General features: G+C 38.1%; 2 protein-coding genes across 4 annotated transcripts; both read left to right on the top strand.

Annotated features, from left to right (window-relative positions):
- Positions 1 to 18,666: 18,666 nt before the first annotated feature.
- LOC138616588 (A-type voltage-gated potassium channel KCND3-like) lies at positions 18,667 to 93,472 on the top strand. Of its 3 annotated transcripts, none has more exons than XM_069691009.1 (7): positions 18,668 to 19,089; positions 20,039 to 21,210; positions 75,017 to 75,179; positions 82,690 to 82,791; positions 86,603 to 86,695; positions 88,689 to 88,948; positions 90,097 to 93,472. In XM_069691009.1, exons 2-7 carry the CDS (start codon positions 20,108 to 20,110, stop codon positions 90,335 to 90,337), a joined length of 1,962 nt encoding a protein of 653 aa, XP_069547110.1. In that variant the 5' UTR covers positions 18,668 to 19,089; positions 20,039 to 20,107; the 3' UTR covers positions 90,338 to 93,472. The 3 variants fall into 3 exon arrangements, with proteins under 3 accessions (XP_069547112.1, XP_069547110.1, XP_069547111.1); XM_069691010.1 differs by having other exon boundaries at positions 18,668 to 19,093; XM_069691011.1 differs by lacking the exon at positions 86,603 to 86,695 and having other exon boundaries at positions 18,667 to 19,089.
- Positions 93,473 to 98,604: 5,132 nt separating this feature from the next.
- On the top strand, positions 98,605 to 114,021 carry inka2 (inka box actin regulator 2). Its single transcript, XM_069691027.1, has 2 exons — positions 98,605 to 99,055; positions 110,722 to 114,021. The coding sequence occupies exons 1-2, from the start codon at positions 98,984 to 98,986 to the stop codon at positions 112,000 to 112,002; spliced, it is 1,353 nt and encodes a 450-aa protein (XP_069547128.1). The 5' UTR covers positions 98,605 to 98,983; the 3' UTR covers positions 112,003 to 114,021.
- The last annotated feature ends 7,893 nt before the right edge of the window (positions 114,022 to 121,914 follow it).

The raw sequence follows: 121,914 nt of genomic DNA, 5'->3' as shown, positions 1-121,914 counted from the left end.
TCCCAGTTGGGATATTTATAATGACATTAAAAATCCATGGATTGCCACTAGTCAGTCTATCTCACAGTGGCAATAAAGAATGTAATACGTTTTATGAATGTCATGGTATAAACCATCTGTTGAGCATTTATATGAATTATACCAGCAAAAGCATTTCATGCAGTGGTTCCTGGATTTGTGGGATTATAGTATTATTGTCTGCCATCTGGTGGCACAATCACTCTTCGAATCTGCAGAGCTGCAGTAATTCTGGGTGCTTTCTGGAGAAAGTGGTAGAAATGTCACTGGGCCACTGAGGTCACCTGGGAAATCAGTGTGGGTTTTCAGACAGTTGATGATGAACTAAAATAACAGCTAGCTTCAAACTAAAAGAACTGAAAGCTCCCTGAGCAGAAGTAGTTGGAGGTATTGCACAAACGTACCCTGTGTTTTTCTGTGATTTCAGAGATAGGCTTCCTACCTCCTGTGTCTTATTTGTAGCTATCAGGAACAAGACAAAATTGTGGAGGTTTAACTCCATGGGGAAGCTATAGCCGTGTTGTTGTTTTTGTTATCAGCTATGAGTCACAGAGCTCCAGATGACATGTGAGGAATTCATTGTGCTTCAGACCTGAACAGTCAAGGTTGTCTCAGCTACTAACTGGAGCCCTTTCTGCAATGTGTAACAACTGCCAGTAGAGTGCAATGCTTACACAACACAAGTCAATGTTATAATGACCACTAGTGGTTTTATCACCCAAACCACATCCAGGGAAATAGTACAGAAAATATGGGCTTTTCACATGAACTGTGAATAAGCATAATGGACAGTCAAGCCCTTTTACTATTACTGGATTCATAGTGTCAGATGGCCATTCAGCTGATGCAGTCATGGACATGATCATCAGCCAAAAATAATTACATTGTGATTTAAGACATAAAAACAAGTGCAGCTCAGCATTGCGATTTGGCTTAAAGTTTTGGCACATACACCTTGCATCAGCGCTGAACTGGCAAAACATGCAGAAATAAGCCTCCTTCGCAGCATATTTGTGCTATTTGATAATTGTCCCTTTTTTCTCACTCTGCTGTCTTGAGGGTATACAGAGAGCAAAGTCAGAGAATTGTCACTCCTGATAGGCTGCTGGTGCAGGGAGTCTCTCCAGCACTAATAGAGAGTCTCTATTTCAGGCTCTTCAATTAAGCTGCTCTACTCAGCCTGCTGACTGGCTGCTGTGGAGAATCTGTGTCCTCAGATTCGTTATGCCTTGTCCTTGTCTCCCTTCTTAAAAACAATCAACAGTGCAAAGTTGTCCCTATAGTTTGGTTTATCTCTGAGAAAAGTGGGTAAACGGTTTAGTGGCTTAAAATTGTGCCATCAAGAAGGATTTTCTCAGTGTTGGTCTGTTTGTAGAGGTTCAATGAGTATGAAGTTAGCAAAAAACATCTGTTCTCCTGGACTCATCAAGAATATCGAAACTTGGTTTTGTTGGATTCAGTGGTGGTATGTGACATTTACTCAAATACTACAAACTTGCAGTACTTGCACTTTTCTTGAGTACCTCCAATTTGTGCTACATTATATTTCTCCAGCTCAGAGGGAAATGTGCTTTTCACTCTTTTACATGCTCTGTTACAACTTGCTAGTAATTTTGCCGACTAAGAAAACATAAGAACAGTTTATAAAACCTGACACACTAAGTTCTGCTCAACAGTATATACAAATATTTAAACCAACCAACAGGAGCATGATACTTACACATTAATACATCAGTGACATAATATGGGATTGTATGACACTGAAAAGTGTTTCTTATCATCATGAATACATTTTCTTTTTTTTTTTTTTTTTTTTAATAATCACAGATTTTTACTTGTGATATTTCCAGTTCTGCACCTTTACTTGTGGTATTCTTATATTGCAATATTTTTCTTTTAGCTCAGCTAAAGGATCTGGACACTCTCCATTTCCACTTTATAAACATTACTGCATTCCTCTGGATTTCCTTTCTCTGTTTTGTATATTTTTCACAAACCATTTCAATGGTTAACAAAGTTTTTAACAAATTAAATGCTTAAACCCTTCAACCCTAAATCCTTTTCAAAAGTAAGACCTAGAAGTCAAAATTTTGTTGAGTCAGCAAAGTTCTTTTTGCTCTTTTGTACTTCTTCCACACCAATCTTCCCCCAAACTCTCTTCCTTATCTCTTCTGACATAATCGCTGACTGAAGTGTTTTTGTCAAATCCACGGCTACGTTTTTTCAAAGGTGTCCTGGATCTCAGTGAGTTTCTGAAACCAAGTCTAAACAGAACATTGACATTTGGCTCAGTACTGAAGGAACATCATGAAAAAAGTACAGCTTAACTTTCAAAGTAGCTGCTTGAATTATAAAGAATATTTTTGGTTAGTTCTTCCTCAGCCGTGATAATTTCACATTCCCAGATTATGTTTCAAAAGTTCCCTTGAAACCGCGAATGCCATTATTTAACCCCTCACATCTGGGGCTCCAATTTAAATCTCAAATACTACAAAACTTCAATCTCTTACTTCTGCGGTATTCCCTGCTTAAGTGGAACTGTTCTGGTATTCAAAATTAATATCTCATCTCCATTTCACACCTGGCACTCCATCGTAGATTTCAGACATAATGTGGGGATGACACACCATGGTGGCAAAAGGCATGATCAGAAGAGGGCTGGAAATAGGGAGCCGTAAATACAGCATCAGACTCTTGGCGGGAGCCAGCGACAATCTAGGACCTAATCTGAGGCAGTTATCAGCATCTGTTGCCTGGCACCCAGTACTGTGGGGGTTTTTGTTATTCATCTATTGCTCCATATCTGTCACTTTTTCTTTTTTTTGTGCATCTGATTCCCTGCACAGAGGATGTATTCAAGAGTGTAGGAGGATGTAGCCCCTCAATGGCCCCCAGTGAGTGAATCTGTCAGTAATACACACGTGTTGTTTGTTCAGCACACTGAAGAGGTTAAGGTTTGGAAATTGATTTGTTTTGCTATGGGCCATGGTAAATGTAAATTGCCCGAGCGCCTGACCTTGAAGCAGTCCTGATTAATCATTTTCATATCTCAAGAGGGGTTATGTGTCTTGAAGCATCAGACTCCTGTCACTGTTACCAATATATTTATATTCTAATCATGTGGTACCATCTGGATGTGAAATTCAATATTCAACAGCTGCATTGTTATTAGTATTCACAGTATACTGTATATGGGCAAGTTGCTTACTTTCTTGATGTAAAGCGCTGATTAGACGCTACAAAGTCTGCAAATCTAATGAAGTGTCCCCTGTTAGCTCAGTTATTCAAGTCTAATTTGACTTCAATCACTAAAAGATAAACATGTTCTCTGGAAGGATTAAATGAAAAAGACATAACCAAATAAATTTATGGTTGAGATGTCAAGAAGTCTCTGAGCTTAGACAAACTATTACCTGCTTGAGTATGAGCTGACAAAAATGGAGCCCACCACAAATCACAGGCTTACAAGAAAAGAAAGACAAGTGGAGGCTTGGCATCTGGGTTGTGCAAGTTCACCCTTCACAAGAGTTAGCTCAAAGTGCAGTTCACACAAAATGAATGAATGTAAACAATTTTTTAATTTGAACAAAATTTACAGTCCTGTCTCATATTTTACAAGTGAAAGTGCAAAAAGAACTGAAGTAAAAAGTTCAACACATAAAATAAATTCCTTCTTTTCATTTGCATGCAAGTGTACACCAATGTACACGTAAACTCGAAGCAGGAATATTTCATATCTTCTTTTTGTTGGCACCACAAATGTTTTTCTCATGTATTTTCGCATACATACATGCATGCACATACTCACTTACTAATGCATAATATCTTTTGAATAAAAGCAACAACTGATCTACCAATATTTGCCACTAAAAGTATCAGTAACAAGTCATTTGCTGTTCTCATGCAGCTACACCTACGTCGATGCACTCCTCTCCAATATTTTGTACCACAGCTGCCAATCAAGGTCTTCTGTCATCCAACCTCAAATTTTGTTTTCATTGCCTGCATTATGTTCTCTATTAGGGGACAGCATACAAAGAGCTTGTGTATCAGTGGACTTTTTGTACTCATCCAAGGGTTGTAGGCTACTACCCAAAGAAGTAGTTATTCTGCCCCTCTAGGACAGTCAGTGTAAATGCTGAGGGGCTCACCATCACATCCACAATGTGAATGAGGTAAATTTTCTCTGAAGAAAATCGCTGAAGGACAAACTCGTCACAGACAGTTTACAGCAAAGTTTGTGCAGGAGTTGCAGTGTTATCAGGCTCATTGTTATCTGCTTTGGGAGTTAAGGTTGCTTTTGGAGACAGTTACGCCATAGCAAGAAACATTGTGTTGCATTGCCTGTGTCCATTTGTTGTTACAAAGCCGATCCCAAGCTTTTCCTCTACAAAATCAGAGGCTTTTTATTTTCTTTTTAACTGGTTGAGCAGAGCAGATGCCTTTGCAAAAACAGCCCCAGACAGGGTTTTGTGTTGTCTGAGTTATCCGTTTTGTGTCTTTGGCAATTACATTTAAGGTGGGAGCCATGTAACTTCTGTGAGGGGGAGGACGGGGATCTTTCAAAGCTGAGAGAGGCTCAGGTACCATTTCATCATCTTTAGCTGAGCTCTCATTAGCAGTTGGCGAGGTAGCTCCGGATTCATCATTGTCAACCACTTGTTCAGGATCGTCTCCAGCAACTTCTTCACCAAAACTTTTACAAAAAGTTACAATGTTGTGTATCTGTCACTGTAAACACAATCTATATTTGGATTTTGACTTCTTAACACATATCTGACAATGCTTTTGCCAACAATGCTTTTGAGTGCTTCTTTGACACACTGGCATGCAAGCACTGCACAGCCTCTCTGAGATTCAACCGTTTGTTCAGCCAGTAAACAGCGATGCCCATAAAGGCCCTGTTCAGAGCAGAACAGATATCTGTTGTGCATACAGCATCCATTTCAGAAAGTTCAGCCTTTAGGTCACAAATCATTTCCTTGAATGGCGTGTTCAACAGGGCCTAAACCTACCTTTTTGAAGGCACATGCCCGAATGGCTGCAAATCAGTAACTAATTGGATCAACGATAGCTTCTTCAACCTTGCTCGAAGGCAGCAGATCTCCAAAAATGTAGTCTAGTACAAGTCTGTCTACATGTTGGTATAGGAAAAAAAGGTAACCTTCGCTAAATGCTTTAAGTTTAACTTAGATGGAGGAACTTGGCTGTTGGCTGGTCTAACCACTGTAAAGTATTTTTTGTGATGATCAATCACTCTCAAATATTTTCCAAGACTGGTTGGATGCTTCAACCATTCATAGTGTGATGTGATTTAAGACATGTTGGGCACAATTCGTATAAAAATGTGAATTTTTTTTTTTTTTTGTCTGAATCTGATTGAACTAAACTGATTTGTTCATAAAGCTCTTTAAAATGTTTATATGAACTGGTTTCAGCAGTACTGGTAGCTGCGTTTTCTAATTCACCACCTGCACTGGTCATAACTGCAAATAACAGGTTGCTGAAAGTCAGTATCGTTTACAGTACACCACATGTGCACACTTTTCGTTTGGGCAAGATTCTCATTTTCACATTTGCTGAGGCAGTGTATTGTTGAGGTGCGTCATGACCACAAATGTGCGAAAATTCGCATGATTACAGTAATTAAAATAAATGCAGCCTTTTTTTTTGCTCGCGTTACCGTGCGTGCTGATGCTCGTGGCATGTTCTTTAGTTGCAAATAGATGCATTCACTTTTCACTGTTCACCAAAATGACTTTTCTCCCCAAATTGGGAAACCAACCTCATACATTTGGATGCCTGCTGCAGTCTTTGTTATCAAACCTTGTGAGTTATTAACCAATATGTTGAACAGCACGGGGTTTGCGCTGTGACTCTATATTGAATTCACCTCACCTTATTTTCTTGAATGTTGAGCTGTTTTTGTAAACTATGCAGGGAGAAATATGTAAATTGAGTTTGACAACTGTGAGGCAGTGTAGGGCCGAAAAAGTTTGGTTGAAAGTCTCACTGTAATGAGAAATGATTGCTCTCTTGACCTCAAATACTCCTAGAGTAGATTTGAAACATTGATCTGTGTCTTATTATGTCCTTTACAATGTATAATAATCAATTCAAAAGAGCTTTTCTTTCTCTCATAAACAAGCTGCACTAAACAGACTTGTGGACTTAATACTTCACTTCAATACTTGACCCAGTCTCTCACTCAAAAAAGGGTCTAAACTTGTCGTTCAAAGAAGAATAGTTTATTCTCTGCAGCTGACAATATAACAAGAGCAATACCACATGTGCCGACAACTGCTAAAATCATCAAAGGCACAAATATAAAAAGGCATTGTGGGAGTCTGTAGATATCATGTCTCTTTCCTGCTCCCAAATCATACTCCAAGTTCTGTCTAAAATGTAATTTCAATAAATAATGGAATAATTTAGAACTCGCATACAGTATCTCTGTTGAAAGAATCGGTCTGTTTATCCAGGCAACCATCCAGGCTAAAAGCACCAGATAGCAAAATTATGAATGGTAATTTAATCACATAATGGCTCCTACACCCTCCAAAACTCAAATTCCTTCTGTCTGCTCCTCTGAAACAAGTATGCAGTGTGAATTTTAATGACAGGGTATTAGGGACAATTGTTTTATTCCATTTTAGACGACTCTGTTCTTGACTGATGGAAAATGATCTTTGACAGATTCAATATAATAACTCAAAGGAGAGCGTGTGGATATGCACATCTAACATGACCACTGTTATAACAGTGAATTAGATGATCTACTTCATAAGAAATATCACAGCTATAATAAGTCAAGAATGGCTCTTTATTCCTGCTTCTCCTGCTTAACAATGCTCATTTAAATATGTATCTGCAAAGCCAGAGAGTAATCGAGGTGACAGTTCATACAATTTGGATATACTTTGATATATATATATATTAAGTGTCATAAAGTATTTTAAAATACATGGAGAGCTCCCCCAGAAGTGAGTTTTTATCAGTGGTGAAAGTATTTAGATCTATTGCTTGCGTAAAAGTATCAATACATCAATATAAAAATACTATATTACACGTCGGGAATAAACAATTCTACATGGGTAAAATATGTCATGCAAATGAAGTTAAAGTATTAAAGTGAAACTACTGGTTTGGTTCATCTGACTAAATCTCTTCAAAAACATATTAATACTTAAGCAGCAATGTGTAAGCAGCAAGCTGCTGATGTAGCTTTTATGCAGGAATTTTTAGGGGTTGTAGAGGAAAGAGAAACAAAACAAAGTTCTGATACACAAATCTGTTTTCAGTTTTTGGACTCCGTCTTCCAATTTCTGATTTTTATGAGATATTTGACCAAAAACATTTATTGAAATAAGGTCATGTGACATTTAGAAAGAACAATAATTATTGCCATCTTGGTTGTACACCTCCGCCAACCAGTGTCATTGCAGTTTACATCTATATCCTTCCAGATTCATATAATGTTGTAGTAACTTTAAAGGAATCCTTTAATGTGTTCAAATGGGTAGCCAAAATAGCTGATTGACTGTAGATAATGCTTACAAGATGGATGTTGCTTCAAAGACTTATGGTGTTGAATAATGTCCCTAAAAGAGTTTTTGTAGAACACTGTGATGTCACAAAGAAGTTGATCTTTGACCTTTTAGATATACAATGTCATCACTTCCTTATTTTATTCTATTTGAGACTGTTTGATAATTTGTCAAAATCAGCATATGGATTCTTGAGTTATAGACACAGATTTTCTGTTTATTTGTGCGTTCAAGTGAATATTTGTGACAAATTTGAACAAGTTTCCTCAATAGCTGAGTTATTGCATTCACGAGATTAGGACAAACAGACAAATGGACAACCTGAGAGCATGCCTCCTGTTGTCAGTATGGAGGCATACAAATCACTAGTTGGCAGAGCAGTAAAGACCTCAGACAACTGAACTGTGAGACCACCCACACACTGCTTCATGCAAGATATCAGAAGTCAAATAAGGTTGAATACCACTGGTTTCATTTTTAACTATGTGTTGTATTTTAAAAGCTTGTTATATTTTTCATTGTGTCCAATTTTTAGCAGAAGAGTAGTAAATTAAGCAGTTAAGTAAATGTCGTGGAGAAAAAAAGTATGAATAGTCCCTCAGAAATCTAATGGAGTAAAGGTATAAAATGGAAATCCCTAAGTTCAAGTACCTCAAAATTATACAGTACTTGAGTTTTCACCTCTGGTTTTTAAAAGCACCGCTGTGAGCGTTTTCATGGAGTATTTGTTGTTGATTTAATGATAAATAAGCCTGTAGCCCATCTGTGATGCTCATAACTCACCAGCTGTCTGCACAGATACATAAAATGAGCTTTCATAAACCTGCATGGCGTTCCTTTACAATGGTTCAAATGTACAATGACAACATTTGAAATGATCTACATAAGGAGTTACTACAGTATGGTTAAGTTTATGGAAAGGTTGTGCTTGTGACAGAAGGAAAGCTGGTCTCCTGTACGACAGTTAAACACATTACATGCTGATCTACTAGTCTGACCTTCACTTCCGTCTTTCAGATTCTTTACACATTGCGCACAGTACCTGACAGTTTGCTTTTTTTAGCCAGAAATTCCACGTTTGCAGCTTGCAATAGAGAAGACAAACACACTATTTAATCCAGACATCCAGGCACTTTTACTGCTCGCATTTTATTTTTGGAGTTCTGAATAAAAGACACGACTAAAATCTATACAGTATTGTGCACTGCTTCAACATGTGGAGAAATTCCAAGCTTGACTGGCTGTTCTACTTATCATTTCCAAACCCTGACTGGGCAACAGCTGTTCAGTGCAGGTATTCCCTAAATTGTCAATTCCTACAAAATTGTCCAATTTGGACAAAATTCCTGGGCTATTCATATTATAGCACTATATGGTGAGCAATGTCATATAATATAATATTACATCGGCAGTATTAATGTTATCTATTTTTACAAGACATCTAGTTAACGAGACAAAATCTGACTTTAAAAATAAACTGCTCATTTTAGTCAATCAGTCACTCTATGAATCAGATGTTCTTTTTAACGTCTGTATTTATCACTCAGGTGAACAGAAAATACCTACAGTAGTCCTTTCTGGTTTCTCTTTCACAGATTTTGGCTGTAACCAATCAATAGTCAAAGGACAGATTGCTTTTTGAGCAGGTGGAAGTATCCCACAGGACAGCATAGCAGGGTGTTATTCAGGTGATATGGCTCTGAAAGCCAGGTGCTTTTTTTTTCTTTTATGTTGAAATGGTGGCATGATTGATTCAGAGACAAAAAAAAACTGTGAGTGCTTTTAAAGCATCTCTACTTCCCTCTGCATCAAAGATCTGTTTGAGCGGATCTTCAGGTGTATTCCTATAACAAAACCAATGTCTGAGCGACTACTGCAAGAAACAATTTTAAGTCCGGTAAGTGTTTAAAAGATGAGCAAAAGGTAGCAAACACCGTCTGAATAAAGCTGAGATTTCACAAGACAGATCGATGTCGGCATGTCCCAATGAAATATGTTTGTTACTTCTGCATCAATTTCATGATGGAATATTCTGAAGTGGTCAGTCTTGTGTGCTAAACACGATCCGCGGCTGGACTTGAGTAAACACCATTTGACTTTTGAATAAAGTAATTCTCTCTCTGATGTGAAATGGTTGGCTGTGACTGGTCATATAGTGCAGTGTTTACCTTTAGCTTTGTCATTATTACTCACCAGACAGATTGGCTCAAAGGCTCAATCAGACCTGTTGAAGTAGATTGTTTGTTTATGTCTCTCCAGGCTTTGGGCATTTTTGTGCAGTGCTCTCTTTCAGTCTTTGCCACTATTTCACTATTTAGTATGGCAAATATCCTTAGAATAACTACCCTATTCATTTTCATCAGGAAAAAAAAAACAAAAAAAAACATTTAAAACTTTGAGATGACAGACAAACTGTGGAGTGTAACATTTGGAGCAGCTAAAGTTAAAGAAGGAAAAGAAAAAGGTTTATCAAATTGTTGAAGAAGTCCATTTTAAACAGAAATGCCATATGGATGTAGGTATTTAGATAAGGTATTTCCACCATATCACACACTTACCAGGCCAGGGGGAAATTGGACACAGTCAAAATGAATCCTGCTGCCAAAATCTTTAAGTACTCAGTCATACTTCACTCTAATCTAGTAGAGTTGGAAATTAAAGCTCCAGAATATAGTGACAGAGCTTTTATAAATGGGGTATAATAATAGCCAAGGAAAATTGGATGTAATGATATCATCAAGTCAGTTTTAGGAATACCAAGTATATGGATGTTAGAATACCCCTGGACAAAGTAATGTAAAGTGGAAGTATTTTTTGTGTGTGGATGCCAGTTGCACAATATAATGATACTGCAGTGTGTTGGAACTATATGTGCATTTGTAGTCATACTTCATTGTGACAGAACTTACAGCCTTTAAATTATCCTTTCACTTAATCGCCAGAACAGCAATGTGCCATTAAAGCTGAGATTTTGACAGTGTAGTGTTTTGAATAAATTACTCCATAATGACAGGAAAGTAACTACTCACACTGTTGCTGAATAGAAGATATGATCTGAAACCGGCACTGTCCTCATCAAAGTAACAGATTTCAGTTGTTTCTCGGTTTGACTTTTTATCCCATCAGGTTCAGAGCATGCATGTAGCTTTGTAGCTAAAATTAACTTTGTCCGTGAAAATATCATCTAAATGTCATCACAACATCATACCTTACATCTCTTTGTGAGTGTGCAGCCGCTGACCCGTGGCTGATTGGCCACCATCTTCACACACTGCGACTGGTGTATCCAGTTTCTTTGATTTCTACTTTCTTTCATTTTAGTGCCTCTCTCTCTCTCTCTCTCTCTCTCTCTCTCTCCTCTCGCTCTCTCTCGCACACACTATTTATTTACAGTATTTTGTTTATTCAGAAAAGTCCAATGCTTAAAAAAGTCAGTGTTCTTGAACTTTTTCTGCCTAATATTCCATTTATTAATTCTAAAATAAATTTTTGCTCACCACTGTAAAACAGATTTGAATATCTCAACAACTATTTGATGGATTAATATCAAATATTGTACTGATGTCCACGGTGAATTTTTTTTATTATTATTTTGGTGATCGCCCAGACTTAACACCTGGTTAAATTAGTCACTAATCTAGAAAAAATATCTGAGCATATATTTCACACCAAATTTTGATCATGATTCCCAGAGGGTGGGTGCAAACAACTTTGGTATTGTTCTGAGTTTTCTTGTAGGGTCACCATGAGGTTCTCCTCTGTCAGTCTGACTGAAGTGTCTTAAACAATCGGGTAGCTATAAAATCTTTTCCACATATCCATGTTTCTCACAAGACCAATCGTCATGCATTTGGTGATCCCCAGACTTTTCATCTAGCCCCATTATGTCATAATTTTGCAGTATTTTGGTTTACTATCTAATAAAATCTGACAGCAGTCAGTTAATCAACTCATCAGTTCAACACTTGGTGCTCAGCTTGCCTTCCTCTCAGGACAGTCTCGTGGCTGTCTTGCATCTGCTTAATGCTTTGATGTCTCTGAATAACCATTGCGCATAATGACACAAACAATTACATAGCAACTAGGTCAAGACAGGAGAGAGCCAGTTGGGCTTTTACATCGTTCTGCTGTCACATTTAGATCTATCAGCACAGCTTTATGAGCATGTGTGGTGCTGTCATTTATTTTCGAGGGCATACATGCAACTGTAAATAATGTGAAATAAATACAAAAAAGTAAAAAAAAATCACTACTGACTCCCACATGAAATCCAGTCTAAGCTGTTACAGGATGAAGTTTTTTCTCATTTGAACCTACTGAAGCTGATGGTTTTGTCAGCCAGGACTTCTATAATTTAAAATATCCATTACTCTATATAAATTATTACTTTGTCATAAATCAGCCTAGAAGTCCTTGGACCATTCACTGTGCTCGTTAGAGTTTTAATTAAAACACATAACTACGATAATATTGCAATCTTCTGATGGGAAATTTAAATATAATGGAGGGGAAAATGCTCCATCTCTCATTCATTCTTGGTATTGTACTACAAAGGTATTACCACATTTGATAATACAGTACAAACGACTCTTTCACCATGCAGACTATCTTTAACATCTTCACACATTTACTTCTCCATTTAGAATTGCAAATTAAGACTTTGCCCTCTAACTGATGAAATCAAGACATGATGTAATTGACATGACAGCTCAATTAAATATATTTATATTCTGTAAAGGACACTGTTAAAAAATATATTATAAATATATTCTGTAATATGTTCTTTAAAAGTATTAATCTAAATTCAACATGCACCTCGGAACTGGATGCAATAAACAAACAACTTTTAGAAAGAATCATTTACATCAACATTAGAGTGCAGCAACATCACCGTTCTAATGTATACCTAAATTCCCTGTAGATTTATCACACCTGTGTTTCTGGATCCATTTGCAATTGAATAATGAGTTTAAAACTCTGCCATAAAGCTTTTTGTTCATCATTTTAGTGAGAGATATGGCAGTGTGTAGTGTATATATGATAATTCTTCGTTCTCCCCTAATTTGAATGGGTTTTTTGCGTGTGTTGGCTGTAGGCTGTTATGAATTTCACATATGATTTTGTGTGGTGTTTATTTGCTCTCCTGCTCAAAGCTTAAGAGGTTCCCAGAGTCAAAATAATTCCTCTCTAAGTGGTAGGCTTCAAGAGCAGCTGCTAAAAAAACAGCCAACCTGGTAATGTTGGTTAACACTGCAGTGAGTCCATCTTTTGCCTCAGATTTTATGCGTTTTTCTCTGCATCTCCACAAAAGGTCGGACGAACGAGATTCACAAACACGTTTCTCTGTCGTGGGGTTTGCCTTTTGGATAATGAACGCTGGGCTTGGATCTTTTCATGAGTGACTCATAAGATGATTACTCAAACACAATCAATGCTACTAGTTTTTCATGTGAACTCATTTATCCACACCCACACGGTCTCTTTGGCTCTATAGCCTGCCAGCCTAATGGTTTGACTTGCGTTCTCTCTTTAAGATGTACACTTGGGATTTTTTAACTCACGATTCAGACTCCCATGTCTTTCTATGATCTCTTCACTGTTTAGTTCGCCTTCCTCTTGGGCTTACTGCCTCTCGGGCTATTCATGCTTTGTAATTGTTCAGAGGTAACCAGTGGTCATGTGCACCTCAATTACCTTTACTTTGTTTTCTTGACCAACACCTCCTTTTCTTCTTTTCCTCTATTAAGTTATTATTTATCTATCCCAACATCTATGTATATGACTGTTAAAAATAGATTTATTATATTGTACAGTTCAACAAAGAAGTGACTTCTACTTTGAATCCCCATTGAATCTCCAATGTATATATCTCGAATTAAAGTAATATGGCTGTTTTAGTGATGGAAGTGTGAAGTATAATAGCTGTAGACAGAATCTTACCAAATGAAGAAGGACATCAAACCCTCTATATTTACAACATCCCTACTAAGAATGAATATTCAATAGACTGGGGCTTGGCATAAAGATTGCATCAAATCATTTGCAATCATCATGGGTCCTATAGTGAGGGGTGTTTTTTGTGGACAAGTTCCGCAGTGTGAGATGTTGCAGAGTAAATTCTGAAAAGATAAGATGTTTTTGGTTTTCATCTTGGCATGATAAAAAAAAGATTTAAGAATGTATGAAGGGGTTAGTTTAGTGCAGAAAAATAGTGATTTTCTCATGTTAAAAGCATCTTCACTACTGCAGTGAAGGTCCAAAAACATCAGTCAGTGAGACATTACCCACTTCAGAGGCTAGGATTTTGTCATTATTACATTGAGTATGAATAAGTGACACAATTTCAGAAAGAGATGTTTGAACTGTTGCAACTACAGTGGCCTCGATGGATACAGATCATCTTTTTGAAAAATCAAGAGACATTTATTACAAGAATAATATATCTTGTAATTCATGATGAAACCAAGTCCCATTTTCTTTGAAACTTTAAACATGCATTAACATTTTTTTTCTCACGAGGCCAGTGCAACATACTCTAAAGACAACAATGATACATCTTCACCTTATGAAGTTGATATGAACAGCACATCAGCAACATGGAATTCATTTGAAGTTGTGTTTGTGACCATGGTAAATGTACGTAAGTTGCGTGTTTATTCTCCTTTTAGCTCTGTTTTGGTCTCTTCCAATACCCGAAGGAAATATTTGGCCTTTTAGCTGCTAAATGCTTCTCTAGCCACATTTTTTGTCTGTCTGCTGTTTTCTGCTGCATTAACTTCACAGTTTTTTTGTAGGCCTTTTCACGGCTTGAAATGGCGGTGATGAGAAGGATCGGAAAGAAATATTTGTGAAAGTCAACCAAAAGAGTAAAATGTTTACTTGTACAGTAGAAAGATGCTTAAATGGTCCATTGAGCTGAGGGCACCAGCACAATGTCATTTTTTTGTAGCTTTAAAATGTTTGGTTTCTTTTGATTCAAACACAATATTAATACAATCTCTTTATCTTTCTGAAAATTATGAAGCACTCCGTGTGCAAACTTGCGTTATTTAGCTAAAGAATAAACGTTGAATGTGAGTGTCAGCCACTCATTAAAGAAGACGTTCATTTGAAAGTTAATTTTGAATCTGTAGAGTTTGTGAGTTAAGTGACTGTAAATGTTGGGATCTCAAAGTACATTCTCATTTATTACTACTTTTGCAAATAAATAGTGTGCTTTTGAGACTTTGCAGATATTTTATTTTCCCAGTGGACTTAATGCTGCAACAAAAGTGGAGAGAAAAATATTTCTTCATGTGGCCATGAAAAACATGTTTGATAGCTACAGAGGAAAAAAAAAAACTTGAACAGAATTTTCTGACACCATAATGATCACATGTCTCTTTTTTTTGTCTTTCAAACGCCTCAATCAAAATGAAAAGAGTACCGAAAAATGGCAGCAAATGAAGGCTGTATCGGGTTCGGCAGAGTTTGTTTCTGTGAACGGGGCTATAATTGAAAAAAATATGGCTGTCATTCAATCAGCAAGCATTGGCCCTTGGTGCAGGACAGCCAGATGGAAAACAGCTTAAAATCTCAGCTGTTTTTTGCTCTGATCAACGTAAATTGGATGATGAGCTGTTACAGTAATGTTACCAATCACTGTGTAAGATTTCAATACATGACTTGATACAATTTTTATGTCTAAATGTGAAAGTGAATTTAGCCTCATCAATATATTTACATGATATATGCTATTGCCTTATTATCTGTGGAAATTTTAGCACAATAAGTCTCAACAAAACATTTTTCTTTGTGTGATATTCACACAATCATTTATTTTAAATAAGCACCAATAAACAAACGTACAGTGAAAACCCCAGATGGATTAGCAGGGATTTAAGTAAATACGCTGCAATAAACACAACTCCATTATCTCAGAAACACTGCCTTTGAATAATGGTTCACATAATTAATCGGTTTAAGTCATTTGCCCATCAGTTTCTCTTTACTTTTTTTTTTTCATTCTCTTAAGCCTCTACTGTCACCATCTTGTGCAAAATACTGTAAAAATTGTAAGTAAATGGTCCTTTTAAGTTCAACTGCCACTGTAGAGGTTTGAACATGTCACATGAAGAAGTCGGAGTGAGGAAAATGATCCGCAAACCAGAAAGAAGTGTATTCGCATTTGGCAGATTGAGGTGATATGTTAAAAAAAAAAAAAAAAAAAATTAAATCTAAAAATTATAGATGAATTCTGCTGCAGACAATGATGGCAATGTCAGAAAATGACAACTTTATTGTTTCATCCTGGGTTTCTTTTGGCTGTAGCATTAATATTTGTTTCAAATGCGTGCAAAGCAGGGAAGGCAATGATGCAACAATGGATGTTAGTGTGAATTTGTGCATCCAGACTCGTGCTTCAATGATATAGTGTTAGAACGGGTCTATGCATCAACTGTATTCAGTGCTCACTGAGACAAGTAGTTACACTACGAAGAAAACACACTAGAAAAACAAATCTTGAAAAATATTTTCATTCTTCAGCTCCACGGTGGAATAAGACCACAGATAAAACAAAAGCAAGCCTCTTTGCGTGAGAATCCACGCAACTTTAAAAATGTTCAGAGAGTCAATTCATGAATATTTTACACTATATCTGCCAGAACTTCATCTGAACATCTGAATGTACTGGAGTCCATCAATAGCCTATCTGTCTTAACACCACAGGCTCCCTCTCCCTCCGCCTCTACCCTCTAACGGCCACACACAAGGCCATCCATTCAAAAGCTTTCCTCATCCAGCCACGTAGTCCCATGAGGTGCCTATGAACAGACCATGCTGCCTGGGATTAAAGTGGGTGATAGAAGGAGCCAGTGGGGCTTGTTGCTTCTTCCTAGCTGATGATGAGGCTCTATAGGGGTTCGTTTGACACCCACTCTCTGTTTCCACAGAGTTTGATGATGATGAAGGCTTGTTTGAGTAAAATGATGGTGGATGGTGTTTTTAGTTCTGCTTAACAATTATCTCTTGTTTAAGAGAAGGAGGTTAAAAGCAATTGGCAATTGCACTGCTGCACTATGGCTCAAACCTTGAAACTGACTGTCGAGGATTTGTTTTTGTTGTAACATCAGCTCTGCTCAATAATCCATAATGAGAGATGTCATGCAGTTCAAGCTACTACTCAATATACATAGTGTACACTGCTAATTCAGTACAGTCAACGGTTAAACCCTAGGGATAGATTATCAACCAGGCAAAGCAGGTAACTGCCCCATTGCACCACAATTCTAATACCTGAAAGCTCCACTGCAGGTCAGCTGGTATTTGTCTATTTAACTCAAAGTTTGCTTTGTAATAGGCATAATAAATCATATAAACTGCATCTGGTGGGTCTGTGTTATTCTAAAGATTGAAAAGAAAAATATACTTTTGGTAATATGTCTAAATTGATGTGTTTTAAAATTACCAGTCACCAAATGTTGCGACACTGGAACAAATATTGTTCTTCATGTTACATTTGCAAAATATTTGGGTGTTCGTTTAATTACATTTTTGTTTTCACGACAGCAGATATTATTAGTTAATGAATTCGGAGTGAGGCTGTAAAAGAGCGTTGCATTATTGATGTCTGTATCCTCAATCTTTCTACAATTTTGCACCTCATATTTTACCTGCAATACCCACTTTCAATAAATTTGGTAATGAATACCAATGCCATTGAAATTCTAAAATTTTGGTTCCAGTTTAGACAACAAAAAACAATAAATCAATCAATTCTATGTATTTCTTCACACACTTTTGAAAAAAACAAAAACAAATTTAAAGGATAAACACACATACAGTGCTGTATTTGACAGTCTTTTGAGGGTAGAGTTTGACATTATTATTATTATTATTATTATTATTAGCTATGCCAGTCTAAACAGCATAAGAATAGCCTTGTGGACATTGTGGGTGGAACATTCCCATGATATATTGTTATCATAAAGTCAACAACTAAAACCAACTCACCTTGAATTTTGTGTACAGATCTATAAGCCAGTCAATGTTTGCTAATGGACTAAAGGATCGCTAATGTGGAAGAGTGAGGAAGTAAGGGTGCAAAGGTCAGGTGTGGCGAGACCAAGGTTTAAGGTGTATAGCAGACTGCACAAACCTGCACATCACGATCTCCAACAACCTTAAACATGATGCCATGCACAGAATACCGTACAAAGCGAGATATTTAACAATGTGTAAAGGTTATTCTACAACTGCGTCCAAACCTTTTTGGAAACGGGGTTGTAAAACCTGCATTGGACATATTGTAGGGTTTTGCAGACTTAACCCGTATTCACATTATTGTCAGCCAATAGGACTGTTTTTTAAAGTCCCAGGGTTAGTCAGCCTTAAAAGTGTTAAGGAAGGGTTGCTGATGGCTTGTGTAACAAGCTTAGCATCCATTGATTAACAGATAAGTTTATCTGTTCCATGTCTCACTCTCAAGGGAAAAGGCTTTAAGTATAAGGAAGACTATCAAATCCTTTCAAAGAACCTGATGGAAAGTTTCCAATAGGACTACAAAAAAAGTGTTTTTAATCCTGAAGTCCTTTTTTTATTTTAAACAGGTGCAGAAAAAAGGAAGGTGGAAGTACTATAATCATGGTGGCCTTATTATCTGACCAATATCATTCAATCCTAGCATAGAAAAAACGGTACACATTGCACATAGTGAGGGGAAGGGGGGTTAACAGAGATTTAGCAGCCCTGGAACCCCCTAGAAGTTCAATCCGGCCATGTTAAAACAGATCATCTATTAGTATTATCCATCAGAGTATTAGTTTACAAGGAGCATTTAGTAAAGTTAAGACAGTAATTCTGCTGCATGCCTATTGGTACTAACTCAATAATATCCCAATATAATAGTTGAGTTTATTAGATTACAGTAAATCCGGTTTAGCTGTAGTATCCCCATCATTTACAAATAAACTGTCACAATGTGACATCTGCCGCTTTACTAAACAGCAGCGCAATATTGGATTCAGTAGAAGTGACAGGTGAGTTTGTCACGAATGATGGTAAAGTGAGGCAGAGGGGAGGAGGGCTGGTGACACGGAGCTGGCATAGTGAGCGAGACGCACATTGTACTTTGTGCTGGAGGAAAGGAAGCGCGCTGCTCCTCTCCATCTCATTTCACTTTCCAAACACTGATGGAGAAACAAAGAAAACAGGATATAGAATGCGTCAGACGACGTGCTCAATCCTAAAATTGAAGACCGTTTCTTCTGCGTCCCGTGGTTCGACAGGGTGGTTTATTCTGCTGCTTAACGCGTAGTTTAAAAAAAAAAAAAAAAGAAAAAAAAAAAAAAAAGAATTGCGGTCTGCTCGGTGCGGGAGTCTGTCGACCGACCAAGGAGGAGAGGTGCTCGCTGCCTCATCACCGGATGGATCGGTGCTCTTCTTCCTCTCACTCGTAACTGAGCACTCGGTCTTCATAGAAACTCTTCTGTTTCTGTTTGGAAGAGTTGGGATTTTGTTCCCTCCTCCACTCGATCTCCTTTTCGTGAGTATGTCTGTGGGTTCGCCGTTCCCTTTTCACTTAACTGCCGTCTTTGAAAATGTTGAGATGTGTTTGGAAATAAGCACATCTCAGGCGGACACATGCATCTCTTGCAGAAGTTCGCTACGTGCATGGAAAAAGTGTTTTGAGGATGTTACATCTTTTGCCATTTTGTCACTGCGTGCACGGACATAGGCTGTTTACTTCTAATGACAAATTGAGGTGATCCAGTTTATTTAACAACATGCACATCTCATTAATGTAATCAATGTAATTTAAGATTAAGGAAAGGGATAGTGGGCGTAATATTATCACGTAGATAAATCTGGAGCAGGTTCCCTCTTTCGATTCAACAGGTTTGTTTCAGTCCTTGACAGTCAGTGTTTCTCACTGTTGCTTGTTCATGATGCAGCTCTTTGCAGAAAGGTTGTAGTTGTTTATTCATTGAAGCTGCTGGTGTAGTTAATTGAACTGAATTACTGAACCGTATTCACTGTACATGTCTCTGTATATTTAAAGGAAATGTGGGCTTGAACACAAAACAAAAAACATTTAGTTCTGAAAAAATTGGTACCTGTCATCCAAACTGTGAGAGTCTTCAGATTTCAGCAGCAGTTCATTTGAAATTCTAAATTACACAGAAACTCTCTCCACTTTCCCTGTGTGCTGCCTACCTGTCATGGTTGGTTGGCACTTGTCGTTTAGTTGTTGCCTTTTATCAGCTTTTCCTCGAAATTGGATGACATTTTAATCTGTTGGATTTGGACAGAAGCTGAAGACAGTGACTGGAAATTGAAAAGAGTGAAAAAATGATTTGGAACTCAAAATATAACAAGCTTCACACTGCTTTGTGTGCAACACCATGATGGCAAACATTGATAGTTTAGTTGATCATCTAATGTGCTGCTGTTAGTTTTCACCTTTCCTCTTTTTATTGCAATATTTCCTTCAGATGCCAGTTCATTTTGAGGACAGTTGAGTCTGAAGGCGAGGAAGACTTCTTCCAAAGCTCTGCTTGACAATGGCAACAGGAGTAGCAGCGTGGCTCCCTTTTGCCAGGGCTGCAGCCATTGGCTGGATGCCTGTGGCCAACTGCCCCATGCCTCTGGCACCAAGAGATAATAGTAAGAGACAAGATGAACTTATCATCCTCAATGTCAGCGGCCGTCATTTTCAAACCTGGAGAACCACTCTGGATCGTTACCCAGACACCCTGCTTGGCAGCTCTGAGAAAGATTTCTTTTACAATGAGGAGACAAAGGAGTACTTCTTTGATCGGGACCCTGATGCCTTCAGAAGCATCCTCAACTTCTACCGAACAGGGAAGCTCCACTACCCCCGTCAGGAGTGCATCTCCGCCTACGATGAGGAGCTGACTTTCTTCGGCATCATCCCTGAGATCATTGGTGACTGCTGCTATGAAGAGTACAAGGATAGAAAGAGGGAAAACTTGGAGCGGCTGCAGGATGATCAGGAGGAGAACAAGGACATGAAACTGCCCAACTTGAACTGCAGAGAGACAATGTGGCGAGCCTTTGAGAACCCCCACACCTCCACCATGGCTCTGGTCTTCTACTACGTCACTGGTTTCTTCATTGCTATCTCAGTCATCACTAATGTGGTGGAGACGGTGCCCTGTGGTTCTACCACCAACCAGAAAGACATGCCATGTGGCGAACGCTACACGGTGGCGTTCTTCTGCATGGATACTGCCTGCGTCATGATATTCACGGTAGAGTATCTGATGCGCTTGTTTGCAGCGCCTAGTCGTTACCGTTTCATGCGCTCTGTGATGAGCATCATCGATGTGGTGGCCATCTTGCCATACTACATCGGCCTAGTGATGACCGACAACGAGGACGTGAGCGGCGCCTTTGTAACGCTGCGCGTGTTTCGAGTGTTTCGTATCTTCAAGTTCTCCCGCCACTCGCAGGGCCTGCGGATCCTGGGTTATACACTCAAGAGTTGTGCTTCAGAGCTGGGTTTCCTCCTCTTCTCGCTCACCATGGCCATCATCATCTTCGCCACAGTCATGTTCTACGCAGAGAAGGGCTCCAGCTCCACCAAGTTCACCAGCATCCCAGCTTCCTTCTGGTATACTATAGTCACCATGACGACACTGGGGTGAGTAGTAGACATATGCAAACACCCACCGCACACACACTCACTCGTGCACACATGGACACATTCAAATGTACCGATTGTAAGCATGTCTGTGCCATATCTGTATTTGTATTTGACATTTATGATTTTAATAAATGCACAAGATGCATTTGTGTGGGTTTTTTGATAAATGTATTAATTTATGAGAAGCACTTTGAATTTCAAATAAGCATTAAGACAGCCTTTTCTCATACTTCAGTAGGCTGCAGCTTATTTGAGTCTGCCAATGTGAGTAACAGTGGGTAGTGTAGCGTTTATCTATATAGTTTACCTATATCGTTTATCGTTTATCTGTATATTATCTTTATAGCTCACCAGTTGAGGAGATAGTAGATGAATCCATCCAAAACCTCTAGTTACTGAATAGATGTCCAGATGCTGCACAGGTTTGTGCGTGTGTCAATGGTTCGACTGATGTGCAGATATAGCCAGTGTTTTCCCTTTTTATCTGTAATTTCTTCTTGGGTTTAGAAATAAATGTTGACGTTTCATTTTCCATTTAATGTGACCTGGACCCCAAACATATGCCAGGTCTCAATAATTATAAAAATTATTATGACTGTTATTTAACCGTTATGATTGGCTATCCAATTAGGAAACAAACATTTTAACATTTTCCACGTCTGCGCCATTGTGATCTTACGACATGACTTCTTGTTATCTTTAAATGAACATTGATTCAGTTTGATTGTTTTACAGAAAAAAATTATATATTTATTTTACTATCTGACAAGATTTTCCTTCTACTAATTGGGGCCACACTAGGAGCACCAAATTTATGGCTTAGATATTTAGTTTAGAAATGCTTTCTGAGGAAATAATTGAACTGCATTATAATGTGAGATCTCTTCTCTGAATGCCTGGAGGCGAGATGTCCCATGAGACATATTCTGTCACCTTTATTATGATTCCACTCTGCTCTTAATCTTTCCTTCAAGCTCGCTGAGATTTGGTGCCATGAATGGCAAGGTGAACTTGAAAGTGTTCTCAAAGTTGGGCTGAGTGGAGTTCTCTGTCATGAAGTTGAAGAATAATTGTGTGCCTAAAAATCTGTTCTTCACTCAGACTCTCTTGGTAAATAATTCTGTTCGTAAATTGAAAAACTGCCTTTAGGAAAGAATGACATGCACAAAAATAATTTTGGTGGTTTCAGTGATTTCGATGAGTAATAGAAATGTGCTTTGGAAATAAATTACTATCAACATGAGCTGGCAGGAAAAGCATTTATAGAATAGCTTTAATTTTTTTCAAGTCTTTTTTGAGACAATACTTTTTCACAATAGTCTCTCCAAAAATATGAAATGCATACGTTTGAAATGGGGTTGTAGAAAAAAGAAGTTGGAAGAAGACTTTGTATATAGAGTGACAAAATCTGCATAATGAGGAGGTTGAGGCTGGATGGATCGATCAAACACAGGACTTCCACTTAGGAGACTGCTGTTCAAGTCCATGAGAAACCAAAAATCATTGTGCACTTGTTTTAAGTTACACAAGTAAACTCACTTAACATAATGTTAATTGTGTAACATACTTATTTTAAGCCAAACTATGATCTTTTACCAGACATAACCAAGTTGTTTTGCTACCTTAACCAAAACAAACATCTCGTGTGTGACATCTAACTCAAAAATGATCTTTTCCTCACCACATTGTTTTGGCGCTTAAACTCTGGGCAACTTGTTTGAATGTCTGAGAGGCTTTGAGGAAACAGCAGCATTTGGCTTTGTGGCATGAGACAAGTTGGACAGTAACATGGCCAATACAAAAAGAATGATCCAAGAAAAATGTTGACGTCTCACAATTTTAGAGTTATTAATGTGATGAATGAAAATAATGTTTTGCACTCGGGACCAATTTAGCTTGAGACTTTGTTTTACATTCTTTAGTTCAGCTGATATGATGCTTAAGCAGTGAGACGAATAAAAATGATATTTTCCAAAACTTCAGTTTCGAGCTGTAACCAACAGTTATTTACATTATCAAACAATCTGCCACCTGGTTTCAAGGTTAATTGAGCTTTTGCTCGGTGTACAAAATGATCGAAAATTGTGAGAAATACTATGATTACTATCAGTATTTTCCTGAACTGAAGGTGTTGTCTTCACATTGCTTGGTTTGTTTGTCAAAGAGTCAAAAACACAGAGATGGAGTTTATAGTTTAATAAAATGAAGAAAAACATCAGCTGAGTATCTGGAAACAGCAAATACTGGAAAAATAAACCTTAAGGATTAAGCAATTATCAATTAATGTTATTCACACTACATTATGTCTGTCTGTTCTTCTGTATTACAGCATTTTTAGTGTACAAAAGAATCCTCTTTGTGTTACCATTCCACCTATAAATCTCCACGCAGGAAAATGTCTGAAAACTCAAAAAATTCAAACTGAAGTAGCTAACTTTGGAATATATCCATTTAATTTGTCTTTCTCAGACTGCTAAAAACTCATGTTATCTTTAGTTTAACTTTAAAAAACTTTAAAAGGACTGGGGATTTCCCTTTTTCCTCACCTTTGCTGGTCAGTTTCAGCAGAAGGAACAAATAAAGAGACCAATAAGGTTTGAAATTTATGTATGTAAGTATTGTTTTAAATTTGAACTAAAATAATATAAAACTCTCATTTTACTATTAATAAGCATTTATATAGCCCAAAAAGTCTTTATTTTATAGAATTATTTCTGTAAATGAAATATAATTTAAGACACTTCTTTGCACATATACCTCCTCAAACACGACCACTCTCAATAAAGTGTTCTTCATTGAGAGTGATGTGTTCAGGGACTATGAATACTTGACCAGACAATGTGTGTGCTGTCAGGCTGCACCTCATTTGACTTTAAACAAGATACCTAAGGATGTGGCCTTGTGGATTTTTTTTTATTTTTAATGTTTTTTTAAAAAAAAAAAAAAGATAAAAAGTGACATGTTTTGCTGGCAGACCTGGAACGTTCTGTCTTTGAAGCTGATATTACTGCAGTTATTTCAGAATCATTATTTTGGTGAAAACTTGTTTTTATTATTTAGGTTGTGGTCAGTATGTCAGAGTTTTTTTCTCTGCACAAATACAAAAAATGAAAATCCAATGAAAACCTAAGCATGGATCTCCAGACCAGAAAAGCTCTGTTAGTCTTTGTGTAAGGGCTAAACGGGTTGCAGCATGACCTTACCTTACAGTATTTGTGTATGTGTGTGGCTTTGTGCGTGTATTATAAGTGTTATCTTTTGTACTGCACCTACAAAAGGATATACTGTAAATGCCAAGGGGAATGCATTGTGTAAATTGTAAACCTGAACAATGTGTTTGAGTGTTGAGCCTTTATGTCTGACACACAATAGCACCGGAACACGTAGTCCATCCACAGCTCTGATGATAGATCCTCATCAAGTACCAAGGACACTTATCTGCAGTCAGGTAACTGTCAATTGGTGCATGGTTAGAGCTCATGCAGTCATTTAGTGAATGTTGAAATTCAATTGGTGTCTCTACAGAAACCAATACCAGATATTGTATACAAAATTGTTTGAAATACTTCTGCAAAAGATCAAATATCTAAAGTCCAAAACCAACTTTAAAGGATACACAGTGTATGTTCAGACTTCCTGTGGTCTTCTGGGATAAAATACTGCTCAATTTTCTTTAACTGACTAAAAATGAAGTTTACTTCTGAAGGAAAACCATGGGGGAAGACCAAGAGGGAAGCTAAAAAAGAATAAGAAAAAGCAATACTTTAATTTGACACTATTTAAAATAAGAATATTATTTCATGTTTGGCAGTGCTTCAGTACTGCACATAAATCTGAATATCATGTACATGGTATTTTGCTTTTTGCAGCACTGTGCATTGACCTTCTGTGATCACAACCCCCCAAAAAATGTTTTTCCCCACAAACCTATAATATACATGTCAACAAACAAACGCAGAAGTGCAAATGTAGTCTTTGTTTTAGAACCCACGCTAAAGAAACAAAGCAAATGGATGAAAATATGTCGGTACAGTATGTGCCCTCTGATCTCCTTCAGCTTCTTTCATGTGCCGTAAGAGAGGCTATTGTGTGTAATTACAACTACAAATGAACAACCAGCAGCCTTTCATGAGGCTCCGTATTCTCTCCTGCCTGTTGCCTGTCGTTCTGTTTGCCTGCTGAAGGACATATGCTCAGGAGATGAGTTCATCAATAACCCATCTGTCAATGCACATAAAAAGTCACAGAGGAACATCTTTAATCTAACATAGTGATGGTATGGGTTTTTTTGTTTTTTGTTGGTTTTTTCTTTTCATTTTTTTTTTTCTCAGTCTCTAATTCAGCGCTTCTGGTTATCTTAAAGCAATCTCTCTTCTATGTCTATCTCTCTCTCTTTTTCAAATCTATCTGCTTTTTTTGTGTGTCTGTTTGTACAGTATATCTGTCATGAGATATAAGTTTAAATGACATACAAAAAACTCATCACAGTGTTTATTATTTATCAGCTTTAGTTTTTATTTCCACACCAAAAGCCTTCATTAGATATATATATATATATATATATATATATTGATATAAAAATTGACCATAATGAGTCTTTGACCCAACATACTCTGTACTTTAAGTGTTTATATTAATTTTCCGGTGATCCAAAACCTACTGAAAACATTCGCTCTCATTCCATTTGCAGCTGATACAAACCATAACCTATCCCTGAAGTTGTACTCTTTAAAGTTTTAGAAAGACACATTTAGAAAAGAATGGAAAACATTTGATGTCCCACACTGAATTAGCTTTAAAACCACTGAATCCCAAATTTCTCCTTTGTTAGACCCTCATTGCCTACTAAATTCCCACATCTTTTAAACTCCGTATTCCCAGTTTGCTATACAGCCTTTTAACATCACATCCTGGGTCCATATTAACTGTTAGATGGATTCCCATGATGAGTAAACTTCTTCATGTGTAAAATCAGTAAAGCACCCATTTTATTTTGAGTAAGAAAAAAACTGCTTTAAAGTTCAGTAAAGTCAAATTATAGACATCATGGCCCCATTAAAGTGCTGTGAAGTACTGAAACAACCACCACACACAAACAAGCCAGCAAACATCGAGGCATATAAATCAGGCATAAATCATAGCTAATAAGTTATAGGCCTGAATTCTAATGACAAATTCTTCGTTGAAAAGTTCTAAACCTTTGATGTTGACAGTTGACAATAAAGTCTGTCAACTGTTTATCAGATGAGTTTGAGATATAACCCCAAAGAGCACATATACACATTCAGATGCTGATTCATTCGCACACATGCATAGTTATTGCCTTTGATCTTGTCTTGGCTTTATGACCTGCCTCCTCGCGCCCTCTCCGTGTCTGCGTGAGCCCAGACAGCACAGCGCAGCAGTTCTGGGTAATGGGCTGGAGCTGTGGGAGATGAGGGGGGAAGGAGACTGACTGGCTGTATAATCAGCCGCTTTCACTGTCCAGGAACAGGGGTGTTAAATCAACCTCAGGTGGCTGATAAAAGGATCTGGATTGAATCTCTGTAAGGTCTGCTCCCCGCGGCTGCCTGCCGATGCTGGCACTGTCGGAGCTGGCTGGATACACCGCCACTGGCATCAGTGGGATAGCGTCCAAAAGATTGATGAGGGAGGAGAAAACCCTCTCCCCCACTCTCTTTCTCTCCATGACTGTCTTGTTCTTCCAGTCCCCCCCCCCCCCTCCACCCCCCTCACTCCTCATGAGTCTCCCAGTGGAATAGCTATTTTGAGAACACGCGCACTATGTGTGAAAGGGAGTTAGCAGTTTCAACTATAATCTGATACACGATCCAGACACGATGGATGAGAGCAGTTGTTTTTACCTGCATGACAGGTGCACTGAAAGCAAAGGTTCACTGGCATGCCACTGGCTCTCCCAGGTCTCCCACGCCTCTAAAAACATTATTAACTCAATAATGAGAGAAATATTAATGAGGTGTGCATTGAAATCTGACTCTGGTGTTATAATTAGAGTGATTCTCCCAGTTGTGGAGTCCTGGTCCTGGACGAAGGCTTGTTCTGTAGCAGAAAGTGAGAGAAATGTTGTTATGCATGTAGGTCATGTTCCCATCTCTGCCTTAATCAGTGGCTATATATAATCTGCTTCTTTCTTCAGAGAGACTTTTAGCTCGCTCCCCTCTGTGTTCTCTGCTCAACATCTCTATTAGACAAAGTGGACTGGGCCCAGGGGCCACAGGCAGGAAGAGTGAGGTCAGACGAGTGGTGTTTGGGTTCACAAGAGCTTGGTGGTGCAGGGTTGATTGAAATTAAGAGGAAATTAGCTGAGAAAGAAGAACAAGGGGGTGTGTGTCAGTTTTGTTCATGAACCAAACTGTCTTACTCATGCAAATACACATTGAGTAATTAACGATCAATGAATATCGATTAAGCAAATTTTTCAGTGAATTTCTTAAACTCAAATTATGCTGAGAAAGTCTGTGGAGTATTATGTATATTTTCTCAATTGCCCATGTGTACAAAGATTAATCTAGACTATATGATTGATTAATTTGTGTGGGGACACCCAATGCAGTACGAGGTGCATCGAGAGTTCAGTGACTGCGCCTATAACAAACAAAAAATGTACCCAATTTATATGCAACCTCCATCATTCAAGGTAGTCCCTTATCCAGTGATGCATGGTTCCCCGGACTCCGGTTAGGCTTCAAACAGTCTCTGAAAGTCCCATTTTGTGAGCGCACCAACTACCATCTGCGATTCACACTGGATCTCCACCACAGTGTTAAAACTGTGACCCTTCAGCTTGAACTTAAATTTGGAGAACAAAAAAAAGTCCAGGACTTAAATGCACCAAGTTGGGGGATGAGGAGAGACAATTGGGTTGTTGTGGGTGAAAAACTAGCACGTTGTCATGTTAGAGAAAACAAGTGCCATCGTTTGCGCCGAATGTTTTCCCTCAAACGACTGAGCCAATCACAGTTGAACTCGGTGTTGACAGTCTGACCCTGGCGGACGAATTCATGGGGCTCAACACCGCAATTAATTCTGACTCGATAACCACCTTGGGTCTTGGACAGTCCTTCTTGAAACATAAGTCTTAGTCAAAACACCTCGCCTGGCTCATTGCTTCATTCCCGCAGGTTTTCTGAAGCATTTAAAGGGTCTCCATTGCCAATTTCTAAAGTGGAACACAAAATGTAATACGCACTCTCTATAAAGTCCAGATCGAAAATAAAATCACAAATGTGCACATACCAGTGGTCACAAATTACGTGTAACACAGGTGCTGATGTTGATTAAACATTACAGATGGTGGAGTCAGATCAGATTTGCTCAATAGTACTTGTAATATGTTTAGAAAGCACTCACCAATGGTTTGGTTCTGCCAAAAAAGGGGTCAGATCAGAAAATGTTGTTTTTTTCTCTCTGGAAGATATTAGTACCCCCTTTTTAAAACAATTTTTTTTAATTTTTTTATTTAGGCCTAATTGCAGGGGTTTATTAAACTGATATGCCAGCAAAGGGTCTAGACTATATCATAGTGGAAAGGGCCATTACAAATTTCCAAAGTGCCTTTCTCAAATAGCTGGTTTTATCCCAACAATAGTTTAGAACCCAAAGCTAATCAGTTTACAGCAATATCAAATGATGGGACCGGCAAGTGTTTCGCATTTGGCTTCATCAATTAACAAAAGCATCCTACTAACTACTAGAGCCCAACACGTGTACTTTTCAGGCTTTCTGATGTATCCCCACATAGAGACTATAGATGAATCGACAAAATTTCGGACTTTTTTTGTATTACCCATCAACATTGCTGTTTTTTAGTTTGGATCTTTTGGCAACTGGCATTTTTCAGCAACTGATAAGCTTCATCCATAAATTCTTTGCCTCAAAGTCTGTGTTCCTCATGAATATTTTAAAACATGTAAATGGAGTCAATTGTCTGACTTGGCCACTGATCCCCCACGATGCTTTAAGACCACAAAAACAAGTCTGGAGCAGTGAGTTTGGTGACAATAAAGGGAACCATAATCTCGGGCCTGGGTTTGATGAAAGGTATTCTTAACTTCGCTCTTAGCTCAACACCTGCTTATGTGTAAAGGGATTAATTAGCACTGAGTAGAACAAAGCGTCTCACATTGGAACTGAATTAAGTGTCTAACTTTTTTTTTTTTTTTAAAGCATACATATAATATTGAAACAACTGTTGCTTTTTCTTCATTTTTGATCAAAACATGGAATCTCACCGTTTAGGAAAATGGAATTGCTGTGTTGTTTCTAGCCTTTTGATGTTATCGTTATGTAAATGCTATATTTTGTATGTTGGGTGTTTTGTGTTTACTGTTAATACTGGATAATTGGTAACAGAAGTAAGGAGTTGGATAGCATTTGGGGAAGTAATGAATGCCAATTAATTCTGAAATGACATACATTGTTTAGTTAATAATTCAGGAACTCTGCTTCAAGCTCAAACAGAACTGGGATGTAGAGCTGCATCGTTTGTAAGAGGGAATGTTCTTTCACACAAATCATTAGAGGTTACAGACTATAGTAGTTTTCTGTGGCAGCCTGCTTTCAAATAGAATTAATGGGCTATTTTGCTGCCTTGCTGGACCCCTGGGGTCAAAACGAGTGGAGCTTGTAGGAAATTAGAAATATTCCTTCCTTTATCGGGGCAAGATGCTCTTGGAGCCAATCTCCCAACACAAGACTCTTTAATAGAAGCTTTTCTAATGATAGCTGTGGAATTTAATTTAGTTCCAACACGGGTTCATTTAACACCTAAACTAATTTAAAAGGAATTAAACTTGCAAAGGATAGTGGTTCCTGCCATTTGTAATAACCTCTGCTCTCTCTCACAATTTCTCTTTCTCCGACTGCTGGTAAAGTGACCAAAGCCTTATCCCGGTGTACCATGTGCTCAACACACACACACACACACACACACTACCCTCAATGTACACACAAGCACTTCCATGTGCTGACCTCTAGTTTGACAGCAGTAAACAAGAGAAATTGGCTGATAACACTGCGGTGCCGAGTTTTTATTCACACTGCATAAAAACTGTATTAGTAGTTCCATCAGTTATCTTTCAGGGCGCAGCAGCAGCAGCACAGCATGTGTACACAAAAATCACCTGTCAGATCATCAGATCGTGTTACTTCTGCATGAACCAGGTTCAGGAACAGGAGCGGCAGTCATTTTTTGGGCTGACGCATCACCGCAAAAATGATTTCTTAGTGCATCACAAGAGTTGCATCGTTTTCTTTTTTATAATGATCAAGCAATTATCCTTGGGTGTATAGGAGGAGGTTTGACTTAAAAATGACCAATTTAATACCACACATTAAATAAATACAAAGGTACATTCTAACATAAAGAAGTTTCCACACAACCTTTTCTATATATAAAGTTTAAATATAGACATCCAGTATAACCAAGTGACAGCTTCAAGGGCTCAAAGATGAAGCCAACACTTAGTGCTAAAACCAGTTCCTCGAATGGCCATTTGAGACTGTCTGTTTAAAGCATGTTTAAAGCCTAATGCTACAAAAAATGTTTTAGTATGTATAGCTAATTTCCCTATTCATGACAACAATGTGGGAACTGAATTTTTATTTTACTCACCCGTTTAAATTGTACTAAGGCTTTAAGTTGCATAATCACATGCATAATTAAGGATGGGGCTGCTTTGAGTGACAGGTTGGTGCTGTGACAGAGTTGTAGTAGTAGTCATTTTTATTTGTATACCACAATTCATACAAGTTCAACTCAAAGTGCTTTACATGAGTAAAATTACAAAGGATAAACACGAGACAAAACCAAACACATAAAGATAATTACATCAAATTAAATAAACTGAAAACAAACTCCCAATAAAAAAATAAAAAACACAAAGTCCATAAATAGTTAATAATTGTGATACCACTAAACCAACATAAAGGCAAGACTAAAATAATAAGTTTAATGTTCAGTTTAAAGCTGTGAACTGGGTTTGAAGTCTTGATCTCCTTTAGGAGGACACTCCAGAGGTGAAGGCATGACACAAAATGTAGCATTTCTAAAGGTCTCAGGTCTGGAAGTAAACAGGGTCTGAGGATTTCAGTCGTCTAGGAGACGCATTAACAATTTAATGTTAGTATAAATATGTTTAATAATGCAGCTTTAAAACGGCTGCTAATGGTTTCACAGCTGCAGCATATATTTGACTCCATCAGTGCAAAATTTTTCAGTTTTAAAATTAATTTAGTTACTTCTTTTATTAAACCCTTCATCTGAAAACCCTTTATCTATCTTCAGAGCAATCCAGCTTGAATAGGCCAAACTGTTCACTGTCATTTTCTGCTGTCACTGGACTCCAAGTTTTTTGTTCCTTTTTTTCCCTTTCATCTCTTTTTCTACCCCCAATTTTTTTAGGACTATACTGTTGCCACTAAAGTATAATGATTGTTTTTCATATTTGACTTGCAATAACAAAGCACTGAAGTGACTACAGACTATAAAGTAAACACCAGCAGCTTTTTAACCATTATAGTATGCACATATGTTCTCCTCACAGTCTGAATGAAGCAGTAAACATGTCAGCAGTGAGACAAAGGGACCTGTGGTTTTTGTATATCAAAGGTTACTAAGATATTTCTTCCCTTTCATTGTCATTATGTCATAAAGAAAACCACTAGTGCTGGGGAAAATAGGGCTGAGGCATTTACATTTTTTTATATGCTGGATTTTGTTTTGTCAGCTTCCTTGAAGAAAGTCTCTCCGCTGTAATCAAGAGCTGTCAGCGTCTCTGATTTTCCTTCCCACCTTCCACATCAAACACGGAGACAGCCTCTGCTGCGTGTATGTTTAGCAAGGAATGACAACATTTTTTGCCAGCAAGCGCAAGAAGAAATTTTGTTTGGCCCCTTCAAACATGTTTGAGTTTTCTTCTTTTGTAATGTAAATTAATACATGTTTGGCTGTCTGCTTTACAAATTTGTAATATTGTCCATGACATGTTTCCTAAGCCTTTGAGGGAGTAGTAGTGGCCTGTTGCGCTCGGTTAGCTGATTGGCCTTGGAGTGGTGGCACGCACTCAGATGAGTGAGTGTGTGTGTGTGTGTGTGTGTGTGTGTGTGTGTGTGTGTGTGTGTGTGTGTGTGTGTGTGTGTGTGTGTGTGTGTGTGTGTGTGTGTGTGTGTGTGTGTGTGTGTGTGTGTGTGTGTGTGTGTGTGATTGAATTTGGCACGCTATGGTCAACAAACTGAGCGGAAGTTTAGGAAGATGATGTGAAATTAGGTTAAGGAAAAGGCAAGAAGTGCAAAAGCATGGAAGAGGAGAGATGGACAAATTTTAATTTTATGAAATAAAAACATCTAATCAATATGAAGGAAACAATAGACGAGAAGGTATGAACAAAGAAAGGCAATCGCGTTATAATGGGAGGGCAAAAAGGAAAAGGAAGGTAGTAAACGTCAAATTAAAAAGAAAAGGAAGCAAGGAGGAGAGATGTGATGCTATCTAGTTTTCAACATGTTATCTCAAGATGTTGGTATAAGGGCACAAAGAAGAACCTTGAATGACATGGCATGCTCTGTACTTGAATGAGTTATTTTTAGATGCTTGGCCCTTATCTCACTACACAGCTGGCACGTTTTTTAGCACAGAGAAAAGGTAAAGAAAATGTATTACTAACCTTCAATGTGCTGTGAAGGATGACACAGGCAAGGAAACAAGTGGTATGGTTACAGTGTCTGAGAGGACAGTGAAGGTTAATTGAACATATCGTAAAAATTGAAATGCAGTGCGTGACACGGAGAGAAACAAAGACATTTTTTATCGTGCCTTTCATTTTAAACAAATTCAAATTGCATATAGGTGAATGTCTCACGAACTGTGTGAGCGTGTCATCTGGGGTGCATATGTCTACCTGACATTATAAATACTGCATGTTTATTTGTTTTCCATTACAGTCTGAAATGCAGCTTGAGGATACAGTGTCGTGCCTCCCTTTTTTACCTCCCTTTTAAATATCAATTTATATGCAGCCAGACTTCAGTAGATGTTAAAAAAAAAAAAGTGTGATCTGGCATTTGTCTAAATCAAATCTTTTTTTTTCTTCAATATCAAAATTGAAAGTGATGAGGTGGTTTTGTGTCATTCATGAAGCAAGATAGCGATCCTTTAACTAGAACGAGTTTTTTTTAGTTGTACAGCAAAAGTAATCAACATTATGTCAACATGTTATTTTGTTATAATGAAGTCACACAATACATTCTATTGAAGGGTAGTGTTGCAATATTGTGTCATCGTCAGGGAATGGCAATGCACAGGTTCTTTATTTAACTTAATCAACAATTAGTATTGACAATAATGGTTATTTATATTATTATGCATTAGAAATGGCGACATTAACACAACAATGTTTTGAAGTTTTCTGTGATTTCTGTGATCGTTTTTAACTGTATACTTGTTTTTTGTTGTTTGAATAATGGGGAAAATTGTTTTTGTGAAATCCAGCCGGAAACCAAAGAGTGGTCTGTTTACCTGTTTGTCTTCATACTTTCCAGATTTCTTTTTGAAGCACTTATTGGGGAAAAAAAACAAAAAACCTCACAAACAGGGTAAATCAAATGCAATATGTAATTACCTGCAGAGAGCATTATCTCTCTCTTCCTCAGGTTTGCAAAGAGACTCATTTAAATATAAAAAAAGACCTTTCAAACAAAAATGGCTGCATTTAAACATTTGAAACATTTGTAGACTAGAACATGTTATGTTTGCAAAAGAAGCACTGGATTTTGATTTTACAACTGTTGCAAAAGGGTGAACAAGTCCAGCAACAATTCAAGAAAGCTCAAGATTCAACAGTGTTCCTTGATTTTTAAACCTTTTTGTCTTCAGGATGTTTGACCCATTTGAAGGTCTCATGTTTTACACTATTCTAGTGTTTTATTTGCTGTCTTGATATCCATAAGAAGATCTCTAAATAGTTTTACATTCTCTCTCGACCTATATTGAACACGCTGTTTTGTTTCTGTGTGTTTAGGGGCGTATTAATATCAGTGACCCTCTCTCCTGATTAGATGATTCTTTTCTGAGTAACGCATGCCCAGGCCAACCATGGATCTTTTTCTGATTGTAGCTTGTTAGCGCCACAATAGATTGACCACTAGGTGTTCTCTAAAACATAAAAGTCTGGACAGTCGCCTGTGCTGAAGGTGGACAAGTCTGTGACATCACAACTTTATGAGGGAACAAACTCTCCGTGGACATTTTTAGAGTATTTATGTAGCACATAGACTTGCTTTGTAATCAAGAAGAAATATGCAATATGCATCAATATGTAACCACATAAATCCTAAAGTCCAATAACATAATTACAGACAGGCACTTACCAAATCCTATAAATCAACTTGGTGAATCCCAGTTTAGTTAAATTTGAAACTATCCAAAGATCAGGGATCATCTCTCTGCTGTTTGCAGACGATGTGGTCCTGTTGGCCTCTTTACACTGTGACTTCCAGCATTCACTGGGGGGGTTTGCAGTCGAGTGTCAAGTGGCGGGGATGAGAGTTAACACCCCCAAATCTGATGTAATAATTAACGTCATGAACACAAGCTGCAGACCTTAACAGTTGCCATAAAAGATATGCAAGATGACAGTTGGACTGGTTGATCTGAATTCACTGTTTAGTTTCTCCAGATGTGCTGTTTAAAGAATGTAAGAAAAAGCGACTGTGAACCAAAAGTGGAGCGAACTGTGATGCTGGTTTATAACATGAAACGCACTAAAAAACTGGAGGGATACTAAAGAATAAATGTAATCACAACTTGTTTGATGAAATTCAAAAAGCAAAGAGTTATTAATGTTGTATAGGAAGCAGTTGCTGTGTAATTTGTTTGGTTTAGTTGAGTATTTGGTCGTGGTTGTGGCCTATAATAGATGTGTAGCAGTAATTTAGCTAAACAGGCTTTTAAGACAGTATTTTATTTACTCCCATGCAGCTTTCAGACTTATTAATGTGTGATAGCAGTCATGTAAGTGAAGTTTATTAAGCCTATACTTCAATTTTAGGGGCAGTGAACCTTTGTGCATCAGACTGGATTGCAATTAAGCATTTGAAACCAAGGACATATTCTTATTTTTTTTTAGTCGTTTCTGTTATGATTAAATTGGTGAAGTAAAACTACAAAAAGCAATCATGATCAGTGGCTCATTTGCAATTTCTCTGCCCTTGTTTTAGCTTGAGCTTTTCATATTGTTGGCCTTGTATTCTCCATCACCATCATTTTAAATACATTTTGAAAAAAAGAATGAGCCACAGAAATTAAGACAACATTTTCAAAGCTACTATAATGTAATTGAGGTGTCAACAGAACACAACAATTACTAACTGCGACCAATTGGAGAAATAAATTGACCAAGTGAATTGTATGTCATTTTTGAATGTCAAAGAGCTGCTTCCATTTCTGAACACTCCATAATGAATAGCGTCTTGGATGGGCAGATTGGTTCTCATTTGAGCAACGGAGTAATCATGTGCCATGACTGTCCAGTATATTAATATAAATATCAGAAGCCAACCATAAAATACAACAGGTTGTTGAACTTTTGTTTGGATCATGATGGATATGTAACAGAAAGTCTTACACATTATTTATTATTATTAAATGTTGCATGATATTAATACATTATTGCACACAAAAAAAAATCATCCAATGTAGGTGTTTGATATACTTTATATTGTAATGCACATGTGAAATTGATTTAACAGTGTTTACAAAGTGCTTCACAATGAATATTAAAAATGCATAAATTCAACAATAACACAAAATGGTCAACAAAAAAATATAGAAAAACCAATAGGGATGATCAACAATTTTGTAACAATGACAGCCCATATATATGGTTGATTTTTTTTTGTTTAAAAAAAAAAAAGCTTTTTAAAGAGTGGTACAGACTCAGCTGACCTGACAGTAAGAAGGAGGCTATAATGTTTAGGCAAAAGCCCAGTTGCCCTTTCTTTCGAGCCTGTACTGTGGGACATTTAGAAGCAATTGTTCAGATGATTTGAGTTATCTACGGCAATAGTAAAAGGGTGCAATGCTATAAGCTTTTAATGTGAACAGGACAATCTTCAACTGATTTCTTAAATATACAGGAAACCAATGTCATTGGGCCAGAATTGGCGTAATATGTTCCCTTTGTTTAGTGTTTGTCCAAAGCCTGACTGCTGCATTTGTAACCAATTGGAAGTCGTGAAATTGCAGACTGTCTTCAACAAGAAGTCACAGTAATCCAGGCAGGAAGAGATAAAGGCTCTGACAATTTGCTCGATGATGTTCTTAGGCAATGCTGGAGTAACTTTAGCAATATTTATGAGTTGCAAAAAACAGGTCTAGACCTATTTCTAAACGTGATCGTCAAAAGTTTGACTTTAATCAGATGCAACAAAAAGATTTACTGCAAATGGTTTTATTGTCCCTGTTAATACTGCAATTACTGGGATAAAAAAACAAAACACCACAGTAAACATCATTATCACAACAATCATTCTTTAAAAACTACTGTCACAAAAAACAGATTTTGTTTTTTTGTTTTTGTTTAAGGCATGTCTGTGAGATTCTGTACTCATGCACACTTTGTTTCCTTTTATGTGCAGATAGTTGTGAAAGAACCTGAAAAATCCTGCACATTTTTAATCATTTATACTTTTCCCAGAGTGGGTTTAAGCCTTCATCCTATCTATAAAACTTTATGTAGTCCAAGAACTGAAGGAAGTTTCTCCTGCTGGGTATCAATAGTTACAAGGCAAAATGTTAAAATCTAATAACTACACAGTTATAATGAGCTCTTACAAGCTAGCCAGCATCTCTACGTTACTACCAACAAATACCACGGCTAAAGTTTCAGCATACCCATGAAAAGAAAACTTTTTTTTGACGCAGGGAGTTTTCCTCTATTCAGTCGTGTAAGTCTTTCTTCTCACTAAACATAGGGCCCTGTTTTCATACCTGTGTCGGTAAAGAGGTGCCAGCGCAGTGCAATTTTGGTGTCAATTAAGAGGTGAATCTGCGCCACAAAAATAGTAAATCGGCACAAGCGCAAAAAGAAGCCACTTGTACTGCATCAAAATGCCAATGCACCTGGATCTGTGCTGTTCCTGCATTGCTCTATGTATGAAAATAACGTCTGAGATGGCAAGAACCAAAATGCCAGACTTGAGCCTTAAAAACAGCTATTCAAAAATCTTGTGACATTAATGTGCCGCTCGTGATGTCATTGCTCGTCATAGAGTATGACAGCGGTTTTGTTACTGTCAAAAAGTTTTGCCATATATTTAATGCAATCTTTTTGAAGCTGAATTAGGCTGAAAATATGGCACATTAAATTATATCTTTTCATTCTTATTTTACTTTTAAAGAAAAACAAAGAGAAACATTTTTACCAGATGGTTTAACCCACAGATTAAATATCACAACTTGTTTGATTCTTCATTATTTACTAACTTTATTTTATTAATCTTTATTTCACAATTGTCATCAGATTACACCACATCACTTGTATTTTTTTCATCATAATTTACATTTAGGGTTAATTTCTGTTAAGTAATAACGTGAACAAGCATCTGTACAGAAACCTATTTGGATTTGATTGTGTGGTGATATTTCTTTTATCAGTGTGTGCTACTCTGTACAGTTTGTTCTGCTGTTCTACTTCTGCTTGACTGAGCTGTACGTGAAGCTGATACCCAGTCAGTTGTTCCTTTTCAGAGGGTGAAATTACAAAATACTCTTTTGCTGTTTTCACATCCCTCAAATAGCTTGTCTTTGCAGTAGATCGGTGTTATGTCACATTTTGACTGTGGAGTAACTTCAGGTTGACCTGATTTTTATCTTATCATTTATTGAACCCAATGAAGTCACACTTCAAACGTGGATTTATTTTGTGCAGCGTCAGTGATTTTACCTCTAAATCCAGGAATAAAATTGCCTTGAGGCTAATGAGGTCACAACAGAGGAAAAATGGCTTCCTGCTAATGTCCTGTCACATACACATTTAACTATATAAACTCCAGTTTTTTCTTGCTCAGTATTTTTAGATCATTGTCCCCTTACAATGGCTCATGTGCTCATATGATGTAGACATGTATAGCAGTATGCAGCAGTAAAACCATTACAGATGGTTAAATAAACCCACATATCAGTCTCATGCAGAAATTCAACACTGAACTGGAATTTAGTGTAGAGACTATGTGACTCCCATATTAGGCTGGGGCTTTCGCTTTCAGGGCCATTAAACGTATTATAAGTCTCATTATATTATGCTGTACTCTTGAATTGCTTGTTTGGACACCGCTGCGGTTGCTGAAATTTTCGAGATGGCCCATAACGAGGCACCAATGTCAGTTGGCTTAATTTAGTGGCACTTCTTTGTGGCAAAGGGTCAAATATAAAGAGTGCACTCAGTGCCCCGCTGCTGCTCATGGCCTTGTGTGCGTGCCAAATAACCCATTTGTTTCTATTTAGTCTGCACTTCTGACTTTTTGTGTTGCACCTGTGTTTCTCAATTCTTTATAAAACTCTTCAGGAGATTGCATAGATTTGTTTTCCACATAGCTGTCACCTCACATCTAACAGTGATTGCTAGTATTGATTTTTTTTTCTGTATCCAGCCTCAAGAGCTTGTTGTATCTGAACCTCTGTTTGTTTTAATAATTTAAGAAAGGATTTTGAGAATGGAGGCTTGAAGTGGAGTAATAATCTATGCCTTTGGCAGATGTCACAAAGGCATACATAAGGATATCAAACTATGTTTTGATATTAAAAAGTTTCTAAAGTTATACACTTTATGTTTTCAAACTTGTCATTCAGTATTCTCCTGTTTCCTCCTCACAATATAAGCCATCACGTGGTGTGTGGTTTTATAAAGAAGCATCACGAGCTAGAAATGTTTGGTTTGTTTCACCAGAAAGTTAATACATCTTTGATTCAGCTAATAGCAGAGCAGTCAAAAACAACAGGGAGCCTTCTATGGGCAGAAATATGTGTGAGTAGAAACGGAATCTGAATCATTTATATTTGAATTTGAATTGCAAATCTTGCTTCAAAAATTTTCATTTTAATTGCTCAACTCAAATTCAAACTTGAAACTGAATGTTTAACTTTGAATTTTAATTAATTTGCTTTGAAACCGCATTTTAATGTCACTGAAAATTCCAACTCTCTAAATTGAGTTCTCACATTTCAAATTCAGTTCATGAAATTCAGATTCAGTTTGTGTCTCGCACATCTGGGTCTTTGAGGAAGAACAAACGAGTGCCGATTGACAGAGATTCCTTTCAAGGCTACAGTTAATCACTAGCTAGCTAATGCTGTATGTCGGGTGCTCCTCTGTCAGTGCAGGTGAACAGATGAGGAAGTCACGCCTCCTAATAACAAGCGTGTCTTTTTTCATACAGTAAGTAACAGATACCTTGATATGGAACAGCTGACTAGATAAGTCAATAAAAGCTGACCTTTCAGGTAAAACTGTTAGTTTAATCAGGAGTAGCTGTGATATTGCTGCGATCAAAGCCACCAGACTTCAGTCATAAAAACACTATTTTCACCTGCAGAGAACTGCAGTTTTGTTCTAGCCTGGTGGCTTTGAACAGAGATATTACGACTGTTTCTGACTTTATATGATCTTTGACCAAACCCAAAAAATTTTGAAAACTTGAATGACAAAAAGTATATCTGCATAGATTCTCTCCATAATGTTGTCAGTCACTTAGAATAAAAACCTGAGCCTGTCAGTGAAAAGAAAAATACCCTTTTAGTGGATGTACTTTTCACGAGCTGTTACCAAAGTTATAAAGAACAATGTGTAGTAGTAACAGTTACCTGAAACGTTTTCTATTGGCTCGTCTACTAAGATATACCTACTCGGGTATCTTTTGCTGTCTGAAAAAATATGTTGCAGTCATCGCAAAATAGTCTAACACAAGCAGAATTATATGAAATCAATGATTATCAAGGTTAATATTAATACGTTTAATATCATCAAGGTCAGTCACTGCACTTCTGGTAAAATATGATGTGTGATGACAAGATGTGAGACAAATCAACAAAATACAAATGAACTTTGACTCGGAACATTTTGTCATTTGGATCTCCCCGGAGTTTATACCATGCTTATGCCACTGGTTACGCCATCACTTGTATACATGAACGCAGCGGGAGCAGGAGGAAGTTATAGCATAGCAATAACTGTGAAAGGAAGCTCATGTCAATCTGCGCTCGATTGCTCTTCCTCAAAGACCAGGATGTGTGAGACACGAACTGAATCTGAATTTCATGAAGTGAATTTGAAATGTGGGAATTGAATTCGGTTATATTTAAATGCGGTTTTAAAGCAAATTAATTCAAAATTCAACATTCAGTTTCAAGTTTATTGGAAATACAGTTTCAAACTCAAATTTAGTTTTTAAAGCAATTATTCAATTTTGCCATTTCAATTTTAATATAAATGATTCAAATTCAGTTTCTACCGACACATATTTCTGCCCATAGGCTTCTATCATATTTCTATATAAAGAAATATGAACAAGAGCTATGAAGTACAGTATATGCATGCATTGTAATACCTTAATATCTTGCATATGTTATATATACCATGTATAGATGTAATTGCAGAATAAACTTGCAAACCCTCTCTACACACAAGGGGTTCATTAACACCACATCCAATGCGGTCAGAGTGCAGACAAGGCCTGTCAGAAAGTCAATAATTACAGTATTATGATTGTGGATTTTGTCCTATAAATAAGGTCAAATTGTGTAACAGTTAAGTTCACCTCTCATATGGGTAAACTTAGACTTTTAGTGGCATATGGTCTTTTGAGGGGCCCAGAGAAAGAGCCCTCTAGTGCCACCAGCAGATCAAAGATTTCAATTATCCTGCTAAATATTTCAATATGTATTCGATAGAAGCAGCATGAGGCTTGTATTTGTTTTTGTTTTTCCTGTGAAATGTCTCAAACTACTAAATGGATTGCCATGATCTTACATCAATGTTCCCCTCACTGTAATAACTGTGGTCCTTTCTACACTTTTCCTTCTGCATTTGTCCAATAGTTTCATTTGTAACTCAAAACCTGCAAACTCATGGCATGACCTTCAGCCTCAGCTCTACTTTGTGTTTTGTTCTAATCAGCAAAAGTTAGCATGCTGAAATATTAAACTGCTGAACACTAAACTAACAGTAAACATGGAAAATATTGTACCTCTTGCAACTGCTGCCCACAGAGCTTTACTGCACCAGCATAGGTTACGTTTTTAAACTAATGCCTGCTCTCAGCTGCATAATTATCCAACAATAACCTGACAATTAATATTTATCCTTTTAGTATTTTAATAAATCCAGTACAGCTACCATATATTCTTTTTGAAGTGCATTTGTCACCAGTCTGCTGTCACTCTTTGTTAGAGTCTTCTTTAAATGTATACCTTCATCCTGCATTTTTCTATACAAAACGTAACCTAGGGGGATGTGTGGTTAAATACACTTGTAATATTCACTGTTGTTTTTGTGCAACGCTCCCTCAAATGTACACGTAAAAAGGAGATGTTTACTTCCCTGATATTACACAAAGTATGCCTCAGATGCCTTGCAAACTGTGCTTCCAGGCTGCTGTGTCTGTTTGATAAGTTACACAGGCGGAAGGAACATAACGCATCTGAAACAAAGCGCAGAAGACTCAGGCAAGGTGGGCTTTTTTGGGGGCAAGTAAGGTAAAACTAGACTCTCAGAGAGTATGCCTCACCTAATTTTAACAGTAACATAAATGTATTAATGATTTTGAGGTGTTATCAAATGAACAAAAAAATATTCCTAGATAGGTCAGTGCTGATGGGCTGACATACTGTCATGTTTTAAAGGTGAGTAGCAGCCAAGTTATCAAATACTTAATAATTTATACTTTTTTACTGTGCACTGTTTAAATAGTAGAAAGTCTGGGTCACATGCATAATTTATAGGGTTCCACCTGTTGAAACGGTGCCTTGTGAAGATTTATTTGTCTTGTTTCTGGAAATATCTTTCTCCTCCTCACCCTCTTCTCTGCGGCTCTGCTCCTGGAAATCCTTGACATCCTTTTTATGAGGTTACATGAGAGTTTCTCTCACCACTATATTTAGTTAATGCCATAATGACGAAACGGTTAAGCTGACAGAATTACATAAGTATTAACATTTATTACACCAATATAACATTTCTAGAAACATTGCTATCTCCAGATTGATTTCTCCAGCTGTGGGGACATAGAACGCTTACTATTAATAAAAAATAAATAAAAAAAAAATCTTGGTATTAAAAGTTTGTTATGGCTACCGTCTGAGTCTTTTTAAAGGATCATACAACAAGGAGTAGTTAGCCCTTTTCTTGAAGTAGCACCAACATGAGTACCCAACCATTGTTCTTTCAGAAATACAAACTTTAAAATGACTCGCCTTACATAGATAGGTGTAAACCACTCTCCTGATGCTTGAAATCATTTGTTGCAGGTAGAAGTAACTTCTCAAGCATTCCAAATCAAGTCTTCAGTGCTGAAGAGGCAACAAATCTCATAAAACTTAAACAACCCACAGAGACCCAGTCTACATACATCTTAAGGACATACTTCGTTGTGGATGGAAATGTTTGTATTTTGGACATAGTTGGGTGAAAGTGGGGTGACAGAAGCACCATAATGAAATGGAAAGACTAAAATCAGAAGCCCATACAGCTGCCAGTGTGCATATTGTCAAACCGTCTCTGTAGAGTGCAGCTGGCTTTATTTGGCCTTCACAATGTCACTGAACCATTTCTTTCGATGGGCAATGACTCTCCGAGGACCACAGTAACAAGGTAACCAAATATGTTATTTCCTCCCAAGGTCATTTCATTCAAGGCCTTGCACATGTGGCAAAAACACCTGCTGCACAAGGAAATTAGTTTCATCCTGGGATAAGTCTCAGAGTGCACCGCTTTTAAAGAGTGGAATACTCTAGCCTAATGCATCATAATGCATTCCCCCTATTCCCACATGTCTGTGCCCACAAACCTTCTATAAAGCCTGGCACGTCTCTTCATGTACTGCTGTTGAATCATGAAAAGGGAACAATGAAAGTTCAGCAATGGTTGGAGGTCTTTGTAATCTTCAGTGGCTATGACAAAGTGCAAAGCAGCCAATGGTGGGTATGTTTGTCAGAACTTCCACAATCACAGAAGAAAATCACTTCAGACTTTAAAAATACAATAACGGCATTATTTATAATTTTCAATTATTACATTTCTGTATTTAAGATGAGGTTAGGTCTAAATTGATATGACATCTTATTACAAGTGCACATGCCTGCTGTGTATGTTATCGGAGTCATTCTTCTGTCTTTGGAAAGTGCTTCCACAAGTATAATTTCAACATCAACAGCAATGACAGCATTTCTGCCTACAGTATGTAAAGCGCATCAAGCCAGAAAAAAATCCCTTCCACGTCTTTTAGCACAATATTAGGAACCATACACAGGATGATTGATTTGTATTAATTTGACTTAAATAAATGTACGTCAATTTATTACAATCCGTTTTCAAAACACAAGTACAGTCCAAAACTGTACAGTGATTTCTGTTCTCAAACATTGAAGGATTCTCACTTAATTGTCTTTCATCTTCATCAGATTTAGAGAAAACGTTTATTTTGTAGATTTTTTGCTCTTTGCTCTTAACAGGAGCAGGTTTTTTTTTTCCTCAATAATTTTGATGTCATTGTTAGCTATAAGGTTATCTTTACTGAATAATGCAATACTAACTGTGGCTGAAAGGGTAAATACTAAATGTTTGATTTCATTTAAAAAGAGTAGACTAACCTGATAACTCCAGATGGTTGTATGATTGCAGAATAGATTGTTTAAGGGTTCAAAAAAATACCATGCCTTGATGATAAAGCAGATCATAATGCAGATAAAGTTCCCAACATAAGGAACTGCAGTATTACGGCGGCATTACTTCTGAAGCCAATACTTAGCATATCATTGGTAAATTTTAATAGGGCTCACTGCCTTCTCTCATGTAAAAGTAAAACACTAATCTGACATTTTAATGTAAATGTGTTACCATGGCAGTTAGAAATATCAACCTGATATTACATGTTAATTAAAATCTACCAGCAAAGTCAGTGCTCGACCTTTGTAGAATATTATCAACCCACTGTTTAAAAAAAAAAAAATGCAACAAATCTGCTACTGTTAAAAAATATGTGCTGTGCTAGATTGGTAAATTTGAAAGACATAGAAACTAAGAGAGAACAGTTGATTGCATGAGGATACCAAATGGCATGAAGTATCTAGATTGACAAGGTTAAGGAAGAGTTGGGTAGTTATAGTTGGGTGCACTGCCTGCACATGCCTACAAAGGTTTGAGAAGCAGTCTAGAATAAGTTGTGATGTATATTAGTGTATGAATGCAATTCCCAAAATTAAGTTTTACATTTCCAATAACTCATGGTGATCTCAATAAGACCTCCTCATGGATAGATAGATACTTTATTAATCCCTCAGAGGGACATTTTTACATTCCAGCAGCATATGCAGGGCAAAAATATATATATTAAAAAAATGCACACTCTATACAATAAAATAAAATAGAATAATATTAAATAAACTAAACTAAACAAAACAACAGTGAAATGAATTAAAACAAAACAACAACAAAACAGCAGTGCAAGGGTGTCATTGTTGTGTGATGGATTTGGCGAGGTGTGAGTTATTGTATAGTCTGATAGCGGTGGGCAGGAATGATCTCCTGTATCTGTCCTTGTGACAGCGGAGCTGGAGGAGTCTATTGGAAAAAGTGCTCCGCTGTCCCTGCAGCAGGTGGTGGAGAGGGTGGTCAGGATTATCCAAAATTGTGAGGTGTCGTCTATGTTTAGACTTGGCCAGAAACATATTGTTAGCACCAAGTCAAACTGGAAGAACCAGGGCAGCTCTTCAAAGTGAGGAGTTGCCATAGAGACCAACCTGACTCTGTTTAAATTTTCGTCCGTGGCCTTTTCTCTTCAGACAAAGTGGCAGCACAATGCTTCATTCCCTTGAGCTGTCAGAAATGTTCCTTCACTGTCCTCAGTACAATAGACAGGTTGTCTTGTTTGGTGCTCTTTTTGGAAAGTATTGGGACGGTGGGAGTTTTGGCTCAGATGCCACTGCTGCCATAAAATATGGTCTTTCAGACAACAATTTAAAAAAATTGACAATTACCTGGTAAACTTGAAGACAAATGATCAATCTTAACTGGTAAGGTCTGTATTTTACTATACTGGCCTGCTCTAACAATTAAGAGACTAGTTGTTCTGGCTTCTAAATCCTGCCCATGCAGCAAGACAATAATTTTGACAGTACCTCACGATGAGATTGAGCTGCAAAATGAAGCCGTTTTTCTCTGCACTCCTTTCCACCATTAATTACACCAGGAAGAGTCATAAAGGGTACAGCTTCTGAGCACTTTTCTTGTGCTGATAGCCATCCACGAGACTCCAGTGGTTATTTAGTAAGCCTGTTGCAAATTACTGTCAAGGGAGGCAAAGTTGGCCAAAGCAATTTTTCATTTTAGCAAGATTGCAGCTGTAAATTAGTTCAATAGCAGTTCAACTGGTGCGTGTGCGTGTGCGTGTGCGTGTGCGTGTGTGTGTGTGTGTGTTTCTTTGACTGAAAATTGGTTGAGGAGGTCTATACTGTATGTAAAGAAATATTTTAATAGCCGAATGTCCTTTTAACAAAAGGATTAGTGAGTGGATTAATTGTGAAAAATAATGGTAGGATAACTTATTTGCTCATAATATATATACAAATAAGAAAGTTGTACAACAAAGCTACTCAATAAGTAGAACAGGCTGCCTCAGTCGTCTTTCATTGAACAGGAAAAATACAAACAGAGGGGCACTCAGCAAAGTAGAAGAGTAAAATCAAAACATACTGTGTTTTATCTTTTTTATATATATTATATGTATTTATTTATATTTTTTTGTGCTAAACAATCTAATAACTTTAAATAACTTGTGCTGACAACTTCATAATGCATCTTGTACTTTGCTGCAGCATCTACTTGTTATGGCAACATTTTTCTCGTTCTCTCTCTTTTTCTCACCGTTTCAAATTGGCTGTTAAATTTCAGACGCAATTTCCTCAGCTGCAGTGGTCAGCAATAATAAATCAGATGTCGCCGCTATTACCCTGTGTCCTCCTCCCAGGTTTGCACCTCGAAACAGGAACACCATACAGTTCATGCATGCCATACCCCTTGCTCTTTGTTCACGGTCAAACTCTTCACTAGGGACTGTAGACTGAAAATGCCAGAAAATATATTGAATAATACACATTGCATGAGCCAAAACATTTTGTTGTCGTCCTTTAAGGAAAACTGCAGTTTGACTGTTTAGTAAGGGATAAAAAATGTCCACCACTAAAGAGTAAACTATATGATAATGAATATGCAGGCAGTTATTGAAGCAGACACAGGAATACCACAGTGTAGAAACAGAAATCATTTTGCTGAATCATTCATTTCAGAGGAACATATCTTATCAGATTATAATTACTGCCTTTAGTTTGACTTTAACTACTTTATATGCTGCTGGTGTAGCTTGTGAATTCCCCCGGTACAATTGTCTTATCTTACATAAAACACATCCGGATTTATTTGTTTATTATTATATGTTGTGCCTCTTAATTACAGTGATAGAAATACAATACAGCACAAAATAGACATACTCATGTAAAGTACAAGTACCTTAAAATTGTATTTAAGTACAGTACTTGAGTGAATGTACTTTCCACAAATGAGTTCAAAGCACTTCATGGTTGGAATCTGCTGCATCTAGGACACTTTAGTAGGGCCACTTGGTTTGTTTGTTAACAGAGTAGCATTTTAAACTTTCAGTTCATTGTGCCTCTCATTTTAGAGTCCACATAGAGCATCTGGTGTTGAAATTGTCAAAACAAAAACCTAGTGTTGTTGACCAGGCCATTTTTTTCTCTGTATTTCAACACATCTCTAATTCACACTGTAAAGTATTAGCACACAAGGGGACTGTATTGTGTTAATGGTTGAGTGGTTGATGATGATGGCACAGCCCTTTTATGAATGAGCCACAAGATGACCACTCGAGCACAATAAATGCTTTAAGCTTTGAAAATGAATTTATTGAGCCCACCGCCCACAACTCTTCCCATAACTAAGTCTTTCTTTCTGTCTCCCACTCTCTCTCGCTTCCATTACTTCAGCGCCCACTTCTTCATTTAGACCCAATTTACTGTCAAACAATGGATCATCTCTTGGAAAATACATGTTACATGATGAATCAGACTCTCATAGCAAACAGGTGACAAGAGAAAGCAGCTGAATTTTAGAAACCCATTAACTGTAACATTTAGTCTTTCTTGAAACTACAGCGGCATCATTTTACAAAACAAGCAAACAACACTGATGTTAACTGACACTCAGTGCTCCTATAGTCACAATCGCAGATGAAAGTAATGACTGCTGTATTTGTTTCCTCACTGCCCGATCCCTGCACCACATACTAAATGGTCTAAGAGCCACGCTGATAGTGAATGCCATGAATTACTTGATGTGATTCTACTGTCCAAAAAAACCCACACAACATTACCTGATGATATGAAAATGGTTATCCAGAGAGGAGAGTGGAGGAAATTAATGATAATGACTCTGTATGTCAGGATCAGTGATGGATATCCACCCACATCCAAACAGGTGGCATCCTGCAGGCGCAGCAATCACAGCTTCGTCAATAAAACATTTGCTAACAAATATCACTTTAGCATTCAAGGCTGCATAGAAAGACGGATAGATGTGTCGCCATATATTCACACAAACCTCATCATATATCAAAAGTACAGCCATGGAAGTAAGATGTTAACACAGCTAAACGTAAACATAAATCAGGACCACGGGCAGGCATCATTACTTTTACCCTGCTCATGCAGGCTGAGCTCCTAAAGAGCATCACAGGCCATTGACTCCAACAGAAAAAAAAATTCTGTGAAATTTAGGCAGTTTTGTGTCATTGTATTCAAAGATGGATAAAGCTGTCCAGAGTGTACCAACCTTTGCCCAAAGTCAGCTAAGACAAGCTCCAGTAACAGAATGAATATTATATTCTTCATATGAACTTTTTACCAAAAAACAATTTGGACAAATAATCCCATTGTACTCACCAACATCTTGAAAATTAACTGTTGTTTAATTACAGATGTTTTTTTTCGCAGTAACTGAAACTGATTACAATAACATTTATTTTATATTTTAAATACATGTATCTAGTTACTCCCCAAAACTGTATTTTTTGTAATAATCTAGGTCCAACATCTCATCAAATTAATTTCACAAAACCAAAGCAAAAACAGTGCAATTGAGAAAGCCACAGACGGCATTAAACATTGTGAAACCAAAATAAAAAAAATAAAGTGTAATCAGGGTTTAAGACTAATGCCAGTAAAAACACTACAAAAGCTATTTAAGATATTTCTGGTTTATTCAGGTCTATAAACCCAGCACAAGTTAATAGGCCAAGTAAAACCAGTAACAGGGTATTTAAAGCTGTTGCTTTGCTGAAATGGATAAAGAACAGCTGAATTCAAGCCAACACAATATAAGTGAATGAAGACATGGTTAATGAATTCAAGATTGTACTTGCCTTCAGCAGTTGTGGCGAAAACTAGCTCCCTCTCTGTCTCTGCTACCAGCTGACACCTTCTTATCAGAGTCCAGCCAGACCGAGAGTCCCCTCACCATGGCTCATAGTAAGCTAATGAGAGGCAGTGTTTCTGTGCAGCCTTTTGACCTCGCCATATGACCATTTTTCATGCTCTCAATCTACTTGCTCTTCACTCAGTACTGACGAAAGTAGGCTTACCAGTGTGGAACATCTTGGTATACAGGCGTTGTAACAAATGATCAAATTCCCTGGAAACCATAGAAGAGAGATATTCAACAGTAGCCAAAGTGAGCAGTTGAAAGCTGCATAGAGGTATGCTGATTTAATTGTAAGAGCTAAAAATACAGGAGGCACCTGGGAGTGTTTAGGTGATATCAGGAGATGGATGAACCTGTGTGTTTTTACTGTATTTCCCTCTGCACAGTTGCTGAGGGAAATACAAGGTTGAATATATTTTTAACACTATCACCACTTAAATTGAGCCTTTCTGCTTGGGGAGACTATATCAGTTTGACTACTTGATATACAGGTTAAGGATGTCTGCTGTAATGTTGAATATCTAGAGCTTTGAACAGAACATTAAACAACAGTGACTATTGAAAGGTAAAACACATTTTCTAGGTTTTGGATAATATTACAGATCTAGCAAAAATATGTCAGTTATATTCTAATAAGAGTTTTGTACAAAGCTGTTTGGACTTCAGGTGAACTGAGTTTAGTTTTAGTTTTTAGGATTAACCGGTATGGAAATTATGTTTTTAGGATTTCCTCTTTAAACAAGAGAGACCGACAATTTCAGGGGCCATATTTGGAGTCAGTTATGAGCAGCTACAAAACAAATTTACATATGACAACAAAATGCATAAAAATGCAGTTCAGAGTGATGATAGAACCGAAAACTTAATGGAAACTGAGAGCCTCGTCGGTATTAATTAAAGAGCTGCAGCCAAATAGGCCATCTGTTAAAGTGAATTTTTTTTTTTAAGTAAACTCTGGTGGTGCAGTGTACATACGCTATCATGCTGTTAACACAAGGCTCCGGTCCCCTGGGCTTCAGGCAGAAGCTGAGCCAGATGAGTTCCTGATCACACTGCTCGGTGATCTTCCAGGGAACCCCATGAACACCGAGTTCAATATGGTCGGAGTTTCAATGTGCATTCATCCTTCACTGCCTACACTGAGTGCCTTGACTACTCACAAGGTCCACGTGATTCAATAGTAGTCACAACAGACATGAAATTGGGTTTATAATCATGTGTTCCCTTACTTGTACTGTCTGTACTATCACACTTTCAGGACATCCTTTCAACACAACCAATCCTTACAAATGTGTGCATTTACTTCACCTCATACATAAGTCAGAAAATGAAAGCAATACTATGACAGAAATTTTGTACAATCTGATGAAGAATATACTGTATACTGCAGGCTAGTGGAAGTTATGCTTCTGAATAATAAATAAGCCAGGCTTCATCTCCAAAATGTAAAATGAGTCTTTTTGCCCCATTTGTGAGCAGCCGGCAGGCTGCATTGTAAATTGTCCAGCTACTTAAATCACTGCAAATGAAAAGTGTTCAAGTGAAAACAGGGCAATATCAATTAAAATACAATATTTTGTTCAGGTTTAGCTAAATTAGTTAACTCCATTGTCTTTCACAGTCTTAGTTTTTAACGTTTGTATTTATGACAGAAGGACTAACATCAGGGCAGAAATTCTGTATCTGCTCTCACCATTATTTTATATATGCTGATATCAAATATTAAATATGATCAACGAAGTCTGATCTGAAGTTGCTTGCAATAGCATTGCGCTAATTAAGAGAACTTGTTGGAGAACTGTAAGAAATACATGGACAGTGGAGAATACAGCAAATCCTGTTAGCTCTTATTGAAATCTAAATGAATCCCTTCTTTTAATGAGCAATAAAACTTAGTATATTTACAGTAACAGTCACCTCATTGTCAACCAAGGTGTCACGTAAAGACATTTTTAATTGATTTCTGAAGATGACTGTGGTCTGTAGTTATAAACTACTACTCTTTTTTTAAAGCTTTGGGACAATGGCTTCATCCTAGCAATTAGCCATCTGCTTCAAAGGGTAAGCGGGTATTCAGACAGAAAACCCTGCATTAAAATGAACAGGTCTTGGTGGCTGTGTTGCTTTAGGTACGGGTGAGGATGATCCAGAAAGTTCCTTTGAGTAACAGTAGTTTGAAGAGGTGACAAGATTATAGTGATTTATAATATAAGGATTCAGAGTGAAAACAGTAGAGACTCTGGAAAGTTGTCACGACAAGTGTTTTATCTTCCATCCCAATGATTTTGAGGTAAATAGCACAAATATGATATTCACATGACAATATTTACCTACCATTAATGTGCACTTTGCGAGTATCTGATTGGCCAACACAGTGTCTTGTTGGCAGCACATTTTAGTCTGGCAAAAGTTTTGCCTTTTTACCAAATGATCCTACTTTTTTTTGTTTGTTTGTTTTGCTGTGGCCCTCTGCGTTGCTGTACCCACTGCCACATCAGACTAGTCCAACTCAAAGCAGGCTAAAACAATCCGTTTTGCGTTCCTATCTACAGTAGGTGTTTTGAAATACTGTCTATACTCTGCAGCACAGCACCTCTCAATGTATATTCGTTCAAGGCTGCATAACCACCTGCAATGACAAGTGAGGTCTGAAGTTCAACGGACTTGAATCTTTCAAAACATACAGCATGTCAGTGCTGCATTACATTTCTTTAATGCTGAATTCTCTGTTCAGTTGCCTTTTAAGATGATAACGAAACAATTTTTTTTTTCTCATGGCCTTGCTTTTCAATACTCTACAATAGGGCTGTCTTTTTTTTACAGCATGTAAAATGTAGGGGCGTGTGGAACTTTTGCACGCACAGACTGTAAACTCAGATGTTGGGAACAGTAGATTCTGTTAGAAAGTTAATAATATTGACCACCAAATTCCACAGAGGCAGGTCTTATATTACCAGAAAAAATGAATTGAATTCTGAAAACAGATAGGCAGGTGAAAAAAAATGAAAAGATTATTTCCCCTGAGTTCTACCTCCGCTGCACAATGTGTCCTGAGATTAATTTCTGTTTCCTTGTGTTTACAACAGAAAATAAGTTCAACTCTCATGCTCTGTAGCCACTAGAGTCTTAATTTCAGAGCGCTGTGTTGCCCAATAGAGTAAGAATGTAATTTGTGGAATCTGCAGTGCCGCTACTCGCTCAGTTTGATTGCGATAAACAAACGCCTGTTTCAGACAGTGACAGCTGGACACCAAAGATGCCCCCAGACAGCAAAACAAAGGTGATTTGTAAATTACAGGTCCTTGTTCTAGGTGAATTGCACTCAGTGCCCGTGAGTGGGGGCAACGGTCGACGTAGTTATTTGATTTCAGTCATAGCCATTGCAGAGCACAAGTGAACAAACTTAAAGTTCAAATGCTTCAATAGGATGTCCATGCCTGTGGTATAACACTGCTAAACCCTTTGTATTATGCCACATACCACTGTCTTAAATGGAATGCGCTGTTGTTGTTCTTTTGTGCTTGTACAGAAAAATAATGTCCCACTTACTTTACCGCTCCTTTAACAGGATAATTTATGACAATGTGGAATCAGTAGCAGTACGAGGGAGCAACACAATTTCAGGTGTAGGTGGGAGATCCCGTAAAACACATAAGATTACCACATTTCATATTGTGGCATTCCTAAAACTGAGATTAATTATGTTGAGATGAGATGAAAAGATTAGATGAATTATCAAAGAAATAAAGGAAGTGTAATTAACATTATCAGTTTGGTAGTTTTAAATGTGTGCTTATGTAGGTTTTCAGTGGTCTGTAATGTGGATGATGAAATAATGATTGATTCCCAACACCCAGGCCTCTTCTCAGTTTGTGCATTGTAGTGATTAGTCATGAAAATACCCTCGCCATCAGCACATTCCACCATGTATTGCCTGCCCACCCATCCTAAATGTTCACACATTTCTCACTTGTGATTAATTTTTGTGTTAAACTTTCATACAGATGTACATGTTACTACACTGGTTAACAAAGATTTTGTCCTTTGTTTATTTTTGTATGCTAAATCCAAACATCACCAATGGACTTTTAGTTCCAGTATACTCATGAAAAAAGCAGTCCCAAGTGAAGAGGAGCCCTTCTATGTTGGCAGACTATTGCTGGACACTGAAGAGGGATGTTTCTGAGGATAAATATAAGTGAAAATCATACACTTGTACACTTTAGAGGTAGATTTGAACATATTTTAGGTGTAATATAAATTAAAAACCATGCCTAATAGAAAAATTCAAACCGATTTTTACCTCAACATAAAAAAGTGCTTTACGTACCACCTTTTTAGTTTTTTATTTTAAAAAAAAGTAACAACAGCGCAATTCTAAGCCTATTTCTGGCAGTTATACCCTAATAACAAGTGTATCTCTTTTAAAAACTTTGTGTTGACCAGCGATGGGCACTACTTTAGTTTAAATAAATGCAATGTGTCAGCTTTTTAGGCCTGTTAGCTCCTTTTATTTCCATTCAATAGAAATCCCCTTTGACCCTGAAAGCCACACTGTAATTCAAGTACATAGATTACAGGTAATAGTTGCATTTCTTTAACTTGGTCCTGCAGTCTGTATATAGAATATAACCCTGCCCACCTCTGACAGGCACCCTGCGTTCAACGTGAAAACGCGGTGCAGCGAGCAGGTTTCCTCGGGGGTTTCTGCTGACTGCTAAAGGTTGAGGTCAGTCGGAAAGGGCATGAGGTGAGGCCTCGAAGCCTGAGTGGGAAGGGATGGGGGGTATATTGGGCTATAGACTCTCCTGCTGAGGACCACAGTGGGTGAAGAGCTTTGAATAGAATGAGCACGTTTTGTTCTCTCTCAGCAAACCCAGCTTCTATGAGATGAAAGCAGGGGGATGATGGAAGAGACATGGTGTGAGGGGGGGTATAGAGCTTCAGAAGAATCGATAACGGCATATTTCTGACTCTTGTGCTATGCCTTTTGTTGTTTGCTTTTTTGTTTTTGGCATTCGGGCAGGGCCTAGCATACCGAAGCGCAAACCTTTTCCTTTTTCTGTGATACATTGAAGAGCGTAGCTATGACCTTTATCTTTTCTTCAGTCATTTCTATCATCTGATTTCCTCATGCTATTATGGGACTGATTTGATCAAATCCAGTTCTATACCCACTTTTTATTTCAGCTCTGCTGCTTCGTTAAGCATAACCTCTATTGATTCCCAGTTTCCACCTTGTCAGAGAATTTCAAGAAGTTCAACCTATGCATTGTTGTCATAGTCATACGAATGATCTGTTGGAAACTATGGAGAATGTGGTTTTACTCTTAAATGAAATATTCTATCTAGATTTGCATAATGTTGTTTGAATTTTTACGTCCTTGAAACCCAACTTTTTTAATGAGCTACATAGAAGCATAACAGGGTTTTGTTGTTGTCATTTTAATCTGTTAGTTTTTGTTTATTTTTTTGCTTATGTTGCCATGGAATACTCATATTTGAGTCATACATTCAACAGGAACATAATTAATTTAAAATGTAATTGGTGGCTCTTTAGTCAGTATGTGCTTTTATAGTGAAACAGTGTCTAACATCAAATTCCCAGTCCTTCATCAAATTATTATTTAAACGTTTTTTTAACCTGGAGACCTCGCTTTTTGAAGTTTTTGCTCAAAATACCAGACTTACTCAGAAATAAAAAGGGTATCCCGATCAGTTGGGAACGTTAAGCAGCTTCCTGCATTCAGCATTGCAACAGTTCAGTCTGTAGTAAGTTCAAAGCGAGTCTGGGTTTGTTTGAGTTTTTAGCCTGCATTGCTGTTGTCCTGCTTTGCTCTATAAACAATGACACAGCTACTGTATAAACAACTTCTTAACTTAAGCATAAGGCTTCTTGATTGACTATTCAAATCATTAAAGCTTATCAAAGTGAATCCTTTCTTTTTCTTATGAATATAAAATTGACTGTTTTTGTCTTTTCTTTTATTAAGACATTAATTCAAGCTCAGTGCAAGTCTGACTTGTCTGGCATGTATCTCAGTTCATAACAATCCCACTAAAAGCATCAAGCAGGCCTTGTCCACCCTCATGCCCTTCACCATTTATGGATCTCGCTCCCCTCATTCTGTTTTTTTATCTACCTCTCCTTGCCGACATTCCTGCAGATGTCCAGACCTTAACAACAGCCTGCAAACACGTAATGATGTGTGACCTCCAGATGATGACATTATTTTATGTAATCAGTTTGAGGCACATAAGCGCACGCACAAACAGACACACACACACTTGACTTGGACATTCAAACACGACTACATACACCATCCTTATCCATTGTACATTTTCTGTGCTTATAAGACTAATACTACATCATTATACCAATGGCTTAGAGGAAAAATTATTTAGTGATGACAACAAATAATGTATGTATGTTTGTAATACTTACTTCCAGATATATTTGACCTTTTATTGTGTCAAATGGCAGTATGCCATAAAAAGTCAGGTGTGGCTAATACAGTTGTACATATGGTACCTGTTAATGGTCCCCTACTCTGAGCAGTACATTTTAGCACATCCCCCAAATATTCAAATATCTCCAAACTGTGTTCACAAACTAAATGGGTGAAGTCACTATAAAAGCTATTGGCAAATAAAATAAAATAAAATATGCATACTAAAAGATTATAGTCCAGTAAAACTGGATCTGTATTTGACACGTGTATTTGATCTGCATCTTCCTTCCCTGTTGGATAGCTCACATGTCCATGCTGTTGCATACTGCTCACACTTCTGCTTGCAGTTGGTGGGACTCATGGGAGGAGAGTGATTTTAGACAGAGATTGGAAGATGAAGAGAATGAAATGAAATACAAGGTGAGATACAAAGTCAAAGAATAAAGAAAAGGTGAATATCCCACAAACACAAACAACCCACAGGACTATATTTTGTGAACATCCCTTCACAACTGAGTTATAATACTCATACCAGCTGAGCAAAGAAGGCAATAAACCTGCATGTAAATAACACAAGAAAATAAACATGCTTTCCAGCAGAGTCCCAGCATTATCACCCTCATGGAAAATGTCAAGTATAATTCATTTTGCAACTGCCAGGTAGCTTGGGGAAGCACCGCTGCCTAATATTTAAAACATATCTCAGCTGAGCAGATGTTTGCTGCTCAAGGAAATGGCAAAGTAAAAAGTGTTTGTTTAAAGGCTTAGTACATGGAGCCACAAGCCTAAACAGATGGTAATAGTCTTGAAATTACCTAAGCGTACACCTAAAACTGACATCATAACAACCTCTTTGGCTAGTGTGCAGTTGTTGCGCCTCATAATTTAGCTGGTTAATGCCTTTGTTGCTCATTTGAAATGTCTGCTGGCTGACCTCATCTCACAGCACAGGTTCAGTTGAGTTCTTTAGTCTGTGTTATCCAAGAATAACGTGCACTGACTTTGAACTTCCAGTCTTGCTCTGACAATCCAGTTGTTTCGTAAAAGTATTTTGGCATGTACTGAGCTTCAATGCTTTTTCAAAATGAAACTGTCTTTTCTAAAAATCGCTTCCTATAATGTCGTGTAATTAAGGGTGTTGAATTTCAGCCGGTCTAATTCACTATACTCCACTATTTTATTACAGTTAATAACCTTGTTAGAATATGCTCACACTACAGGTAAATCTGATTTATTTCTCATATCCCATTCTTTATGGCTGACTGTCCACATTGTTATTTGTAAGTTGTCAGATCAGATTTCAGGCATCAGTGATAATTAACATGCCCTTACTGATTCTGTAATGATGTAGGTGCGTGTGAATAAGTATGTACACAATGTTTCAGTATGGAATGTGTTTTCCATTATTCAACAAACGCTAAAAGCTTCAAACTAGAAGATTGCCACCACTTTGCTACTCGATTTTTAGCCTTTTTAATTACTTTCGAATGTGTTTTGTAAGATAAAGCGGGACCTAACTGATGCCAATGGGGTAAATAATATTGTTGATTCAAGAAAAGTGACAATATAACTAACAAATCAGTGGAATATAACTAATAATCCCAAGAAACAGTCTTTGTAGTCAAATTAAGAAAATAAAATGATAAAAATAATATGAAGTGTAATAATAGAGCAATTTATATATCAACAAAATGTTTGACAGTGAATTCAAATTTAAACCTGCAATGACCTAACTTGGCCTCCTGGATGTAGTGGGACAGTTAAGAACACAACTTTTAAGTTTTTTTTTGGTCAAACTTCTGAAAAAACAGTTGCATACTTACACATTTATCAGATACAGATCAACATTAACATTTAATTTGGAGTTGATTTAACGTAATGCTTTTTATACCTGTTTTGGGGCTATACCAACTCCTGAATGGAATATCTGCTCTTGGGGTTTTAAATTCTCCACGGCACTCACCAGCAATCAAGGTACACTCATCTGTCATTTTGTACTGTGCATGTAGTGTACAATGGGTTTCTAGAGCCTTGAAAACTGCTGCAAGCTACAGCGTAAAACGTAGAGTGCTAACAAAGCCAACAAAGCCTAAAATTGCAGAGCGCACAGTTATATAATCAGTTGAAGGACACGAAGCAGTAAAATGTTAAAGATGAGGGAAACAGGAAATTCAGGTGATAATTCTCACATTATCCTCTTTCACACACTCACATTGTTGTGACATTGTCATTTGATACATTATTGATTTAAAACTGTTGATTATAGTTGTAGTTAAGGCTTTGTTGCGCCTTGTATCTAAAAAAAAAAAAAAAAAAAAAAACTGTAAAACAAAATATTTCTTATTACAGATCACCAAATTTAAACTATTATAATGTACAGAGCTGATATTGAATCTGCTGTCACTTTTTTGTGTTCCAAAAATATGCAGGGAAGGGAGTCCTGTGCTGCTGTTTTTTTTCTTGGTATAAATTCAGTCAGCTTGGGGGCACAGTTTACTGAACCAACAAGGGAAAAACAAAGTGCCTGTGGCTCCGATTCCTTAATTAGAAACATCAGAGGAAAGAAAGTCATTGCTGTTATGAATGAGCTGTACGGAGGGCTGTGGGTGGGGTATACCATCTTTATTTAGCTGCAGTGATGGAATAACAAGGATTTCTTTCATATTCATCGCACAAGTGTGTGATCATATTCTTGCTAATTGCATACATCCACGGCACAGATATCTCACATCATTATGTAAATATTGTTAAACCATTTATATGTTTTTGACATTCATGACGGCATTTAGCGCTCATTATTTTTTTTGTGGTGCTGTGAAATTTTTCTAATATTAAATGGAAAAACACCTAAATATGACATATATTGGAAAGCATCCTCAAGGTTGGCTTTATGATGAAATTGCCAGAAACTATTTGTTATGCTTTTTTTTTTTTTTACCTCTGTGGCAGAAACGAACTATTTTGCATTCATGTGTGATAAAATGATACTTCCTAATTCTTACTATTTCTCACTGCCTTGGCCAGCTGTTTTCTTTCACATTTTTTTTTTGAGTTTGTAGCCTTTCAGTTTTAGTAAATTCAAGTGGAACCTTCAATGAATATAAATTTCAAAAAGTAGAGATATTTTTTGTATAAAGCCTCCATTGTTTTTAAAGTTCAAGCTCTTACGTCTTGGTTCCTTTTATTTCCCAGAAGTTTTGTCCCTCATTAAAAGAAAAAACACTTGACCTCTTATCAATTAGTTAATTCCATTTTGTCTTTAGACTGTAATCACCTCTTCTCTGTTTTGCTGACTTATGTTTGGATAACGTGTGAAGTGACAAAGAGGTGTTCTAAACAATCTTGTTGAAAAGTCTAGGCTGTTAGCATTTTTTTTTTTTTTTTTTTAATCATGTGTATAAGCTTTTCTCCTAAAAGTTAACATGTTTAAGTATTAATGTTGATAATGCATAATTATTGTACATTGTTATAGAGCTTAATCACTTTACACTCATGGTAGTTGTTTCTCAGTCATATTTTTATAGACACACTAGAGAGTTGAAGTGAAGTAATGAGTGTTACCATGGCAATGACTTGCCCATTTCATCCAGAAAATTGTTTTGATGTCACCCATGAAGTTAACACATTCAACATGAACACAACTGCAGCAACAACAGCTGTGTAGCACTTTTACCTTTTATAAAGGCAGAATTTCTGCTGTCAGTTGTGTTCAACAAACCAGAGACCTACTAACACATACCATACACTGGATGCTGTTATTCAACGTAAACTAAAGTTACTCTATGCAGTTGTTGAATCAACGTTAACACTTTCATTACCATCAAATTGTTCAATGCATTACTTTTATGGGACGTGAAGTGGCCTTGTGGTTAAGATCATATTTTAAGACGTGTAACTGCAGTTATATCCATGCCGGTTTAATTTCAGCTAAACCTTCGTTGCATGTTCTCCCCCTCTTTCTCTTTTCCCAAACATCCATTTGTATCTTTTTTGTCACTTAAAGATTTTCTCTTTTTTTTCTTTTTAAGTCTTTTTCATACAACCCTGCTGCATAACAGCATGCATCCTCTGCCCCACACAGAAATATAATTGTCTAATAAAATTTCATGCTTAATTAAAATTTAATTAGCAAGGATTACTTCTTATAGTATCATGAGGAAATTAAATTTGTTAAGCTAAATTGGCCACAGTGAAAGTGAACTGCTGTAAATCTAAAGGCGTCTCGGGGATGTTTCTTTGTTTAAAATATGCAGAAGACAGATTCAGGAGAACAGAGGGCTTTAACTGGAGGGTGTCCTTTAAACACAGTGGTTTCTCCCAATTGTTGGAATATATAAAGTAATTCTTCTCACAGAGCTGACTAAGATAGGGCAAAAATAAGTTATATTTCGAGACTGTTACCTTTTATAAATTAAAAAAGAATGATTATATATTAAAAAAATAAATTTGTGATCATAATAAAGTAAAGTATTAGATGTGATTTGATTATTTTGTCCAAATGGGTATGGTCTAAAAAAAAAAAAAATAAACTCATTTAAGGGTTTGAATTTGCAATCACACCACTCTAACTGATCCCTGCACTCCAGGACACATGTGAGGCCAATTACACTCAACCTGCTGCATCACAAATACCTCACCTCTCCTTTCCCATCCTCCATCTCTTTATATGGACTCCTGAAGTGGGATGCCACTCCTCTCGAGTGATACAACAGTAGCTCCTTGGCTCTCTTGAGCCTTTCTGGCAACCTACTTTCTCATGTAACCTACTTAGGAGGCTTTTTAAAAAGATCCCAAAGAAAGCTTTTACATTTCTGCTCCCATCTCATACTCTCTAATGGAGCCAGCTAGAGAGCCAGCTGATTGGAGGTTGAACGTGAGAAGGGATATACTGCAAGTGAAGGGTAGATACATGGGAAGGTGTTTGATGGAAATATGGAACTGAAAAAAATGGAAACGGCAGTTTCACCACTGGGAGGTTCGTAAGCCCACCAGAGGTAAAATGAGGTGTTGGGTAAATAGTACTTTGTGAAAATTTGTTTTGTGGAACAGGAACAGTGTGCAGATGCTAGCTCATTTTAATAGTCACTATGGCAATACTAATTAACACCTCTGCAGCAAGCTTCCCAGAACTCCACACTAACTCCCCCATTGGTTGCACAGGTGTGATTAACGTTCTCACTTGTTTGCAACAGCATGTGGTTTGGTCGCACCCTTCTTCTTTTTTGTTGCTAATTAATTACCTTGCGTGCTGATGAACAGTTGTGTAATTTGCATACCTTAGTTTTGCATTGATGTAAAGATTGGCACTGACTGAAGGCTTGATGTTTGAAACAAATTTTAATCTGAATAGAATTTTTCTCTGCAATTAGCAGTGGCTCATGTAACTGCTGAAACAAAGTTCGGTGGGGCTCAGTTTCTTCTTCTCATCTTCCGCTTCTCATTTTGTTCTTTAAAATAATCAGCTAAAGACCTGTTACATTTCAAAACACAATAGCTAAATGGATTGTTTTGTAAAGTTCTGTGTCCTTGACTTTGGAGAACGGTAATCCCATGCAGCGGCATGAATGCCACCATGAGAAATTTCAATTTGCACACTCAAAGAACAGTCACATTCTTGAGATTCATAATATCAGTCACAATGCTCTTCTTGCTCACTAAATCAACTATTTCTTCTGTTTAGCCACTTGCTATTACTACTTTTTGTAAGTTAAACTCCTTTTTCCCCAATTAGCCAGTTGGTTTTAATTAGCTCACAATTTTGTTCATATCTCAGTGTATTCTTTCATTGCCTTTTATCTTGAAATTGTATATTCAGAAAAAACAACAACTAAGAAACCTACCACGTTCTCTCTTTAATTCTTTGTTTAGGTTTGCTGAATTAGTCCCTTAATATGAACCCTGTATTTTGAAGATGAAATGTACTGAACAGCTGTTTGTAGAGTCTTGCCCAGAAGGGTGGCTATAATCCAGCAAACATCTCAGTACACTTACTCACTTGTGATCAGCCGTGTCTGGTTGACCATCTGGGTGAATAACAGCTCCTTACTCTCTGGCTTCACCGTCTAATTTTTTTAGTTTGACTGCTAATACTTTTCTTCCTCCTAAATGTGTCCGTGTTGTGTCTGTTTTGTCGTAATGCAGCTGTCTGGCAGTCGTATTGTCGTGATATTTTGATAATGCTACCAAAATTGGTCGCTATAAATGTTTCTGGCTGGCATTAGGTTTCCTTCCAAATGTAATTTCTAAATGCAAACTACTTACTTCGTAATTTTTAAGACAGGGTGGGCATGTTATACCCAGATGTTCTTTGATATTATGTCAATTCATTCTGGTTCCTGTAAAATCAGTGCAGAGTTTGTTATAGCGTCAGTGAAGGAGCTCAATCACAGAATTACCAGGTTGTCCCATTAAGGGGAGCTAGGGGGAATGACAAAACAGCACGTCCTGCTTATTAATTGACACATTTTCATTTCCTTGCCCCTGATACGACACAAGTTCCCCAGATCCATAGCTAATTGTGAGGCATTCCATCACATTATGGAGGAAATTCATGAGCCAATGATCAAGTACTCTTGCTCCTTCCCCTGGATACATACCCTTGATGATGGTGATTAAGGCCAGGAGGAAGAGAAGCAGAACTCAAGCAGAGATGAGGAACTAATTGGTAGTGGGTGAAATCGTTGGCTACAATTATGGCTCCTCTTGTCCAACATTCGACTTACCAGATGGCTCATATTCTTACATTGAAAAGTTCACAGACAACATCAATTAGAAGGTTGAGTCCATATTAACTTATATAAGGACAAGTTTCCCAACTCTAGGGACAAATAAAGGTGGGAAGGTCTGCTGTGTGCATGCACCATACAATGCATCCGGAAAGTATTCACAGCGCTTCACTTTTTCCACATTTTGTTATGTTACAGCCTTATTCCAAAATTGATTAAATTCATTTTTTTCCCCTCAAAATTCTACACACAATACCCCATAATGACAAAGTGAAAAAGGTTGGTTTAAAATTTTAGCAAATCTATTAAAAATAAAGAATGAATATATAACACGTACATAAGTATTCACAGCCTTTGCTCAATACTTTGTTGAAGCAAACGTCTTCCATTTACGGATGATGGAGGCCACTGTGCTCATTGGGACCTTCAATGCTGCAGACATTTTTCTGTACCCTTCCCCAGATCTGTACCTCGATGCAATCCTGTCTCTGAATTTAATCCATTTTGGAATAAGGCTGTAACATATCAAAATGTGGAAAAAGTGAAGCGCTGTGAATACTTTCTGGATGTACTGTAGATGGGATGATTAATGGCAACCAGAATGTTTTTGTTTTTGTTGTATTTATTGAAGCATTCATCTTTTGCAATTTGTTTCAGAGTGACTCAAAGATGTTTACACAGAACTGTAACAATAGTAATGATTTCACAGACACACAATACATGCCGATTACAGGCCATCAAGCCCCCAACAACTGAACCAGATAAGCTGTGTAGTTATTACGAGTTGGATGCTGCAATGTGTCTTTGAATGGAATTACAAGAGAGACCTCTAACAATGGCTCTGACTAATTAAGAAAGGTGAAGAAGTTTTGCGCAGAAAGGATTTGAAGTGTTTGAATTCAGATACATCAGTCCCTGATTAAAATACTGACTGTGTCTTTGCAAACATTTGGTTGGTTTTTACCCAGTATTTCATCACTTTGAAACATTCCAAACACGCTGAAATTTGAATTATTCAACCCTGATAAGTATGTCTGCTATTCACTGCAGTCATATAGTACAATCCTTTAAACCCTCTGTTCATCATGAAAAATAATTTAATTCAGAGCAAAGCTTCCTTAATGACTCTAGCAAAAATGTTGTTATTGTCTGCCAGGTTTAGCAGGCTTAATGTTGTTTCAATGTAGTCTTTTTATCGCTATAAATATAAGTCAACATTAATCCCGTTGCCCTGCCCACCACTGATTCACCATTTCTCTTGAATGCTCTGCTGCCCGAGCCCCTCTCTGAGCTGCAAACACCATATACTCTCTGCAGCAGAGTGAAACAAAAGACAAATGTGTATTTCCTGTCACATCCTCGGGACAATGTGCTTCATTACTTCTGATGATTGTGTAGCTGAAATTGTCAATGAATTCTTTCTAACAGCATAGACAGAGGCTCCATGGTGAAGTCTGTGCAGCCTTGACAAACATGAGGCGAAGAATAGAGGATGATTCAGATTTATAATCCATGAGGGTGGAGGGGAATACATGCAGCACTATACTGATATAAAGTTGTAGAACTAACTAACACTGGCTCTTATACAGGGTAGGTTTCTGTATTCTTATGCTAAATCTTTTACTTTTGTCTGTGAGACTCGCTTGTATGAGTATTGGCTTCAGTAAACCCACTGGCAGTAACTTTAAAAATGTGAGAAACATTTATTGAGGAATATATCCTGTTTATGACCAGTGGCCAGAGGTATGAACATTGTGCAAACAGAAATCCTGTAAATGCCAAATTCCAGACATTAACTGTTATTTATAAAAGAATAATGTTTGCACCTCAGGCATACTTCAGACCAGCCATACACAGTTTTCACCTGCAAGGTGCAGGTGAAATTAACTGTTTGTTGAAGTGTTTTTGCCCATGTCCCTTATTGCTATGTAGATTGTGAAAATAGGTATTCTAAGCTTCATTTTAAATGAATATTTATATATGATAAACGCTATCTATATATTTACATTCCAGCCATTATTTCCCCAAAGCAGTCTAATTTTTAGAATCTATTTTAATATAAGTGCAAAAAATGAATCATTAATCATTTCTCTGAAATTTCAAAATGATGACTGAGAAATCAGCATGTCGGTAGTGCAGAAAGAGACCTGCTCTGCTGTTGGAAAACGTTGTCAATGAGAGGTTTGTGACATTCAGAAAAATGTATTTATTACTTTTTACAGGTGCTCCTTCTTCAATGATTGTGTGTGTAAAAATAGTTTTGAGCCAGATCTCAGAGGTTGCTTGACTCCAGGCTTCCACTATGCCAAAATCGCCTCACAGCCCAACCGAGACAAAACACATATATTTGTATGAGTGGCTCCTGACTGAACAACTTTCTTACAGTGTTAAGAAAGGAGTAATGTGCGCTATTTTGTCTGCAGCTAGCTCTTCTGTGATATTATCTGTATCTCTGGTTGTGTTGCGACAATCTTGGTCCTTTTTTCAAACTGTCTTACAGGAGTGCAATGCTGAATAAGTGGTGTACTCTTTTAAACTCACTATAACTGCAGTTTTGGTTTGGTTAAAAGAGAGCACTTTAAAAAACACAAACTAGCAGAGAGAAACTGGAGAGTTAAGAAACTAATTATTAACCTGAAGAGGACAGTGGCATTATTGGGTTGGGGTATGAATATTAAGCAGGGAGTCCAAAAGGACAGGTCTGCCTAGGAAGATTTCCCCGAGTAAAAAAAAGTGAAAAAAAAGAAGGCCTACTTGACTGTTTTTATTTTCAGCTATTATGCAGCTGTTGGTCTCTCATATATCATCCTCTCGCCAACAATAAACCTCAGATGAACCTGCTTTATTCATGCTTTTAAATAAACTCTATTGTTTCGGTCATTTTCAGCCGCCCTCTGTGGCAGGATAGTTTGTCCTTTGATGTTAATGCTCCCTGGTGAGATAGACCAGCCTCTAATTTAAACAGGAGCTCACGACACAGGTCATGGTGGATGGTGCTTTCTTTCCAGTGGCAGCAGGTCACACGTACTAATATCCCACATCCCTCACATGCCCATGTATGTAACAACACACGTCGGGTTATTTCTTTTCCTCCTGTTTAATCCCATCTCACCCTATTGTTCCTCCTTCTTGTTTCCGTTGTGATCACCCCATCTATCGCCTCCCTCCTGTAGAAAACAGAAAGGCGAGATTGTGTGTGAATATCGGTATAGCAGGTTGTGCTGCATTTCCCCCTGGATAGATGGTCAAGTTAGCCATTTCTCATGTTCACCGTCTGGAGATTTAGTGGAGCAGATTGGTTTCAGGTTGGGCTCTGTGCTGATGAGAACAAAATAGAAGGTCGTAAATGTGTCCTGAAATGTGAAAGAGGGCAACAAACAAGACCACGGTAATGCTGAGGGGAGGTGTTTGACCTGTGAATACTGCCTCACCTGTAGGGAGAGGGAAGTGTTTAATTTTACCCACATTCAAAATGAGGCTTCAGCAACCAGCACCGTTTTCATCATGTGACTTTACTTGTAACTTTTATGTTGTCAAACTGGTTAACATTGCTATTAGAAAAAAATATAAAAACGAGTGTGTTTTATGTGCCTATTAACATTCCAGAGATTACATAGTCAGAGTTCTATTAACCAGCTGTACCACACAGCTGTAGCTCATGCTGTGAGCAGTAAAGGATTATGTCTGTTCATTAAAATTTGGGGCATTTCTATTGATAGTGAGAACAATAATTTCCAGTTAATTATTGAAAGAGGAAAAAAAAGGTGACTGATAAAATGTCTGTCTAAAACTGTCTGTGATGTAAACATCTGTCTCCCAACTCGGTTAAACTTTGACCTATACTGTAATTGTACATGCACATCTTGTGCAATGAGGAATTATTAGTGAGATTTTTTTACTCGGTCTGTTCAATTTGTTTTAAGTGGTCAGACAATCTGGATAAAATGTTATCTTTTTTGCAAACCTGTCTGATCATCTGGCTGCCCCCTTCATTATTATTATTATTATTACTAATTTTGGCCCAAATAAAAAAATTGGGGCCCAGTTTTATCAGTGAGAAAGTATATTTTGATTTCGTAATCTTTAATCCCTATAATCCTGGAGGTCCAACGAGGAACTAATCTGTCCCACAACAAGCACCATTTTTTGAAGGTTGCCAAGTGTGGCACATTAATTTAAGAGCCCACCTTGTACTAGTATCACTAAATTTGATACAGCTTTGTTGTGCTTCACTTCTGTTGCATAAAACTTTAAATTTTAGAAGAGGTTCATCAACATCAGTGTCACCCACTTGTTGTTATAATATTCCATAATTTATTGTTTTGAATAGGTGGAAATATAAATGTCATTTTTTTCTGCAGTCTTTCAAATGTCATTTTGGCTGGGTAACAAGCAGCTTTATTGCAATTCAGTATTCCCACAAGGGTCCCTTATTCATAGAGCCCAAGGTTGTTTATTTTGGCCTCAGTTTTGTAGTGGATACTGATTGAATTTTTTTTTAAGATGGAAATTTAAAAAAGCCAAGAGCTTGAGAGGTTCATCTCTCAGTTTCATTTGGTAACAACCCAGAGTTACTGGGGTAACAGCAATTGTGGTTTCTGGTATATGTCATCCAATTATTGTTACCCTGAGGATGAAGGTCTGGTACCCCCGTCACTTTTACTGTCTAATGGTCATATACCATTGATAACTGTCTCCCGAACTAACTATGCCCATATGATGATGATAACTGCCAATAACAGTTAAACTATTTGAAAAAAAATCCTCCTTCCAAATAAGACGCAATCAATAATAATAAACATCAACACAAAACGCACTGTAAAATCTGTATTGATTTTAATGCAAGCAGTTACCTAACATGACTTAGTTCTTTTCATGTATTCAAAACGATGCCCAATCATTGTGTGTTCTTTAAGTGATTGTTTGAGTAGCCGACAAAGTGGGCTGACATTCTCTAAACTCTGCACTCTTACCTACAGTGGGATCATCCAACGCTGATTCTAGCAGCAAACTATTAGAGCATTCAGATTCAAAGCAGATTATGTAAACATCATGCAAGGAGATCTTCTATTAACCTGCACTGTCACACAGCAAATGTGTGAGTGTGACAAAAAGCAATCAGGGTTCAGCAGCTTAGCAAATATGCAGGAGATTTATATGAATGTGTTAATCCTTTAAAGACATGAAAGAGTGATACATCCTTATTTAGCAAATTATCATTTCAGAAACTTTACATGTGCACGTTTCATTTTAAAAACAAGGCAAATGTTGGCTTTGATGTTTGGTTTAAAGTAACAATTTTGCAACGTGGGATAAATTTGACCTCATTAGACTAATTATATATAAATATCCCTGTTGTTCTGGTGTTGTCTGTCAGCAAAACCACCTGAACAAAAATTGTTAGTCATCTTTGTCTTGTTAGTTTAAAATGAATTGCACCAGATGGACAGCAGAAGCCTTTGATTATTTACAAAGTATAACGACGTTATCGGTGAATAATAAACAACTCAAATCAATGCAAGGGCAGACATGAGCTTAAAGTTTTTGCCCTTCACATTCTTCCTTCAAAATCTTCCCTGGTGCTAAGGCCAGTTGCCAGAATCAAGAGAAGGTCGAGTCATAATGGGGTTTTAAACATTTGAACACTCCTCAGTCTTTCCATGCACTGAGGAGGCCTTAAGAATCATTTCAAAGGGCTCAGCTGTCATGCCAACATCAATATGTAATTTATTAATTTGGTATGATCTCAAAATTATTCTTGAGCCTGGTTCAAGTAGTCCATTAAATGACCTCAGCAGCAGTATTAAAAACAATCAGCATCATTATCCTCCAACTTCTTTCACACCACCCACCGTGCTGCATTCTCCACTGCTCCGTAGGTAGTCTGTTTTTGTTATTTAGCTGTTTTTGTGTTGTTTCTGAGTACTAAAGCAGTAACAGATTGTGTGTGTGTGTGTGTGTGTGTGTGTGTGTGTGTGTGTGTGTGTGTGTGTGTGTGTGTGTGTGTGTGTGTGTGTGTGTGTGTGTGTGTGTGATTTGGAGCCATCTATAATTAACTCAGAAGTTCTTTACACAAATAAAAACACATAAATTCAAATGACACACCTGTAAATATATGACTTAAAACCAATTCATACCTGCGGCAATACAAATTGCACCACTCAAATTAAAAAGTTTATATTAAAAAAAAAAAACGTTTGAGATGATTTGCACCAGCTCATTATTTGGGAAAAATGTTGGATTCAACATCATCCAGTGATGATGAACTTGTCTTTTCAAAGATTTCGGGTACATCCCATTTTACAAGGTAGAGAAAAGGAAGGGGAGTTAAGAGAGTATTGACTGAGAGACTGAGGGCGCCGGATACGTTGCGGTAGTATTTCACCTAACGAATTAGCGAAATCCAATTGCAATATGACCATGACCACTCATGAGATATGACCATCTTCACTGTGCAGACTTTTCCTTTAATCCTTGAAGTTATTGAGCTGAGTTTGCGTAATGTCACATCTGTTCTTGTTTTGCAAAATGTGATTGGTTGATGCATGTGCATTCGTCAAGCTAACGCTTAGAACAATCAATCTCCAGCTGAAAAAATAATACGTTACTGTGATATTTGCATTCAGAGTAAAAAAAAATCATGACAAAAACAACATTTTGAAAATATCTATTGACCTGCAAATCACACAAATACACAAAAAATACAGTAAAATAAACGTGTTAAAACCTTTGATTGGGCCACTTTCTGACACACCTTCAATCGTCTGTTTGAAAGTTGAGACTTGTTTTCATGGTTCAGGTTTGAATTAGGTTTAGCTTTGATTCAGGCATTAAGCTGTTATGGTTAAAGTTAGGGTAAGGGTCCTTACAAGGATTGAAGTACCAATGTGTTTGTGTGTGTTGATTGATGACTTACATGTCCAGAAACAATAGTCATTTTGTGGATTTTCAGGTTATTTTTCAGATACCCTCATATAGGCAATCAATCTTCATGAAATAAATAAAATGAGAAATGTAAGTGTGAGCTCGAAATCACCTGTCAAACCAACAATAATACAGGCCCTGTATGATTAAAAACTAGTTCTGTCCTGTGGTTGCGCTTACAATTTTAAATGTTCTCACCTCAGCTGTAAAAAAAAGTTTGACTTGGTTTGACTCTGCTGCTTTCAATTCTGCCTCCCATAAGCAGAAATCATTCAGCCAGATTGATTGCTTTGGTTTCATAGTGCCTTTTTGATGCAGTACATCCAATCCAAGTCTGTTATATTTGTTGTCCATCACAGAACTATCAGGAGCATGCTGTTCACTCCACGTGTTGTGGAAGTAACAGCAGAGCTTCATTTAATAAAGAACAAAACAAGTAAGAGATTAAAAAGGATATTGAATAAATGATTTTCCCACCTCAGGTTTCTGTTGTAAAATGCAACAGGTGGAAAAAGCAAAGTAGCCTAATGAATGCCAGTTAAAGTCCGTTTACCAGAGAAATTGCCCTATTGTTCCATTTTGTACCTTGTTGCATCATTTAAGTACTCTTTCAGTCCTCCACAGAACAATTCATCATTTGCTGTTGTTTATCTGACCTATTTGTCATGATGTATCAGTACATTGAATTGGAAAAGTTAACAACTATAGTCCTGACATCAAGGCAAATCATATATTCACCATATTTGCCGATTTGGAAGACAAGCACCTGCCTGACCTGTACTGTTTTGTAGTATTTTTACGTAAAAATTGATATTTCTGAATGTCAGTGACTTCTCGACTCCATAATTAATCACTTATTTGAGTGAGGAGCTTTCTAATTTATGACATTTCACATTGCAGCTGTCACTTTTCCTCGAACTCCAACAGATACAAATGTATATGCTTGCTAATGCAAAAGGCAGCCATCGGATAACTCAAATGTCTCAGAAAATGCTATAAATGCATACAGCGTGCTGCTTTTATCATTTATTTTTCTATGAAATCATGCCCATTCTATTAAGTTCCTGGTGGTCTACTGGTGCTAGTCATCGTGTTGCAGCCATGCAACTCTAAAAAAAAAAAAAAAAACTGTTTGGAGAGCAGATTTCTGACATAGCAAATAAAGATCAAGTTAGTTAGTAAAAATATATGAACTGAAAAATAAATTATTTGGGTTACAAACAAACTATCACTTACTCTTTTGTTTTAGTTACAGACTTGAGCATTTTACCTTGTGCCACAAAAAGCTTTAATTGCAAATTAGACCTTTTTGGTTGCGAGTCAAACACTTTTGGTTGCGAGCTGAGTTGGATATAATGGGCAGGACCTACACTGATGAAGGAAAAAAGAGTTTATATTGGTGGGTTTGACTAGGATCCACAGCACCTAGACACACACCTCACTCCCTCTGTAAATACCCAACAGGAGAGGACTGTGTGTTGAGCTACATGAGGGTCAGTTGACAATACTGCTCTTTTCTAATGAAAGGTTTTTTTCATGTTTCAATGCCATCAGCATGTCAATCCATTCAGCGGGATACATAGTGGTACGGTGCTTGTATTTCCAGCAGCACATATTGTTTAATTTGCCGTTCATAGGAAACTTTTGTTGAAAACGAGCATCACACGTCACTGAAGGGATCTGCACCACTTGTGGGAAACTACAGTTGTAACCTCATCAACTTGAAATATCTCGTAAACGGTATGTGTAAGAGCAGCCTGCCAAGGTATATGCCGCTTTAGGGATTGGCATGCTATGCATTGACAATGTGAACTATAGCCAAGGTGAAATTTGTGCTACTGCATTAAAAGTATTTCAATAGAAAAGACCAATATAATGACCTTCATGTAGCTCGACACACATCTCTTGTCTGTGAGAGGGAGCGAGGTGTGTGTCTACAGCCATGTTGTGCATCCAAGTAAAAGCCACCAAAAAAAAAAACTTCTATCTTATTACATCCAACTCAACAAGCAACCAGAAGTTTTTGACTCACAACCAGAGGTCTAATTTGCAACTAAAGCTTTTTTCCGACAAAATCAAAATTCTCAACAAATGGCAGTAGTGTAGTACTACCCCTGTAGACACGCTGTCAGTGTGGAGACACGCTGCTAGTGTGGACACACACGAGCGAGCTGCACATGTGCAGCAAATGGGTTAAAGCATACGCTGAAGTTTTTTTTTTTTTTTTTTTTAAATGTAGCCCTTCTTTTTTTTCACCATCAGACTGATCTAGTCATCAACTGGTCAGCAATTATTTGGAAACAAGTTTGAGAACTGTTTGAAAGATACAAAAAGACTGTCTGGAAGACCTTTTAATGGCAGAGTACATGTATATTTTACACAGCAGGTGAGCAGCACTGTGGAGGAAGGTATAGCAGCAGAATTAAATGAGAAATCAAAATCCTTTTGGTGCCAGCACAAAAGTAATCACACCAAACTATTCATCATTTAAGTGTTTTGGCGCACACTTTCCCTCGAAATATGACACCCTGTCGTGAAGTAACTCACTGCAAAGAGCAAAGTTTTGAATATTCCACAGTATTGCAGTTGTAATGATTCTTGACACATCATATGGATGTGAAGTGTCAAACACTATTACAACAAAGCAGTCAGAAACGCAGCCAGGATAATGTCATCTCCATCGCCTGACAGACAGCATGCAGAGTGAACTATAAAATAATTTGTCTGATTTTCTGGCAGCCTGGATGAGAACTCGGAAACAATAACAACATGCCCTGTGGTCAAATCTCCATCACTTGGGTAATAATCCTTCATATTTCTGACTCTTCCTTTCTTGCTCTTCACATCTAACTTGCCTACCTCGAATCCTTAAACAACACAAGAAACCGTTTTACTCATAGAAAAAAAAGAGTCTGTTGTTGGAAGAGTAACAAAAATCTATTATTCTTTTTCTGTGAACATGAATAATAAATCTGAGATCCATCTTGATGTTGGCTAAGCTTGCACCATCATTTGATTCAGCTCTGCTTTAAAGCTTTGTATTTTCAAAGGGATAGATAACACATGTACTCCGTTTTTTTATTTGTATTTTTTTAAACTCATGACCAAAGCAGGCAACAATCAATTTGTTTAGGTTTGACGAATAAAGACATTGTTAAAGTCTAAAATACTACAACACCAAAACAGGAGAGAACTGAGATGTTTTAAAACACCCTCAAAAGTGCAGATTTAAAAAAAATAATTCTGTGTAGACATGTAAAATGGTGTAACATGTCACACCTCAGTTTTTGCATGCCAGTTGTTGCTTCGGGTATTAAGCATGTGTCTAAAACAACAACAATGTGGATAAATACCCATTTCTTTAAGTCGGTTAGCATTATAAAAAAAAATTGTTTTAATTGTTTTCTTTTTTTTAAACCGATGGTAAAAATAGCCATTTAGATAAATATCAGTATTAGTGTGGGCAAGGTTTAAGCGTGAACAAGATATGATCAATTGATCTTTTGCTTTATGAACTTAAAAATAGGTTGAAACAGGATGTCGGTTCATTCAGTGAAGGTCATTTTTGTCATTAATTGGGTTCTGCATCATCTCTACTCATCTTTAAAAGAAAAATAAATATGAAAGTCAATTTGATATAGGATTTGAAGAATATCGTATTCTTCCCTCTCACGTATTTACTCAGGCAGAGCAGAAGGCTGGGTTTGTGATAATCCCTCAGCTCTTCAGCCTGTGGGTAGTAAGCAGGAGGTAGGTAACTCTAGTGATTATACCGCTTTTCAGCATGGAGAGTAGGCTCGAGTGGAAGCTTTGGGCCAAAAAAAAAAACAGTCAGGAAAGTAGAAAGTCAGGGCACACCCACGTCTGAGCAGTCCTCAAGGGGCACAGCGGTCAACAGTGCATGGGTCTTACCTGTCAAGAGTCTCATTGTGTCGAGAAAGCAATGGAGAGGAAACTCAAAGGAGACTAAGAGGCCAAATAATCAGAAAGGAAGAAGAAAAAGGGTCTTTTGATAAGTGCAAGTGTTTTAGTGAAACCTACAGGATTAAAACCAACCCTCATGATCAGCTTTTTTTTAAAGTGGCTCTTTTGGAAACCGGTTTGTCAAGGACTTGGGTTGGAAGAACAGTGCGGTACGCAGGATATGCTCCTTCTTACCGTCTTACTTTCTATTTACACTGTTTCTCTACCTACTGTAAATGGTACCTGTTGTGCACCAGCGAACGTTGTTTTCCATTGCTTCACGTCACTACTTATAATGTGTTCCAAATGGCATAATTGCCATAGTAAACTAATTAATAGTGCTCTTCCATTTTAGGACTCTTACCCGTGTAGTGCAGGAATTTTGACTGGATAGTGTTGTTTCAAATCGTACACTGCTGTTCTGTACTTGCAGTAAATAACCTTAGCATGTGAACACGGCACCTGCCAAAATATCTGCAGCTTAAATTATTTGACCCAAAAATTAATGTGTTTTTGTGCCTTCTGTTTAACAAACTCAATAAACACACTGATTCTTCTGTCCAGCAGCAGTAGTGAAAAAGAAAAAAAAATTTTGGACCATTTTGAGTACATCATCCTGGTACTTGTCGTGCACTACATGTTTCTGTACTGACAGTGTGAACGCATTTATGCACTCAAAATCGTGAGTGTTAGGGCACAAGTACGCCATTTGGAACACAGCATTAAACTTTGTCAGTGGACTCTACAAGAGATGATTTTGTTGCCTTTCCTCACCAGCTTACAAACTTGTCCCAAAAGTCTGTTTTCAAATTAATTTGTTTCACTACATGGCACCAGGGCCCACAGCTTTCACCAGCAAGTCAAGCTTGGCTTCTCCTTCTGGCCCTGGATTCCACCGGCATGGCTTTGTTATGCCCGGTCTAAGCCGTGTAAATAGAAGTGGCTCTAGCTCTGTGCCTCTTTTCACCTGTTACAGCAACCATTCGTCTGTGTAATCAAATTATCAGAGGCCCAAAGGAAGCAGAGAACATTAGGCATTAAAATGGGGAACAAAGAAAGGGAAACAGGCAAAGATTATAATGATGTGACTGAAATCACATATTTTTCCATCCACTGTATGTAAAAGGTCTTCTAATTAATATTTTTATGTTAAATATGGATCACATTACTACGTGTCTATGAGGGTCACCTGTGATGATGAACCCACAGAGAACTAAAAGGGCAGTCGGAGAGTGCAGATCTCTGAAAATCTGTAGCTCCAACTACTTGTGGCGGAAGGAGGGTGTAATTAGAGTTTTGAGAAAGTACGACAAAGCCACTTTATGAATTTCACCTAAAGAATAAGTTTTGCCCCACACAGTATCAAGAACTCAGAAAGCACTCGTTATACTGATGCGCAGGAGACGTGGTTCCATTCTAAACAAATATTCTTCATTATGACAAAATTAATATTCAACACAGTGGTTCAATAAAATATAATTTTAAGCACTACCTACTAATAAAAGAGCCTTAACCTATACAATTATTGAAAGAGATGTTCAGGGCTGCGGCTTACCGGCTTACCAGTGGAGAGGTGGACCGTTAAAAGTGAGGATCCCAAAAAGAGGAGGCACCCCGATCACACGTGTGCACACAATCACACACACACGCAAACAGACGTGAGGGTTCAGGACACAACCACACAGCACACGAAGTGAGACACCAACACCGGGAGGCACCAACCCCACCACCTTAGGCCTTGCAGTTCGTAAAAAGACAGGGAACAGAATTAACAAGGCTCCATTTAACAGAAAGTAAGAACAGGAGAAAAGAAACTAGGCACACCGTCCAGCACACACCCGGCTGTTAAAAGATGAATTGCAGGTCTGCAACTTAATATAAACCACAAAATAAACTACACAAAGCAATATGAACTAACACTGCATTAATTAACACTTTGCTGAACTCGTCTTATCTCTAGGTATGGAGACATGGTACCAAAGACAATAGCTGGAAAAATCTTCGGCTCCATCTGCTCTCTGAGCGGCGTGCTGGTGATCGCTTTGCCCGTCCCCGTCATCGTCTCAAACTTCAGCCGCATCTACCACCAGAACCAGAGAGCAGACAAACGGCGTGCTCAGAAGGTAAAAGTTACTGTCTTTATCCATCCAATCTGCCCTGAAGGGACAGGCAAGGGTTATGTGTGGGTTAAATAACTGTTGGATATTACCTGACCATTAGGAGTGCACACTCTTGATTTTTAAAAGGTCGAAGTGCAACAGGATTATGAGGTGTTATCAAGTTAATGAGAATGAATGAGAGGATTAAGTGGTAACATTGGGTGGGTTGATAATAATCGTTATACCTAAAAAAAAAAAAACAACCTTGGAAGCCTTTTTCTTATATTCAAAATCATTAAAATAATGCGAGAGGGTTAAAAGATTTTAGTTTATTTTTTATGATGAGGCATTTTGCAAACTTAAAAAGAGAGGTGATGGTGAAAGGGATTGACCCCAATTAAGAATTGCCCAAATACATTAAATCAGTCCTCCAATCGACTTAATCCCACAATTTTCAACACCATCACAAACACACAGGGAAGGGTAATGTTACCCTTCACATTAATTTAACATCCTTTCACACATGCTACCACACCCACTATCTTTCCCTTCCTCAGACACACTGTTCATATCCAAGTACCAAATGTTAGCCAGCCACTCGCTACAGTTCCCCAGTGGGCTTGACCTTTTTTCGGGGTGAGATAAGAGTGCTATTAAGTTAGAGAGGAGCTGCTGATAGCTATTAAGGAGGGAAAAGTCTGATTTGAATTGTTAAAAATCTAGTATGGATGGTTTTCTTTTTTCTGATTTGAATTTGTCCAAACACAATGGACTGTGCTCCCTTAGACTCTTATGCAGCCCAGTGTCCCTCTCATCAGGTTCTGTTCTGAGTGAAATATGTTTGACCAGTAAGCAGTCAAGTAGTGGGAGGAAAGAGTAGAAAAATTAATGAGCGTAGTGGTTTTGTGAAGTGGTGATCCCAGAGTTAAAATGTTAGTTTGGGGGATCAAACCACTTAACAACTTTAGTAAAAAGTAGTACTTGATGGTATTTCTAACATCTGTTTCAGAGAGAGGGGGGGATCTAAGCGAGTTTAGATGTTTAATGACACAATGCCATCAAGAAAAAAACCACAAATTTCTGCTAATTTTTACAAATGGTTTGGCACTAAACATAAAAGACCTCAGCTGCAGAATGTTTTACTACAACATAAATCATGAAGCTACTCCAATCAAATTATATTTCCCACTGATGAAGCAAGTGTCAGTAACCACTTTTTTTTATTATTTATGGGACTTTTTTCTGTCCTATCTTAACACGTGGGAGATGAAAAGTTATCAAAGGAATTTGTTTTTTTCAATGAATCATGTGCCCATGGCGTGGCAGCCATTTTGAGTGTCTTGCCATGAAACTACAAGTTGCTATAAATTTTATGTACATATTCCAATCTTCCTCAAACATTACATCTTTGATAAAAGTCCTGGCCTGAAGACACCTGTATGGTAATATTCTGTCATAGTCATAGCGCCACCTGCTGGCAAAAGGAAATACAATTTTTCATACTTTCAAAAAAGTCATGTCATCCAAAATATGAAAAAAAGTCATACTATAGCATCGCGTCCAAATTATGAAAAATAAGTCATACTATAGCATGTTCCGAAATATTTCAAAAAAGTCATACCATGGCATGTCGTCCGAAATATGAAAAATAAGTCATACAATAGCATGCCGTGGAAACATGACAAAAAAGTCACAATATGGCATGTCGTCCAAAGTATTTCAAAAAAGTCATACCAAAAGGCACACAACAGGCATGTCATCCGTAATATGACAAAAAAGTCATACCATAGCATGTCGTCCGAAATATTTCAAAAAAGTCATACAATAGCATTCCTTCCAAATTCTGAAAAAAAAAGTCATACTTTAGCAGGTTGTCCTAAATATGACAAAAGTCATACTATACCATGCCGTCCAAAATATGTCAAAAAAAGTCATACTATATATAGAATGTCATCCAAAAGTGATAAAAAAAGTCATACTATAGCATGTTGTCAAAAATGTGAAAAAAGTCACACTATGTCATACTATAGCATGTCGCTCAAAATATGAAAAAGTCATACTATAGCATGTCATCAAAATATGCAAAAAAGTCATACTATAGCATGTCGTCCAAAATATGGAAAGAAAAAAAAGTCATACTAAAGCATGTCGTCCAAAAGTGATAAAAAAAAAGTCATACTATAGCACATTGTCCAAAATATGGGGAAAGAAATGTCATACCAAATTGCATACCAAGCATGTCATCCAAAATGATAAAAACAAAATGATAAAAAAGTCATACCATAGCGTGTCATCCAAAATGTGGAAAAAAAAGTCATACTATAGCACATCATCCAAAATATGATAAAAAATAAATAAATAAAAAAAGTCATACCATAGCATGTCGTCCAAAAGTGATTAAAAAAAAAGTCATACTATAGCATGTCATCAAAATATGGAAAAAAAAAGTCATACTATAGCACGTTGTTCGAAATATGACAAAAAAAGTCGTTCAAAATATGAAAATAAATCATATTCGTCCAAAATAGAAAAAACAAAAGTCATGACTCTTTTGTTGAATGACTTTTTTTTTCATTTTTTGAGGTACGCTGGCTCCCCGATGTGCAGCATGCGAGGGCCCGCATATCACTGCTTGCCGTTTTAATTACAATTCACTTGGAAAGTCATTACTATAGGTGTTTTTTATCATTTCCAAGCATTTGCATTAATGGCACTTTACCTAAAAGGAAAAGTTGGCACAGATGTTTTGTACACATAATGAAATAAAGTAGAGATAGAAGATATCTGTACTTTTGGAACAAAGGGAGGCTGGACTTTGCAGCACATGCTACAATTCTTTAAGCAATGAAAAAAGTTACTTGCATTTGTGTTACAGTATGACGGGTTAAACACACATGCACACAGTACATTTTGTTCAACGGTTACACATAAATCCCCCTCTTTAGCCATATTGCGGTCTGTGTTTTTTCCTTTGGTTTGACTTTGAAAACAGAACAAGAAGAAAGAAAATAGGGAAACAAGGAGATCTGTTTTATATTAACCCTGCTTATCTGCTCCTACTCCCTTTATTACTGCATCTCTCCTGGCCTCACCTTCCTCTCTGGATCTCATTTGCCTTCATTCTTCTATCACAACACGCTGCTCCAGGTTCCCCTTACAATTATGTAGTGGTCATCAAGGGATTTGACTTCACAAAAAGGTCTTCCCATTTTCCCATTGTAGCTTCTCAGTCAGAAAATAGAAAGTCGAGAATTGAAATTGGATTTAATGACAGTCATTGCCAACTAACTACTGTAGTGTGTGTAGGGTACAGTGTCTCTCTTTCAGGTTCAATAACCCAGAGAACGTAATTAGTCCCAGAAACAACCCCTTTAATGATCTTAATTTCCTGACAAGTTGGAAAGAAATCTTGCAGAAGAAGATAGGTTTCTTTTTTTTTATTCCTGCACAAATCTGCATTGCAGCATGATCGCATTAAGACTGCCAGTGAGTGTCGAGGTAGTAAGTGGACTGAGGTAACACCTGTAATGGGACAGCAAAGTCAAGTGGAGCCACACAGAGATGGCGGGTTGTTGAAAAGAAGAAAAAAAAAAAAAGACCGAAGACTTGAGGGCAGAACAAGTCGATGGAAGCGGAAGAGGAGAGAAAAGAGGAAGGTCAGACGAGGGGAAAAAGAGAAAGAGAAAACACGAAGATGACAGTTAGAGAAAGCAAGGGAAAGTCTGAAAGAAAATGGTTTGATTAGTGCAAAAGGAAGAAGAAAAGAAAAAGGAAGAGGTGTCTATTAAGCAGAAGTTTCAAGGCTCAAGAGGTGAAAGCTTTTCTGCCATATTCCAGTAGTCTGACTGTCGGACTGTGGGTGGTAATGTTGAACCATGACTTGTACGGTCAACCAAGACCACAGATGAAGTAAAAATCACCAGAATCTATCATCACTGTGTTTAAGTCAGTGTTGAGGAGATCCAGGCAGAACAGACTGAAACTTGGGTGCGATTGGATGTAATTTACCTCAAAGAACTTCTCCAGCCGAGAAATACTTCCCCATCACCATTTAAATTTTAGAGATGAGTTTGATCTGAACTTTGTTACATATTTCTTTGGTTTTGAAAAGGCAAAATCATCTCTGTTCAGATTTAAGAATTCAATTTGAATTTTTACTGTTGTACAACACGTTCAACATGAGTTTTGTAAGACAACATCCTAGCTAATCAGCTCCATAAGCATTTGCAACCCAGTATACCGCCAAATTGTGTAATATAGCCATCAGGCCACTAGAGTGTCAGTATCACATTTCACCTACAGGCGTGATAAGTAAGAAGCCTCAGGTTTGGGCACCAAAAACCACATGGTTAGGAAAAGATTGTGGTTTTGGTTGAAAGAGGCCTTTTAACAAAAGTAGATGTATGTCACATGAGCAACTTAACGTACGGTATGTAAGGTAAATACATAACGTTATGCAAGTTATTTATAATTAATCCATGTTGTCTTCTGCTTTTTGACAACTCAAACAAAAATCGTCCAGGTGAAAGTCCCATGCTTGTTTCTTCAAACTACCCCTATTCTTTGTACATCATCCCATGATCTCCCTCTTTGACCCTGGTCTCACATGCATGTACTTTTCATGCCTAAGTGCGCCAAAATGTGGCTCTGACATGCTATCCTCTAGTGGACTGGCAGGTGTATTATGTTTTAGCGTGATACTGGGTTGTGATTTATAGTAATTAACTGTTAAGTAATATTTTCATTGAGTGGACAGAGCAGGAACCAGAAAACTGTCTTTGGAGTTGAAACAAACTTTTAAATAAATTAATAAGATTTGGAGGTTATCAAAAGCAGACCGGCCTGGAAAGGGCCTCGCTTGCAGCTCAGCCAATGGCATATATGATGTTATTGTAGCATGAAAATAGACAGTGCAGAGCTCAGTTGGAAAATAAATCATTTTTACTGCAGGGAGACAAATATTGATCCATCTATGACACTTTCATCAACCATTTGGTATCTTGATTTTAAACCAGTTTGACTTAAAATCTGTCTCAATACTCCAGATCGCCTTTGGACATGAACTAAGTGGGCCTTGGTCATACATCTGGATTTCAGAAAAAGAAGAGATTTCATCAGTTCAGAATGTGTTGAGAATAAAAGTTTCTTAGAGAACCTATTGAGCTCAGCTAAGCATCAGTGATGACACAATGCTCAGCAGAACATCAATGCAACCAACTGCAGAGCTCTTCCTTTTATAGAAAGATCAGAGTTATACTTCCATATTTTTTCCCTTTCTTGTGTCAAGTAGTGCTTTTGATCAATAAGAAAAGTAGACAGCACACAACAGCAAATTTCACTTCCAAATTCATTCACACTCTGAAGCTACAAAGAAAGAAGCAGTCAATGGTCTTTTTTCCTCCTTTTCACATACTGTACACATACATACACAACCTCTGTCATGACATCTCGGTTTCCAGCATTTCTTACACCTTCACAGATATCTGCAGTCTGACGGACAATTTTTGAAGTTTCCAAACTAATTCCATTACTTTTGATACATGTCGGGGAAGCAGATATTGCTCTGTGTGTCTGCTGTTTCTGAAATGGGGGAAAGAGAGAGAAGCTGGACAAGGTTAAAGGAATCGCTAACCTTATGTGTCCACAAGGGGTTGAGGCCCCGGTATACAGACGTCCTGATGTCTTCTTTATTTTTAAGAAATTTCCAATACAATTGCTGTCTCATTCCCTTTCTGTTTCCTTTGTTTTGTTGCGTCTATCTTTTAGAGTTACATTTTTTTTTACAACACAGAGGGAGACGTAAAAAGTTAATCACATGGCAGTTCTTTCGCTCATCCTTGAAAGAGTACATTAAACTGATGAATGTTGGCAAACAAGCTTTGAAATCAAACTCATTTTACATTTAGCAGACAGATGCATTGTTATAAACTCCTCAGTCTCTCATGGGCAGAATTGGCACTAACGCAATAAACCATACATTAGTGCCGTGTCTGAATCGCATCAGCAGTTGGGCCATGCTGCATATATATTTGTTCCTTGTTTCAGCGTAGTTCTTTTTATTTCATTTTTTTCCTGATAGTTTTTGGTGTTTATCTGATGGTTTATGTTTTAATCTGAATCTTCATACTTTAAAATGATCAATTTGAAATAGTTTGGACAGAGAACTTTGACAACTTGATACAAAAACTCACTTTCAAAGAAATATTCTTTATCCTTTTCTTGGATCCTCATTAGCTTGAGTTTATGGGTCTTCCGGGGTCCACATGAAATTCTGATAAAAACAAACATAAATTTTAAATAACACAGTATCAATGGACTGGAAGGAACAAAGAGAACATATCAAACATTCGAAAATATGTGGGCTGATTTCACAGATGAAAGAAAAAAATTCATTGAAAAATAGAATTCAACATTTCTTTTGAAATGTATCCAAACAATGTTGAATCAATGCAGTCTGTACTTTGTGGCCAAAAGTATGTGTACATCCCTTTCTCAATTAGGCCTGCATCTACTTAAACAATTCTTTTAATAACTCTCTTCATTAACTTTTAATGTTTGTCTGTAAAATATCAGGAACATTTCAAAAGGTAGCCATCACAAAATTTTAAATCTCAATTTAATCTGCAGACATGTTGTTTTGTCTGACCAATAGTCAAAAATCCCTGTAATGATCAGCTCTCTATGATCTCCATCCATTCATTATCTATGCCTGCTTTGTCTTGTACAGTGTTTCAGGGGGGCTGGTTTTGCAAAGGCAGTGTACATCCAAGACAGGTTGTCAGGGTTTCCTATGATGTAAAAGCAGCAAATCTTCACAGTAGGAAAGCTACAACAGTATTATTAATATTTGGCATAATTGCTTAGAAACTAAATTATCAAAATAATGACAGATAAATTTGTTGTTTTACCTTATACTCTTCTGTGTTTTTGGTCTATAACTGTTATTAGCAGGTTGATCTTAGTAACACAAAAGTGTGCTTCTAACTTTGTGTCAACATTTCAGGCAAGGCTTCCTATTTCAACATGGTGGTGCTCTTAAATACAAAGCCAAAAGAGATTATGGACATTTATGGAATATATTTTTTGCCTGTACGGAGTTACAGCTTCAGCACCATTCAACACCATCTGGCAGAAACTAGAAAATAAGGCTTTATCCAACATCATTATAGCTTTGGTGGTTAAATGCGCCAAAACCACTGTAGGTATATAGCAACTTATTTATGCCCATGGACTTGAAATTAATTATACAACAAGCCCATATGCATGTACTTTGTGGCTGTTCACATACTATTGGTCATATACAGTAGTGAATGTTGGTGAGCAACCAGGCAGAATAATCTGTACAACAGTCATTTTCAAGAAAGAACATTTAAATTGTGGAGAAAAGAGAAGTACAGTAGTAGCTGTGAAGATTACTACAGAGCTTGGCTGATGAGTTGGCAGATTCTCACCATTAAATAAGGCATTAGTCATCTTCTGTGACTTCCCGCCTACCCTGTCTGATGCTATGACCCCTTCTTCTTCCCACGCCCAGAAAACCAGACTGGCCAGGATAAAAATAGCCAAGTCCGGCAGCGCCAACGCCTTCCTCCACAACAAACGCAACGGACTACTCAACGAACTGCTGGAGCTGACGGTGAGATTGACCTTTGACCCTCTCAGAGCTAAGAAGCACCTACACCAAGTGGGTGCAATGGTTTCCAGGAAGTCGTTTCAGATGTGTTCATTAAAAATGATGTGCCATGCTAGCAGATTGTAATTTCAGTATGAGACATTAATCATATTGTTCCTTGTCAAACACCTCTTCATTAATTATTTCAGTTCACTGCAACTCAATTGCTTGGAAGCAACAACGTCACATCTGCGGTGCACACACACACACACACACAAACACAATGACAACAATTACCACCATAATTGACCATCAGACAATTCAAGAGTAATTTAGAGGCCATAAAAGAGCAGCAGAAACTGGAGTCATTACATTCCTGTTGCTATACAGGACAAGGGTGGTAGCAGAGGTGTTATGCCAATAATCTCCTGCGCAAGTGTTATCAGTGCAATCACACAAAGTACTTTTATCTAGTTGCCTTTTAAGTCTCAGATTTGGTTTAATCCATGTCTGTGAAACCGGCGAGCTCAGACAACAGAAGTTGTTTTTACTTGAGTAGCTCATGGTGATAATTAAGTGGTCAGTGCATTGAAAAAAAAAACTGAAGCCAACTTCAAAACAGAGCTGTGCCACTGAACAATGAGACGGTAGAGATTAACTTTAGGATAGTTTTCAAGTTTGTACAGACCGAGGCTGTTTTTCCCTGCCTGTTTTTATGCGAGGCTAGGCTAATAAACTCCTGGCTCTAACTCGGACACGAGAATCTGTCTCTCCTCAGAAATATAAATAATAATGTTTTTTGAAATGTCAAGCAATTTCTAATTATTCTCCTGTAGATGTCCGCCACCAAACATCAACTTAAAAAAAATACTCTGCCCTACTGCACTTTTGCTCTTCTCTTGTTTTACATATTTCTCACCACCATGGGAAAATGTGTTTGATAATGCATGAGCAAATTGCCTATATCCTTCCCAATCCATCAGTCTTGCCTTCAGTGACACACTCCTCTCCTTGCAGATGGTTACAGAAATCCACTTGGATCTAATCAAGTCCAGTGTGAAAGCTCATGGGTGTCTGGAAGTGGTTAGAATTATCATATAAATGCCATCTGTGAGTGCTGAGCGATCCCCATCCCTCTGTGTCTGTGATGAGGCTGCCGGAGTCCTAGCGCATCAAATTACAGTGCTGTCACCACTGACAGTCAGTCAGACAAAATGACTGGCTGTCTCACAGCATAGTAGAATTAGAAGTTCACTGCAGGTCCGTTTGCATTTTGGGGCTTTTTTTTTGTTTTTGTTTTTGACAGCCATTAATTTTTTTTACCCAAATCACGGGCTTATTTTCATAGAAGGTGATTTATTGATAATCTCGTTAAGTATTATGATAATCTTGCATAAGAAGGCATTACATCTTTATCCCTTGTGATGCTGTTTACTTAATTTTTACTTTTTATATTTGACAGGATTTCTTCTGCGCCCTCATTGGTAATGTTTTTTTTTTTTCGCTTGGTTCCAGACATCTGAATTGCTTCCCAAATCTGATGTGTTTTTTTTGTTTTTTGTTTTTTTCAAATAATTCAAATTGGTCTGGTGTTCATGACAGATGTTTCCCTGGTTAGAAAAACAACTGAACTCATCAGATCGATGTCGAGAAGGAGAGAAAATGGAGACGTCCTGCTCCTGTGCCAGTGCTGGAAAAATAACGACACACAAACTGTGACAAATAAATGTAGACGAGAGAATAAGAAGTGAAAAAGTTGAACAAAATGATTTTGTTTTCCTTCTTTTATTTTTTTTGCAGCAACATGTTTTCAGAGTATAACAACTGACGTTAGGCAATATGATGATCTGTGTTAGAAAACTTTTCAATTACTTTACATTATTTAAGAAAATAATTACCTTTACTAATAGTATTATTTTACCATTTGAAAGTAAAGCTTCCACTCACACTTTTAATTGTTTGCATTCAGTTTGTGTAGAGGAATAACATGGAATAATAGGCGGACTCACATTTGTAAGGATTTAATGACACACAGCTCTCCAGAAGTCCTGACCTCACAGTAACATTTATCCCAAACCAAGTTACTGTACCACATCCTGGACCCATCTCAACTAAATGCATACCAAAGTAATATTAACCATCATCCTCCACGTGAAACAGTGAGCAAAACAACTCCCAAAGAGCAATGAATTCAAATGTTTTTTGGAATTTAAATCTCTTACACTACTCTTTATAAATCGCTGACTCAGTTAAAGACTAAAGTGATATGGGATTTTAAAGTCATCATTTGGATAAGCGATGAAATTCTACAAATTACAGTCCTGCATGACATATTCAGGAACTTGACATTTGGGTCGCAGATCCACTTTGAGAAAGATCTTGAAAATGCTAACTCCCCAGGTGAGTGGAGAAAAATTACATCATGCAGCTCTAAAGTAACAAGAAACAGGACCCATCTTGTGAAGTTGAAGATGATGTGACTCAAATGCTCAAAATCTTGGAGATTGCATTGCCATGTAGGAACATGATATGGCACATGGATCCAGCTCGAGATGAACTTGTGTTTAACCTACTCAGTGAGCCAGAAATACACACTCTTGCCAGGTTAGTGAGTCTTTACTATAAAAAATAGATCATCAGAATTTACCCATAAACACCCATAATAATATATTTCTAAATTGTCTTACACTTACTTTGGCAGATTTGATCCACATCAAACCCCTCTCCGAAAAAACAAATTTAGGACAAATTAAAGCGTTATTCTCCATTAGTTACGACACGTATTGAAATATCAACGTAGCTCAGTGGCTGTATATGTCACAGTACCTTTAAACCTTAACCTAGACTCAGTCTGTAGCTGTATAGTTTGTAAAAGTCTTCTCTCTTAGAGGACAAATCCATGCATCAAGACATCAGAAAATGTGTTGTTCTCATACCCACATCACTGTATTGTTCATGTTCCTGGAATCTGAATGAGAGTCCTTGGGCTGGATCACCTCCTACGCAAATCTTCTGAGTAACAATACACGGTTTGGGGAGGGAATTAATTTGTTTTCAGTTTTCATGTTATTTGGCAATTGTGACAACTTTGAGACTAAGCTACATTGGAGGCTGAGCTTTGAAACCAAGCCCTGTTTGGAGAAATACCAACAAATGGTTCCATACTTTCTGTTTTTCTGCTTTCTGAAGCTTCAGATGTCAATAACTATTCAGCGGCCAGCATCAATAACACTCAGTGGTACCTACTTAGATAATTAAGTAAGAAAGCTGGCAGTAACACAGCTTTAGAATTTATATATTCTTTGTTCAATAAACTGAAACGGGAAGTCCCTGCTTGCTTAGAGAAGGAACCAACCCAAAGGGAATGACAGCACTGGTGACAGAAAAACTGCACAATAGAAAATAAATCATAAACAAACCACTTGCCAAGGCAGACCTAAGGCTGAGGGATCAATTCCCACCGAGCAGAAATGTGGTCTATTATGTAACTAATTGGCTAGTAAATGGTTTGAAAGCAAGCAGCAGGAGTTGTTGGCTACCTGCTCCTAATAGAAATGAGAGCGAAATCAGTAAGCATGAACCAAGATAGTTCAAAATGGACGACACGAAGCAGAACGAAAGCGTTGCATCACTGACTTTCATTACTGAAGACAAAGTTCATTTTCAGTCTTCAGTAAATATCAGTTATTTTAGCAGCAGACTATGCAGAGCGATCGATGTCCGAGGCCATGTACACCAGCAATGTCCTGAATAATTTGACACCTCAACCAATTGTCTGTGTGTGCATGCATGTATGCGTGTGCTTTTGTGTTGGGGTGTGTGTGTTGATACACAGGGAACAGAAGAGGATGAGCATAAGCTGACAAAATCCACCTCTCTGTTAGAGAGCCAACACCACCACCTACTGCACTGTCTAGAGAAAACCACTGTAAGTGCACATTTATCTCTTTTAACTTTAACCACCTACATATGTATTTTTATACTCACAAATATTATTTTTTTTGGTGAAAGGACATTGATTAAGTTGAAATTCACTGTTAAAAGACCATAATAAAATTTTTCACCACTCCTCAATGACTCGTGATGATGAACCTTTTTTGTTTGCAAAATGTCAGAAGCTTGTACTTGACTCACCCTGTAGGTCCAAAATCTCAGCTGTGCCAAAAACTACAACCGATTTCTGTGCCAAATTAAGCCTAAGTTTAGATGAACCACAGGTGAACTACAGATAAAGCAAACCAGGTGTCTGAGCTGCACACAGCAGGTTTGTTATTTAGCGTGCTGTGAGAACGTGTTTCAGACGACTTATCAGCATGTACAGAACAGATGTCTCTGTCATGTTGAGCACATTTCTATAATGTTATTCAATTAGTCAGTCTGAATGAGTGATGTTGTCTGTATGATTATTGCAATTCTCATCCATGACAGTTATCTAATGATTAAATTCAACGATAATGAACTTGCTTTTACAAATGAATTACATTTAGTGGGAAACAGTACCCCGAGTCCATGCTGAGGTTTTTTTTTTCTCACTTTTTGATAAAACATGTCTACTCACACTTGTGACAGTTAAATATCACCATAAGTTGCAGCATTGTACAACATTGTATATTTCTGTCAACTGTAAATCATAATGTTGTACATTCGCCCCTATGTTTCTTTTAGTTTATATGGAAAGAAGTGAAGTGAAATTAATTCTAAATTTACCACTTGTTACAGTGTTGCCCTAAAAAAACATACATGGTAAAACATTTGATTTATTTTTTAAGTAACACGTGATTTATGCATGGGTTCATTTATTTATTTATGAAAGTTGACAACTTTGAACCGTTGTTAAAATCAAGTCTGTATTAAATTTATGTTAAGGGTGCCATATTTAAAAAAAATTATAATTTCCATTTCTGGTTGAATATAAAATATGTCTGGGTGCTGCATAAATACTATAAAAGTGTCCAAATGCTTAGTCCAGTGATAAATGCACACAGTCGGTATTTAGCAACTTTTTAAATAAGGTGTTTGGATTTCCATAAGTTTGTGATGTCATAAACTCACGCTCACGTCATATGTCCGCTCTCAGCACGGCCCACTGTCAAACCTCTGATGTGGAAGAAAACACTGAACAGTCATTCTGTCGCACAGCTAACAAGGTACAAGACTGAAGACAACCTGTGGTTGGCCAGGGTGTGTGTCAGTCAGAAAGGAGTCAGCCAATCAGAAGAGAGGGTCACTGATTTCAATTCACCTGAAAGACACAGACACAAAATAACCTGTTCTTCATAGAGCTCCAGAGAGAAGCTTATAAGACCAAATCTAAACCTATGTTGAAATAGTATTTGGCACCCAATACCACAAAAATATCTTCCTATTGATATCAAGACTGAAAATGAAACACTGGTAGAGTGTAAAATGTGGGGCCTTTAAATTTCAGCTGCAGTAGCCTCTTGATGAGTTTAGGTGATTTCTACAGTATACAGCAACTGAGCTCTGATTAAATCACAAGTGCAGTTTCAACTGCAGCATTTGAGGCCACACCAATGAGGTTTAAGTGATCAGGCTCAGACAACACGGGCTTAAACCTGATTAATGACAGTAACATCCCATACCATGTAGAAGAGAATGCCTAGTTTGCACACATTTAGAATATTTAAAGCTACTGTTGCAAAAAATGTTGGATGCAAAAAAACAAAGATTTGTTACACTGGATCTGTCAGCAGGTAGCCAATATAGTAAATGAGCCATGTGCATGATTTTGTGAATAATGTGTTGTATCATCATTTTATTCTTAGATACTTTGAATTATATTTGATTTAGAAATGGTATAACACTCCAGGCATCAAGTCCCATGACTGTATTAACTTACTGTGTTTTCTTCTCTTCTCTGCTCTCCCTCTGTTTTTTCTGCAACCATCCTCTATCTTTAGTCTCATGAGTTTGTGGATGAGCAATTATACGAGCAGAACTGTTTAGAAACGCCGCTGCAGACCTATCCCTCACGCAGCCCCTCGATATCCAGCCATGACAGCCCTATAGGCAGCTGTTGTGGCCGGAGTGGAAAGAAAAACACTCCTCTGCGCAACGCCAGCCTGCCACCGGCCCATCTCGTCCCAACACACCACGGCCCACTGCAGGAGCTCAGTGCCATCCATATACATTGCGGTGACCCACTGTCGCACACCGCAAGGTGATACTCAACATCAGAAACACAGACATGACAGCAGTGTCAGAGACTTGCTACTAGATTGTTCAGAAGAATGTTCCAAATTCAAAAATATATATTTTTTTATAGTTTGCAAGTTTGTTTACCCAAATTAAGAAAATTGTTACTCAATTTTTTTTGGAGTGATGTCAGGCTATTAAGACTGTATGTGCAGAGATCTTGAGTTACATCTTAGGTATATGGCTCTGGATAACAGTTCATGTTATGTCCTCCTATTTAGTATTTATCAGCAGTATGTAGATGTTTTAAAAAAAAAAAATCTGAACACAATCAACAATTACAGCTCGCATGGACTCCCATAAGTAAATAAAAACAGAATGTGTTCATTTGCAAATCTAAACATAAAAAAATTTCAAAAAAGATGATTAAATCCCCAAATTCTTTGCAATTTTAAGTTGCAGAACATTATACTTAAATTATTGGTCTATTTTCAATTAAATATGGGTCTACATGATTTGCAAATCATCACATTCTGTTTTTATTTATATTGTACACAGAGTCAAAAAAATTCTGGAACAGGGTTGTAATTTAGGACTACTAACTGGAAACAAAAAGGGCCTTACTTCTTTCTGCTCCTATAGCTTTAAAACTTAAAAATGAAGAAAGAGTTGTGGCGTTATCACGGGGGGTTAGTTGATCATTTGGAGGCAGTAGATGTCATGCTAGAAGTTTGTTTTAACTTAAAACAGATAAAAAGATACTACATGTATAGGGCTGCAATTAACTAATATTATCAGTAATGAATAATCTTCCACTAATTTTCAGAATTAGTTGTTGAATATTTGGTCTATAAAATGCTAAAAATTTCTCTGGAGTCTTCAAACCCCTTATTTTGAAATTTACAAAAAGATATTTAATTTACAGTTTTATAAAAATTGAGAAAAGATGAATTTCCTCACGGAAATTAGAGAAAGTTTTGCAGTTTTGCTTTAAAAAAAAGAAAAAAAGATGACTAATTACAACTAATTATTTATCAAAATACCAGCCAATTAATTCTCTGTTGATTAACTAATCCATCCATCAATTACTTGATGTAGCTACAATCTGTATGCAGTTCATACATTGTACACAATCATACATGTCGCTCTCTCTTTCTCTCTCTCTTATAACAGCCGTTCAAACCTCAACCTAAAAACAGACGACAGCAGCAGGATCAACTGCAGGAGCGGCCGCATCACCACAGCGATCATCAGCCTCCCGACGCCCCCCGCTCTAACCCCTGATGGCGATGGTCTCCACGGACCCCCGCAGCGGAGGGCGCCGCCGCCGCCTCCAGGTCACCCAGCTACCCCGAGCATCCAGACCACAACAAGCTCAGCTGGCACCAACATCATCAAAGTCTCTGCTCTGTGACTCTCTGGCTGAACTCAGCAGGAGGAACGAAAAGAAGAGGAGAAGGAGGAGGAGGAGGAGGAGGAGGAAGGAGCAGCAGGTAACACACTGATGGGTGCAACGTGTCCCTTCTCACAGGGTCAACAAGAGGAGAGCTGTACTCCAGAGGAGTCACCAGTTACTGAGGTAGAGGAATGTAGATATGTGAACGGAGAATCACCCACTTGTCATGTTGTGTATGTACTGTAAATATGGAGAGAGTTGCTGCATTTCTAATAGTTTCTAACTGCAGTAGAGATGTTTTACAGCGGGTACTGTGGAAAAAGAGTGAAAGACATTGTGCAATTAGCATAAACATCAGCAGACGCTGTTGAAATGTCACAAATTTGCAGGGAAAGGGGTATTTGTCGATTATAAATATTAAAGAAAGACAAAGATGTTGACTATCTTTACTGGAATTTGATTGGTCTTGTTTGTGTTGTGTGTTGTTTGTCCAAGTATTTTGAGTAACAAAAAAAAGGAATCAAAACAGTTTTAGTTTTCTTTACAGCATCATTTGAAAAAGTCGCGGTACCCGATGCTGCTAATATCGTCGTTCTTTGTTAATTTCTTTGGACACTGTAAAGAGTATAGGATGCTCTTTTTTGGGGGGAAATGATATCTATTCATCATGTCAGAGACTCAAAATAAACCGTCATTTTCAGTTGCTTCATGTTTAAAGTTCTTACTGGTGACTGACAGCAGGCTGACACTCTTCATGGCTTTCATACTAAGGTCAAATGAAGCAATGGCCCTCAACCTGATGGCAAAAAAAAAAAAAAAAAAAAAACACATTGGGCTGACCGCAGGATTACTTTGAAGTGAAGGTGTGATATTTTGATCAAAGGAGGAGGCTGGAGTTGTTCCAGATGCATCTTATTGTCAACACGTCATCTAAAAAGACCAACAACACTTCCCCACTTCCTTCTTGAGGTGCTTAGACACTAACTCATGTTACTCAAACTCAATGAATAAATATAAATATATATATTATATATATACCAATATAATGACTAAGTGGGCAAAGGCAAATAATACAACAGGTAAAACAATCTGGCGAATTCAGACAACACTTGTGCATTATTATAATGTCCAAAATCAAAGACTATATCTAGCCTAGTCATGATATGATAAAATATCGATATATTGCCCAGCCCTATTATTTGGAACCATTCTTGCTGCAGATGAACACGTATAAAATACTAGTGATTGTGTACAGTAGCAGTACAGTGTACGTGGAATTGACTGACAAGAAATGACAATGTTCATGTTAACATGTCACCCAGCAAAAAAACTTTGCTCATTAATGTCTATGGCAAATTACACAGGAACAGGTTTGCTCAAGTAGGCAATACTACAAATATGGTTTGCAATCCAAAAATCCAGTAATGCAGGGTCAGTATCACACATACCAATAATGATAGATGTTTGCTTTGGCATCAATATCGCCAGCACACATTCAATATTCAAAAAAGAAGGATTTAAAATAAAGGATTTCTTTTTTTATAAATTCATTAAGTGTGCTGAAGGTTGAGGCAACTGAAAATGATATTGTCTGTAATCATCACAGACATTTTAATTATTGAATACCAAGAAGGTTTAGCATTGTCTGTACAATTGCAGGAGCGGCGCAAATTCATCTTCAGATCAGCTTTCTCAACAGAATTTGAAACTTAAAGCTGCTTAAAACCCGATTATTTGTAGAAATTAAAAAAAAAAAAAAAAATATCCAAAAGTGAAAAATAATTTTGGGGCATTCATTTACTCTTTTTTGCCTAGAATTGTTAGGTTATCTTCTCACCTTGTTTATTTTTAATTTTTGAATAAAAAAGGGGGAAAAACAAACCAGTCAACACATCAGTTAGCCTCAATGTCATCAGTCTTTTGTTGTGAAATCTTTCTGTTGTATAATTAATCTACTGGCATTTTCTTTGGCGCCCAAGTCTGTTGTACTATTTTGTGTCTTCCATCAAACTGCCACAGAGAAGTATGAAGAAATGTAAAAGTATAAAAAAAAAAAGAAGAAGCCAGTTTAGAAGAACAATCCCAATGCAAGGTATACTTACCTCCTTTTTCAGAGATTTCAGTATTTTTCTTTTCACTGCACTTGTTTAACTAAAAGTGCTATAGATGAAATCATACCAGCTATTAAGCTGAAAACGCAGGGAAAAGCCAGTAAGTGACCCTTGAGGTAAGATTGTTTAGGTCAACAATAAATTGATGTGTAAGAATAAGCTATTAATAAGAAGACCAAACGTATACAACAACTGCAAATGAACTAAACTATGGTCTGGTTTCTGGCCTTATTCTTGCCTGAATAAATTATTCATGTACCTACCTGCTGCTCATTGGTTGGTAAATGCCTGTTGTTTGAAACAGTTTGTGGCTACTTGCCAAGTGTGCTATAGTTATCCGTATCAAATGAACAAAGTGTTTTTCCTTGTCTTTTGGTTTGTTTGTTTTGCTAATGTGGAAACTGATGATTTAACGTAATGTGTTTGTGAACCATGAAGAACTAAGTGAAGTTCTTTTTTTTTGCTGTGTTTGGTATATCTTGCGTTGCATTTCCGTATTTTGTCATGTTTTAAAACCGAAGTTGAAGTTTTGTGCCAAAACCGTCACTTTTCCATCCTCTATACGAACAACACAGTAGAGGTACTCTTTATGCTGCTTTAGGAAAAACTTATAAACCCTTTAGATTTTTTTTCACGCCGTTATTGCTGAAAATATCGAGCGTCGGCTCAGTCATGTTGTTCATAACTTGGATCTTTGTTACCACTGAAACGGTAATTGTACAATAGGGTTTTCGCAACATCATAGACCCCCATTATGCTTCAACTGTTCTGTTTTTTTTGTTTTTTTTAGAGAGAGCACCTCTCTGACACCAAAGTGACTAAGGTACGATGATACTTGTCATTATATGATGGACTTGATTTCAAAAGCATCGTTGGGTCACTTTTTTAAAAAGTCTTGGCATCGCTGTTTGTGTTGTTTCTTATCTTTTTATCCTTTTGAACTGAGCTTTTCTGTCTGTTTGCTGTGTATACAGTATTCTGTCAAGTTTGTTTGTTATAACAACTATGAAGTGTCAGATGAAAATTAAAATCTGCCACAACATTTAAGCTTCGTCTTTCTTCTCTCTCCTGTCGCAGTGGAGGAATATCTGCAGAGAAATCTGTATTCATTATCAGTTGTTTTTATTGTGGTTTTTATGACTCAACATTCTTCAAAGCTGATTTTCACTTTGGGAACTAAAGGTGCAACGCAAAAGGTAACTGTATAATTCACCTTTTCTTGAGTGTGGGGCAATACTGAACACATTTCCAATACACAATTATCAAAATATATTGTAACTATTGTTTTATATTAAACTATTTTAATATTTTAAATTGAGTTATTGAAAGATTAAAGATTCAAAGATTGTGTCCAAGTAATTGTATTGCGTGTCAAGCGTACTGACACGCAAACAAACACCATCTTTTACTTTCCATTTTCTCTCTTTTCCACAGAACAATTTAATTGCTGAACTTTACGACCTCCTTTATTAACTTTTAATTGTTTTATGCAGGACACCCAACTGCAGAGAATACATTTAATTACACTCAATTACACTCGACATAACATTTGGTAACGTATAGACCACAACCCCAACTGTATTATTATCTTTCATATTAAATAATATCCAAACTTTGTCCATCAAAAGAGGCACAGTCAGATGATTAATCTAGTCCTGTTATGTAAACCCAGCACCTCAATAGGCAGAGATGAAAAAGAAACATTAAGGAAAAAAAAAAAACCTATCTGAATAATGTAACATGATGAGCTACACAAGGTCTGAGGCATTTGTGAAACACCTCTTTCATGTGTCTAACCAGGTGTTCTCACTGTCAGCTCATTCTTGGCCACATGTGTAATCCCGACCATCATAATACCCATAATTAGAGGTTGTCTGGCTGACGTCGTCACAGAGAGGCACCAGATGACTCAAACACACTATGACTAACTCTGCTTGAAGGAAAACACCCACATATCCAACTGCTTTACAAATCTGTTTCATTGCTGAGAGGAAACAACTCAAACATAATGAGTTCTTTTTGAGATTAGATATTTCTGAGTAATTTTTTTTTGCTTTAATGTAAAAGCTTTGAGTCTTATGCTGTTCTGTGAGATCAGGATACAAGTGTTGTTTTTTTCTTTTCCAGTATAAAATGGACAAAAAAAACACAACATTGGGTCAGGGGAACATAAAAGCAAATTTTAGCCCTATGATTCTTTAACACTGAAATACATTCTTTGACAAAACATGTCTGTCTGCCTTGTGAAAATCCAATGCAAATGAAGAGATCATAAAAATCCCTGTTACCCACCAAACTGCTGCCCCACTTTGACACAGTGCTTTGGAAACATCACATTTTTATGCTTTGACTGGAGAACAGACATAAAAGATGGGACAGTGAATGAGCGAGGGACATTTAAAACAACTACGTTTCAGGCTTCAGCCTGAAACGTTCCTTAAACTAATGATTGCAAGTCCTGTAGTGATGCATCCAAACCTCTAGATGGCAGCAAACTAACATCTCTGTTAGATAAAGACTATCAGTACACGCTGTACTAAAGGTCAATAATCAATACTGTATAGGCAACTGTCTGCTGTAGGCATATTACATATGTCCAGTATATTAAAGACAATACAGCATGTACAAAATGTCATCATTGTGATAAGTGTGCAGCAAATAATCATCTTTTTTTACATTAATTATGTGTTCAAAACAACACATTTCAACAGCTGAGATACAATTCTGCAAACTCTAAAAAAAAATAGAAAACAACTGATAGGAACCAAGATAACCAAACAGAAATTAGAAAAGAAAATGAATTAACATGTTGATTAATCAACATACTGAATTCATTGTAAAACTCAGAGATCCTGTCACATTTTCTACTTTATCTGTAATCACAATAAGCATTTGGTACATTCTGTTTGACAGGTAATGAGTAATAAAGTAATAACTAACTAAACTAAAAATGATTCCCTCTTACTCTCTACATAATCACATCTTTTGTGTAAAGTAGGCCAATAGTTGCTGGTTTTATGTAGCAACATAATATTAAGAAATAACCTGTCCGTTCAGAGACATGAGACATGGTTTTATGAAAATATTTAACAGTTTAGTAATGACAGTTATTACATTTCTTATCACACTAACTGGGGAACATTGCATCATCAGAGTGCCTGGTCTTGTTACTGCTAAATCTAAAACATGAAAGAATGACGTGCTGATCTCTTTCAATTACTCTCACTGCTACAGCAAAGATAAGTGACATAACTCACAGAGATAACCGCTTTCACATTCACTGTAAATCCATTAACAGACCTGATGCATAATTTATATGAACTTTGAACATGGTTGGTGAGTCCTGAAGTCAGAGTTAGCTCTCAGCTCACACTGATTGACTCGGGCTGTTGACTTCACAGATTACATTGTGATAATTTGGGGTTTTGAAATTAGGGCCTTTCTTACAAAAGCGCTTCCTACACCATAAACGTGATAAGTTTGTGAGTCCTTGGGGCTCTTGCGTGTACAGTATGGGACACAAGTATGTTCTTGAACCTGGTGCACAATTTATAGTGACTACAGTAGAAAAGTAATTATTTAGTATGTTTTGGGATTGTTACTATAGCACGGGTTCTTCTTTCTGTCCTTGAGCCAGGTTAATTCAAACTTCTGGTTCATAAAAACGATGCATATGATTTTCTCAATAGAAAGACACAGAAATCTGACCTGAAACACATTCCAGCTTCATAGCTTAGCTTTAAATCTCCTCCATTTTTACTCCCAGGAGCAGGGATCAGTAGCAGTTTCTGTTTACAACCACAACACAGACAGTGTATGCATATATATATGTGTGTGTGTGTGTGTGTGTGTGTGTGTGTGTGTGTGTGTGTGTGTGTGTGTGTGTGTGTGTGTGTGTGTGTGTGTGTGTGTGTGTGTGTGTGTGTGTGTGTGTGTGTGTGTGTGTGTGTGTGTGTGTGTGTGTGTGTGTGTGTGTGTGTGTGTAATGGTAGCTATGATTTTTTTTTTTTAATGCAGTCATAATACCATACCATGTGGTTTCACTGTAGGGACGATTATGTTTTGTTTTGACAACCAAAACAACCAAACAAGTCATTACACTCACTGAGTTACATTAAAGATTTTTTTTAATAATCTGTAGAGGATGACTTATAGTTAAGACAGTTGCTGCTTCTTCTGCATGTACCACCTATGTTTCATTGGAGTGATCTGAGGAGACGCTTCCTTTTCCATTGTGTGCTTATGTGGACAGCTGGGAGGAAGTGGGCTGTTGGGCAAGAAGCAGCTGCAGCTCAGGGGGTCCCATTTGGGATGAAACTGTATCATGTGAATCATGAGGCAGCCTGCTTGACATTAAATAGACCCACATGTAATCGTACCAGTCCAGATATATACAGCCCACTCACTCTCAGAGGAGCTCTTTGAAAACGTCACTTATTTGAGAGGCGTTTGTGTCTTCAAGCATTCAGTGCAGATTGAATTTCTGAACTTTTTCATTTTCTGTGTACTGCACAGAAAATGGTTTGCAGCAATTCAATTTCAGAGTCCTATTTTTTAGAAACTCAAAAATTTGACTTTTAATTCAAAAGTTAATCCGCTTGTAAGGGTGCAGTTTGCTCAGATTTGACTGACAACAAAACTAACAACCTCCCAAATGTCAGAAAAGACCGTTCTTGTAAGAATCCATTGCTGAGAAAATGATTGAGAATGTTTTTAAAAGCCTTTATAATAGCAGTTCAGCTTCTTAAATGTATATATTTGCTCCTTTTTGTATCATCATAAATTGCAATAAATCAGAGCAATAAAAGAAGTTCTTAAGTTGCAGTCGAAATGACATAAAACAGAAACGGTTATAATTCGACCATGACAACACAGAGGAAGACTATCATCGTTTCCAGACTTTGAAAATGTATAAAGGATAAGAGAATAAAACATACAAGTGGGTTAACGCTCTTCTTCTCTCTCAGAAGTTGAGTCATGCTCAGATGATTTATTAATTTTTCCCATTTCATTGCTTTTGGAAGTGGCCTCTGATCTACTTCCTTCTCTTCCCCTCTTTGCATCAGTCCATCTGGGATGCATCACCAGCATCAGGCCCACTACTAAAACTTTCAGAGGACAAAAAGCAGGTCAGAAGGCACCAAGCTTCCTGGCTCTTCCCTTGACAGACTGAGGAACTGGATGAACACTACTAATCTACACAATAGATTAGAGTCTGATTTGCTTGTGTTTGTAGTGTAATATAACCACAGTAACGCCACATAGCTACTGCACCTCTCACCATTTTTGGATAGTAGTGTGAATACAATACTTAACTTTGAAAAACTTTACCCAGATAAAATTGGAATCCTTTTGTATGAAATAAGGAACTATTTAACTGTAATAACACATCTGACCAGACATTCAATGACAGATTTCAGGTTCTAGAAAGTTTAAAATCGATCAATTTAAAAGGATAGAAATTTGACATCCTGCACCGTGTTCGGCTTTCAGGTAGTGGGGACATAAAGACAGCAGGACATAATAATATTTTCCTTAATGTAATTGCAGTTGTATTAACTATTCAAATAGTTTCCACTAATTTTCCTGAGTTTGGTTTCCTTCTAATGGCACAATGATTTGTGATACTGTGAGGGAGAGAGTGATAAACAACTTCCAGAATAGCTGCCTTGTAAATGCAATTCTTCCTTCCCTTATGCTAATAAGGAATCACTTCCAAGTCACACAAAAGCCCCTGGCTCAGGTGTTTCCTCTCTGGCTGCAGTGAAGGTGGCCAGGAAATTGTCCCTATGGCTCCTTGCATGACACATATGGTTTCTTTTAGACACATCCTCCTTTAACTTCCTCTTTTAGTTCAGTGTGCTGCAATAGTGGCTATTACTCTGTCTCTGTTATGGGACAGATATTTTGATTTTCATGCTCTATCAACAGTCCAAACTATCTTATCTTTCAGCCTTTATTCAAACATTTCCAGATGTTTTTGTCTTTCTCTTGATAGCTCTGTGAAATCATTAAAGCTGCTGTGGACAAATCTACGCGGCTATAATAAATGATGGCTCCCGGTTTTATCAGTTTAAATGAGATAGTCTGCCCCGAGAGGCTCACTCATTGGAGGAAATTGGATGGGCAACGTAAGCGCTCCTCATGAATGGGAAAATAGCAGAGGGAGGAAAACAGACTGAGCAACACACACTCAGTCTAACAGCAGCCAAGCAGCTGAGGAGGAGACACGGACCGAGTGTCCTGGTTCAACCACAAGAAGGACCTCATTATCATTTTTTGGAGTAAACACATTTCCGTTATCGGGAGTTTTTTGTTGTTGTTTTTTTTTGTTTTTGTTTTTTTCTTTTAATCACAGAATTCGCTTCATTACGAGCCGCGCGCGCATTCCTCAACAGGATTTGCGTATCTCCAATTGCAAATTGTTTTCGTCTCTTTACGAGAGCGCTGTTTTCATTTGGGTGCCCAGGAGAAAGCCTTCATAGTCATGCTCCAGCGGTGACTGGCGAAGCGGTTCATCTGAAATCCTTTTATTAAAGCAAAAATAATAAAAATGGAACAGCAGCTCTCCAAACCAGAAAGCAGGAACATGGATGCGTGTCTGAGACGACTGAAGCAAGAACTGGTAGGTTCTGTTGTATCTACTACTCCTGCTATTATAGCAGGGAGCACTGAAGGACGTTTTTATACGTTATTCACGTTAATTTAAACATTTGTAATGTGCAAATGTAAACGCTTAAAACACAAATCTAATTTATTTTCTTATAAAAAAATTATTTAAAAAAATAAATGTTGTTTTTGTCACTGGTTTCCTGACACATTTCTGCATTTCTAACTCTCATTTACTGGCTTTTAGTTTTCAGCTGCCAGTGCATGTGTATCTTTTTAAATCACATTAATCTGTGTGGGCTCTAAGCTCTAAGCACACCAGAGGCATGTGTACGCATCCCTCCTCTCTGTCCAAGCATCTGGGACAGATGCTTTAAGCTTAATGAGCTCAAGACAGTTCTTCTTTTTCCTCTTATAAAGAGGACTGTTCTTACTCTGTGGTGGGTGGAAGGCTCATAAAAGAAAAAGATGTAAGATCCACAATATTCTCCGTGTGTTGTCGTAAATTGTTGCAACAGACTGCTGTAAGCTCTCCGTGTCACAGGGGAGTGAGTGAAAATTGGCAGTCACAATGAGTTTCATCACATTTTCATGCCCTAAATGAAAGAGTCAGACTCCTCTATTTGATATCTTCATGTCATTCAATAAACAAATGTGTTGCTTCCTTTGAAAGGGAAAGAAAAAGAAATCTGTAAACTGGACCCTAATGCCCGAAATCATCTGGCAGTGACACACTGTAGACCCATTTTCAAAAGGAGCCTTAACTGGCAAAAGATTTCATTTGGAATCATCTTCAAAGCAGACACCGATTTCCTTTTTTCTTTCTGTCCAGCCACCGGCCCACAAAAAGGCCTTGTATAGCTGCGTGTTTTGCAACATAATCTGCTCTGGGACTTCTTGATTCGCTGCTCCAAATTAGCCACGCGTCTTGTGAAGTGGCACTTGAGATTTTTGGGGAGTTGACATTGATGGCAGAAGGACATGTTGTGTTATAGCTGCCACATCGCAGTTTGGTAACATAATAGAAAAAATGCCATGCCATGCCCAGGATCAAACAGGAGAACAGAGAGCAGATGCCGGTTAAAAAGCCGAGGCAGTCTCCCCCTGCATGGGGCCATGTGGGATACAATCTGTTGTTCAGAAATTGATGCATGCCTAGGCCAAGGTTGTCACTTTTCTTTCCACTGTGACTGATTTTCATCCAGTGCTCACTGAAGAGTGGTAAACTGGCTCCATCTGCAACACCGAGATCACAAACGTAACAACCGAATCACAGCTGCGATGCAGAGTCAAGTAGCTCTTCAAAATCTCCTCTGACTCTAAGGCTCTGAGGCTCTGAGGACGTAGATGTAGTTTTATGCAGGTTGGTTTGTGCAAAAGGACCATACCAGTTGCTTTGCATATTTCGGACCATTTGCTGAAAATTGCATGTACCTTAAATCAACCATCCTACAAACCATGTGGCATCCATTTCTGTGCTGCACGAGTTGATTCTGAAGAATTGTTCAACTGTATCTTCCATGTCATTCAACATCAAGTCTCCATATATTGTATGTAATTGACTTCATTGCATTATAAACACCATATAATGTAACTTTAACAAAAAATAGTACAGACTTGACAACTCAAGCAATTAGAAGTAGCCTGATAATCAGACAGAATAGCCATTATTGACTGTCCATTTCAGCCATTTTCTGCTGGGAGGGGTTATTTTTTTTGCACAAACCAACCTGCATGAAGCAACGTATCCATCCCACTGCTGTAGTAATGTCAAGGTGGAGTTTACATTTATCACATGGGTCAAAGAAAATATGCCAAGTTGCTTTTTCTGTAAGCTGACCTGTAACAACGCGCACAGCTGTGTCAGCCTTTTTGTGGGCAGTTTTCTATATTTTTTCTGGTTTTCCATCTCTTCAAATGAAGATGACATCCTCATTCTTAAAGGGCATTTTTCAATCTGGACCCTATTTTGCCACCATTTGGGCTCCAAGTGACTAATGGTAAGAACAATTTCTGAAATTGGTCCAGTACTGAGCGAGAGCGCTTTCAGCCAGCAGCCACAGAACAGGCTGCTATGTAATACTTTACGGCAAATGCATCCCATCAATGTATGCCCACTGGAAGTGCTTGTTTTTACAACTGGCAAGCTCACAGTGTTCTTATATTGTAATTGTCTGACAACATTTTGGACAGGATCCCAAACCCAGATACGTTTTGGGATCCTTGGCAAAATGGGAAAGGTTGAAAAATGCTGAAGTCTCCCTTTAAGTGAACCTTAAAAAGAACCTTTAATGAGCACAAAAGCCTGTTGTATGACGTCTGCAACCTGGTTAAGTTTAAGAGTCAGCTGACTGTGTCATATTGTATGGAAATAAATGGAAAAAGTCAAAAGCAGGTTGAAAAAAAGGCATGCATTTAAAAATGTAATGTAATATCAAAAATTGTATATGTGCATGATGTTCTGAGAAGTAGATGAAACTGTCAAATACACAGGTATGGTCCTTTAAATCTTTCCACTAATATGCAATCCTCATACTACTAAATAAAAGTCCCTATAAAGCTGGAAAAGTTTGCAGCGTCCGTAGCAATATAAAGCGTGGCATTCAACGTCTGTGTAAAAGTCACGTAAGTTACAACTGTGAACTCAATGCTCCACACTATAGACACGCTGAAACCCAAGAACTTAAGCCCAAGTCAGCTCCAAAAGAAGAAGGGTGTCATACGAAAGTGTGAGCACCATGTCAGGGGTCGGGGGTGTGACTCTGTGTGGGGGCACAGTCAGGTCACGCCCGAACATTTGACCCTCGACCTGACAAGGCCTGGGGCTATTTCTCCTCACTGCTGACCATATCCAGCACACCAAAGACATTAAAACTCAAATCTTACAGATTGGTTTTCAAGTAAGGATTGTATCATCACTTTTCATCTTTTTACTTATGTTACTGTAACTGAAAACAGACTGTCAACCTAATTTTTTTTATTTTAAAAAAGCACCACAAGACTCCATAGAAAACCTGGGGATATGATGGCAACAATGAAATATTTCTAAGTTCATGTATGACTCATTATTCGTGCAGCAGACAGACAAAGAGTCATGAAAAAGACAACATAAGCCCTTCCTGCCTACTTGGAGTTGAAAATACAAAGACTGACATGCCTTTGACTCACGTTGTCTAAATGTAGGGTTCACACCTGCTTAACAGCGTAATTTCAGACACTAAAACATAAATTGGAGCTTTTGATATCATTGCAGCTGAAGATGATTTCACATGCATCACGCTGCTTTATCCCTTTCACACCTGAGGCAAATTTCTAATATGACTGTCATCTTGGAATTCAACACCAAAGCCAGCAAACATAAAGTCATGAAATCTGAGAGAAATACAGACCAAAGTGCCAAACCTATAGTGCCTTCTGGAAAGTTCCATGTTCTTTGTTACCTTTTGGGCGTTGGATCAGAAAACTGTGCACAAAGCGGGGCAGTGGTTTAACTTTAAGCTCGTTTGTTTTGCATCTCCCTCCTGGCTCTTGTTCTCCAAGCTGGCCTTCCTTCCCCTCAGCTAAAATTGGCCTACCTTTTAGTGGCAGCTGTGGGGTTTGCGTGGGTGATCATTGTGTTTAAAATGGAACCACAAACCTTTAACAAAGCCTGTTTATCGCTGTAGGCCTGCGCATGTAAACTACTTTTGCATGGTTCACAGAATGGAAAATGAAATCACTGCCCACTACATCAGATTTATTTCAGATTTTTTTCTTTCTTGAGACAGCTGAGTGATTAATTATGCTGCTGCTATGACCGCACATTCAATCTCACTAATGTAAGATCAAGTCCCTCCTCTCCTCTGTTTATCTTCACTGAAAGAAAAATATGTGGATTATTTCTCATGGGTACAGCTCTCACCGAAGCTAAGGTCAATATTCTGTGTGCTATATTGCTGTCTTTGGGGCCTTCAAATTACATGTTTGTCTTACATTATTGCTTTGTCTGTGGCTAAAATAGAAGGAGTGCTGTATGACACAATAAATCAACAATAATTTATTTTTAAAAAAGATTATCCATGTGGGAGCAGCAGTATAAACACAATACTGACTTAATTGTTGCTTATTCACACATCCAGCAAACACATTTAAGAGTTTTGTTTCAGATTAAATTAGGTCCAGTATTCACTCTCCTTTTATCTTCATGATGCAGGAATTAACTGTCTTTTTAGCTGTTAAATGCTTTTCCATTTCCTCAGCTAGTCAACAACTTTGTTTGTTGTTGGTATAGTAGGTTTATCCAAGCTTTTGTGGTGAAAAACGCTGCCTGCTGTGCCTGAAACTAATCATTGAGAATAGTGAGCGTGGACTACAACAGTAAAGTTGTGGAGCAGACCAAAATAATGAGCTAAAAGACTGGCCTGGCTCTGATCGTATTAAATTGACATTTAAGTTGATCGTTTCAAATGTAGTTCCAGCAATGGCGGCTACCACGTCAGCATATATCAAAGTATTAAAGCTGGAGTAAGAACTACGCCCTTTGTAACATTCTATCTGGTTTACAAAGTCTGCAATGGTCATTTCCCATCATGCCGTTTCTCTGCTTACATTGGGGGAGCGTCCCAGCTGTTCACAGCTTGGTGAGATTCGACACACAAACGTCATATGGTGGTCAATGCCGATTGGTTAAAAGCTACTCCGATGGTTTCAAAATGAGCCAGAGGTCGACACCCATTCGGATGCAACAACCACAAACAATCCCCAATGGAACATTGCCAGGCCCATATACTCACAACGTGAACGTGGGTAATACCAGGCGACAGAAATGTTCCATAAGGCTCGAGAAAACGGCAGATTTAGAGGATAATTCTCTACGTCCCCTTTTACATTACAGTGGTCATTACATATCATAGACATTTCATCCATTGTATAAAATATAAAAATACAGGAATATTAATGAGTTCGGATGAGATCTATTTACTATCACTGTATTTATAACACCACATATTTCAACTTCCCAAATATTTTGTATTTAACAATGCAATGCAGTTGCACATAAGCGGCACATACAGTAACATGAATTTGATAACATTAGAAGTTCTACAATTTTCTTATAATGCTGCCACAAAAAATAAATCCATTCCTCATTACAGCTCTGAGCAATCCCATCCATTTTACACAAGAAATGCTCGTTTGATTTTAGACTCCTTTTGATGTTAAAAGAGCATGGAGAATTACAAGACCACTTTCACTGCCCACACACACGCAAGGTGCTGACGTCAACCGCTGCACTATCAAGCATCTCTGTAATGATTACCGCTTCCAGTGGAGATTTCCCGCCAGGAAGACAACAGATTGGGTCTCAGACGGTCTACAAATATCATCTACCAAAGATGATGATATGGGTCCTAATCATCCCGTGTCTCCCACAGCAGCAGCATTTGTGATGGCACAAATGAGCTTTTCCAGGAAACAAGCTATTAAACCACCTCCCATCTCTGAAAAGGCTGTTAGGGAGGCTTTTCTGGGCAGCAGGTCCTTGAAACAGTAGTAGATTTGGTCTAAATTGATTTGGTTTAAAGGGGCCCTTCAGGCTTGCAGATAATTATGAAATTTGCCTACTTTTTGAGACATTCTGGCTGGTACCCCAATAACATGGAGGTGAATGTAAAGTCCTTTGTTGTGTTCACACTGTTGAAATGCTACATTTCTAAAAATAAAAAATCCATCAGCACAATCTCTTTCCAGTGAACTAAATACTCAGAAGACACCACAGGACAGGCATTCATTTGTCTTCAGAGGAACTATGTTTTCAGTAGAAAGTAGCTCCCACAAAAAGTGGATGACCAAAAGTACCCTCAAGAGAAAAATGACTGTTTATTTTCTTTTTAAATTAATTTAACCTTTAACCATGTATGTGTTGGCACAGGACATTGAAGAAAAAGTCACTAATTGTCATCCATAGTTCCTCAGAATCATTAAAAAAGCAATGCTCCGAGTTATATCTACCTATGCCTGTCAACTTGGGTGAACTAACCCTTTAAACCCTATCTCCTGTGAGGATCCATTAGATGTTAGACAAGCAAGAGCGTAAGCATCATATTGAATAGTGAAAGTAAAAAAATTCTAGTCAAAAATGTGGCCTTCCACTCTTAACAACCAGTTTGTCATGACATCATAAAGACACATTTGTGTCCGATATTCCTTTGTTGACCATCATTCACACTTCTTGCTCTCCTGAATGGGACCCTGAGGTCATTTGGACCTAACTGAGTCACCGTATAACCTTTTCTCATCAAAGAGACATTCATTGCCGCGTGCACAGTAATGTATTTCTTTCGGTGAATGTTGCACAGTTTTATTGCTCTCTTCATCATGACCTCAGGGCCATCCACAGCGGTTCAGCCACAGAGACTCTCTCTGTATCCCCAGGACAGAGACCCCATTCCTGTCCTTGACCCACACAGCCCACCATTCATTTTTAATTAGGGGTGGAGGAGGGTGGAGCACACTATATCTGCTGCTGGCCAGCTACATCCAAACAGGAAGACCTTTTGGGTCTGATAACCTTGGCTCCACTGTTCCCTCCCCCTCTAGCCAGTAACAAACAAACAACAACAGTGAATAGCTTGCTTTTTAGAGCCAGGATAGAGCCATGTTTTGTTTTGAATTTCTCATTTGCGTGTTTATTTTTCACCTAATAATCCAGTTTAAGTATGGCAGTGTGTACAACATGCAACCCTATACACGGCATAAAAAAAAAAATACTCGCTTCAGTCAAATGAGGCAAGTCTGGACAAATGCGGATGTGTGAGCTCAGTGTTTACACAGTGAATATATTTTCCCTCCATAGCCATTGAATGCAATATCAAGACCACGATGACAGCAAAGAACTCGATTTCAACAGACAGCAAAGGACGAGCATTGATTTATTCATACTTTGTGGTATTTCATTCACTTGCATGCTTATTAAATGGTGTCTGGGTGCATTTGCACAGTAGATGGATCTTGACATGAGGATCTAATATAAAGAATCACCAATCACCTTTTCTTTTTTTTTAAATTAAAATGCCCAGAACTTTTTAATAAGCCCCCATTCAGCATTAATTCAAGAGTGCCAGCCTTTGTTCTTAAACTGTGAAGCATTCAGCATTTGATTGGCAATTATGTCTGCTTGGCTGGCATCACTCCAGCCAGAAGAAAAAGTGGGGGTGGGTGAAGGAGTGGAGACTCTGGATAGTCTCTGTTTGTCTTTCATTCTTTCAGTAGATTTTCACTTGGCTTGCTTTTTCAAAATGATCTCTTTATAGAAATACACACTTGATGGATTAAATGGCTGAAATACTCAGAGGAAGATTTAAACAAACTTCGCAAGACTGCGTTAATGATGCAAGTGTCTCCGAGCTGTACAGCGATTCCCTGCAGCCCCAATTTCATCCCAGTTCTTTTATTAAATTAGATTAAACAGACATTGTTTCTCATCTCCATTTTTCTGCTTAAGACCTTAAGGTACTTGTGGCGGTCCTGTCAGATCTGCGTTTTATGTGTCTTGGTCCTAATTAGGCCTTCAGCTGATTCACACGTTGGAAAAGTGAGACATTTCAAGACTTCTGCAACATCTGCGTCTAAACTAGAAAGTGCCACAGGACATTATTTTAACGTCGCTTTTAGCATCCTGAGCAGAATCCCAGAATGAAGGTTGAAAAGGCTGACATATTTGGGCCACAAATTTCAGGCTTGAAATGGCAGTGGTGGAGCGCCTGGAGTTAGTTGGCATGGTAAAGGTAGAATAATAGGGTTTAGTTTAATACTGCTCCTCTGTTTGTTCCCCAGAGCACAATATGAATTATTAATATCACCCTTAGAATAGAAATGCCAGTAAACAACTCTGTTCTTAAATAACTGTGGGGAGTGCCTGCATTTTTAGTTTAATGGAAAAGTTGCATGCCAGTGTTTAACTACGGAGTTTTTGGTTGTCATGTGCAAACAGGTACGCCTCCTTTACACTGCATGAGAATCGTCTGCTTTGGAGATTATATTTCAACAAATTTAAGACATTTAAGAGGTCCAGATTTCCCTGGCAGCTAAGAGTGCGGTAATCCTTCATCAGATCCCTGCATCAACTTTACTGAAGCCGCATGTCTGCCACTGAAGATGCAACAACAATACATAACTCTGAATGTCATCTTGTCTTCAGTCTTGTTGACCTTTGATGTGGAGGAAAGTAAACCATAATTATGGGCTCTTTCCCAGCCTCTCCCAGGACACAGACAATTACATCTAATGAAGTCAGCCATATGTGGAAGACACAGAGACAAGAGACAACCCGATTGTGCTAATTACACATACCTTCACCGCCTAATTCAGTGAGCCAGGGGAGGCTCAGAGGCTTTTGTTCCCAGCATGTGCATTGATAGGCTTATTATCTGATCTCAGAGGTTAGTGACGCCTCCGTGCACCTACTCAGCCTTATGTCAGTGACGAGCAGGTTGTTTTTTTTTTTTAACTCAGATGTTTAATGTTAATAGTAAAGTACATAAGCATAAAGGTAAGGTTAACGTGTAAGCACGTTTGAGCGTATACCACAGCCCCTTAAAGATTTAGACAGTGAATGGAAACTCAATAAAACAGCTTTCAGCTTTTCTTTTTAGTGTCGCATATAAATACGTTTTCTTGGGTTGAGAGAAAAAGTGATGGCATATTCTATGAATTTGGTGATTAAATAATTGTCAGAATGATCTGTAATTAAATTAATTACAGGTTGCAGATATTATGTTGGAAAGTGTTCATCTTTTAAAAAAGTTTTGTAAAGTCAAATATCATTTATCTATTCCAGAAAAAGACAAAAACACTCATAATACTCCAGCACAGACAAATAAAAATGCAAGTGCAACCAATAAGAATGGGGCTAAAGAAGTGGAACACAGTACAAATGTCATGACATGGATACAGTGCATGAAACCAACGTCTACATTTCTGTGTGCATTCGGCAAACTTGCCAATCACAGACTTGATCAAGATGACAAAATTTACTTCACACAGACCAATTTAAAATCCTGAGGACATGAAGAAACCATAGTGGGGTGAAGTGTCTACAGGGTTAGGTTAGGTTAGGTTAGGTTAGGTTAGGTTAGGTTAGGTTAGGTTAGGTTAGGTAGTTACTTTATTAATCCCCGAGGGTTGCTGCAGCTCTGTGAAGCTTTAAAAGGCACAGCGATGCTTTCAGATGCATGTCACATGCTAAAATGCTGTCAATGACAACATACTGATGTTCAGTAGGCGTCACTTACCTTAACCTGCTAGAATGCTAACATTCGCTATTATCACTGGACAACGTACATCTGAGGGAATGTCATTAGTTTTGGATATGTTTGGTTATAAACCTGGATATATTTGAATTTTGAAATGATGATAGCACTACAAGTGATTAACTTTATGTTGTGAAGAGCATGAATGTCTGTACTAGATTTCATGGCAATCCATCCAGTCGTTGCTGTGACATTTCACCAAAAAACAACAGTGTTAATCTCGTGGTGGCTCGAGGAAAAGCCAGAGTTTAACGAAGTCAGTAGGCTTCATCTTTTGGGAACCATGAATGTCCGTGCAACATTTCATGGCATCCAATCGTTGTCGATATGTATTGTAGTGTGACAACAACGCAACCAACAGACTGACTGCCAACCCCAGAGCAGCAATGTTATCCTGACTAAAACAGTCAACATCTAACTTCAGAATGGGGGCCCAACAATCCTAAAGTATAGATATATCACACATTTTATTCTCTTTTTTTATAATATTTTTTCCATTTATTCATGGCTTGACTTGACTTTATTAATCTAAAGTGGTCCAAGAATGTTTGCTATCTATTGCATTTGTACATTTTCCCAGAGAAGCCACATTCCCTTCTCTCACGGTGCTTATTTGTCTCTTGGTTTATGATGCTGTACTGTCAGTTGTCCCACGCAGCTACTTTTCCCACCCGGGGTCAACACAATCACTGCTCCCCCAAGATTAAGTATCACAGCCTGGTGTTGTTGCACCTATATTCCCACCCCCCACACCCACACCCCTCATGTGTTCTTATGTTGTCATCCATAATTGAATACATCAACAGTTTTCTCTTCAACATCTAAACATATGGCGAGTGATCCCATCCCCATAAACCACCTCTCTCCCTCCCCTCCTCACCATCCCTGCTCATGCTGCTGACTCTCACCGGCCCTCTCACTCGCCGCATCCCCTCTCGCTCCTCTCATTGTCAGTCCGTTTCTGCCCGAGTGACCACCCCGCCACCCCCCACCCCACCCGCCCTCCCTCCCTCCCCCATGGAGTTTGGAGGATTATAGTCTAGACGGGCAGCGCTGATTGGATGTCAGCCCCAGCGGTAGCCCTCCGTTGGAGAGATACATATAGACTGATCCGTTTGAAAGGTGAGAGACAGTGACAAGCCGTCAGAGGTGCCGACTAAGAACAACAGAGAGACAAGACAGGGATATCTATACCTGCTGCTTTGTGAGAGGTTTCAGAAGGTAGGGTGTGGGTTTTTATAATGGAAGATGTGTACTAATTGGTTTGTAGAATGGGCTGCAAGTCTGTCGGTTTAAAGATGATTTTCAGAGTATTTTTAATGCTAAAGAATTGATATCAACCTGCCATTTGTTCTCACAGCTGCAATCTATTTTATTTTAAATATAAATCAATTCACTGTATGTTTAGGTGAAAGTTAGCAGTTATTTCCTGCAGCTGAACTCATTGATCTTAACCGGCGGTTTGACTTAGGTGTGTGCTGCAAGTGTCTCACCAACATTTCCCACAGACTCTTGGCACACTTTTTTTTTAAATTCCTTGCATGCTTTCTCGCTTCTTTCCAAAGATGTTTTTCTTTTTGTTTGAAAACAGGGGAGGGCTACCAGCAGGTTTTCTCACCAATCAGGTGCTGTCATTGCCAATGTGTGCATGTTCTTAAAATAATAGAAGATGTATCAACAGTAAAAAAAAAAAAAAAAAAAGTGATTCAAAGTCTGGGTCAATGAGTGCAGTGACTTTAGCCTACAAGTCAAGACACAGGACAGGATGCTGCCTCCAGGCTTTCCATCTGCCTTCAGGAGAAGACGGTTGGCCAAGGTCACATGACCCAGGCTCTCAAACAGATAAGAACAGAAAGAGAGAGGAGGCGGATGAAAGCAGAGTGTATGATTACTGCTGCATGGAGGGAAGTACGAGTAAATACAAAGAGCTTGAAGGAGAAAGCAAATATGAGATAAAAACAAATGGAAAGAACCATAAAGTAAATAGAAACAGAATGAGGAGAAGAGTGAGGCGGAAAAAAACAGAAAGCCAGTCTGTTTTACAGCTGTCACTGGTTGGATCCTCTCTCATACGCAGGCCATATGGGACCCTGGTCTGTCATCCAAAACTAGGTCACATGACCACATAATTAAACAAGGTGCTCAGCCTGAAACCCACAAGAGAAGAGCTCAGAGTGTAACCGGCAGAAACCGAACACAGACCTATGACTATGATTTTAATTTGTTAATGTATTTAATGTTTCTGATAGTGTCACTGGACAGTGTGCAATTAGTGCACTGGGGATAAATGATGAACATGAGGGGGGTGGGAGGGGGGCAGTGAGAAAATCATTCTCTGATGGATGAGCTAGGTCATTTTTGTCTCACATCTTTATTGCTCTCTGTCTTCCTGCAGTTGTGCATGAAAGAAGCTGGAGATGGCCTCCACGCTCAGATGAATTCAATGATGGGAGCCCTCCAGGAACTCAAGCTCCTTCAGGTCCAGACCGCGCTAGAGAGCCTCGACATTTCGGGGCGCCCTATTAATAGAGGAATCCCACATCCTGCTCCAAACGCTCCTCCCGACACATTAGCTGCAGCAGCTTCAGCTTCAGCTTCAGGAAAGGATCACAAGTCCTGCTTTGAAAAAAACATGCCCGAGGAGCCCAGCCCAAGTCCAATGCCAAGTCCAAGTCCAAGTCCAAGTGCGTCTTTGCAAAGCAGAAACACCTTCAGTCTGGATGACCATAGTCCATCCCGAAACAGAAGCAGCCTGGGAACCTCATCTTCCTCTGCATCCAGCCTGGACAGTGAAAGCGAACAAAGTGGAAGAAGCGCAAGGAGTGCAAGAAGCGAGAACGACCTTGAGTCTATACCCAGGCGGTGGTCAGGATACACTGCCCCTCAGGTGGACTTCTACGGCCCAACGGTAGGAAACCCTCCACCACAGCCCTATGCTCAACCACAGGCTCCCCGTCATGCACAGGCGACGGACCTGCCTGGGATCCTGTACAGCCTTTCCAAAGAGGGCCCCTCCTTGGATAGCGACTACTCCCAGGACAGCACAGACGATGCCAGCGACTGGACTTCTTCACTCATGAGCCGCAGCCGTAACCGTCAGCCCTTAGTGCTAGGCGACAATGTATTCGCAGACCTCGTAGGCAACTGGCTGGACCTGCCCGAGGTGGAGAGGGAGGAAGGAGAAGAAGAGGGAAGAAGAAAGAGGCGAGAGGAAATGGCAGATGACGGTGGGGCGGACAGACCAGACACCCCGGCTCACCCTCTGCGCCTCACCCGCTCGCAGGAGATCTGCAAGAAGTTCTCGCTCACCACAAACATCTTCAAGAAGTTCCTGCGCAGCGTTCGACCAGACAGGGACAAGCTGCTCAAGGAGAGGCCCGGCTGGATGGCTCCCGAGCTGCCAGAGGGCGACCTCTTCAAAAGGCCGAAGAAACTGGTTCCTAAAGGTTCAAAAGGCAGCTTTTATTTGCCGTTCTGGTCGAATGGACAGCAGGGCAAAGGAAGGGCGTGTCTGCATTTAGCTGAGGCAGAGAGGAACCACCATCAACACCATCAACACTTCCCCCAGTTCCACCAGCAGCCATTTGCAGGGATTTATTTAGACAGGAGGCAGCCAGAGACTGGGTTGGAGAAAATGCACCCCTTGTTTGACTACAACACAGCTGTGTGGGTCTGACACGGAGTCTCAGGCCAACAGACTGCCAGTGATGCCAGATTGAGTGTGTGACAGGTGCTGGGGGATTTTGGCTGCGATGGAGGGGAGTGAGTGAATGAATACATGAATGAGAGGCTTGGATACAGTTATCGTCCAAAAATGAAATGATAAAACTTTACACCCACATCATGTTTCTCCTGCGACTGAGAGATTATCAGGGCAACATTTTGTCTGACAATCTGAAAACCTAAACCTCGTTTGCTGTGAGTGTATGAGCGAGTGCTGGAGAGTGTCTGAGACAGAGTTGGACTCTTTTTAGGATTTATGCTGCAAGTTTTGTATTCAAATCTATTCACGCGTGTGCATGTATGACTGGTTTGTCTGGTTGTCTTAAAAGACGGTACTTTCAAAAGGACATCTTTCGCCGAATGTCACCATGAATGCATTTCTTTATAAAAACATCAGACTTTTCCAGTTCTGTGCTACAGGACATATCCCTCATATCTCACTTCTTTGCATCTATGAATAGTAACACCCACTGTTGAATTGCATGGTTACTGTTTTTATAAGTGTTGCTACAAACAGCTGTTACTGAACGCACTGCCACTAAACAGACCTAAGCTCCATTTTGTTTCCAAAAGAATTTTGACGCCTTGGAAACTCAGGTTTAACTGAACTCGTCTCATTCACCTTGCTCAGGGAATGAATGTCACACAGAAGAGAAAACAATGAGACACTGCCACATTCAAAAGGAATTGTAAACGTAGAATAGAGAAGTCTTGCCTGACCTTATCTTGCTTAGAAAGACATAACAGCAATACGGTGCATGACTAGTTCAAAGATTGCACATTAAACTTTGAGATTTGTCCCTCGTAAATTAGCAGTGTTGTCCTTGCGGTCATGTTAGAAACTCTCGTTTTTCTTCTCTGCCATGCAGACATGGCAAATGTTGAGTTAACTGAAGGTCCTCTTAGGTTGTCATGCCGAGAGAGAAGGGTGGGAAAGCTGGCAAAGCCAACCGTGGGTACTGACTAACTGACAGCCATCTGGTACCCGGACATCATGTAAAGCATGTTTGCCACAAGCTCGAAGAAGATGCAAAACGTTTAATCCCAAAACTGGATGATGACGACAGCGTTACATACTGTATGCACACAGGTGAACACGTTAGTGGGCTCTAACAGAGATGAGACAACGGAGAGTGGATGTAAAGAACCATAATATGCATAAGGCAGGATGAAGTTACCAGACTAAAATGTACAGAATATTGTACATATTTGTCATGAATCAAACAGCAGCAATAACAAGCATTTACTTTAATATCCTATCGCATGATTGTCATTATCCTGCACAGATTAATGTCACAATAATAGTTCCTAACATGTAAACAATGCCACAACACCTGTACTTAAACCACAAACTGATGGGTTCATCTTTGACCGACACTATTTATTCTCTTGTATCATAATAAAGTGTTTCAGTGTTTTTCATTTCAAGCAGTACAGCTTCCTTCACATACTCCCTCAGGACTACAGATGAAACTGCCCGCTGGGAATCAAAACGCTTCGTTTTGAAAGAGGACCACTGGTTATGCAAGGACAATCTGATTCTCTAACATATTGTGAAAAAAAAAAAAAAAATACCAGATCATTTCACTCCGTTTTAAACATGATAGCAGACCAATCAACTTAGCCAGCAGGGATTAGGCCATGGAGATCTTTTGAGTGTCTTGGCCAGTCGATCCATATGGTGTTGTCTCAGTATTCAGGTCAATACATACTGCGCATTCAGAGGGTCCAACACACACAGACGGTTTCTGCTGAGACAGCGTGCCATAAGGCGCAGTCTGAGATGTCATATCACACAGTATGTGTATGTAAATGTAATGTTTATTTCTTCCTATTAAAGCTGTCGAAGTGTAATTTTCAGCACCGTTGTTGATATTTTTCATCGGGGTTCTGCGAACCTTCAGTAGTGATTATGTGTCACGTGAACTGTAAAACTGTCACTGACTCTTTGTAAATTAAATCTGTTTTCAGAAAGAAATTTTACTCCATGTCTCGACTCTGGTTTTGTGCATCAGTCCGTGAAATCTGTTTATAAAACATCTACTGTCGAGCTGAAGCCTTTCGTCAAGTATTAGACAAATGTCATCCTGGTAAATATGCCTGGGCAATATCAATACAGTCCATATTATATTACTGACAAGAACAATATTTTTCTGATATCTGCACATATAATTTGGTTAGATTATTATATTCAAAGCAATTAACATATGACAAGGCTCTTCACGTGTGTAAAAACAATTAATCCAAGATCTTCTTGTAATGTATGGTTACATTTGGTTTGGAATCAATAATTTGGACTGCAGAATCAAGTGAAATAATACACTTCAAGTGAAACCGCAACATGTTGATGTTTGAGTTTGTTGCTCAAAATTTTTAATCTTCATGCTAAAATAAACTAAGATAAGATAAATAGCTATTGGTTGTAGCCTTAAATAAACAACCAGACAAGCGAGAGTTATGAATGAATACACATATTTACAAAATGTCAAACATTTCCTTTAAAAGCTTTTGCAGAACATGATAACAGTGTTTGGTGTCAAATAATCTATAAAAAAACAGAAAACTGCATTTTAATGCAGAATCTGTAGGCAACGGGACAAGATTTTGGTACCAGTAGCGTTTAGGGATAAATGCAATTTCAAGGCTGGGCAGCTATGGACTGACAATGAATTTAAATTTTGATTAGCTTTGTTGTCGCATTTTTTAATTTTTAGCGGACAAAAAAAACGCCATGTCTTTGCCAATCTGACTGAAAATAATGACTAGTGCGAAAAAGAGGAAGTCTTGGTCAGAGTTTCTGCCAGCTAATCTGTGTCCCACAAAATGTTAGCCGTTACCCCCAGATGTTGAACTGTTGTCAAACCGATAGCTGATGTGTTCCGAGATTGGTATCAAAATATGGTGAGGTTGCTTGGATCGCATGCATTTTTGCAGACCTAATATTTTGCAAAGTAGCCTAATTCTATTAATCACTAGTTTAAAACAATCATTTTCATTTAAGTTAATTTTTAAAGGAGTTTATAGTTTTCTGATCGATCAGAAAAAAATAAAGTGAAAGAACAGAAACATTGCTTTCAGCTGAAGCTTTTAGTCTGATTTGTTTCTGCTCTTCTCAGCATCGTCACTACAGTAAAGTGCTGCTGCATGACTAACAGGTTCATTGAGGGCAAAGCCAGCAAGTCACTTACAGCCTTAACGTCAACTGTGCTCTAAACTGATTCTAAATCTGTGCCACTACTCCATCCATGTCTTTAATAAGTAAACAAACAGCATGAACTCTGCAGCCTTGTGGTTCATCACAGGCACTTCATGACACTCAATTCCAGAGATGCCTTTTATGATACACATCAAACCACATCAATCGGTTCGTCTTTCTGCCCTGAGCACTTAGTCCAAGGAAAGAAAGTAATACCGACTGCGAAGGTCCTGAGCTTTGGTAAAACGTCTACACTTCAGAGTAGAAATAATTCTACCATGATATTCTGTGCCTGAACACATTTATTGAAGTGCATCAACAGAATATTCATCTTCTATTTTGTAAATTAATTGTTTGGGTCATTTTTGCTGGCAAGAAATGTCAAACATGTTTTGGTTCCAGAAACTTAAAAACTTCAGGTTTCCACTTGCTCAAATCTGATCATTTGATGCTTTTCTTTACCCTGAGGTTAAACTGAGTCTCTTTTGGATTTAAACTGAGAAGTTATTTTTAGCCCAAATGCTTAATCTAGAAAATAATGTGCAGAATATTAAACGATTAAAATAATGGTTAGTTAAAGCTCTCAATTATTTTCTGTGTAAAGTCTTTGGAGACAAATTCTTTTAAAGAAATAAATTAACTTTAACTTCAAATAAGAAGGCCAAACACTTTGTGATCTCCACACGAAGCTGTCCTGTTGCCGTTGCCAATATTCAATACATTCATACTCTGATATTAGGGTGTCATATCCTAAAACCTGTAAAAGGGAAGCAACCCCCCCCACCCCACCCCACCCCCACATGTACACACACACACACACACACACACACACACACACTGGTGCTAGATACTGCATGTTCTGATAACTATTCCCTCAACTTTAAAATCACCTCCCAGGACACATTATAACTTTACATAACGTTCTATGAACAGGTCAGTGAGCATTTCAGATTAAAAAAGATGTCCGGTTTATTAAAAAAGGATAATAATAATCTGTGTGTGTGTGTGTGTGTAGGGGGCGGGGGTGTTCATGTAACAACAGCTGCAACTGTAGCCCCTTCTCTTATGGCTCAGTTTCCCCGGGGATCCCAGCAGTGGACGCTGAATGTCTGACCACCTCCTCCCCCTCCTCCCCCTCCTCCTCCTCCTCCTCCTCCTCCTCCTCCTCCTCCCACCCTTCCTCTCTGGTCCCAGATAGTCAGCTGTCGCTCTCTCACAGCCTCACAACATCTACTCACACCCCAAATCTGGGGCACACAATCCCATGACCGAAGCGCAGTTGTACAACTCTGCAAGTCAGAGAGTCTGCAGAGTTCACGAGGCCCGAACACAATAACAGGGTCATGTTACAATTCAGCAGCCGACTGTGAATTATTGCCTGAATATAATGAATGGACATGTGGGATGTTCATAAGAAAAAAGGGATCATTTTATGAGTGGGGGGAGGGAGGTCAGTGGGGAATGCAGTGAATGAGCATGCACTTGTGTGTGTGTGTGTGTGTGTGTGTGTGTGTGTGTGTGTGTGTGTGTGTGTGTGTGTGTGTGTGTGTGTGTGTGTGTGTGTGTGTGTGTGTGTGTGTGTGTGTGTGTGTGTGCGTGCGTGCGTGCTTGTTTCTACGACCCCTCTGGATCCTACTGTAGGCTAATTTCCTGCTAAGCACTCGTCTTTCAATAAGCCCTCAGCTGTGTAGCCGCACAGCTCTACCTCGGCCCTCAGGAATGCGCTCACGTTTCACTTTTTATAATAGTCAGCAACTAAAAGTCCAGAATCGTCACTCAGCGCAGCTTTCTGCAGGTTCCCACAAGAAACACGAGACCACTTCATACACACAATCACACATGCTCGAGCTAGCAAAACCATAGCTCATTTGTAGTAACACGTAAACACCCCCCCCACACACACACACACACACACACACTTTTGGAAATGAAAGACTACATCTTAAAGCCACAAAGCAGAGACAGATTTGGCAGAGAGATAAATGTAAGAGTTAAATCTAGGGCGAATTATTTAGGATTTAACATCTGTCTGCTTTGCTGTGCAACGCTTCAGATAAGTCTCACACTCTCTTTCCCTGCTAATGCACGCAAAGTGGAACTTCGCAGGCTGGAAATGATGTTGCATCAAATATTATTAACCTGAGCTTGTAATAAGGTGAAAGGGGGACCGCATTACACACAAAATGAATTCATAACGCCTCAGAAAATCCAGCACTCACCATCTTCATTTGAACACAGGGTCATATTTATTTATTTTTTTCATGTGCACAGTTTTAAACGTGTCCGTCGAGCACGCCTGTCAAAAATAATGCGCAAGAATAAAGGATAAGGAGCTTATTACATATGACGATGCAGCTAAAATACAGGAAATATTACTGAAAATCAAACAGAAAGCAGCAAATTGTTTGTGCAGACGTCGATTCTCCTGCTAAGTGGGTTGTATGAACTTGTCAAAGTGTTATTAACACGTGTTACTCCCCACAGGTCAACATTGCTACTGTAGGTTTAAAACAAGAGCTGCGTACAGAGAAGTGTCGACACAAATTTACCTTCCATGCAAAAGTACATTCGAATTCTATTTTCATTTTAGAGAAAGGTATTTACATCAAAGCTGCAATATGACAGAAACCATGAGTAACAGAAAAACTATTGGCAACTATTGACATTTGATAAATCATTTCAGTCATTTCTCAACCAAAAATGTTGAATGTTTGCGCGTCCCAGCTTCTCAATATGTGAGAATTCTGTGCTAGTCTTTGCCAAATATGAGAATTAATTAAATATCTCATGGGTTTTTTAATTGTTGGTTGAATAAAACAACCCCTTTCAACACAGCACATTGGAGAATTATTACTGGCATCTTTTAGATTTAATCACTAAGTGATGATAAAAAAAAAATGACCATGAATTGCAGCCCTTACTTAGAAAAAAAAACTCTTGTAAATAATTGTAATTACTTTAATGTGAAGTTAATAAAAAATAAATCATTAAGACACATCTCAGCTGAAAGAGTATGTACGCTATTATTGAAATACTGTGCAGCCCTAACCAACAATAATCAATATCATAGAGATGTCATTTTAGTCATTTACACTAACACAGTCAGTTGTATGTGTAGTAGTGCCATAAATCTACAGTACATCTTTAGGAGCTGCAGTTTGTCAGCAAAATGCACACGTTGACTGTCATATATGATTAACTGCAGTAAGACTGTTTTCCAGCCTTCTCCGCGAACGTCTCTGAAGTTAGATGTCTGATCCCAGCAAAATGCTGAATATTTCAACAGGACAGAATGTATTTTTTGGTCAGACGGCAACATGAAGCTCCCTGCAGACCACCCTCTTCTAAAGCCATGATTGATGTCTTGAGGTGCTCTGACAGGTGAACCTAATACACAGGAATGTTTCCATGCTTTGATCTCCTCACTGCATGCCGCTCTTTTCTGAATCTGAGGAATTCAAGTGTACAAATGCAGCCTGATGTTGCTCTTACAGACTGGCAGAAGTGCCGTCGGTGCTGTTGTTTCAGGGCTCTTGGCTGTCTGACTCTTGCTGAGTCCTGCCAAAGTAACCTACTTGGGGGGTGAAATCAGAAATGCTGATGGTGTGATCCTGCTGCTGAATATGCAGGGTTTCTAGGGAAAATATATTTGTCTATTTCCCCTGGTTTTAATCTTATTAAGATGCTCCCAACAGAATAGCATCACAGAAATGTGGTTTCATCAATAAACCCAATCAACAATCATTATGGCTACTAACTGATTGTTTTGGTCCATCAATAAAGCAATAAATTAACAATGAAATCCATCTCTTCTGTGATTTAAAAAAAAAAAAGAAGGTTGGAACAAGTGGTGGATGAATGGATCAGTCAAAAGACAATAATCAATATTAATATGTATTTATTTTTTTAGAGTAATTCATCCTCTATCAAAGTGAATTAAAAGTCTAATTGCAATTATTTAACATTAAACTACTAATCAAAAAAATGATCAGCAGATTCTTTATCTGCAGCCCTAAAAGAAATCACATCTAACATCACATCAGCCACAGTAACAAGGTGGGAAAAGGCGGCGATTAATTTATTTCTGTTTGTTCTATTTCTGTCAACACAAGCAGCATGAAGCCTGCCACCTCCCACACTGACAGCACCACAACATATCATTAAGTGCTGCTTCCATTCACTGCTCCTCAGCCATAATTTAGGAGATCATCTCATTGCTACCATTTCAGATCGGAGCGCCTGCAGAGCCTCAGGACGGAGCTTTTTTTTTTCCTTGAAGAGCGTCAGATCGTTCGTTACCATTAAACAGGAGCTGGTTTCCTCCTGCCAGTCGTGGCAGCGGTCTCCCCGCAGTCAGAGGCAAAGACTCTTCCACCACCGACATCACCCGAGTACACCGAGATTAGAGGTGACCCCTGCTAATGGCTCAGCGGCCGCCATTTAAACTTCACCACCCCCTTAACAACAAAAGCATCAATTTTCAACGAGCCGCTCCAATCCCTTCACAGTTCTCTTAAAACCTTCAGACAGTGAATAATTGAGCCTTGTACTTAGCCAGTCTTATCTCTGCAGGGTGTTTCTCTCATGAAGTGGCTGTTTGCACTCTCTCTTACACACACACATACACACACACACACACACACACACACACACACACACACACACACACACACACACACACACACACACACGTTTAAACACCAATGGATGAACTGCACACACACATGCATACCCACTGCCTCATTCCTTCACCAGTTGCTCTATTAATGTCTCCCTCTATTCCTGTCATTCCTGCACACACATACGAAAGATAACACACACACACACATCACCCCAGGGGGTCCCCGCTTTCATTAAGTCACAGACCAAAGACCAATAGGGGCTCTTCATCATCATTAATCCAGATTAAACACAAATCTCCCATTTGACACACCCACACCCACAGACAGTTATTTAATGCCGCATCCTGTTACTCAGCATAAGTCATCGGTGGCAGCCACTTCTGTTATCACAGTATCTTTCCATGTTGTTTTTTTCCACAACTCTTTTCAGCCATTTGTTCTGAAGTTGATCTTTAATATCTGACATTTGAAACAGTCCCTCCAAACTGGATTAGACAGACTCTCCCAGCTGGGTCCCCACAGTTTCCTCCATGTCTGTCAAATTGCAAGAAGGTATTTTTCAAGAAAGCCAACATTTCCAGGCTGAAGATGAGTGCTGCAAGAAGAAGGGGAAGCGCCGTCTCCTTCAGTGTTTCATTTACAACAATCTGCTGTATGGATTATTTATTAGGTACTAGGGTTCAAAAGAAATGGACGGACAGATATAAAATACCAGCTATTATTTAACAAAACATTTCGAGCAATTGCGAGAAGCACACAGTCTAGTGGATTGAGAGGGATCTAGACCCAGCAATCTAGCAGATAGACAGCAGCTAGATGCAACACAACAAAAACCCATCAAGGTACAATCTATTATCATGCTTTTTATCTACAGTTCTTACTATAAAGTGCAAAGAAATGTGTACTACGGTATACCTAATAAAAAGTAACCAGGTAAAAGTACTTTATTTATATTATAGATCGAGTTGCTAGTTACAGATTAGGATTTTACATTGCCATGATGAACATAAAGCACTATTTAAGATTAAACCAGCAGTTTTGGTTTGTCTGCAGTTTCGCCAGAGACCTTTTCTCCCAAAACCTCTCACCTGGTTTCATTTCTGAGGTTCAGAGATCAATTTTTCAAATCAGAAGCATCAGAGCATCTTAACTCAATGTGCCATAAATAACAACCAACAGATAAATCAGACACACAAATCCACAATACCAAACCAAACACGGCATCAATATACAAGCAACATCAGCGCACAAATCAGCAGAAATCACCAATACAACATCAGCAGCTGTTCTTACCTTGGTGACGTAAAGCAGCGTCCAGAGCTCACGTGCAGGAAACACACAGGAAAAAAACTCCCACCGTCGGACTGAAGTGGTGACAGCAAACACAATTTTTTTTCTGCACAACTCGATGGTGATGATGCTGGATTTACAACAACATGTTAGCTCCCTTTTTTTTTTTTTTTTTTTTTTTTTTTTTTCTTCAGGCAGCTCGGCAGGTGTTTTCAGGTGTGTCACAGTGATCAGCGGGTAGCGATGCATCCGGTGGGGCGAAAGTTTAAATACCCGCCTTTAGATCCAAGGCTCCGTTTTCTGATTAATGCTGCAGCGGGTATAGAGTGTGTCATGAGGGAGTGTCCGGTCACAGCCATGGTCACAACTCCCATTTCTGCATATTGTTTTAATCACACTGAAACCAAAAACACTCAAACTGCTTCACATAATATTCTCATTGTGGATTTTTCACTCTTTTTGTTATTCATTTAAACAAGTAGCACATCAGTCCGATGTGGGAGGGTATTCAGTTCATTGTTTGTGATTTATCTCAAATTTATGTGTTTGTTTGTGACACCAATCTGATAATTAATTTAAGCAACAGAATATCTTACGTAGCTGAAAAAATGTTTTTATTTTCCCCTCTAATTTTTGACATATCCCTTGTTTATTTTTGCTATTTGGAGTTTTGCATTGAATTAGCATCTTATTCTGCTGGCTTCTTTTTAAAGTAGCTCACACTTTTCTCCCCTTCTCCCATTTGTAATCTTACTTT

The sequence above is a fragment of the Brachyistius frenatus genome, unplaced genomic scaffold (assembly GCF_029030835.1).
Source record: "Brachyistius frenatus isolate BFR_SWC_R1_liver_20210118 unplaced genomic scaffold, ASM2903083v1 Contig_10, whole genome shotgun sequence".
Classification (NCBI taxonomy): domain Eukaryota; kingdom Metazoa; phylum Chordata; class Actinopteri; family Embiotocidae; genus Brachyistius; species Brachyistius frenatus.
Note: the sequence above shows the minus strand (reverse complement) of the source record. Positions and strands in the feature narration are given on the sequence as shown.

Coding starts and splice junctions, on each gene's coding strand:
- LOC138616588 (XM_069691009.1), top strand. CDS start 20,108: ATGGCAACAGGAGTAGCAGCGTGGCTCCCTTTTGCCAGGGCTGCAGCC. Junction 21,211..75,016: donor GTCACCATGACGACACTGGG/GTGAGTAGTAGA, acceptor TCTTATCTCTAG/GTATGGAGACATGGTACCAA. Junction 88,949..90,096: donor CCACTGTCGCACACCGCAAG/GTGATACTCAAC, acceptor CTCTTATAACAG/CCGTTCAAACCTCAACCTAA.
- inka2 (XM_069691027.1), top strand. CDS start 98,984: ATGGAACAGCAGCTCTCCAAACCAGAAAGCAGGAACATGGATGCGTGT. Junction 99,056..110,721: donor GACGACTGAAGCAAGAACTG/GTAGGTTCTGTT, acceptor GTCTTCCTGCAG/TTGTGCATGAAAGAAGCTGG.